At 43.8% G+C, this 144,179-nt stretch overlaps 1 protein-coding gene across 2 annotated transcripts; it reads left to right on the top strand.

Annotated features, from left to right (window-relative positions):
* Positions 1-64,075: 64,075 nt before the first annotated feature.
* On the top strand, positions 64,076-141,714 carry TPP2 (tripeptidyl peptidase 2). 2 transcript variants are annotated; one of them, XM_044284651.1, is made up of 30 exons: positions 64,076-64,284; positions 66,783-66,911; positions 69,551-69,646; positions 69,846-69,950; positions 70,045-70,169; positions 71,359-71,522; positions 73,432-73,586; positions 76,701-76,777; positions 76,864-76,991; positions 77,932-78,031; positions 80,630-80,778; positions 81,232-81,347; positions 81,835-82,003; positions 83,941-84,098; positions 90,491-90,567; positions 92,113-92,216; positions 92,389-92,543; positions 94,317-94,433; positions 95,964-96,064; positions 99,768-99,864; positions 100,935-101,072; positions 102,753-102,997; positions 103,150-103,228; positions 111,566-111,604; positions 118,618-118,769; positions 121,740-121,836; positions 134,540-134,670; positions 137,313-137,520; positions 138,484-138,603; positions 140,756-141,714. In XM_044284651.1, exons 1-30 carry the CDS (start codon positions 64,117-64,119, stop codon positions 140,843-140,845), a joined length of 3,789 nt encoding a protein of 1,262 aa, XP_044140586.1. In that variant the 5' UTR covers positions 64,076-64,116; the 3' UTR covers positions 140,846-141,714. The 2 variants fall into 2 exon arrangements, with proteins under 2 accessions (XP_044140586.1, XP_044140587.1); XM_044284652.1 differs by lacking the exon at positions 111,566-111,604.
* The last annotated feature ends 2,465 nt before the right edge of the window (positions 141,715-144,179 follow it).

Below are 144,179 nucleotides of genomic sequence, written 5' to 3'. Positions count from 1 at the left end.
TGAGTGTAATGTATAGCTAGTTAGTGGGGTGGAATTGGAGTTGTGTAAGCTATTGTACTGTGTGTAGTGTAGTTTAGGTGTATTATAGTGTTGTTAACTATTACTGTGTTGACTATAAGTATATATATATATATTTATATGTCCTTTAGGATAAATATATATAATTATAGCACTAATTAGACTGTAAGCGTGTAAATGTTTTAGTAAAATCCTTTTATTATCCATAGTACAGCTTGTGGTCATTTATTGTAGTAGCAGTAGTAAGTCGCATATAGTTCAGTGTAGAGTGAAGCAACAGAGGTAGACTTATTTAAGGTATAAATAGGCGGAGTCATCAATAGACGACTCATGCCTATTTATGAATATTAATTATTGAGATTACCCAAAATATCAATGTAACGGATCTCCTGGCACCCCGACCGGGTACCTCCGTTGATAGATGCTCCTAGTGCTTCCCGAGGACTCCAAGCACTCCACTTGACACCGTACGCACTGCAGACCCCACGAACCGCCGAAGCTTGGTTGAGGTCTCACCGTCTCCTACCCACCCTGGACCTACGCCAAGGCTCCAGTGGGTGAACCTCTCCTAAAACCAGAGAGCAAGAACAGCTCTTACAAGAGCTAGTAGTAAAGCCAGGGGAGTATAGCAAATCTTCAGCGTATAGCAATCCCCCAGTGTTGATCAGTTACCCAAACACCAGCCTCAACATGATGAAGGATAAAACAGGGACTCTTTATTGAGGGCTACCCGCCTGTATTTATGCAGGTCCCCATCTGGTGGACACGCCTCTAGGGGACCAGATGGAAGACTGTGACACAGGACAGATATGCAGCAATTCAGGATACACAGAAACAATACATCCCCATAATGCATCATGGTTTCCTCCTCTCTGCCCTGGAGACACCCGAGGGTAATTCAATTATCTCTCAGGACAAAGGGAAATCGCCAATACACATGTGGGGACAACAGGACAGAAATCACCATTTAAACATACAATGTCACAGCCCTTACAGTAAACACAGACATTTAACATATCCCCAGATAGCTCAAGTCTAAGTGCATAGTATTAGGTGAATGGCACTCAGACTACACGAATACACTAAAATTTGCTATCTGGGTACCCTCACATAACATAAAATACAATTCCAAAGACAGATTTAAGCTGTGCGGCCGGTCTGTCTTCTCCTTTAAAGTTAGTATGGGCCATAATCCTGAGGCAAGAGGCTGGAAGCCAGGCCCCTCCAAAACCCAGTGGCGAGGTTGGTTTTGCCACAATCAATAATTAATATCCCCTTTACCAATAAACTGAAAAATGTTTGAAGATTTTGCTTTCTTTTGAATCACTTAACTAATATTTAGTTGTATGACCACTGTTTCTGAGAACTGCTGTACATCTGTGCTGCATGAAGTCAACCAACTTCTGGCACCTGTGAACAGGTATTCCAGCCCAGGATGATTGGACTACATTCCACAGTTCTTCTCTATTTCTAGGTTTTGCTTCAGTAACTGCATTTTCCAGGGATTAGGCTGACCACGCCATAACGTCAGTCTTGTTGGTTTGGCATTTCCTCTTCAGCATAAGGCAGCATGACCTCTTCAAGTATTCTGATGTATTCAAACTGATCCATGATCCCTCGTATGCGGTAAATAGGCCCAACACCGTAGTATGAGAGACATCCCCATATCATGATGCTTGACCCACCATGCTTCACTGTCTTCACAGTGTACTGTGGCTTGAATTCAGTGTTTGGGAGTCATCCAATAAACTGTCTCCAGCCACTAGACTCAAAAAGAACAATCTTACTTTCATCAGTTCACAAAATGTTGTGCCATTTCTCTTTAGGCCAGTCAATGTGGTCTTTGGCAAATTGTAACCTGTTCAACACCTGTCTTTTTTTTCAACAGTGGGACTTTGCAGGGGCTTCTTTCAGATAGCTTGGCTTCACATCGGCGTCCTCTAATTGTAACAGTACCCACAGGTAACTTTAGACCTTCTTTGAACTTCCTGGAGCTGATTGTTGGCCGAGTCCTTGCCATTTTGGCTATTCTTCTATCCGTTCGAATGGTAGTTTTTCACTTTCTTCCACGTCTTTCAGGTTTTGGTTGCCAATTTTAAAGCATTTGTGATCATTTTAGCTGAGCAGCCTATCATTTTTGGCACTTCTTTATATGTTTTCCCCTCTCCAATCAACTTTTTAATCAAGGTACACTGTTCTTCTGAACAATCTCTGGAATAACCCATTTTCCTCAGAATTTCACAGAGAAATGCACTGTAACCAGAATGTACAACATTTGCTGCCTTCCTTTCCTAAATAAGGACAATAATTGCCACCTGTTTTTCAAAGAATGAATGACCTCACTCATTGAACTCCACACTGCTATTATTTTGAACATACCCTTTTCAATTAGTGATTCAATTACACAGAATCAGCAGCATGCATGTCATGACTGTTGAGTCTGTTGGATTTTTATTACTCTACTACACCTGCTAGTAAATTATTTGGCATGTAAAAATATAATTTCTACCAAAAACAGTGATTGATCAGGTTAGTGATGTCTGACTGCTATTATTTTGAACACAACTGTATATGTGCTGGAGGGCTAGGATTGGTCAGGAGGTCACATGATCCAACCCGTAAAGCACAGGAAGTGACGAGCACCAGTCCTAAAGGAAGTGCTACAGGGAACAAGCAGCGAGCATGCTGTGGCCAGGGCTTAATGGAAACTGCGGAGCGGATCCCAGAACAAACAGTTACTACAAGGACAGAACTCAGGACTGCAGCGGTGGATGGGGAAGCACTGGCAGCAGATCACCGCTGAACACGGCGGCCGGGACCATGGGGGTAAGCAGGGGAACAGCGGCACACAGCAGCCGCTGTTACAGTGTGTATACAGGGAAAGACAAAGTTGATAAAATGCAAAGATATAAATGTATAAATTGCAAGTTTTACTAAATCTTTTCCCACAAAAACTATACATGTCAATCTGTTGAGCTCCTCCTGCTCTATAACATGCAGCCTGCAGATAACAAGGCATTTTCTCACATTATCTGTACCATAGTCTGTACTCTCTGATGGACCTGTTTCACAAAACAACTACTAAACAGTGAGTGTCATAAGAGTAATAGCTGTCAATAGTAATAATGTCTCCCATTGTGCCACAGAAGTAATGGTGCCTCCATAGTGCCCATACTAGTAATCATGTACCCCATAGTTCACCAGAAGTAAAAAAGCCCAGCTACCATAATGCCCCCAGTAGTGATAATTCAGCCTTATAATGTGTGAAAGTAGAAAAAAAATGCCCCCTGTGTGTCCAAAAATGCCCCCTTATAACGTGTGCTATATTGGCCCAACAGCATGCTATAAAGGAACAACAATAAACACAAATACCTCCATGCGATTGTCAGGATATGGTGCAGGACACAGGACTCTACAGGTCTACGCCAAAGGATGATGATGTCATTGCGCCGCCGCCGGCCTCTGATAGGCTACAGGTAGGGCAGAAAGACATCACTCTAGGGCCTCACTGCAGCATTCAACTGTATTGCAATCCTGAGGGTGGTGATACAGGTAATTATAGAGAAATGAGCGCTTCTGCCCCCACTTGTCCCTCCCTAGTGCCGCCTAAGGCAATTGCCTTACTTCGCCTAATTGGCTGTGCGCCCCTACTGACCACGTGCATTTTTCTTTTTTTTTTATGTATGTGCCTTTAAAAGCCAGAATGTGGATTATTTAAGCGCCTTTTGTCCGGAGCTTTGTTTTTGTCATTTTTATTGGTAGGCTGTCATTCAATCAAAACACTGATAACATTGGCTAGCCTGCCATCCGTCTATTTTAACTCAAATGGGCGCAGGGGTACATGATGTTATGCGTTCACTTATAGTCGGGATACTATGAGGGGTTTTGATTTAATTATATCATAGCACCTTTCACATGATGATTGTAGAATAATTCACCTTTTTTGCTTTTTGAGTATATTCTTATTTTTTCACGGCCATTGCTTACAATTTATTATTACTTTTTTTTTAAAAACTCCTTCCCCCTGTGTACTTTTCTAAAAAAAACTTTTTTGCGCAAGCGTTAAAATCTTCCCCTCTTCGTATCCCAGCTCTATCTTTAACACACTGAACTATTGCATAATCCAGTGTGTATGATGACCACCCCTGTGTACTGTGTGGTATGTGCATAGCGCAATTGCGCTGCACATTCATGCACTATACCGATGTTCCCCAAAATATATATATATATATATATATATATATATATTAAAAATAACCAAAATATAAAAACATCAATACATCCTGTATCCTAGTTATGATTAGCAATAGGTCTATTCAACTTGTTGTATGTCTTGTCTCTCATGACAGGTGCCTATGTATGTTACCTCTGCCCTTGGGATGTTGCATTAACATACTGTATATTACATTTGAAATACACCATTTGGAGTGAATTTACATCTGTATGACTGTTAATCGGTGGCCCATTTATATCGGGTCTGGATATTGTAAATACAATTTTGTTATATGCAATTAGAATGGCAGCCGATCCGCATGCCCTCACCTAACATGGGGGTTGCGGTGTGCCCGACGTTCCGCGCATGCGCCGGGCTGAGGCGCTGCCCGCCGCTCCTGGATGACGATCGTCACGCAGTAAGTGCGTGACCTTACTCCTCCGGACTGGCGTGGCGTGGCCTGCAGCGCGGCGTTCATGGCGGAATGCCGGGCGCCATGTATAGAGCACTCACCATGTGATATCACTCAGGTGAGTTAAAATAGATGGATGGCAGGCTAGCCAATGTTATCAGTGTTTTGATTGAATGACAGCCTACCAGCAAATAGGATACAGCTATTCCACCTAGTTTGTACTTAAGGGACTACCCTCACTACACCAACCAGTACCCCTTGAAAAAGCTGTACGCGAAACGTGCATTGGGGAGCGGACCGGTGGTGTTGCTGTACGGTATACTATAACTGTGTGGTCAGTATCCTTCTATGTGCTTGTCTAACTCTATTTACCCTATTGCCTCAGCTAGCCACATGTGGTGTGTATTATCACCTCCATTTTGGTATCTGTTGTATAAATAATGCATTTAGGTTAAATTATGCAAATTTGGAGCCATAGTGTGTAGGTATAACATACCTTCCTACTGATGACCAATCAGGAATTTTTTTTGCACGTGCACTTTATTTATATATACCGGCAGTTCACCATCGGTCCTCTTGTTTTGTTTTAAACATATTTTTATTTATTTTATTCATAATTAGTCCTCTTACATGACATTTTCATTACACATCACATTGTACAGGAATATAGACAAATTGCAGATATTGCAGTTATATCGAGGTAAGAAAATACATGCAAGGAGTAACCCCCCCCCTAGCCCTCCCACCCCACCCTAAAGGATGTCTGTTCCTACTCCCCCCCCCCATAATATACCAAACTTAGTGAGCTGAAATTAATTTACGTGGGTAATGACACTGAGCACTGGAGGCGACCCCCGGGTATCACCCGATAATCTCCCAATGCTCCCATTCAGCACCGCCTTTGAGTACCATTCTGTATACCTAAAGGATGTCATTAGTACCTCGATATCTCTCCGTGGGAGATGCTCTTCAATGAAGGTCTGCCATTTACGGAAGAATCCCTTTGTTTTTTTCTCTTTTTGATGTTCTGTATCAAGTTTATCTATAAACATGAATTGAGACATCTGGGAAATCAGTTCCCTAATTTGAGGGGTGTTAGGTTTAAGCCAGCAATTTAGAAGGCCACGGAGAGATATCAGCAGGACCACATCAACAATCAACTTAGGTTTAGTGGTATCTTCGAAAATATGGAAAAGCAATGTTCTAGGGCTGTGGGCTAGTGATTCCCCCCATGTGCTTCTAATCCAATCAGACACTGATTTCCAAAAAGTCTGGACAGAGACACAATCCCACACACAGTGTAATATATCTGCCTGCTCTACACCGCATTTCGGGCATTTTGTTGAATAGCCTTCTTTTGGGATCTTTCTTGAAATGTTGAATGCGTAGATCGCTGAGTGCATGAGGCGAAAATGTGACTCTCTCCACTTTTCACAAGGCACTGCCTTACAAACTCTCCTCCACCCCATCAAAATCTCCTCCACAGGCAATGACTCCTTCAGTTTCCTCCCCCATTTTTTGAAAAGGCCAGCCTCTACCTTCTTGTCAGCCAATTCTCTCATGACAGAATATATATGGGAGATAGAGTATCTAGCATCTCCACGTGTTAATGAGAATGCCAAGGATTGGTTTGTACATTCACTAGAGACATCTAACAGTCTCTGTCTACAGAAATGTATAAGTTGTTGATAGGCAAGAAACTGGGAACCATCGAGGCCAAATTTGTCACATAATTCTGGGAACGTCAGATATCTTTTTTCAGATATGTGGAGCACATCAAGAAATGTGCGTATTCCTCTGGATTTCCAGATCTCAAACATTTAGTTTTGCGCCCCTAAGGGGAATTCCGGGTGTCTCTAAAGTTCCAAGCCTCTGGAAGCCAGGAATGGTCTCTTGGCCAACTTACGTACCTCCTTCCAAGTAACTATGGTGTCTCTTAGCATCAGTGAATATTTAAGATGGGGTGGGAGTGCCTGCCTCTTAGTATGCAGCAAATTCACCAACGGCCATTTACCAGCCAGTTGCTGTTCCAGAGTAGAGTTAGAGTAAAAATGAGTCTTATGTGTCCAATCTAGGCAGTGTCTAAATAGACAAGCCAGATTGTACAGCCGTATGTTTGGGATCTTCAAACCCCCTTGAGATCTGGGCAACATTAGCTTGGATAGGGCCACCCTAGGTTTTTTCCCTGACCATAAGAATGCCGTGAACATGGACTGGATGCCCTTGATGTCGGAATGTTTCAAGAGCAATGGCAGTGTTTGCATAGGGTATAAGAGTTTCGGGAAGCAGATCATCTTAATAAGATGCCCTCTGCCCGTTAAGGACAATGGGAGATTTTTCCACCTATCTAAATCCTTTTATATTGAGTTTAGAGTATATAGTGATTCAGGGGTTCGCCCTATTTTAATGCCCAAATATTTAATATATGTTTCTGCTACTATGATCTGATCACATGACTCTGGCAACTTCAATTTTGACAAGGAAGTTCTCAGTGTGAGTAGCATACATTTGTCTAGATTCATTTTAAAGCCTGAAACCGGGCCAAAGGATGCCAAGAGTCGCAGTACTTTCTCAAGATCTAACAAAGGGTCAGAAAGAAAAATTAGTAGGTCATCTGCAAATAACGAAGTCCTCACCTCATCTTTCCCTATTTTTATACCCTGAAAGATATTTCCCTCCTCCAGCAGCCTAATCAAAGGCTCCAGGGTTACATTAAATAATAATGGCGAAAGGGGGCAACCCTGACGCGTTCCTCTGGCTAATTTAAAGGGCAGTGATAGGAATCCGGGTGACGAGATTCTAGCTCTGGGATCACTGTAAAGAGCTGATATGAAAACTCTGAAGGGACCAAAGACCTGCATCCCATCCAATACCCTGTCCAACCAATCCCATCTCACGTTATCAAATGCCTTCTCCGCATCAAATGCAACTAACGCGGGCATAACAGATCTGTCAAGCTTCCCTTTTACTGCATCCAGCACTGTGAGGACTTTGTGGATATTAGAAACTGCTGCTCTATTCTTGATGAATCCCGACTGGGATGGGGATACCAGATCTGGCATTATCAATGCAAGTCTATCCACCATTATTTTTGCTGCTAGTTTTAGATCGACATTGATAAGTGAGATGGCACGGTATGACGATGGAAGCAAAACATCTCTCCCGGGCTTGGGAATTAATTTAATATAAGCCACATTGTCTGAAGAAGACAAAGGTGCGCCCGTGAGGATACCATTAAAAACCTTTGTGAGAGGCTCCGCTATTTCTCCTGCCAACATCTTATAAAACTCTACGGAATACCCATCGGGACCTGGTGCCTTGTGTAATTTCGAATTTTTTATTGCCCTCACTACTTCTGAGTCGGTGATCGGTGCGTTTAAGGTCTCAAGCTGGGACTGCGACGGCGATGGGAGAGTGGTGCATTTCAGAAAAAACTCAGACATTGGATCTGTTGGGCCAGGATCTTCATATAGCTTAGCATAGAAGTCACGTAGAATGGATACAATTTTTTCTGGCTTTTTGTGTACCTCGCCCCGAGGGTCCGCTATGGACATTATATGATGTTGTCGTCTAACGTTTTTCACTAACGACGCTAATAGTCTGCCTGATATGTTGCCTTCTCTAAAAAATTTAGCTGTGGAGATTGACATATCCATCTTCGCCTTTCTCTCGTACCATAACTCGTAGTTTTCCCTGGCTACCTTCCATTGTATTCTAGATTGTTCTGAGGGCCTGATCATATGCTCCGTATAGGCCCAGCGTAGCAATTGACTATGTTTTGTCAATTCGTGCACCACTTTCCTCTTGAGTCCCCGTGTATACGCTATTATTCGTCATCTTAGCACCGCTTTGGCTGCATCCCAATAGATAGATGGTGAATCCTGGTACGAACTATTATCCCCCTTATATTCCCAGTACCATCCCCTAAGTAGATCTGCAAAATTCTCATTGTGGTATAAGAATGTTGGAAACTGCCAAATAATGTCTGAGCCCCTGGGCTGCTGTTCTGCTATATTTATGGAAATGGGGGCATGATCGGATATGATCAAATCATGAATCTTGGTTCCTAAGATCCTATTTGATAGGCTGCTGGAGGTGAGAAGGTAGTCGATTCGTGACCACGAGTCGTGGGGATTGGAATAGAAAGTATACTCCCTACTATCAGGATTTAAGAGCCGCCAGGAATCTATCAGTGCTGCATCATCCATAAATTTTACCAAAGTCCCGTCTCCTACGGAGGGGCGCACAGTATGCATCCGTGAAGATTTCCTGTCTTCCCTCGAGGAGTACACAGCATTAAAGTCTCCCCCCACCACTATGTTGGGCGACCCATCTTTGGCAATGGTCTCAGCTAAGTCAGATAAGAAGGGCCTATTATCTCCATTAGGGGCATAAACGTTGTAGATTGTGAATTCATCCGATCCCAAAGAGATCCTCGCTGTACACCATCTCCCCTCGTCATCGCGCGACTGATCTAGAACAGTGGAGGACAGATTCTTATGTACTAAAATCAACACTCCCGCTTTACGATTGACTGCCGCGGATCCCACCACAGTACCCACCCACATCTTCCTCATCCTGACATAATCCTCGTCCGTTAGGTGCGTCTCCTGTAGGAGGGCTATGTCAGCATGAAGGCTCTTAAGGTGACGGAGTATTTTATTACGCTTCTGAGGGGAGCGCAACCCCTTTACGTTCCAGGATACTATTCTCATGGTGGTTCCCACTGGGTGATAATTCACATGCAAAGATGGGGAGAGGCAGACATCCAATAGTTAAATATAAGATTAACATTTCCCAAAATCCCTATAAAATAACAAAAACAACCATAACAAATGTAGAACCTTAGGATATTAGGCCCTAAATATGACCCTAAAGGCCAATCTTGGTCTTCTATCGACTTCACTTTTTTCCCTATGTGCAAGCGCACGATCGAGATGATATGATCGCTACAATCGCTACGCTCCCCTAACTATCCTCCCACAGAAAACATATTTCCAACTATGACTATAGCTATAACTGAGCAGAGCATATCAACAGTGAAGATGTGGTGTGGTGTGTTCCATCCATCAGCCCACCCCTCCGGGTCAGGAAACCTGGGCCCCAGGGATTAAGGAGCAGAATGGTTCCCCTACAGGAGCAAACTCGTGCCCCCAGATTCCCTGACCCAAGAGGCATGGCCCGATTAATCGTAGCGTTTCTGGTACATCACGTTCTAGACACCCCATAATAACTATAAAGTGACAAAATGAAATGATAGGGCAAAGAGCCCACCTGTCGGACTTGGGAGTCAAAGAGCCCACCTGTCGGACTTGGGAGGCCGGGGCCCCGGGAATTAAACAAATCCTCAACGTCCCCGCAGGAGCAAATCTGCCCCGGCCGCCCTCGTCCGCCAGGCCGACCCCACCAAATACCGATTGAACACTCTGAAATTCGTATTGTCCCCTGGGCTTAGGCCATGGAGTGTTTCACTAAACTCCGCAGTCAACTCATCTTGTCTCACGACGCTGGCTCGAACTCGCGCCGACCCGGTCCACATTGGGTCGCTCGTGGGATCCCACCGTCAGCGGGTCTTCTGTACTGCCATTGGCGCCCCAGTCCCGATCACGATGATGACGCGGCGGTGTCGGCAATCCCCGATGAGATGACGTGTTACTTTCCAAGGAGTTGGAGGCTTCATCCGGCGAATGGTATAACGTAGAAGAGCCATAAATTCGAAGCGAGGCTGGGTATATCAGTGCAAATCTGATCTTCCTGTTGTAAAGTTGCGTACAAATCGGAGAGAAAGCCTTCCTCCTTCTAGAGACTTCCGCAGAGTAGTCCCCAAAAATGTAAATCTTCGCCCCTCTGAGCATGACAGGGCCTGTACGCGCTTTGTAAGCTTTGAGGATAGCTTCTTTGTCAGAGTAATCTAAGTAACGCATGATGACCTGTCTAGGCCTGACAGGTTGGCGATCGTCACTTCGATTATTCGGGCCCACTCTGTGCGCGCGTTCCACCTTGCAATGGCGCCAAATCCTCAGAGCACCGGGTAATTCATTTTCACAGATGGCCATTAGCTCTCCCGCCGATATCGCCTCCTTCAACCCCACCAATCTCAAATGATTGCGTCTGGAGCGATTTTCTAAGTCCTCCACCTTCTCACACAGTCTCTTTTTTTTTTCCGTGAGCACTTTATGCAATTTGTGGAGAATCGATTCTGCCGTGTCTTCCATCCCCTGTATTCGGGACTCGGCCACATCTAATCTGGCATCATGCTGTTGCACTGTGTCCTGCAGTTGCTGCATAACGTGTGTGACTGAAGAGGCCAAAGTTTCCCGCAGGTCAGGAGCCAGGTGGGCAGCGACCTCCACTGCAAGCGCTTTATAGTCAATATATTTTATCAGGGTGTCCGGCATGATATTATGTGCCTCATTTCCCTCTGTTAGCCGCTCCGGCTGACCTTGGGATGCGGTAAAGTCAGCCGCGTCTGGGTTCGGCGCCATGTTGGAAGGCATCTACTCCAATTTTTCTATTACACCCTACTACTGGAGTGAGATTGCGACTTTTTGAAAAGGCTCAATGATAAATCTGGAGTGAAACTCATTAACATAGCTAACCATGCCCACTTTCCCACCCGTATTTTGAAACTAAAGTGAGTAGTGTAAAAATGTTTGTGCGAGTGCAAAAAGTTGCGAAAGCCCTATTTTTCTACTTTTTGAAGCTAAAATTCTGGAGTGAAGGTATGATAAATCTGCCCCAAAGTGTTTATAGCTTCCTAGATGTGTTGCTTTACAGTATTAGAGGTAGCTAGTGTCCCACGATCCTCTTAATCCATTAGAGGTGCGTTCTTCTGCTCCCATTGGAACCTCATCAAGGTCTCCCTACAAATAATAACCCATTATTTACCCACAATGCAAGCAACAATTTGGAGTACAATGGCAATACAAAAATCATCCACCTCATTGTGTAAGGATGTCCGACCTTATAAAGTTTATTGGCCCTTGATAGCAGTATTATTACAGGCCTCGTGCAAACATTTCTTCCTTCTTGAACTTGCTGAGTCTGGGACAGTCACTGTGTCGTCCTCATGTGGGTCAAGGGCCAATAAAACCTATAATGTCTGACACTATTACGAGGAAAATAGGGAAATAAACTCACCTTGGGAGAACTGGATAAGAGCAGATACTGAGAAGTACACCCAGTATTCAGGACAAGAGAAGTGGTACTGTGAAATGTCCATATATACAGAATAAGAGCAGATACAGAGAATTACACCCAGTATACAAGACAAGAAAAGTGGTACTGTGCAGTGTCCATATATACAGAATAAGAGCAGATACAGAGAATTACACCCAGTATACAGGGTAAGAGAAGGGGTTATGTGCAGTGTCTATATATAAAAAATAGGAGTAGATACTGAGAATTGCATCCAGTATACAGACAGGAGAAGTGGTACTGTGCAGTGTCCATATATACAGAATAAGAGCAGATACAGAGAATTACACCCAGTATGCAGGATAAGAGAAGTGGTACCGTGCAGTGTCCATATATACAGAATAAGAGCAGATACAGAGAATTACACCCAGTATACAGGACAAGAGAACTGGTACTGTGCAGTGTCTATAATATATACTAAATAAAAGCAGGTACTGAGAATTACACCTAGTATGCAGGACAGGAAAAGTGGTACTGTGCAGTATTTATGCATACTGAACAACAGCAGACACTGAGGATTACACCCAGTATACAGGACAGGAGATGTGGTACTGTGTAGTATCTATGCATACTGAAGAAGAGCAGATACTGAGAATTACACCCAGTATACAGGATAAGAGAAGTGGCACTGTGCAGTGTCCATATATACACAGAATAAGAGCAGATACTCAGAATTACACCCAGTATACAGGACAGGAGATGTGGTACTGTGTAGTATCTATGCATACTGAAGAAGAGCAGATACTGAGAATTACACCCAGTATACAGGACAAGAGAAGTGGCACTGTGCAGTGTCCATATATACAGAATAAGAGCAGATACTGAGAACTGCATCCAGTGTACAGGACATGAGAATTGGTACCGTGCAGTGCTTGCTCATTGATGCAAACATTGCATCATTGCATGTATGGGTAAATAACAATAATACAACTGTTAGAAATGATCAAATTGATTCATTCAAATTGATTTTTCTATCAAAATAAGTTGGGGCTGTCTCCACTGATCAAGAAGCTCTCCCCTGTTGCTTGATTGACTGGGCCAGACAATCTCTTGTTTATACCACTGCTCTGAGTAGCAGTGCAAGTGCAGAAGCTCTGTTCGTGATGCTGGAGCAGTGACTGTTTATGTGCCGCTACCCTAACGTGTAGCAGCGCATGCATATTCATGGCTCCGGTACTGGCAGCAGAGCCTGTGCACCATTCCATTAGTGCCTGTTTATGGAGAATAAGAGCTGATGATGACCCACACTTTTTACTTACATGCTGCTGTGAACCGCACCCTGTGTTAACATCCCAGTGAAAGACTCATAGGAAGTGTTTGTTGAATCGGGTCTCTGCTTCTCCTTCCAACTTGAACCTCCCAGATCCAAGCCTGCTTGAAGCCCTACTGGAAAAACCCGCCCTAAGACACAGCATCATTAGTGACATCACGTCTAAGGGCAGGTTCCAGGAGAATGAGCAGAACGCACCTGTTAGAGGCAAGGTCATTGATGATGTTGTGCCTATAGCCTTACAATTTCCCCCCCCCCCCCCCCGCTCCCTGTCTGGAACAGGATTTTTTTCGTTTTGGTAAAGCTTAGGTGTAAAGGGGCTTTTTAGGGGAAAATGTAAATGTATACCGTATATACTCGAGTATAAGACGAGTTTTTGGGCACATATTTTTGTGCTCAAAAAGCCCCCTCGTCTTATACTCGAGTCTAGGTCTTGATTGCGAAAATTTGCAAAAAAATCGCATTCAAATTTTCGCATAAAAATTCGCATGAACTGGTATTTTCCCAAAAATCGAATATTCGCTTTAGTTGGTTTTTGTACTGTTAAAGTTATTGTTGATACCATATTGTTTTTCTTTGAAATAAATATTCAAAAACCTTTAACCTACTGATGCCTCAATTAATGTAATTTTATTGGTACGGTATCTATTTTTATTTTTGAAATTTACCAGCAGCTGCTGCATTTCCCACCCTAGTCTTATACTCGAGTCAATAATTTTTCCAATTTTTTGGGGTTAAAATTAGAGGCTTCGTCTTATATTCGGGTCGGCTTATACTCGAGTATATACGGTATGTAAAACTGTTTGGCAGGGTGAAGATACATAAAAAAACCAGGCATACTCAGAGGATGACGACCCCCCCTCTCTCTACTCTTCCTTCTTCTGATATGTGATGATTGGCTGCAGAGGTCACATGGCCCTGTGTCGGGATGTCATTACTGCTAAATGAAGTAGAGAATGGTGGGGGACCAGACATCCTCAGAACAGGAGTGGAAGGGGATCATTGAAGTATGCCTTTTTTAAATATTTTTTCACACCTCAGTTCTGTTTTACATATATTTTTTCCACTGGAAAACCCTTTTAAATATTCTTGTTTTTGCTATTCTTATATCAGCTGCATGTATGTGTGAAGCTTTTTGTAACTCCTTGTCGATTGTGGTCCAAATTACTTTTCCATCCTTTCGTTATGTCTATGTGACTGCTTTCATAATGTACAGGATCTACCTAGGAACAGAGTTGCCAAAGTGTAGAGATTGTGCTCAGGGCTTTTTATAATCTGACATGGCAAGCATTGAAAAACTTTGCTATGGTCAATAAATCACATACTGACTTTGGCTTTTCAATCATCCACCAAAAACATTAGACTTTTGAACCATAGCTTAAAGGGCATCTGTCAGCAGATTTGTTCCTATGACACTGGTTGACCTGTTACATGTGCACTTGGCAGCTGAAGGCATCTGTGTTGGTCCCATGTTCATATATGCCTGCATTGCTGAGAAGAATTAAGTTTTAATATATGCAAATGAACCTCTAGGAGCAACGGGGGCGTTGCCGTTACAGAGAGAGCTGAGCCCATTGCTCATAAATTCTCATTTGCATATATTAAAACATCATTTTTCTCAGCAATGTGGGCACATATGAACATGGGACCAACACAGATGCCTTCACCTGCGAAGTGCATATGTACTAGGTCAGCCAGTGTCATAGGTACAAATGTGCTGACAGATGGCCAAATTTTAGCTTCAAAATATGTTAATTTATAATTTGAATTTTCTGAACACAGATTTTGTGTAAATGAAGACCTTTGCCATTTTAACTGGTTCAAGGAATACCTGTAGCCAGCAGCTTTCTGCATGTCACTTTGGCACACAGGATGTCATTGCTTTTTGACACTTGTCCGTTCCTTATACTCCGCATGGACAACCTAGAAGAAGGTTCATATATTTTGAACAGTTGTCAATGTTGTAAAAGTGCTTCTAGGGACACTTTCTTCCTGGACCTTGCTAATTAACATCTCTCCTCTCCAGGACACATGAGGATATTTCTGCACTGCATAAAAAAATCCAGATATGCCATATGTTCAATGTGATCTCCAAATAAAAATTTCATGTGACAGTTGATATCTTATAAATTCCATAAACCAAAGAGCAAGAGAAGCAACATCCAACTGATGAGATAAAGAACTTGGTGTATTCACTCATGTCAGATGTAATGTGATAAAAAGCTCCATGGAGGAGCTGAAACATCAGTTATTATTGGTGAACAAACCAATGGGGTCACTTATCAAACTGGTGTAAAGTAGAACTGGATTAGTTGCCCATAGCAGCCAATCAAAATCCACCTTTTATTTTTGACATCTCCTTTGGAAAATAAAAGGTGAAATCTGATAGGTTGCTATGGGCAACTAAGCCAGGTCTACTTTACACCAGTTTGATAAATGGTCCCACAAGTTCTCACTGGGATTTGATGTAAGGAGCTAAGGACATGGGCTGCTAGATGGCCGCTAGCATATCCGCAATACCCAGTCCCCATAGCTCTGTGTGCTTTTATTGTGTAAAAAAAAATGATTTGATCCATATGCAAATTAACCTGAGATGTGTCCTGTACGTGAGATGAATCCAGCACCGCCCTGCATCCTCAGAATCTCCTCCTTGCTCCCCGACATCAGACAGCCAGAGCGCCATAATCTCGTGATGCGCGAGCTAGTGCATGCACAATTCCTTCCCTGAGGCTAATGCCAGCACAGGGAAGGAACACTATGAGGACACTGCGCATGCGCTAGCTCGCGCATTGCGAGATTACGGCTGACGGGGAGCAAGGAGGAGATTCTGAGGATGTTGGGCGGTGCTGGGCTCCTTCAAGCTGGACTCATCTCACATACAGGACACATATCAGGTTAATTTGCATATGGATCAAATCAGTGTTTTTACACAATAAAAGCACACAGAGCTATGGGGACTGGGTATTGCGGATGTGCTAGCGGCCATCTAGCAACCGATGTCCTATACATCAAATCCCGGTGACAGGTTCCCTTGAAAGCACTTAGTATTAACCTTTACCTGTACTCGTTATTGCAACTCAGATTTTTAATTGCTTACAGTCTAAAGACTCATTTAGACGTTTTTACTGAAAACATTTGAGTAAATTATGGTTTGTCGTTAATGAATTGTGGGATTATAAATGTGCATCATGTGACCTCTCGCTGATAGGTACAATGACTAGATCTGCCTGAACACAGTCAATGATCATCGTTTAAGTGAGTATACGTGAGTATATCCCTGCATGGAAATGCTCGTCGTGATCATTGACGTTGTGTTGGTAGGTCCCTCATGTCATCAATCGCCTGAACGGTTATCTACTCATCTAAATGAGTCAGTGTTATATCCTCTGTGGACTACAAAAAGCTTGATCTCCTTCCTATTTTCTTAGTCAAAGCATTTTTTTTTATCAGCGGTAACAAAGTTCTTTCATTCTTACTTGGGTTTCATGGTCAGACAAAGTTGCTTCCAAGTTGCAGTAAAATCGTGGTCATATATTTTGCAATTGTCGCAAAGTCACACGCAACTTTCTTACCCATAATGCGACGATTGTAGTTGGGTTGTAAAAGTGATTTTACTATAGTTCGTGGTAACCCTAATTTAAGATATCACACTCCCAGTGCCTCTATAATGTAATTTATACATGTGCTCCTATTATACAAAGCCCTGTGCTCACATGACAGATCGGGAACCAAGGACTAGAGGGTTGTCTTTGGCACTGTGTGTAATTACCTGCTTTTCTCCACCTCATTCAAGTCTATAGGTATCCATGTAAGATTCCCATTGGGAGCTGTTTGTTTCATGAAGCTGGGTTAGGTTAGAGCACTCGTGTAAGGCTACTTTCACACTAGCGTTTTGGCTTTCCGTTTGCGAGATCCGTTCAGGGCTCTCACAAGCGGTCCAAAACGGATCAGTTTTGCCCTAATGCATTCTGAATGGAAAAGGATCCGCTCAGAATGCATCAGTTTGCCTCCGTTCTGTCTCCATTCCGCTTTAGAGGCGGACACCAAAATGCTGCTTGCAGACGGTCGTATTATCTGAACAGATCCGTCCATGATGGATCTGCACAAAACGCGAGTGTGAAAGTAGCCTAACAGTTTCTTGTGTGGGAGAAAGCTGCTCAAACACAGGAAATTAGTCACGTAACTTGACTAGTAACATATTTCACACCATGCACCACGCAACGCAAACAGAATACAGTTGGCTAGCTATGACTCATAAAATAGGTCATATGTCTCCATCAAAGCATACCAACTGTTTTTAAAGGAAATGTGTCATATATATATAATTTGGGAACCATTAAAGGGGTTGTATCAATTGCAAGCTCTTTCAAATTGTGGCCACTGCAGCAATCAGCTACGCCCAACAGGGCATTATGCTTTCAAGGGTCCTTTAAAGGGAACCTGTCACCACAAAATGCTATGCAATTGGCAGGCAGCACGTTATGGAGCAGGAGGAGCTGAGCAGATTGACATATAGTTTTTTGGGAAATGATTCAATAAAACTTGTACAATGCCTAGCATTAGCTTTGTAATACCCACTGCCTGTAATGGGGACAACCCTCATTTTCTCCCACTTGAAGTATTCTTGTATTCTCCATTTTATTTGTTATTGCATCTTTGTTGTGTCCCCACTGCTGCCCTTGTTTGCATGCCCCTAATAGTCCCAATGCCACACGTGTATAAAATCCAGCACCTAACCATGCAGCCACACATTTGTGAAAGGATGGGTTGTTCTAAAGAGCTCACTACTGTGTTTAGGTGCGGATCCGTCTGGTATTTGCACAGACGGATCCGCACATATAATGCAAATGCTGGTATCCGCTCAGAAGTCTAAGTTTAAGTCAGACGGATCCGTCCTGACTTACATTGAAAGTCAATGGGGGACGGATCCGTTTACAAATACACCATATTGTGTTAATGTTAACGGATACGTCCCCACATTGTAAGTCAGGACAGATCCGTTTGGCTCCGCATCGCCAGGCGGACACCAAAACGCTGCAAGCAGCGTTTTGGTGTCCGCCTCCTGAGCGGAATGGAGGCTGAACGGAGCCAAACTGATGCATTTGGAACAGATCCTTATCCATTCAGAATGCATTGGGGCTAAATTGATCCGTTTTAGGCCGCTTGTGAGATCCCTGAACGGATTTCATAGGCGGACCCAGAAACGGCAGTGTGAAAGTAGCCTAAGTTGAAGCTCAGTACTGTAATATGATGCCACCATTGTGAAATGTCTTCCCTCCTAGATATTCCACCATCAGCTGTGAGTGGTATTATTGCAAAGTGTAAGTGTTTAAGAACTACCGCAGATCAGCCATGAAGTGGCAGACCAAGTAAGGTTACAGGACGGGGTCGCCAACTGCTGGGGCACATACATCAGTGCATAAAAGTTACCAGTGCTCTGCTGACTCTTTAACTGCACCTTCTCCGGTATTCACATCCCAAATGTCTTGGTATGCTCTTAAATTTTTTTTTGAACAGGGCCTATGTGTGATATATAAAACTGCCATTGTGAGCACACCTGCTCCCTGACTCTTCCTCACGAGCAGTTCTGTCCATGCATGTGCGCTTCTCATGCTCTCTGACATTATCCCTGTATTCCCAAGCCTCTCCTAGTTCTTCCTGTCTACTAATCAGCCAATCAAAAGCAAGCTCAAGTTCAACCATTTTATTAGTTGGCCTCTATCAACCAGTAGTACCATAATTCTGGTTCACAAGGTAAAATTCGGTCCCTTTTTGGCCAGATTCCCGATCCTTTGTCTACATGACTCGACAGGAGATGGGCTGCTGGGCAGCTACATCATATCTCTGCAGACAGCAGCCCATAGGAGGCTGGAGCACAATGACATATTATGTTATGACATAATCTCTCATAGGCCTACTGTCACTTAGGGAACAGTGAGAACTCCTGCCTAACACTGTACCTACCTATTTGCACATTTCACCCTAATGGTGGCCCACAACTGGACAGCTGTCCCATCCTATGCAGGGTCCAAATCAGGAACAGGAAACCAAGGTGCAACATAACAAAAGACTGTAACAGAATGGCACAGAAATCAGAAGACAAAAAACAGAAACATACCAAGACAAGGTCAATACCAAGAGAGTGCAAACCGAATCTAACAGAACCAGAGAGGCGAAACCAAGGGTTGCCAGGGGTCAAAACAAGGAATTCTCATCAAGGCAAAAGGGTCCGATGAAGCGTGCCTGCTAGCTAGGGACATCACACATACTTTATTGGGATCCTCTACTGCAGTGTCATGAATACTGTATTTCAAAGTAAAAGACTTGCTAAAATCCATTGTATCCTCTTTCACCTACAAATGATAGTACATTATATGGAAACTTGCACAGATAACTACTGGTCTCTGACATTAACCTGTAACATATTCAAGGTTTTGTCCACTTTTCTATAAATATATTGCATTAAACATAGTGTAAATAGCAGTATGTTCCCTGACTTTCAATTCTAGTGTAGTTCCATGTGCTCTACTCACTGCCCTAAATATAATCAATCAATTTTCCCCTGGTCACGCACTTCAGCATGTCCAAGAGACCTCATTCCCTGGGAGTTCATCTGACAAAACTGTCTATGACTGTATGAACACTCCCAAAGGACCAGCGTATGGGCAGTAGAAATGTACCTAGTCCACTGTCTTCCCATTCATTGTGAGTCTAGGATGATATATATCGGCACATGCGCAGTATTAGATCTGTGGAATGCGGCCTACTGTGTGTGTGCAGATATATTGTCCTGGATGCACAATGGATGGGGAGACAGTGGAGTAGATAAGTTTCTACTTTGCATTTCTTAGTCACTGTATTTGGAGTATACGCAATAGAGACAATATGATGGGAGCGCTTATACAGTCATGATGGGTTGGTATGATCCTAGTTAGTTATTTATTTTTTAATAATTTTTTATTGAGTTCACCAGAGTTTAGACAGTACATTTGAAATACATCACATAAGGTGAAAACATTTTACATTTTCCAAGAAAAGAACAGAATACAAAAATGCTCTGAAGAAAAAATACCATGTCAATACCCTCCCCCCCAACCCCCGGATGATTGGTCCACCAACCTCTTTGATATTAACCACCTCAGCTCCCCTAGCTTAAACCCCCTTAATGACCAGACCACTTTTTACACTTCTGCACTACACTAATTTCACGGTTTATTGCTCGGTCATACAACTTACAAAATGAATTTTACCTCCTTTTCTTCTCACTAATAGAGCTTTCATTTGGTGGTATTTCATTGCTGCTGACATTTTAACTTTTTTTGATATTAATCAAAATTGACCGAAATTTTTGCCAAAAAACTACATTTTTCACTTTCTGTTGTAAAATTTTTCAATTAAAACTACATTTCTATATAAATTTTTCTCTAAATTTATTGTTCTACATGTCTTTGATAAAATAAAAATGCAATAAGTGTATATTTATTGGTTTGGGTAAAAGTTATAGCGTTTACAAACTATTGTGCAAAAATGTGAATTTACGCACTTTGACTTTCTGAGCACCTGTCATGTTTCCTGAGGTTCTACAATGCCCAGACAGTAGAAACACCCCACAAATGTCCCCATTTCGGAAAGTAGACACCCTAAGGTATTCGCTGATGGGCATAGTGAGTTCATGGAAGTTTTTATTTTTTGTCACAAGTTAGCGGAAAATGCTTATTTATTTATTTTTTCTTACAAAGTCTCATTCCACTAACTTGTGACAAAAAATAAAATTTTACATGAACTCACCATACCCCTCACGGAATACCTTGGGGTGTCTTCTTTCCAAAATGGGGTCACATGTGGGGTATTTATACTGCCCTTGCATTTTAGGGGACCTAAAGCGTGAGAAGTAGTTTGGAATCCAAATGCCCTGTGAAATCCTAAAGGTGCTCTTTAGAATTTGGGCCCCTTTGCGCACCTAGGCTGCAAAAAAGTGTCACACATGTGGTATCGCCGTACTCAGAAGAAGTAGGGCAATGTTTTTGGGGTGTATTTTTACATATACCCATGCTGGGTGAGATAAATATCTCTCTAAAAGACAACTTTTCCCTTTTTTTTATACAAAGTTGTCATTTTACAGAGATATTTATCTCACCCAGCATGGGTATATGTAAAAATACACCCCAAAACACATTGCCCTACTTCTCCTGAGTATGGCGATACCACATGTGTGACACTTTTTTGCAGCCTAGGTGCGCAAAGGGGCCCAAATTCCAATGAGTACCTTTTAGGAGGGCATTTTTAGGCATTTGGATTCCAGACTTCTTCTCACGCTTTAGGGCCCCTAAAATGCCAGGGCAGTATGAATACCCCACATGTGACCCCATTTTGGAAAGAAAACACCCCAAGGTATTCCGTGAGGGGCATGGCGAGTTCATAGAAGTTTTTGCTTTTTGGCACAGGTTAGCGGAAATTGATTTTTTTTGTTTTTTCTCACAAAGTCTCCCTTTCCGCTAACTTGTGACAAAAAGTTCAATCTTTCATGGACTCAATATGCCCCTCAGCGAATAGCTTGGGATGTCTACTTTAGGGCCCCTAAAATGCCAGGGCAGTATAAATACCCCACATGTGACTCCATTTTGGAAAGAAGACATACCAAGGTATTCCGTGAGGGGCATGGCGAGTTCCTAGAATATTTATTTTTTGGCACAAGTTAGCGGAAAATGATTTTGTAAGAGAAAGAAAACAAAAACATTTTCCGCTAACTTGTGCCAAAAAAATAAATATTCTAGGAACTCACCATGCCCCTCACAGAATACCTTGGGTGTCTTCTTTCCAAAATGGGGTCACTTATGGGGTATTTATACTGCCCTGGCATTTTAGGGGCCCTAAAGCGTGAGAAGAAGTCTGGAATATAAATGTATAAAAATTTTTACACATTTGGATTCCGTGAGGGGTATGGTGAGTTCATGTGAGATTTTATTTTTTGTCACAAGTTAGTGGAATATGAGACTTTGTAAGAAAAAAAAAAATATTAATTCCGCTAACTTGTGGCAAAAAATAAAAAATCTTGCGAATCCGCAAAACACATATGGATGTCTGAATGGAGCCTTACAGGGGGGTGATCAATGACAGGGGGTGATCAGGGGGTAATAAGGGGTTAATAAGTGACGGGGGGGTGTAGTGTAGTGTGGTGCTACTTATTACAGAGCTGCCTGTGTCCTCTGGTGGTCAATCCAAGCAAAAGGGACCACCAGAGGACCAGGTAGCAGGTATATCAGACGCTGTTAACAAAACAGCGTCTGATATACCTTTCAAGGGTTAAAAAAAATCGCATCTACAGCCTGCCAGCGAATGATCGCCGCTGGCAGGCTGTAGATGAACTCGTTTGCCTTCGGATCCTATGAACGCGCGCTCCTGTGAGCACGCGTTCACAGGAAATCTCGTGTCTCGCGAGATGACGTGCCGGCGCATCAGAGAGGAATAACCCGGCCGCCCGCAGGACGCAATCCTGCGTTAGGCGGTTGGGTAGCGGTTAAGAAAAGATGAAAAGAAAACTGTTCAAGGTATAGGAACCCCAAAAGATGACAAATCTTTTAGAAAGATGAAATCCCATACATAGTTTACCTAGAGTGCCCTTTAAAGCTTCCCTGGCATACAATTCTGTATACTGAAAAGCTTGCATGAGGGACGTAAGGTCAGCTTGTGGTATATCTTTGCCAATAAACGTCCTACATCTATGAATTAAACCATTAGTCTTTTTATCTTTTTGTGTTTCTGTGTCTAGTTTGTCCATATACATGTAATGTGTTATCTGGGATATAATTTCCCATAGTGGTGGGACAGTTGGTTTCAGCCACTGTTGTAAGAGACCCCTCATGGCTACCAACAAAGCTGCATCCACCATCATTGGGGGCTTTTGATCATCAGAAAAAATATGGAAGGGTATCTTCTCCGGAGATAAGGACATCCCTTGCCCCCAAGTAGAAGAAATCCAATGCATCTCCTCTTTTTAAAATGTCTTAATTTGTGGTCATTGTCAAATGCAATGAACCAGATCTGCCTATTTTCACACCACATTTCAGGCATGCATCTAGATGGTCAGGGTTCCTAGAGTTTTGGGGTATGTTAAAAGTGTATATCGCTGAGTGCATTAAGCGAAAATGTGATTCCCGCCACCTTTCACAAGGTACTGCTTTACACACCCTACTCCACCCCTTTAAGATATCTGCTTTTAAAATCTGGATATCCACTTTCCAGCATTTTTTTAACATGATAGTCTCATATTTTTCCCCATTTCCTTAAGTGACTGATATAGTTGTGAAAGAGACTGTTTTGTGTTTGCAGGACATAATGACTTCATTAGGGTATTATTGCTACACTCTGATGTAACATCTTGTAGTCTCTGGCGACAGAAGTTGATTGCCTTCTGATATGGTAGTTAATGTGATGAAGATTATATTTGGAGCAGAGTTTGTCGAATGTAAGATATATATACTCTGAAATCTGCAGGAGATCTAATAAGGATGTATTCCCCCTGGTCGCCACCTTCAGGGGCGGACTGGGAACTTAAAGTGGTCCTGGAAAAAATACTAAAAGTGGCCCTGTTTTGGGTCCAAAATGATGGAAGGCAGGGCCAACAATACCATATTGTGGCCCATTATACCACCCCAACAGAGCCAATACCGCCGTCCATCACAAAATACTGCCAGCAGCACAAAATACATCCCCAAAAACTTCCACTGGGCGGCCATGAGAAGGGCTCAGGTGGCCCTCTGGACATCGGCCCACCGGGAAATTTCCCTGTAAGGTCTATGGCCAATCCGCCCCTGGCCACCTCTCTCAACTCTGGATGCTTCTGTAAGAAATACAGGTTTTGGAAATAATATATGCATTATGTTTCATAATATTTTATAGATTATGAGGGATTTGTGTGAATCAGAGACGGGTAGGTGACTGTACGTGTGTATACTTCATTAGTATGTATCTAGCTTCTTTTGTTTTACTCTGATTCTCACAGATAAATGCCTTGTAGGATCCTGTATCTCGTACATATGCTTATTGGCAGAGAACAAAAGGCACCCAAAATGTGTCAATAGTGTCATAAAAAGCTAAAATAATTGGTTGATCAAGATTCAGTTTTTGGGCAGGCTAACTAACGTGTGCACCCCGTGCTCATGCTGCGGCCCACAAAATGCGGGCCGCAATGCACGAACACCGTCCGTGGGGCAGCCGCAGCGGATCCATTCACTTTGATGGGTCCGCGATTCGGCCGTTCCACAAAAAGATAGGACATGTTCTATCTTTTTGCGGAACGAAAGTAGGAGACGAAACCCCACGGAAGCACTCCGTACTGCTTCCATAGGGTTCCGTGCCTCCGTTCCGCACCATTCCGCATCTCCGTATTTGCGGACCCATTGAAGTAAATGGGTCCGCATTCGTGATGCGGAATGCACATGGAACGGTGCCCTTGTATTGCAGATCCGCAAATGCGGTCCGCAATAGGGTAACGGGGCACACACGTTTGTGTGCAGGAGGCCTTAAGGAATAAAAGATCCATGCTTTGGGGAAGTTGAAGGAAAATCTGGAGGAGGCTGGGAGAAACTTGGAAGGGGACAGGAGAAGAGACTGGTGGACAGACCTAAAAAGGCCATGTGTGGTAATTATGTACTGTAAGGGTTAAAGAGTTGTCTGTTGTATAAGTGTTGTCATCTTGGATTGGTAAAGTAATTGGAATTATTGTTATGTGTGTATATAAGTCTCTCTCTATGTATTCTTTATTTCATATTGTTCCACTGTAATTCCATATATACTCATAAATAATAACTATGGTATAAATTTTCCACATTACACAATATATCGTTTTTTAATACGTTCACTCTTGTGTCTCATTTATTGCATCCAACCTCGAATCAGACCCAGTAAGAGGGTGTATTGTATATAGTATATATTTATATATAATAATTTTTTACACTTCCATAAACTCATCACCCTAGAAGCCAGAAAAGGCAATCTAGCTGTTTTACAGATTTCCCTCCATGCTATCATAGTATCCCTTATAATTACTGAGGATTTTAAGTGAGGTGGTATGGCGGATCTCCGTGAGTAGAACAGGTTTAACAGGTTTACCAGTGACCATGGGGATGCCAACTGCTGTTCCAATAGATAGTTGGAGTAGTAATTAGTTTTTTGATGTATCCAATCTAAGCAGTGTCTATATAAACAGGCTATATTGTATAATCTAAGTACATGAAGCCCCCCCCCCCTTGCTTCTAGACAACATGAGTTTAGTCAGGGCTATAGGTGGTCGTTTCCCTGACCACAAAAAGACATTAAACGCTAAATGAAGAGCATTAATATCTGAGTGTTTCAAAAACACTGGCAGCGTCTGGAGAGAATAAAGCAGTTTCGGATAACATACCATCTTAAGTAATGCCCAGATAGGTTACAAACATGCCTGCTACATGAAAGGGGTAACCGCAGTCCTGAAAATTATGTGCCCAGATATAATAACTCAAACTGTATTGTCTTTAAATTCTGAAGCTGGTCTGAAGAGACATAGAAGCTCAAAAACTTTCTCGAGATCCTCACCGGGTCAGCCATGAAAAGCAAAACATGGTACACAAAAAGCGATGTGCGCACTTCCTGTTGATCCACCCAAATGGCCCTAAAGATCTCATTTTCTTCCAATATACGTGCCAAGCGCTCCAATGCTAGGTTGAATAGCAAGGGTGATAAAGAACATCCTTGTGCCCTTTTGGCGTGTGCCCTTTAGGGGCAGTGTAAAGACACGAATCCCAGAAAATAGTGAGATTTCTACACGTTTTTATAAGCATTAATGTTGTTTACTTTTAAGAATTCATCTAAACCCTTTTTAAAACTGTCCACTGTTCCTGCTGTGACCACTTCCTGAGGAAGTCTATTCCACAGTTCTTACAGTAAAGAAGCTATGACGCTTCTGGAGACTGAACTTTTTCTTCTCCAATCGGATGCAGTGCCCCTTGTCTTTTGAGGGCATTTTACATGGAACAGTTTTTCACTGTATTTTTTGTATGGCCCATTTATATGTTTGTATAGGTTAGTCATGTCCCCCTTAGACGTCTCTTCTCAAGACTAAATACATTTAATTATTTTAATCTTTGTTCATAACTAAGATGCTCCATGTCCCCTATCAGTTTAGTTGCTCTCATCTGTCCTTTTTCCAGCTGCAGTGCATCCTTTCTATGGACTGGTGCCCAGAACTGAACTGCATATTCCAGAGGAGGCCGCACCAGCGCTTTGTAAAGTGGTAATATTACATCCCTGCCCCGCGAGTCCATGCCTCGTTTAATGCATGACAATATCCTGGTGGCATCAGAAGCAGCTGATTGACATTGTATGCTGTTATTTAATCTACCATCTACAAGGACACCCAAATCCTTCTCTATAGGTGACTCTCCCAGTGTTACATCACCTAGGACATATAAAGCACAGAGATTATTACTACCAAGATGCATAACTTTACATTTTTCCACATTGAACTTAATTTGCCAAGTTGATGCCCAATCTCTCAGAGTGTTCAATTCAGCTTGTAGTTTATGGACATCTTCCATAATCTTGGCCACCATCTTCAGGTCAACATTAATCAATGATATTGTGCAGGTGTAATTTCTTTATAGCCACAATGACCTCACCTTCTGTGATCGGTGCTTTTAGAGCTTTATATGTGCGAGGAAAGGAAGAGGAATGCCATTTAGAATGAAGTCTGCCACAGGATCAGTAGGACTTGTATAAAGATGCATATGAGTGACATTATTCTATTATGGATTAAAAACAAACAAAAAAACAATGATGAACAGACACAGGGAAACTCACTATGTCTCCGGTTACTGTGTATCTAAAGTCAGGATGTCAGCCCCCTTGAGTGAAGAAGTGAAGCAGTACCCCCTCCGTACACCCCTCCCCCTCAGTCATGCCCAGGAGAAAGCAGTAGTCAGTCAAATTGATGCTTTTCTGGGTATTCCAAAGCATGATGAGGAATTTAACCTGTTCTGTTTAAAAATGCAAGGTCACAGTACTGCTGTGCTTACTCAGAAGCATGGTGAATGTCAACGCCCACTGGCATACTTCTCAGATTAGATCCTGTTGCTCGAGCGCCCCCTCCTGCGTCAGGGCAGTCATGGCAGTGCAGGCAATGATTGAAAAAGCCTCAGAAGTAGTGTTGGACTACCTGGTGATAGTGCAAACCCCCCATGACATACAGGGCATTCTCACAGGTGCAACCAAAACATTTCTGTGGCTAGACAACTCAGACTCCAATGTGCCCTCCTCATGCCAGACAATATTTCTTTCAAAAGGTGTACTACTCTGAATCCTGCTACTTTGTTACCAATTACAGATTCAGAAATGTCTGATTTAGCTGAAAATGATCCTCATGATTGTATACAGTTGATGCAACAAGAAACTTCTGCATTTTTCATGTGCATAAAAAGCCTCTTGATAATCCTGATGTTGAGTATTTTGTACATGGAAGCAGGTTTATGGGATGGCCGGTTCCATACTGGATATGCAGTGGTCACACAGCATGAGGTAGCTGTTGCTGAACCACTCCCTCCGAGCATGTCTGCGCAGGAGGCAGAGTTGAAGGCACTCACTGATGTGTGTAAAATGGCCGAAGGAAAGAAGGTGAACATCTACACAGACTCTAGGTATTATTTTGGTATTGCACATGACTATGGACCCATATGGCGGGCTAGAGACTTTTTTACTTCTGCATGTCAGCCCATTAAAAATAAAGACTCTGTGCTTGAACTAATGAACTCTTTACTGTTGCCAGAAGAAGTTGCTATTGTGAAAGTAAAGGCTGAGGTAAAAGGCAATGACAGAGCTGATAAGGCAGCCAAGCTAGCTGTGTTCCGGCTACTGAATGCTGATGCCACCCTGGTAAGAGCCTTAAAACCTGTGAATATATCCAAAGACACTCTGATCAAATTGTCTGAGCAGGCCCCACCTGAAGAAAAAGAACTATGGACTAAACAAGGGGATAGGCCAGATGACTATGGAGAAACAAAGACAGAAATCTGCTTGCCAAGTCCTCTGTACCCGGTTATGGCTCAGGAGGCCCACAGGCCTACACATCTGTCAAAAGGTGCCATGGTAAGTGGTGTGGTAAATATTGGCTGGATTTCTCCAGGGTTCTCTACAGTTGCAGCCGTTTTGTGCAAGGATGTACAGTCGTGGCCAAAATTTTTGAGAATTACATAAATATAGAAAATTGGAAAAGTTGCTGCTTAAGTTTTTATAATAGCAATTTGCATATACTCCAGAATGTTATGAAGAGTGATCAGATGAATTGCATAGTCCTTCTTTGCCATGAAAATTAACTTAATCCCCCAAAAAACTTTCCACTGCATTTCATTGCTGTCATTAAAGGACCTGCTGAGATAATTTCAGTAATCGTCTTGTTAACTTAGGTGAGAATGTTGACGAGCACAAGGCTGGAGATCATTATGTCAGGCTGATTGGGTTAAAATGGCAGACTCGACCTGTTAAAAGGAGGGTGATGCTTGAAATCATTGTTCTTCCATTGTTAACCATGGTGACCTGCAAAGAAACGCGTGCAGCCATCATTGTGTTGCATAAAAATGGCTTCACAGGCAAGGATATTGTGGCTACTAAGATTGCACCTCAATCAACAATTTATAGGATCATCAAGAACTTCAAGGAAAGAGGTTCAATTCTTGTTAAGAAGGCTTCAGGGCGTCCAAGAAAGTCCAGCAAGTGCCAGGATCGTCTCCTAAAGAGGATTCAGCTATGGGATCAGAGTGCCACCGGTGCAGAGCTTGCTCAGGAATGGCAGCAGGCAGGTGTGAGCGCATCTGCACGCACAGTGAGGCGAAGACTTTTGGAAGATGGCCTGGTGTCAAGAAGGGCAGCAAAGAAGCCACTTCTCTCCAAAAAAAAAAACATCAGGGACAGATTGATCTTCTGCAGACAATATGGTGAATAGACTGCTGAGGACTGGGGCAAAGTCATATTCTCCGATGAAGCCTCTTTCCGATTGTTTGGGGCATCAGGAAAAAGGCTTATCCGGAGAAGAAAAGGTGAACGCTACCATCAGTCCTGTGTCATGCCAACAGTAAAGCATCCTGAGACCATTCATGTGTGGGGTTGCTTCTCATCCAAGGGAGTGGGCTCACTCACAATTTTGCCCAAAAACACAGCCATGAATAAAGAATGGTACCAAAACACCCTCCAACAGCAACTTCTTCCAACAATCCAACAATAGTTTGGTGAAGAACAATGCATTTTCCAGCACGATGGAGCACCGTGCCATAAGGCAAAAGTGATAACTAAGTGGCTCGGGGACCAAAACGTTGACATTTTGGGTCCATGGCCTGGAAACTCCCCAGATCTTAATCCCATTGAGAACTTGTGGTCAATCCTCAGGAGGCGGGTGGACAAACAAAAACCCACTAATTCTGACAAACTCCAAGAAGTGATTATGAAAGAATGGGTTGCTATCAGTCAGGAATTGGCCCAGAAGTTGATTGAGAGCATGCCCAGTTGAATTGCAGAGGTCCTGAAAAAGAAGGGCCAACACTGCAAATACTGACTCTGCATAAATGTCATGTAATTGTCGATAAAAGCCTTTGAAACGTATGAAGTGCGTGTAATTATATTTCACTACACAGGGCCGGATTAAGAGCATCATGGGCCTGGTGCTGAGGATTTTGCTGGGCCTTTTTATGGAACTGCACTCAGTGTCCTAATTACATATATATTTTATCGATACCATTAAAGTATTTTGTTCCTGCAACTACCCCTTCATTTGGCGTCTATCTTAGCAACATGGAGGGGGACCACGGGAGGGGGACCCTGAGGGTAGGGGCACCCTCAGGGCACTATAGTGTCAGGAAAACCGCTTTGTTTTCCTGACACTATAGTGATCATTTAACATGACTATGAAGATTACTGTTTTCTAGCTGCTGTGGACTGTGGACAACAGTAGCTAGAAACAGTAATTTTCATAGAGCTGTGTTATGATTTATGGACACAGCACTCAGCATGCTTAGCCAGTCAGATAGAAGGCTAAGAGCTGTGTCTAAATAACATAACACATTAAAGGGATTCTGTCACCAGGTTTCACCCGTCAGCTAAAAATATGCTGATGTTCAGGGCGTCTTCACGATTCCTAATGTAGGCTTATAAATGTCATCTGTGGGCTTATTTAGCTAAAAAACTGCTTTTACTAACCTGTCAGTCAAACAAATAAGGTGCCCAAGGGGATGTTAATAGGTGCAAGGTACCGTCTGCACCCGCCGCCGTTCGTGCCCAGCGCCGCCTTTCCAGACTTCTGCGCCGCCTCCTAATCCTCTGTGCCGCCTCTCGCCCTCCCTCTCTCCCCCCTCCTCCTGCTGTAAGATCTCGCGCATACAGGGGTTGAGCGAAGTGCCGGCGCATGAGCACTTCACTGTAAGAAGCCAAATGGAGAAGTCCGCACGGCGCATCAGGCAGAGCGCTGTGCGCAAAATCTTACAGCAGAAGGAGGGGGGAGGGAGGGAGGGCGAGAGGCGGCACAGAGGATTAGGAGGCGGCGCAGAAGTCCGGAAAGGCGGCGCTGGGCACGAACGGCGGTGGGTGCAGACGGCACCTTGCATCCATTAACATCCCCTTGGGCACCTTATTTGTTTGACTGACAGGTTAGTAAAAGCTGTTTTTTTAGCTAAATAAGCCCACAGATGACATTTATAAGCCCACATTAGGAATCGTGAAGACGCCCTCAACATCAGCATATTTTTAGCTGAGGGGTGAAACCTGGTGACAGAATCCCTTTAAAGGGAACCTGTCACCGGTATTTTGTGTATATAGCTGGGGACATGGTTTGCTAGATAGCCGCTAGCACAACCGCAATACCCAGTCCCCATAGCTCTGTGTGCTTTTATTGTGTAAAAAAAACAATTTGATACATATGCAAATTAACCTGAGATGAGTCCTGTATGTGAGATGAGTCAGCGACAGGACTCATCTCAGGTTAATTTGCATATGTATCAAATTGTGTTTTTTTACACAATAAAAGCACACAGAGCTATGGGGACTGGGTAGTGCGGATGTGCTAGCGGCCATCTAGCAACCCATGTCCTCAGCTCTATACACACAATCCCGGTGACAGGTTCCCTTTAAAGGAATTACTGTTTCTAGCTGCTGTGGACTAGCAGCTAGAAACAGTAATTTCTTTATGTGTTATGTTATTTAGACTGAGCTCTCAGCATGCTTAGCCAGTCAGTAATTTTCATAGTGCTGTTATGATTTATGGACACAGCTCTCAGCATGCTTAGCCAGCCTTCTATCTGGCTGTGCTTCTTGAGAGTCACAGTCCACAGGCTCAGAAACAGCCTGTGGACTGTAACTCTCAAGATGCAAAGCCAGATAGAAGGCTTGCTAAGCATGCTGAGAGCTGTGTCCATAAATCATAACAGCACTATGATTGCCCTCCCTTCCAACTAGATGAGTTTGTCTGATACCTGCAGCCTCCAGAAGCTCCTGCTGCTGCCTGTTTCTGTGTGGCCGAGCGCTGTGGGCCGTCCCCGTCCGTGTGCTGGCCTGGTCGAAACTGCTGTGGTGCAGGAGGGATAACCGCGGGCGCACTGAGTTCATATCTGGTGGGCCGGCATTACAGGAACCGCACCAGCTGCTCTGACGTCCTGCCGCCGGATATCCTGTGACGTATATCCGGCGGCAGGACGTCAGAGCAGCTGGTGCTGTTCCTGTAATGCCGTGGCCCGCCGGATATGAACTCGGTGCGCCCGCGGTTATCCCTCCTGCACGCTGCGCTGTGTACAAACTAACAGAGGACTTTTAGCGCCGGCCGCTCCCGACGGCCTTTTGGCTGGCGGATGGGCCTATTTTATGATAGGGGCCTGGAGCTGCAGCTCCATCAGCCCCTACGTTAATCCGGCCCTATCACTACATCACAGAAACAACTGAAACAAAGATCTAAAAGCAGTTTAGCAGCAAACTTTGTGAAAACTAATATTTGTGTCATTCTCAAAACTTTTGGCCACGACTGTATGGTCTGTGCATTGAAGAACCCAGGCTAAGTGGTGAAGACTCCAAGCAAGCACACCCCCTAGGCCACTTTACCCGTTTCAGAGACTGCAGATAGACTACATACTACCAAAGGTAGGAGTGTATGAGTTTGTTCTTGTGTGTGTTGATCTCCTTTCAGGGTGGCCAGAAGCTTATCCCGTGTCAAAGGCAAATGCAAAGAACACCGCAAAGAAACTGGTCAGTGAACTGATATGCAGGTATGGTGTTCCTGAAGTTATTGAGTCAGATAGAGGTTCCCTCTTTACAGGTGAAGTGCGCCTACGTCATCAACCAGCAAATTACCATCTAGCTGGTCACGTGGGACGCTGTGAGAACGGGTCGGAAGCCCGCTCCGTAAGAGGAGAGAGTGGAGCGCCATCGATCGGAAGTGGTGCAACTACCCCCGACAAACGACACCTAAGTACAGAGTTCACCGCAGTAAGGACAATCTTTGAACCTCTCCGGTTCCAACAATTGGTAAATCGGCATATAAGTATATGGACATTTTTGACTGGTATAATTGAATGTTTCTTGCAGTCACAGTATAGCCATAAGGTCCTATTCATTTGTTTGGAGTACTCCAGCTTGTATAGGTTTGTGCGTGAGCTCCGCACCATCTATATCTATACAATATATACATTTATGTATTTATGCTGACATGTCGACATCAAAGTAGTTGTGTTTTATATCTGGTGGGTCAATAAATTTTATTTGATGCAAAAATACTGTGAGCCAGCCTAAATTATTATTGATCCATCAACTGAATTAGTCTGTTTGTTTTTGATGATTTTCTAAATATGATTTGCGAAAGGACCATAGTTGATAAAACTAAGTATTTCATAGAAACCCCAAAACCAATTTGAGATTTCCAGGAAAAGAACACCATCGTCTCATGTACAGGCATTAAAGGAGTAGTTATCCCCCTTCTCCTTAGGAATTTATTGGACATCCCTGCCTGAAACTCTGGGTATCCCCAAAGTGGCATGTGCTTTGATAACAAAAAGGGAAGTTTAAATTGCTTGTGTAATTATTTCTACAAAATTATAGTACCTATCAACACAATGGAATACTTAAGACCTATTGGCAAATTGGAATATAGGATATGTAGTAAAGAGATGCCACGGCCACATTATAGCCTCGGATTTTCTGATATTTAGCTCACCATCAGGTCTGCAGAGCATGTTACGGGCAGTGTGTGTGAACCCACTATACCAACCAACCGATTTGGCTTAGGTCTAATGGCGTTATCTTGGCAGTCCTCCGCGTTAACCCCTACAGAGGGATCTAGCCTTTGCTCTGGAGAAGCTACCAGGCTGCTACTTTTTGAGATAGTCCTGATGTGGTTGGTGGCTGACCCATGGGGTCAGATACATTAGTGTGAAGCACTGAGGGGTCAGGCCATATGATGTCAGGAGACAAGCAAAGTTCTGGGCAGGCAGTGTATAAGCATATCTGTGGGACACGTCTGAGGTCAGGGCAGGTGGCAGTAGGGCAATTCTAGGAACAGACTAAGTCACAGTTGATAGGATGGAGTATGGTACATGAGTAGTCAGACAGAGAATACAACTTTGCTATTGATTAGAGACTAGGAAAGCTAAAGCTTAAAAGCCATAGGCTGAGGAAGAATTTGGACACCAGCAGATTGGCCGTTTAAGAAGCCAAGAATGAGAACACCCGACAGTCCTGGAGGCCTTCAGGAAAGCATGTAGGCCACAGCCTGCTGAAAACACTGACAGTGGCGGCATCCAGGATGGCCACTGGCTGGAAGAGGGGCAGCAGGACCCAGGCATCAGACAGGGGCCTGCTAGGTAAGCAGTGCTGCGTCTGTGATTGCACAATAGGAAAAAGCACTAGCCTCTATGGTGGCCAGGATTAAGGAGAATGTGGATAGGCCAGAACTTTTTCCTATAGTGTCCAAGCATGCCCACTGCTGCTGGATTGTAGAGTGGTTGTACTGGATACAAGCAGTGCATAATGTGATGAAAAAATTAATTAAACCAGCAAAGGAGACCCCTTTAAGCTAATGTCTGAAGGGGATATAAGAGTTTAAGGAAAGCAACCATTTTAAAATGGCATCTGCCCAGAAATAACTAGGGGAGGTGCTTCCATCTAGTCAAATCTCTTTAAATTGTGGAAAAAAAGAGAATAGTAGTCCCATTATATGCTGCAGCCAATGACTGGCTTCAAAGGTAATGTGGCCACAAACAGCACGTCATTCGCTGCAGCAGAGCATGTGACCATGTCCATAGTGCGCTGGATTTTAACACTGCAGGACCGAAACACGGACACAGCGAAGGCAGTGTGGGGGACCGGAACGGCAGGGAACAGGTATGTATCAGTCTTCTGCTTAGAGAGGCAGGCTGTGGGCACTTGCTACAAACTGATTTAAGAGCCTCTTAAAAAAATATAGGCTATCTGAGAACCTACCAAGGGTGACCTGGGAAGCGGCAGACCCCCAAGCCCTTCCAAAAAGAAAGGAGACTGGGACAACCTATTTCCAATACTTCACTGTTTGACAAATTAAGCCGATAGCCCGAAAAAAGCTCCAAACTGCTCTATTTTGTGAGCACCTTAAAGGGGTTTTCCTGTCTTTTAATATTGATGACCTATCCTCTGGATAGGTCATCAATATCAGAGGGGGGTCCGGCACCCCCGCTGATCACCTGGATGAAAAGAAGTCACATGCTGTGCACGCACACTGTCTCCTGTCTCCTTTCCTGCTCGCTGCTGCTATGTCTATGCCAAGCAGAAAGAGACAGAAGACAGCGCACGCGCACAGGTGCTTGCCTTCCCTTCATACAGCTGATTGGCGGGGGTGTCGGACTCCGCCTATCTAATATTGATGAGCTATCCTGTGGATAGGTCATCAATATTAAAAGCCTGGAAAACTCCTTTAACTAAATGAATCCGAGGCTCAATCAAAAACTAAAGCGCATCATCGGTAAACAGATTACTCTTTAGTTTCTAAGATCCCATCAAAACTTCCTTGTAGTTGGGATGTCTTCAAGGTATCAGCCAGAGACTTTAATGCTACATTAAACAATAATGGAGACAAAGGTCAGCCTTGCCCTTAACTCTGATAAAAAGCCAAGGGTGTAAATACAGGCTGAGAGTTTATTGTATAATCTAGCAAGTAACGTTCTAAAATTTCCTGTTATCCCCATCTTGTCCAACACCTTCCCCAGCCAGTTCCATTTTACATTATCAAAGGCTTTCTCCGTGTCTATAGCCAATAACACAGGATATTCATCTGGCTTGGGATGATATCGGTCCCTTTCTAGCGCCCGAATGTTTGTTTCTTTTACAAAGGCCAATAAACCCCAGAAGTAGCAATGTCAATTTGTTATAATCTTATATTCATAATTTTAGATAGCAACTTTGGGGCACATTTATTAAGACCGGCATTTTAGGCGCTGGTCTTAATAAAGCCCTAACCCTAAGGCGCCAGCCTCTCCATAACCTCAGTGCATCCAGCACCAGTTCTAAATGTAAGACAGCATCTGCGCCTGAAATACACCTAAATTAGGCATATTTCAATATAATAAATGACCCCATTTAGGTCTATATCAATCCTATGGTCTTTTCCCGACTTCGGCAGAAGTTTAGTGTAAGCAGTTTTTACTTGCTATTATCCCATTAAACAGTGATGCCAGAGATGGAGTTACCTGCTCCACAACCACTTTATACAATTCCCCAGAGTACCCATCAGGGCCCAGTGATTTCCCATTGCTAAGATTTTTAATAGCAGATTTAATCTCCTCCTTCAATATATCACCATTTAACACAAAGTATCAGGCCTGTTTTTAATGCAGTCGTCTGAGGGCCAGTAGATCACATGCGTCCAATACGGACTGTCAGCCTTGTCCCTTGCACGCATGGATTTCTCCAGATACTATGACTCTTTGGATATTATTATGTATTGTAGATGGTGGGATATTCAAAGTCTTCGCAATTTTATGTTGCGGAACATGTTTCTAAAATTATTCCACAATATTTAGATTCAGTTTTTTGCAGAGTGGTGAAAATTTGCTTTAAGATGCGTTGCTGCCATCAAGTTCTAAATGAGTAATTATTTTTTATGAAATGATACATTTTCACTTTCAACCTCTGATGTGTTCTACATTCTATTGTGACTAAAATATGTGTCCATGAGATTTGCAAATTGTTGCATTCTGTTTTTATTTACATTTTACACAGTGCCCAAAATTTTGGGGAATTTGGGATGTATATATGGGTGCTGTATGGTTAATTATAAGGGCGCAGTACATTAAAGTAGTTGCCTGGCCTAGGAGCTGGCAGCCCCAGTGCTCCTGACCTGTCCACTGTTAAAAAAACTAAAACAAAACAAAACAGTCCTAACATGCACGAGCCGCTACCCCATTCGTGGCCCACTTCCAGTCCCCGCAGAACCCGGAAGTGATTTGGTCTTGTTAATGTTACAGTTAATCACAGACCTCTGGGGTCACATCTGCTTGAATGGCACGTGATGTGCAGGGCACAATCCTGAAAATCCTTAAAAAATCTATGGAAAATCCATTAATGCTATTACTTAGTATACTATTAAAAACAAATCAACAACAGATAAAGTTTACTGGAATGGGATTTGTATTTTTTGCGGTTCAGACCCTTGGTCGTTCCTGACTTCGCTCCTGCCTTGACCTTTGGGTTTCCCATGTGGTACTTCTCTTAGTCACTGTATCTTCTTCTACCTATCTACACAACTCCTTATCATCTGCCAGTTGTCAAAAATTCAAGGACCAAAACCCTGCACTGGGTGTTAATGGATGAAAACCTGGGGATCCCTTTGAAGACTCCATGCGTCAATCTAGCCAGCGGCAAACTGAATCTGCCGGTCTCTGCCGTCACAGCAGGTGAGTGATATTGTAATGCTTCTGCTCATAAACCTGCTGATCTCAGCAAACATTGTGACAATGAGAATATACTGTTTAATGGAACCTGAAATGAATGCATCTCTTTTGCTGAGATGCTTTATAAGAACTCTTTAATTCAGGTTACAGATGGGAGTGCAGATCTTGGTTTGATGTATGCCTTGTGTTCTCAGAATAGAAGCTCGCAGCAACCACTATACAAAGAGGTGACCTACCAGCCATCACAATGTTATATATGGATTTCTGATGCTAGGAACTCTGCTGACACCTACTGTTTAAATTGTATAGCACTTCTTTAAAGGGCTTCTGTCACCCCACTAAACCGTTTTTTTTTTTTTTTTGTTTACTTATAATCCCTATAGTGCGATTTCTGCATACATAAGCTAAATAATCATTTCGGTTCAGTAGAATTTGTTAAAAAACTTTTTAAAATATGCAAGTTACCTTGCTACCAGCAAGTAGGGCGGCTACTTGCTGGTAGCAGCTGCATCCTCCGATCCTAAAGACGCCCCCTCCGCATGTTGATTGACAGGGCCAGGGAACGGGATCGTCCTCTGCTGGCTCTGTCTGCTATAAAGATGTCGCGCCTGCGCCGTAACGGTATTCAGTCGGCGCAGGCGCTCTCTCGGCCGCTCCATCCTCAATGCGCCTGCGCCGATGACGTCACATCTACACCCGGCGCAGGCGCATTGAGGATGGAGCGGCCGAGAGAGCGACCGCCTGTCAGTGCGCCTGCGCCGATTGAAGACAGGTACGTCGCAGGCGCAAGATTTTGAATTCAAACAGGGCCAGCAGAGAACGATCCCGTTCCCTGGCCCTGTCAATCAACATGCAGAGGGGGCGTCATTATGATAGGAGGATGCGGCTGCTACCAGCAAGTAGCCGCCCTACTTGCTGGTAGCAAGGTAATTTCCATATTTTAAAATTACGTTTTTAACAAATTCTACTGAACCGAAATGATTATTTAGCTTATGTATGCAGAAATCGCACTATAGGGATTATAAGTAAACAAAAACAAAAAAACGGTTTAGTGGGGTGACAGAAGCCCTTTAATGCTGGCCATAAGCTTATCTATAGTAAGGGAGCTACATGGCTCATAGTACATTAATCACCCATCTCAAATAACTCATATTAATTTCTGCAAATAAAGAAATTTTAAGAATGACTGTCTGTCTGTAACAGTTTCTTTAGTGATAGGGACCCATCTGTGGAAGCCACCTTGACGCCTGGTAGATGGGCCCGACATGTATGTGGGCTAAGAGCTTCCATTATTCATGTATACTCATTTATAGTCGGTATTGTACCACTTTTATCTAGAATGACCCCCATTTCTTAGCTGTTTTGTTTGCATATATAATGGTGTGCAGCCATTTTGTTTTATGTGATTATGTTTGCTTCATGGATATGCACCTGTGATTCTGAAGGTTTTAGTCTAAATTTTCTTGCAATATATTGGGGGTGGCACCTCTTTTAGACTGAACACGCCCATCTACCTGGGACTTCTGAGCAGAGTACGTTTGTAGCTGGTTCCTACACTGCCCTGAATATTGTAGGCTTAAAGGGACACTGACAGGGCCAATAAGCATATTGAGGTCTATATATGTCACTACAGGTCTTATAATGGGTATTACAATCATCTAAGTATCCCCCCTGTCCACATTATACAAACAGTAAACTTTAAGTTTTATAACCTGCTCCAACGGTCTGCAATCTGCCCAAGGGGCGGCGTTTCACTTCTCTTGCGCCCAGCCAGCCTCCCCAACTGCCGATTTGAAGCGCCGCCCAGCTCATGAATATTCAGTTTGCTGGGCGGCTTCTGCGGTCCCCGCTCTGAAGCGCTTCGCTTAACAGTGCCCTGCGCATGCTCCGGATCTTGTGAAGTCGGGGACAGTAAGTGCCGCCCAGCGAAGTGAATATTGATGAGCTGGGCGGCGCTTACTGTACCAGACTTCACAAGATCCGGGCGCATGCGCCGGGCACTGTTAACCCCTTAAGGACCGAGGACGTACCGGTACGCCCTATTTCCTGAGTCCTTAAGGACCGAGGACGTACCGGTACGTCCTGACTTAAAATCTGAATTCCGGCGCCGCGGGGGTTAATCGAAACGGGATTTCGGCTGAAATCATTCAGCCGGCATCCCGTAACAACGCAGGGGGGGGTCATTGGACCCCCCCGTATCGGCGATCGCAGAAAACCGCAGGTCAATTCAGACCTGCGGTTTTCTGCGTTTCCGGTCCATTCGGGTGTCCTGTGACCCGATGAACCGGAAAAAGACTGCGATCGGTGGCGTAATTTTACACCACCAATCGCAGTCCGAGGATTTGCAGAGGCGGAGCTGGCCCTGGTGCTGAACGCCGCTGTCCAGGGTGCTGATTGGTGCAGGGGAGAGAGGCGCGAGATTCAAACTTCCTGCGCTCCTCTCTCCCCTCCTCTTCCTGTCCAGCACCCTGACCGTGCAGCATCGTCCAGCACCAGCTCCTGTGTCCCCCTAATCGGCATCCATCACCCTCCTGCACCCATCGCCACCCAGGTAGGTTAGGGTCAGTGAGGGAGAGGCACCTTTAGGCAGGGATAGAAGGGAAAAGTTATAAAAAAAAAAAAAAAAAAAAGCACATTTATTCCAAACTTTTTTTTTTCAACTTTCAGACCCCAGACCCCCCCTGCCACTTGCCCCCCCCCGCATCCCCCCCACCACCAGCCCCCCCCCCCACCCACCAACCCCCTCCCCCCACCACCAGACCCTTCCCCCACCACCACTTTTTTTTTTTTCTGCGTGCGCTGACTGGCCGGCACTTTTTAGCGTCCGTCCACTGTTAGCGCATCGCCCACCCCACCACCCCACCGACCGCTGATCAGCGTTGAACCGCTGATCAGCAAGTTTGAACTTTTTTTTTTTTTTCCTAACACTTGCCCATTTTTTTTGCCTGGACTTTTTAGTACGTGAACACCCGTGCCCCCACACACACGCACATAGAATAAAGGTTTACACGCACGCACATACACACGCACACACACACACCCATGGCCCGCCGGGTGTTCTCGGCCGAGGAGGCATATGCCCAGATTGCCTCCGACTCTGAGAGCCCCAGTGAGGATGAGGATGACCCCACGTTCCTTTTGTCATCCGCATCCTCCTCATCATCATCGGATGACGATGAGCCACCAAGGCAGCGGAGACGCCGCCAGGCGGAGCCAGGGGCCGCACATGCTAGGGATCCTGTGGCCCACCCTAGTACGAGCCGCCCTGGGGTTTGTACTGGTTTCCCGGCCCACCAAATAAGTTCACCGGAGCCCCCTGCCGATGAACTTAGCTGGTGTCCCCCAGTGGACTTTGAGCCTGAGATTCCGGATTTCGCTGGCAATCCTGGAATCCAGATTCCCACAGTGGGGTTTACTGAAATAGACTTTTTTAGTTTTTTTTTCAGTAACCCACTGGTGAATTTGATGGTGGAGCAGACGAATCTGTACGCCCAACAGTTCGTCGCTCAAAACCCAGGCTCAGTTTTGGCTAGACCCGGTGGCTGGACGCCGGTCAGTGCAGCCGAGATGAGGACATTTTGGGGCCTCGTGCTGCATATGGGTCTAGTCCAAAAACCCAGTGTCAGGCAATACTGGAGTGGGGACGTCCTGTACCAGACCCCACTGTACAGTATGGTCATGACACGTCACCGGTTTGAGGCCATCCGGAAATGTCTGCATTATTCCGATAATGCAGCATGTCCACCCCGAGGTGATCCTGCCTATGACCGGCTGTACAAGATACGGCCGGTCATCGATCACTTTGGGGCCACATTTCAGCAGGCCTACGTACCTGGAAGGGAGGTCGCGGTTGATGAGTCTCTCGTTGCGTTCAAGGGGAGACTCAGTTTCCGCCAATACATTCCCACAAAGCGGGCGAGGTATGGCGTGAAGCTATACAAAATTTGTGAGAGTACCTCAGGGTACACTTACAAATTTCGTGTGTACGAGGGGCGAGATTCCCGGATTCAACCACCAGAATGTCCCCCCACTCTGGGTGTTACCGGGAAACTCGTGTGGGACCTTATGTACCCACTGCTGGATAAGGGTTACCACTTGTACGTGGACAACTTTTATACCAGCATTCCCTTGTTCAGGTCCCTTGCCGCCAGATCCACGTTCGCTTGTGGGACCGTGCGGAAAAATCAACGCGGCCTCCCTGCCTACCCCCTCCAGGTACCTATCCCCAGGGGTGAGACCCGTGCACTTACCAGTGGAAACCTGTTGCTGGTCAGGTATAAGGACAAGAGGGATGTCCTTATGCTGTCCACAATCCACGGTAACAGCACCACCCCAGTCCCTGTGCGAGGTACCGCGGCAACGGTCCTCAAGCCCGATTGTATCGTCGACTACAATCGGTATATGGGAGGAGTTGATCTCTCTGATCAAGTCCTCACGCCATATAACGCCATGCGCAAAACCCGGGCATGGTACAAAAAAGTTGCGGTCTACATGGTGCAGGTTGCCATGTACAACTCTTTTGTACTATCCCGAAGCGCTGGCAGCACAGGGACATTCCTCCAATTCTATGAGGCAGTCCTCAAAGACCTGATCTTTTCGGACCGGGAAAGAGCAGGCCGGAGTACCTCGGGAACTGGAGGCGCCCGGATCGTCCCTGGCCAACACTTTCCAGGTGTGGTCCCCCATACTGGAAAGAAGGGACGAACCCAAAAAAAGTGCAGAGTGTGTCACAAGAGGGGGATACGGAAGGACACCACAACTCAATGTGACACGTGCCCCGATCATCCGGGCCTCTGCATTATCGATTGCTTCAGGGAGTATCACACTTCCATGGAGTACTAAATTTTTATAATCCCCAACAGTTCACTAGAGAACATAAAACACTATGGCTCTCAGACTTTGGAGACACGAAAACAATTTTTCTTTCCCCAAAAAATATTAGTTTTAGTGCAGGCATCCTCAAACTGCGGCCCTCCAGATGTTGTAAAACTATAACTCCCAGCATGCCCAGACAACCTACAGCCATCATCAGGGCATGGTGGGAATTGTAGTTTTACAACATCTGGAGGGCCGCAGTTTTAGGATGCCTGCTTAGTGTCTCCAAAGTCTGAGAGCCATACATATTGGGCATCGTCGCGTGCGTAAAAGTCGTCGCTATAAAAATAACTTTTTACCAAACGCCTCGGATGAACGGTGTTAAAAATATAAAATAAAAACGGTGCCAAAACACCTATTTTTGGGCAAAATTTAAATTTAAATCCATTTTGCCGGTAATAAAGCAAGGGTTAACAGCCAAACAAAACTAAACATTTATTGCCCCAATTCTGTAGTTTGCAGAAACACCCCATATGTGGTCGTAAATGGCTATATAGCCGCACGGCAGGGCATAGAACGAAGGGAACTCCATACGGTTTCTGGAAGGCAGATTTTGATGGACAGTTTTTTTTTTTACACCATGTCCCATTAGAAGCCCCCCCTGATGTAGCCTAGACTAGAAACTCCAAAAAAAGTGACCCCATCTAAGAAACTACACCCCTCAAGGTATTCAAAAATTACTTTACAAACTATGTTAACCCTTTAGGTGTTCCACAAAACTAAATAGCGAATGTAGAAACAATTTTAGAATTAAATTTTTTTGTTACATTGCCTCAAAAAAGAGTAATATAGAGCAACCAAAAATCTAATTTACCCCAAAAATTGTCCCAAAACAACAACCACCTTATCCCGTAGTTTCCTAGATGGGGTCACTTTTATGGAGTTTCTACTCTAGGGGTGCATCAGGGGGCTTGAAAGGGTACATGGTGTAAATAAACCAGTCCAGCAAAATCTGCCTTCCAAAAACCGTATGGCGTTCCCCTTCTTCTATGTCCTGCCGTTTAGCCAAACAGTAGTTTACGACCACATTTGGGGTGTTTTTGCAAACTACAGAATCAGGGCAACCCATTTTGAGTTTTGTTTGGCAGTTAACCCTTGTTTTACTCCTGGAAAAAACTGATTATATTGGAAAATTTTCCAAAAAATAGAAATTTCTAAATTGTTTCTCCATCTGCCATTAACTCTTGTGGAACAGCTAAAGGGTTAACAAAGTTTGTAAACCCAGTTTTGAATACCTTGAGGGGTGTACTTTCTTAGATTGAGTCACTTTTTTGAAATTTCTATTCTAGGGGTGCAACAGGGGGCTTCAAATGGGACATGGTATAAACAAAACCAGTCCTGCAAAATCTGCCTTCCAAAACTCATATGGTGTTCCCCTCCTTCTATGTGCTACCGTTCGGCCAAACAGTAGTTTACGACCACATATGGGGTGTTTTTGCAAACTACAGAATCAGGGCAACCCATTTTGAGTGTTGTTTGGCAGTTAACCCTTGTTTTACTCCTGGAAAAAATTGATTATATTGGAAAATTTTCCAAAAAATTGAAATTTCTAAATTGTGTCTCCATCTGCCATTAACTCTTGTGGAACACCTAAAGGGTTAACAAAGTTTGTAAACCCAGTTTTGAATACCTTGAGGGGTGTACTTTCTTAGATGGAGTCACTTTTTTGAAATTTCTATTCTAGGGGTGCAACAGGGGGCTTCAAATGGGACATGGTATAAACAAAACCAGTCCTGCAAAATCTGCCTTCCAAAACCCATATGGTGTTCCCCTCCTTCTATGTGCTACCGTTCGGCCAAACAGTAGTTTACGACCACATATGGGGTGTTTTTGCAAACTACAGAATCAGGGCAACCCATTTTGAGTGTTGTTTGGCAGTTAACCCTTGTTTTACTCCTGGAAAAAATTGATTATATTGGAAAATTTTCCAAAAAATAGAAATTTCAAAATTGTTTCTCCATCTGCCATTAACTCTTGTGGAACACCTAAAGGGTTAACAAAGTTTGTAAACCCAGTTTTGAATACCTTGAGGGGTGTACTTTCTTAGATGGAGTCACTTTTTTGAAATTTCTATTCTAGGGGTGCAAGAGGGGGCTTCAAATGGGACATGGTATAAACAAAACCAGTCCAGCAAAATCTGCCTTCCAAAACCCATATGGTGTTCCCCTCCTTCTATGTGCTCCCGTTCGGCCAAATAGTAGTTTACGACCACATATGGGGTGTTTCTGTAAACTACAGAATCAGGGCAACCCATTTTGAGTGTTGTTTGGCAGTTAACCCTTGTTTTACTCCTGGAAAAAATTGATTATATTGGAAAATTTTCCAAAAAATAGAAATTTCAAAATTGTTTCTCCATCTGCCATTAACTCTTGTGGAACACCTAAAGGGTTAACAAAGTTTGTAAACCCAGTTTTGAATACCTTGAGGGGTGTACTTTCTTAGATGGAGTCACTTTTTTGAAATTTCTATTCTAGGGGTGCAACAGGGGGCTTCAAATGGGACATGGTATAAACAAAACCAGTCCTGCAAAATCTGCCTTCCAAAACCCATATGGTGTTCCCCTCCTTCTATGTGCTACCGTTCGGCCAAACAGTAGTTTACGACCACATATGGGGTGTTTCTGCAAACTACAGAATCAGGGCAACCCATTTTGAGTGTTGTTTGGCAGTTAACCCTTGTTTTACTCCTGGAAAAAATTGATTATATTGGAAAATTTTCCAAAAAATAGAAATTTCAAAATTGTTTCTCCATCTGCCATCAACTCTTGTGGAAGACCTAAAGGGTTAATAAAGTTTGAAAAAACAGTTTTGAATACCTTGAGGGGTGTAGTTTCTAGAATGGGGTCATTTTTGGGAGGTTTCTATTATCTAAGCCTCACAATATGACTGCAAACCTGAACTGGTCCATAAAAAGTGGGATTTTGAAGATTTCTCAAAAATTTCAAAATTTGCTTCTAAACTTCTAAGCCTTGTAACATCCCCAAAAAATAAAATATCATTCCCAAAATGCTACAAACATGAAGTAGACATATGGGGAATGTAAAGTCATCACAATTTTGGGGGGTATTACTATGTATTACAGAAGTAGAGAAACTGAAACTTTGAAATTTGCTAATTTTTCAAAATTTTTGGTAAAAAATGTATTTTTTTATGCAAAAAAATTAACTTTTTTGACCCAATTTTAGCAGTGTCATGAAGTACAATATGTGACGAAAAAACAATCTCAGAACGGCCTGGGTAAGTCGAAGCGTTTTAAAGTTATGAGCACTTAAAGTGACACTGGTCAGGTTTGCAAAAAATGGCCTGGTCCTGAAGGTGAAAATGAGCCTGGTCCTTAAGGGGTTAAAGGGGTTGTCCGGGTTCAGAGCTGAACCCGGACATACCCTTATTTTCACCCCGGCAGCCCTCCTGAGCCTGGCATCGGAGCATCTCATGCTCCGATGCGCTCCAGTGCCCTGCGCTAGATCGCGCAGGGCACAGGCTCTTGTGTTTACAATAACACACTGCCGGGCGGTAACTTCCGCCCAGCAGTGTGTTCGGTGACGTCACCGGCTCTGAGGGGCGGGCTTTAGCTCTGCCCTAGCCGTTTTACTGGCTAGGGCAGAGCCAAATCCCGCCCATCAGTGCCGGTGACGTCACCGGGGTTCCTGTCAGCCCCATAGAGAGCCCCGGTACGTCACCGGAACTCAGAAAAATGCCTTTGCCCTGCGCGATTTAGCGCAGGGCAAAGGAGAGCATCGGAGCATGAACTGCTCCGATGCTCATGTCAGGGGGGCTGCCGGGGTGAAAATGGAGGGATGTCCAGGTTCAGCTCTGAACCTGGACAACCCCTTTAAGCGAAGCGCTTCAGAGCGGGGACCGCAGAAGCCGCCCAGCAAACTGAATATTCATGAGCTGGGCGGCGCTTCAAATAGGCAGTTGGGGAGGCTGGCTGGGCGCAAGAGAAGTGAAACGCCGCCCCTTGGGCAGATTGCAGACCGTTGGAGCAGGTTATAAAACTTAAAGTTTACTGTTTGTATAATGTGGACAGGGGGGATACTTATATGATTGTAATACCCATTATAAGACCTGTAGTGACATATATAGACCTCAATATGCTTATTGGTCCTGTCAGTGTCCCTTTAAGTAAGTGAGGCAGATTCTTTAGTGATAGGGACCCATCTAAGGAAGCCACCTTGACGCCTGGTAGATAGGCCCGACACGTATGTGCGCTAAAAGCTTCCATTATTCATTTATAGTCGGTATTGTACCACTTTTATCTAGAATGACCCCCATTTCTTAGCTCTATTGTTTGCATATATAACGGTGTGCCGCCATTTTGTTTTTTGTTATTTTGTCTGTCTGTAACATCATGTCCTCTTTGTATCTGAAACTGAACTTCTTGTGTTTTCTTCATCTACTAACCTACCTAAACCTGATATCTCCCTCTGTGTGTGGCACTACCATCAGGCCTAGGTAGCATGCCCGCTGTCTCTGTGTTGTGTCTGACACTGCTCTTTCTTTTACCCCCTATAGTCAGTCTCTCGCCTGCTCATGCCCGTGCACATCAAAAACATCTCTAGAATCCGCCCCTTTCTTACTGTGAAAACAACAAAAACTCACATTTTTGCCCTGATCCATTCCATCTCGATTACTGTAACTCATTACTAAATGGTCTCCCCCTCATGAGACTCTCCCCTCTCCAATCTATCCTGAACGCGGCAGCCAGGCCCATCTATCTGTCTAAACGCCACTCCGATGCCTCCACTCAGTGCCAGTCATTGCACTGGTTGCAATGGATCCAATTTACTGTCCTCATTCTCACCCACAAAGCTCTCCACAGTGCTGAACCGCCTACACCTCCTCCCTTATCTCTGTCTGCCACCCTACCCGTGCTCTACGCTCTGCCAACAATTTATGATTGACATCCACCATAATCCAAACCTCTCACTCCCGTCTCCAAGACTTCTCCGAAGCTGAACCAGTATTCTGGAATGCCCTACCCCAAGAAATTAGGTTAATTCACATCTATAGTTTTGGGCGCTCCCTAAAAATACATCTTTTTAGGGTGGCCTATAACATCCCCTAATCTATCCCCTAACACCATTTTTCTGAACCTGATCCATTAGTATCCACCACACCAAGGTGCACTCAGAAGCACTACAGCCGATGACAGTTCATGCAGCTTTATACAGTCAGGTCATAAATATTGGGACATCAACACAATTCTAACATTTTTGGCTCTATACACCACCACAATGGATTTGAAATGAAACAAACAAGATGTGCTTTAACTGCAGACTGTCAGCTTTAATTTGAGTGTATTTACATCCAAATCAGGTGAGCGGTGTAGGAATTACAACAGTTTGCATATGTGCCTCCCACTTGTTAAAGGGATTCTGTCATGAGATTTGAGGCCTATAACCTAAACATATGGCCAGGTCCCTACTAAGACCTCATGCACACAACGTGTTTTTTCACTGTCAGTGATTTGGCTTCAGTGGTCTGTGTCTGATTTTGCTTCAGTTGTGTTTCCTTGTGCACCAAAGTCTTGTTAAAAAAAAAACCGACACGGATGACATACCAGTTGTGCATCAGTTTTTTTTGACAGACCCATTGACTTAAATGGGTCCGTCCTCTGTTTTCCACTGACAAGAATAGGACAGGTTATATTTTTTTGACGGACTGGAATCGCGGACGCGGAGAAAAAACGGAGGACTATCAGTTTTTTTTCACAGCTCCATAGAAATGAATAGGACCTCCGCTAAACTGTGAAAAATGAAGGAACGGACGCAGATGCACACAACGGTCGTGTGCATGAGGCCTAATACCCTGAATCCAAAACTGACCTTATTAAATGTGCCTGTGGCTCTATTAGCATATAAAACAGGTTTTTATAACCTGTCATTCACGTACCTAATGTGTCCAAGGGGACGCCTCATCATGTAGGGTGCCCGGCTGCAGCCATCTCCGTCTGGTGCCCAGCGCCGCCTTCCGACTAGAAATTGCCACCCTCCCTTTCACTAGAGCCGCCTACCTCACCGCCGCCTCCCTCACCTCAGCGCCGCCTCCAAAATCGTCCGCTCTCCTCAGCCAGATCCCGCGCGTGCGCACTAGGTATAACCTGATGCGCCCGTGCGGACTCCTGGCAGCAGCCTCATTGAGCAAAGTGCACATGCGCCGTCCGGCGCACTTCGCTCGAACCTGCCTTGACCGCCCTATTTCACTTGCAGCCATCCTCTCACAGCCGCACGGGATCTGGCTGAGGGAGCGGATGATTTCGGAGGCGGTGCTGAGGTGAGGGAGGCGGTGCTGAGGTGAGGAGGGCGGTACTATAGAAAGGGAGGGCGGCGATTTCTAGTGGGAAGGCGGCGCTGGGCACCAGGCGGAGATGGCTGCAGCCGGGCACCCTGCATGATGAGACTTTCCCCTTGGACACATTAGGTACGTGAATGACAGGTTATAAAAACCTGTTTTATATGCTAATAGAGCCACAGGCACATTTAATAAGGTCAGTTTCGGATTCAGGGTATTAGTAGGGACCTGGCCATATGTTTAGGTTATAGGCCTCAAATCTCATGACCGAATCCCTTTAAGGAACCAAAAGTAATGGGACAGAATAATAATCATAAATCAAACTTTCACTTTTTAATACTTGGTTGCAAATCCTTTGCAGTCAATTGCAGCCTGAAGTCTGGAAAGCATAGACATCACCAGACGTTGGGTTTCATCCCTGGTGATGCTCTGCCAGGCCTCTACTGCAACTGTCTTCAGTTCCTGCTTGTTCTTGGGGCATTTTCCCTTCAGTTTTGTCTTCAGCAAGTGAAATGCATGCTCAGTCGGATTCAGGTCAGGTGATTGACTTGGCCATTGCATAACATTCCACTTCTTTCCCTTAAAAAACTCTTTGGTTACTTTTGCAGTATGCTTTGGGTCATTGTCCATCTGCACTGTGAAGCGCCGTCCAATGAGTTCTGAAGCATTTGGCTGAATATGAGCAGATACTATTGCCCGAAACACCTCAGAATTCATCCTGCTGCTTTTGTCAGCAGTCACATCATCAATAAATCCAAGAGAACAGGTTCCATTGGCAGCCATACATGTCCACACCATGACACTACCACTGCCATGCTTCACTGATGAGGTGGTATGCTTAGGATCATGAGCAGTTCCTTTTCTTCTCCATACTCTTCTCTTCCCATCACTCTGATACAAGTTGATCTTGGTCTCATCTGTCCATAGGATGTTGTTCCAGAACTGTGAAGGCTTTTTTAGATGTTGTTTGTTAAACTCTAATCTGGTCTTCCTGTTTTTGAGGCTCACCAATGGTTTACATCTTGTGGTGAACCCTCTGTATTCACTCTGGTGAAGTCTTCTCTTGATTGTTGACTTTGACACACATACACTTACCTCCTGGAGAGTGTTCTTGATCTGGCCACCTGTTGTGAAGGGTATTTTCTTCACCAGGGAAAGAATTCTTCGGTTATCCACCACAGTTGTTTTCCGTGGTCTTCTGGGTCTTTTGGTGTTTCTGAGCTCACAGGTGCGTTCCTTCTTTTTAAGAATCTTCCAAACAGTTGTTTTGGCCACGCCTAATGTTTTTGCTATCTCTCTGATGGGTTTGTTTTGTTTTTTCAGCCTAATGATGGCTTGCTTCACTGATAGCGACAGCTCTTTGGATCTCATCTTAAGAGTTGACAGCAACAGATTCCAAATGCAAATAGCACACTTGAAATGAACTCTGGACCTTTTATCTGCTCATTGTAATTGGGATAATGAGGGAATAACACACACCTGGCCATTGAACAGCTGAGAAGCCAATTGTCCCATTACTTTTGATCCCTTAACAAGTGGGAGGCACATATGCAAACTGTTGTAATTCCTACACCGTTCACCTGATTTGTATGTAAATACCCTTAAATTAAAGCTGACAGTCTGACAGTTTCTCTCACTAGAGTTGGTCTCTTCCTTCATGCATGGGGTCACCTCCACCTGCCGCTTTCAACTTAAGAACATCCTCGTATTCGCGCCTTCCTCACCATGAGTCAACTAAAATATTAGTGCACACCCTTGTCATCTCCCGCCTGGACTACTGCAACATCCTCCTGTGTGGCCTCCCATCCAGCACTCTCGCTCTGCTGCCCGGTTAATCCAACTCTCCCCTTGTTTCTCTTCTACCTCCCCTACTGCCGATCCCTTCACTGGCTCCCCATTGCCCAGCGAATTCACTTTAAAATACTTACAACTACATATAAGGCCGTCCAGAACCAGCCCCCTCCTCACATCTCTGATCTGCTTTCCCGATACATCCCAACACCTAATCTCCGATCCTCACAGGACCTTCTTCTCTGTTCTCCTCTCATCTGTTCTTCACACAATCAACTACTCCCTTAGGGCTCATGCACACGACCGCATGTATTTTGCGGAACGGAACAGCTGGCCCCTAATAGAACAGTCCTATCCTTGTCCATAATGCGGACAATAATAGCACAGGTTCTATTTTTTTGCGGAACGGACATCCGGAAATGGAATGCACACAGAGTAACTTCAGTTTTTTTTTTTTTTCTGTGGACCCATTGAAATGAATGCTTACGCATATGGTCCGCAAAAAAACGGAACGGACACGGAAGGAAAATACGTTTGTGTGCATCCCCCATACTCCGGAACTCACTACCCCAACACATCAGACTCTCCCCCAACATCCAAACTTTCAAGAGTAAGCTGAAAACCTACCTCTTCAGGAATGCCTACCACCTGTGATAAGCATGCTGCCCCCGCACAGCCAGATGAGCAGCCTTCACCCTCACCTACTGCGTTCTTCCCCCTTCCCTTGTAGATTGTAAGCTCTTGTGGGCAGGGCCCTCTCCCCTCTGTACCAGTTGTTTGTTTTCTGTATCTTTATATTTGTGTAACCCTCTCTTGATGTACAGCGCCATGGAATTAATGGCGCTTTCAAATAAACAATAATAATGATTTTGATATGGCCTCTGTATACTTGCTCTTTTCACCATATCCCTAGCTATGCAGTCCAATATGTCTCCACAAACTCTGTGCGGCTCTTTCTGTATTCACGCCCTCTTCCATCTGCCCATGCTTTGGAGCAATACAAAAATGAACCTTCCATTAAAAGGACTTGTCTCATCCGAAGCAACCCCTTCACAGTTCATTCACATAACTTTGTTGTGCTGGTAATTATGGATTCTTTTTTAAATAGTTCCCCAAAATAAATCCACTTTTATGGATTTCATGTTTTACTTTAAGCAATGTTAATGGACTTTATTACACTGAATTTAACTATTTTTTTGTCTCATTTTGGGGACTGCACAATGTGATGGCCTGAGGGTACTTTCACACTTTCACACTAGCGGTAGGACGGATCCGACAGGCTGTTCACCTTGTCGGATCCGTCCTGCCGCTATTTCGCAGTGCCGCCGGACCGCTGCTCCATCCCCATTAACTATAATGGGGACGGGGCGGAGCTCCGGCGCAGCACGGCAGTTCGCGGTGAGAGGCCACCTGACTAAAAAGTTGGACATGCAGTACTTTTAGTCCGGCGGCTTTTCACCGTGCACTGCCGTGCTGCACCGGAGCTCCGCCCCATCCCTATTATAGTCAATGGGGACGGAGTGGCGGTCCGGCGAAATATCAGCAGGACGGATCCAACAAGGTGAACAGCCTGTCGGATCCATCCTACCGCTAGTGTGAAAGTACCCTAATCCCTTCTATAATGATTTGGTATAACAAATGTCAGTAATAAGCTGGCAGGAAATCTATTAAGTGGTGTTTATTGCACGGTCTAATGGGCATATAGCCATAGCTTTTGTAAGGCCTGGCTTCCATGGCAACTAGGGATGAGTGAATCAGTTCTAACAAATTGATTTGTCTCATCAGCCAGAGTTCTTCACATGTGAGGGGCTGTCCCCGCAGGTGAAGAAGCTCCCACCTGCCACTGGATTGACAGGCTGGACATCTTTCCTGGCCCTGATCTCGCACCTGATTACCGGCACAAGCGCAGAGGGTCTGCTTCTGCCACTTGCCCAATGGTACCCTGTGGTCACAATATATTTCTTTTGTTTGTATATTAAACAGCTACTGAGAAATGTCTACTTTTATGTTTATGCAAATTAGGCAGTTGGAACACCACTACGCCCCTTGGTGCTCAGTACCCTCCACCTCCCCTTTGATTGACAGGGCTAGAGGAGATAGCCCTGTCCTCTCATGCTGCTGTGCCACCAGTATGATTCCTTGTAAATATAACTGTAATTCATCAGTGGCAGTGTGTTCAAGCATGATTTTGCCCTATTTCTTTGACTGCCAGGCTTCATTGGTGGCAGGGGAGCCTCTACAGAAGGGAGTGAGCACTGTGCAGGGAGGAGAGAATACTTACCATCTCATCCTCCCGGCAGCTTGCACTCCTCCTTTATGTGTGAAGCCGGCGTGTCGGTCCACCCGGAATTATATTGGTGGTACAGCAGCATTAGAGCTATCTTGTCTAACCTGTCAATCAAAGGGGAGGGTAAGTGTAGTGAGCCCTAAGGGGTGTAGCTGTAGTGGTGCTCCAAGAGCTAGGCCCACACACTTCCTACCTTCCCGAAACCATAACTTTTTTATTTTTCCTTTCACAAAGCGGTATCAGGGCTTGTTTTTTGTGGGACAAGTTGTACTTTCTAATTCCACCATTTAACACTGCACCAAATGGGGTGGAATTGGAAAAAACGTTCCCTGTGTGGTAAAATTTACCTGTTCCTTTAAAGGGAGTTTGTCATCATATTTTCATGTTTTGGACTGCTTATATAGCATTCTTGCACAGAATGAGTTTATAAAGTTATACAAATGAGGGCACGCAAGTGCCCAGGGGCAGCGTTCTGGATGCAAGTGCCCAGGCGATCTGCATTCCTAACACCTCCCCATTGTATCCTCTGGCCTGCCCTGTAATTATTTTGCGCCATCCTCTTCAGTTCTCGCCTGCACACTTCACCCTCGGGCCCAGGCATGCACAGTGCTCTGCCCACTGTGGGCAGAGGCACAGACATGTGCAGTGTGCATGCGCTGGTTAATGACGCGGCCTGGGCACTTGCAGCCAGAACGCCGCCCATGGGCACTTGTGTGCCCATAACTTTATAAAATAATTTTTCAACTATATTAGATGTGACAAAAACAATGAAGGTACTGTTATAATCGTGTGTGTGTGTGAGCAAGAACGCTATATAAGCAGTCCAAAACATGAAAACTTGGTGACAGACTCATAAAGAAATCACAGAAACAGATAAAAAAACATCCTGCACGATATGATAAATGAATATGCGGATGTACATGGCTACATTTATAAAAGAAAAATCACAGAAAATAATGCACTAATACAATAGATGCAAACATTATATGTGGACTAAGCCTTCACTTTGCCTGCCTACCCACGCCAAGGTGGTCTCAGTCAGGCAGGTCCTACTCTAAACCTACCTATGCCGTTGGGCATCTATATTCAGGAGAACAGACCCTGCACATATAGTGTGCTGCTCCTAGTTACCAATGGGAGGAGGAGCATATACAGCTACATTTACCACCTTTTGCCCAGCCTATCCCACAGGCAACCTTGATTAGGTGGTACATATAGCTGTGCCGTCTCTTCCTGACTTGGAGCAGCACACTATATGTGCTTAAAGCCTGGAGCTTTTTCCTAATATGTGCAAGCATGGCCACCACTGATGGGTTACAGGGTGGTCGCAACTAGGGATGAGCGAACTTCATATTTTGAAGTTCGGGTTGGGGTATATGCTGAATAGCGTTATGGGTTCCGTTACCACGTACCATAACGCAATTCCATGACAGAATGCCTTTAAAGGCATTCCGTCATAATAGAAGTCTATGGCCTGCATAACGGATCCGTCCAGTTTCCGTTATGCAGGAGTCCTCTGCATATGAATTTTTTAACACTTTTTACTCCATTTTTGGGGGGAAGTCAAGCAATGGAAAAAGAAGAATCTTTTTTTGATTTTTTTTCCTTTATGCTGTTTACTGTATGAGATAAATATTTTTATATTTTTATAGTTTGGGCATTTTGGGATGCAAAGATGCCTATGATTTTTTTTTTGATTATCTTTAGATTCCTTGGATTGCTAAGTTTTTATGGAGACCTGACACTTGCAGGGCTCCATAGGAACTATAGCTCTAAAAGCCCTGCTTTCTTCAGCCAGATAAAGACTTTTAGATACAACAAACGGCTCCCCTCATTGCTCTGTGGAGGGGAGCTGTTTAAGCCCTGGCAGCCATTTAAGTCCCGGCATCTGAAGGGTTAAAAGTCTGTGATTGGTGTTATCACCGATCACAGACATTAGCCCTGTGTGTCTGCTGTATGAAACAGCAGAAACCTGGCGGCTATGGTGCCCGCTGCGCTCACCATTTATAAAGACTGGACTTCCACCAGAAAGGGTTAAATGGTTATACCCATCTTAGACATTGATGCCACATAACTATGATATACCAGCAATGTCAGATAGGTGTGGGTTCCACCTCTGGGACCCACACCTATCTCCAGAAAGGGCCCCCTGAAGTGAAGAAGAGCACACGGTGCATGATCTCTATAGACTTCTATGGGAGTTTTGAAAATAGCAGAGGGAGCTGCAGCGCTCGGCTATTTTCAGAGCTCCCACAGCAGTGAATGGAGGGTGGCTGCACTTACGCACACTTTTTCACTTTAGGGGGTTTATTCAGGAGATAGGAGCGGGTCCCAGAGGTGGAACCCACAACTATCTGACATACCCTAGTGCAGGGCTGGCCAACCTGCGGCTCTCCAGCTGTTGTAAAACTACAATTCCCACCGTGCCATGCTGTAGGCTGATAGCTGTCCGGACATGCTGGGAGTTGTAGTTTTGCAACAGCTGGAGAGCTGCATGTTGGCCATCCCTGCCCTAGTGATATGCCATCAATGTCTGAGATGGGTATAACCCTTTAAACACACGGACAGCCCAGAAACCATACTGTGTACGGAGCGGAGGCAGCTGTCTGATATTGATGGCCTGTCCTAAGGATAGATTGTCAACATCTGTAGGCCGGACAACCCCTTGAATTTGGGTTCAAACTGAAGAATGATGATAACAACACTTATATCCAGCAAGAAAAACATTATTCCTGTTGACAAGCAATGGTTGTAGCCAGGGCCGGTGCAAGGATTTTTGCTGCCCTAAGCAAAGATCCATTTTGCCGCCCCCTCATGTCACTCACTGACAGACAGACACACACTCAGACACTCACTGAATGACGTACACAGAAACTCACTGACAGACATACTCACTGACAGACACATATACACTTACTCACTGACAGACATACACCTACCCACTGAAACACACTCACACACACGGAAACTCACTGACAGACACTCACTCACTGGCAGACAAACACACACATATACTCACTGACAAACATACAGACACTTACTGACTGACAGACATCCACACTCACTGACACACAGACACTCAATGACAGACACACATACATTTACTGACAGAAAGACAGACATACAGTACAGACCAAAAGTTTGGACACACCTTCTCATTCAAAGAGTTTTCTTTATTTTCATGACTATGAAGGCATCAAAAATATGAATTAACACATGTGGAATTATATACATAACAAAAAAGTGTGAAACAACTGAAAATATGTCATATTCTAGGTTCTTCAAAGTAGCCCCCTTTTGCTTTGATTACTGCTTTGCACACTCTTGGCATTCTCTTGATGAGTTTCGAGAGGTAGTCACCTGAAATGGTCTTCCAACAGTCTTAAAGGAGTTCCCAGAGATGCTTAGCACTTGTTGGCCCTTTTGCCTTCACTCTGCGGTCCAGCTCACCCCAAACCATGTTGATTGGGTTCAGGTCCGGTGACTGTGGAGGCCAGGTCATCTGGCGCAGCACCCCATCACTCTCCTTCATGGTCTAATAGCCCTTACTTTCAAAGTTTTGCCAATTTTTCGGCTGACTGACCTTCATTTCTTCGTTTTTCTTTACTTAGCTGCTTTTTTCTTGCCATAATACAAATTCTAACAGTCTATTCAGTAGGACTATCAGCTGTGTATCCACCTGACTTCTCCTCAACGCAACTGATGGTCCCAACATCATTTGAAATCCCACTTATTAAACCTGACAGGGCACACCTGTGAAGTGAAAACCATTTTAGGTGACTACCTCTTGAAGCTCATCAAGAGAATGCCAAGAGTGTGCAAAGCAGTAATCAAAGCAAAAGGTGGCTACTTTGGAGAACCTAGAATATGACATATTTTCAGTTGTTTCACACTTTTTTGTTATGTATATAATTCCACATGTGTTAATTCATAGTTTTTATGCCTTCAGTGTGAATCTACAATTTTCATAGTCATGAAAATAAAGAAAACTCTTTGAATGAGAAGGTGTGTCCAAACTTTTGGTCTGTACTGTACATACACTCACTCACTGACATAAATACACAGGCAGACACTCACTCAGTCAAACACTTAAACACTCACCTCCCTGGGGTCCAGTGTGGTGCAGCTCCTCAGTCCTCCAGAGCGCCGTTTAGTATGCCGGGGCCGGAATGACGTCATATTCCGGCATCACAGAGGGCGCACGAGGGAGGAGTGGGGAGCTGCTAGAACAGCCTCCCTTGCCGCCCGCCTCCTCTCCTCCGGTAATTTACTGACAGAGCAGGCACCTACCATCAGGGTAAGCAGATGCCTGCTCTGCCATATTTAAGAAGGACCTCCACCTCATGGCCCCCCTGTAACGGCGCTGGGGGCGGCTCAAGAGCCGCTCGCCCTGTCGCCCAGGGCTGCAGCCCCAGTCAGGGGGAGCCCACCAGGGAACGCCTAGTTCGCCTATATGGTTGCACCGGCCCTGGCTGTAGCGGTAAATCGATTCGATACTGTCAAAAGATGGCTCATGAAGCATGCAACCATTTTAGGTGCCCCTACTTCTCTAAAGTAATGGAGCATATACAGTCGTGGCCAAAAGTTTTGAGAATTACATAAATATTGGAAATTGGAAAAGTTGCTGCTTAAAGGGGTTGTCCAGGTTCAGAGCTGAACCTGGACATACCTCCATTTTCACCCAGGCAGCCCCCCTGACATGAGCATCGGAGCAGTTCATGCTCCGATGCTCTCCTTTGCCCTGCGCTAAATTGCACAGGCCAAAGGCATTTTTCTGAGTTCCGGTGACGTACCGGGGCTCTCTATGGGGCTGACAGGAACCCCGGTGACGTCACCGGCACTGATGGGCGGGATTTGGCTCTGCCCTAGCCAGTAAAACGGCTAGGGCAGAGCTAAAGCCCGCCCCTCAGAGCCGGTGACGTCACCGAACACACCGCTGGGCGGAAGTTACCGCCCGGCAGTGTGTTATTGAAAACAAAAGAGCCTGTGCCCTGCGCGATCTAGCGCAGGGCACTGGAGCGCATCGGAGCATGAGATGCTCCGATGCTAGGCTCAGGGGGGCTGCCGGGGTGAAAATAAGGGTATGTCCGGGTTCAGCTCTGAACCCGGACAACCCCTTTAAGTTTTTACAATAGCAATTTGCATATACTCCAGAATGTTATGAAGAGTGATCAGATGAATTGCATAGTCCTTCTTTGCCATGGAAATTAACTTAATCCCCAAAAAAACCTTTCCACTGCATTTCATTGCTGTCATTAGCCAGCCAGCCTCCCCAACTGCCGCTTTGAAGCGCCGCCCAGCTCATCAATATTCAGTTTGCTGGGCGGCTTCTGCGGTCCCCGCTCTGAAGCGCTGCGCTGAACAGTGCCCTTCGCATGCGCCGGATCTTGTGAAGTCGGGGACAGTAAGCGCCGCCCAGCGAAGCGAATATTGATGAGCTGGGCGGCGCTTACTGTACCGGACTTTACAAGATCCGGCGCATGCGCCGGGCACTGTTAAGCGAAGCGCTTCAGAGCGGGGACCGCAGAAGCCGCCCAGCAAACTGAATATTGATGAGCTGGGCGGCGCTTCAAAGCGGCAGTTGGGGGAGGCTGTCTGGGCGCAAGAGAGGTGAAACGCCGCCCCTTGGGCAGATTGAAGACCGTTGGAGCAGGTTATAAAACTTAAAGTTTACTGTATGTATAATGTGGACAGGGGGGATACTTATATAATTGTAATACCCATTATAAGACCTGTAGTGACATATATATACCTCAATATGCTTATTGGCCCTGTCAGTGTCCCTTTAATCCCATTGAGAACTTGTGGTCAATCCTCAAGAGGCGGATGGACAAACAAAAACCCACTAATTCTGACAAACTCCAAGAAGTGATTATGAAAGAATGGGTTGCTATCAGTCAGGAATTGGCCCAGAAGTTGATTGAGAGCCCAGTCGAATTGCAGAGGTCCTGAAAAAGAAGGGCCAACACTGCAAATACTGACTCTTTGCATAAATGTCATGTAATTGTCGATAAAAGCCTTTGAAACGTATGAAGTGCATGTAATTATATTTCACTACATCACAGAAACAACTGAAACAAAGATCTAAAAGCAGTTTAGCAGCAAACTTTGTGAAAACTAATATTTGTATCATTCTCAAAACTTTTGGCCACGACTGTATATCAACCAGTAGTTATCAAGCTGCCTAGCGTCTCTCCCTGACTTGTTTACTGTGCTGTTCCTCTGTTATTCCCCCGGAAATATGCACATAAATCGACAGCTGGGTGTTAGCACTGTTCTGGTCAATGAGGCATGTCCTACACACTTTGAGTCCATGCTGGCAGGGGCAGGCTGTGTATCAGGGATCAGCAACATCCGGACTCCAGCTGTTCTGAAACTACAACTCCCAGAATCCACCTTTCACTTCTAAATGCGTTACGGGAACAGTTCAGTGTGTATGCTGAGAGTTGTAGTTTTGCAGCAGCTGGAATGTCGAAGGTTGCTTATCCCCCGCTGTATATGGACGCGCCTTGTCGATATGGGTAGCGGTAACACCCAGTTGTCAATGTGTTCATACATTTCTCAAGGGAATCACAGAGGAAACGCACAACACACAGTTCTAAGGCAAGATGCTTACTGAAGCAGACATGTCGGTGGAGGGGACGTACCTTTCTTGCTGATACCATCACAAATATGGGATAAAATGGTGCAGCACGTAGTCTGGTACTGGACTGCCAAATGGAGCAGTAAAGATGGAAAGAAGAAGCCTGGTGTGAACGCAGCCTTAGCTGAATGGGAATATTCCTTCTATAGTGGGGCAGGGGCATGGGCAGGGGCATGGGCTGGGGCATAGACAGGGGCTGGGGGCAGGGGCTAAGGTAGTTTGATAAAGTGCTAGCATTGATGAAGGAAAGCCTAGTTACCAGTGGCGTCGCCAGGGGGGGGCCAGAGGGGGCCACGGCCCCCCCTACATCATGCTCGGCCCCCCCATGTGCCCCCCCAACTAAAATGCGCCGCCCCCCCAAAGTGAGCCGCCGCCGCCGCCGGGCACAGGGAGATGAGCGCTTACATTGCACTCATCTCCTTACTACTGCCTGTGCCAGCGGCGCTGCAGGGGAGGGAGAGGCGTGTCCCTTCCCCTTGCTCTGATAGGCTGCCGGCACTAGGCCGGCAGCCTATCAGAGGCCGGCGCAGGTGGCGCGATGACGTCATCGCACTGCCTGAGCCATACAGCGTGGGCTCAGCGCTGACACTGAGGTAAGTATGTGTTCTTTTTTTTTTTTTTTTTTTTTTTTACAATAGTGATACTGAATACTGAATACTGAAGGGGGGGGGGACCTTAATAATGGCACATGATGGGGGGGGGCCTTAATAATGGCACATGATGGGGGGGGGACCTTAATAATTGCACATGATGGGGGGACCTTAATAATGGCACATGATGGGGGGGGGGACCTTAATAATGGCACATGATGGGGGGGACCTTAATAATGGCACATGATGGGGGGGGACCTTAATAATTGCACATGATGGGGGGGACCTTAATAATGGCACATGATGGGGGGGACCTTAATAATGGCACATGATGGGGGGGGGACCTTAATAATGGCACATGATGGGGGGGGGACCTTAATAATGGCACATGATGGGGGGGGGACCTTAATAATGGCACATGATGGGGGGGGACCTTAATAATTGCACATGATGGGGGGGACCTTAATAATGGCACATGATGGGGGGGACCTTAATAATGGCACATGATGGGGGGGGACCTTAATAATGGCACATGATGGGGGGGGACCTTAATAATGGCACATGATGGGGGGGGGGACTTAATAATGGCACATGATGGGGGGGACTTAATAATGGCACATGACGGGGGGGGGACTTAATAATGGCACATGACGGGGGGACGACTTAATAATGGCACATGACGGGGGGAAACTTAATAATGGCACATGACGGGGGGGGGGACTTAATAATGGCACATGATGGGGGGGACTTAATAATGGCACATGATGGGGGGGACCTTAATAATGGGACATGATGGGGGGGGGACCTTAATAATGGCACATGATGGGGGGGGACTTAATAATGGCACATGATGGGGGGGACTTAATAATGGCACATGACGGGGGGGGACTTAATAATGGCACATGACGGGGGGGGGACTTAATAATGGCACATGACGGGGGGGACTTAATAATGGCACATGACGGGGGGGGACTTAATAATGGCACATGATGGGGGGGACTTAATAATGGCACATGATGGGGGGGACTTAATAATGGCACATGACGGGGGGGACTTAATAATGGCACATGACGGGGGGGGACTTAATAATGGCACATGATGGGGGGGGGACTTAAAGGGACTCTGTCACCACTTTCTAACCCCCACTTTTAAAACTATAGTTCTGTCCATGGAGCCCCTGTGATTTCAATGGTGTTGTTATATGCGAAATCCGCAGGCTCGTTTTGATAAAAAAAACTTTTATCTAACCTGTCACTCATGAGGATAAGGTGCCCAGGGCGTTTCTCCCGGTCTGAACATGCCGCCGCCGCCGTTGGTGCCCAGCTCCTCCTCTGATCCTTTCAGCGCCGCCTGAATGTGAAGAAATACGCCTCCGGCTCTCCCTCAGTCCCCCCTCCTTTTCTAAAATTTCGCGCGTGCGCACAGGCCTGTGCCTGATGCGCCCGTGCGGACTTTTCGATTCAGCCTCATTGAGCGAAGTGCGCATGCGCATGCGCACTTCGCTCAACCTCCCGATAACGCGAACACTGCTGCACGCGCGGGATCTTAGAAAAGAAGGAGGGGGGACTGAGGGAGAGCCAGAGGCGTATTTCTTCACATTCAGGCGGCGCTAATTCAAGGCATAGGAGGAGCTGGGCACCAACGGCGGCGGCGGCATGTTCAGACCAGGAGAAACGCCCTGGGCACCTTATCCTCATGACTGACAGGTTAGATAAAAGGTTTTTTTATTAAAACGAGCCTGCGGATTTCGCATATAACAACACTATTGAAATCACAGGGGCTCCATGGACAGAACTTTAGTTTTAAAAGTGGGGGTTAGAAAGTGGTGACAGAGTCCCTTTAATAATGGCACATGATTACTGGCACGTAATGGGGGGCTTATTACTGGCACGTAATGGGGGGCTTATTACTGGCACATGATGGGGGGGCTTATTACTGGCACATGATGGGGGGGCTTATTACTGGCACATGATGGGGGGCTTATTACTGGCACGTAATGGGGGGCTTATTACTGGCACGTAATGGGGGGCTTATTACTGGCACATTATTGGTGGGCACTATAGGGGCATCTACTGAGGCAACACAAAGAAGGGGTGTTTTATATGGGGGGCTCTGTACAGTAGCATTTTATACTGGGACACATTATGGTGGGTACTATGGGGAAGGGGGGAGAGGAGTACTATGGAGTCATCTACGGGGGCACTAAGAAGGGGTAATTTATACTTGCAAAATTATGGGGGCACTGAGGGCATCTACTGGGGCATTTTATACTGGTACATTATGGGGGGCACTAGGAGGAAGGGGGAGAGGAGCACTATGGGGGCATTTACTGGGGGCACTATATAGGGGTATTTTATACTGGCACATTTTGGGGGACATTAGCTCAACTGGGGGCATAAGGGGGTATTTTTTGCATTGTCACATTATAAGGAGAATTATTTCTACTGGGGGGCATTATGGTGGGCTTTATTACTCCCCATGGTATGACCCCCTAGTAGCAGCACCAGCCTCTCCCTGCTCTGCTATCCCTCTGCCCCTTCTCCAAATCCTTATTATGAAATCTTTCTCATTAGGATAAAACACAACATCAGCTCCGCCGAGCCCCCGGCCAAAGTGTGGAAGTGGCGACCGAGATCCCCAAGGGCCAAGCCAAGTAACTGTAAGTGTTCATGTGAAATATGTTTATGTTATAGACATATAGCGTACACTGTGCCACTTGATATACAGTATACCTCTACACTGTGCCACACAATGTACAGTATACCTCTACACTGTGCCACACAATGTACAGTATACCGCTACACTGTGCCACACAATATACAGTATACCTCTACACTGTGCCACACAATATACAGTATACCGCTACACCGTGCCACACAATATACAGTATACCGCTACACCGTGCCACACAATATACAGTATACCTCTACACCGTGCCACACAATATACAGTATACCTCTACACCGTGCCACACGATATACAGTATACCTCTGCACCGTGCCACACGATATACAGTATACCTCTGCACTGTGCCACACAGTATACCTCTACACTGTGCCACACAGTATACCTCTACACTGTGCCACACAGTATACCTCTACACTGTGCCACACAGTATACCTCTACACTGTGCCACACAGTATACCTCTACACTGTGCCACACAGTATACCTCTACACTGTGCCACACAGTATACCTCTACACTGTGCCACACAGTATACCTCTACACTGTGCCACACAGTATACCTCTACACTGTGCCACACAGTATACCTCTACACTGTGCCACACAGTATACCTCTACACTGTGCCACACAGTATACCTCTACACTGTGCCACACAGTATACCTCTACACTGTGCCACACAGTATACCGTATACCTCTACACTGTGCCCCACAATATACAGTATACCTCTACACTGTGCCCCACAATATACAGTATACCTCTACACTGTGCCCCACGATATACAGTATACATCTACACTGTGCCCCACGATATACAGTATACCTCTACACTGTGCCCCACGATATACAGTATACCGCTACACTGTGGAGTCTGTTCTATAAGCACCCTTGTTCTGTGGCGGCGGACAGAAAATAATCTGGAAGTGCCCCTCCCGAGACCAGGCTCTGGATCCGCCACTGGTCTGGACCGCTCACAGGAGTGTACATTTCTTCTAAACTGTAATCCGTATCCTCTGACCTGCAGAAATCAGCGCTTGCTCGATAACAACTAACAGGCAGTACCTGAAGGCTGTAGCCTGGCCCTGTTACCGAAGCTAGCCGAGTGGTGTAAGGTTTAGGTACTAGTAGAGATGAGCGGCTGCTGAATCCTGATTTAAAGTTACTGCAGGATATGGATTACGGTTTAGAAATGTCAAATGTACACTCCTGTGAGAGGCGGGGAGGGGGATCTGTGGATGACACTGTTATGGAGGGGGAAATGGGGATGACACTGTCATGGGGTGGATCTGTGGATGACACATATAGCATAAGATGCTATACACTGTATGTGGCATCCACAGATCCCCCCCATAGCAGTGTCATCCACAGATCCCCCTCTCTATAAAAGTGTCATCCACAGACAGCTGGACTTTTCTTCCCTGTTGCGGTTTTAGGTATTGGGTAAAGTATCGCAGCATTTCGAAGCGTACTTGTGTAAATGTATCGTTGTGATAGCTGCCCCCCCTACTTTTGTCCTGGCCCCCAGTGTGCCCCCCCAAATTTTAAAAGCTAGAGACGCCACTGCTAGTTACCACCAATGTGGGCAAGATAAGCAGCTGCCAGACACGTGCACATCCAGTGCTGCTTATCTATGGGAGTCCGAAGGATCATGGGACCATTAGTATTCCGGTTTCCCTCCGTGAGAGATGCAGATAGCAGTCAGTATGCACTGGGCTCTGTAGACCTGCAGACATACAGATTATAAGTACATCTGTCATTGACAACACACGCGATGACCTGCAGGGGGCGCTCCCGGCATCCCGGAGGAAACCGAAAGCTCCACAGACCAATCAGCGTTGGGGAGGCGTGGCCTCGCGGCACTTCCGCCTTGCCTTGTAGGTCTATTCATTACCCCACCTGCTGGCTGCTCCTCCAGCTCTTCCTTGTCATGATCATGGCTGCCGGCTCCGAAGAACCCTTCCCATTCCATGGCCTGCTCCCCAAGAGAGAGACCGGAGCCGCTTCTTTCCTCTCCCGGTATCCGCAGTATGATGGCCGCGGCGTGCTGATCGCAGTGCTAGACACCGGGGTGGACCCGGGGGCCCCTGGGATGCAGGTACATGAGGGCAGCCATGTCTGCTACACTTCCTGTTGCTAAGACGCATCTGTTGTGTCAGATGAGGTTGGCACCCGGGATGCACACGATGGAGGGACTGGGCAGTGCCAGGGTGTCTTTAGTGTCTGGTGCAGGTGGCAGCCTCTGCATCTCACCCTGGTCTCCGCTTTCACTAAATAGCACAAAGCTTTTCTTTCAGTGCAATATATGCCCCAATTAATATGAAAGCCCTGGTGGTCTGTGGATGGCACAGGGAGGCACGTTTCAGAGCAGTATATGTCCCAATAAATGTGAAAGCCCTGGTGGTCTGTGGATGGCACAGGGAGGCACGTTTCAGAGCAGTATATGTCCCAATAAATGTGAAAGCCCTGGTGGTCTGTGGATGGCACAGGGAGGCACGTTTCAGAGCAGTATATATCCTAATTTATGTGAAAGCCCTGGTGGTCTGTGGATGGCACAGGGAGGCATGTTTCAGAGCAGTATATATCCTAATTTATGTGAAAGCCCTGGTGGTCTGTGGATGGCACAGGGAGGCACGTTTCAGAGCAGTACACCCTACTCACAAAAAAGGATATTTTGGCTTGTGGGTGAAATTTCAGGATGACCCTAAAATGCATTTTATTCTTTAAAGGTGGACTTAATGTGACCGTCTCTAAACTTTTGAATGCATAAGTCCAACTGTTCAATGTTTCAGTACTTTTTGCACAACTTGCTGTTCTCTAACAAGGAGCTTAACGGCAAAATTCACAACATGGTGTTTGATCCATAAGTCGCCCGATAAATTTCCTACTTCCATTAGAATTGGTATTCAAACAGTCCTCCTCATCATGCTGTTCACATTTTGACATCATGAGACCAAGACGACACCTAACAATTGATCAACAGTAGAGATGAGCGAACTTCTGTTTTAAGTTCGGCGTCTAAAGTTCGGGTTTGGATTAGCGGAGAATCCCGATCTGGAACCGGATATGGATTCCGACTTCCGTTGTGGTCCGTGGTAGCGGAATCAATAATCGGCCGATTATTGATTCCGCTACCACGGACCACAACGGAAGTCGGAATCCATATCCGGTTCCAGATCGGGATTCTCCGCTAATCCAAACCCGAACTTTAGACGCCGAACTTAAAACAGAGGTTCGCTCATCTCTAATCAACAGTACTTTGCCATTGAGGTTTCTAGAAGGATGTTCTCGGACAGAAGTGGCCGCAGAGAGACTGGAAGAGTCACAGGCATAGAAGTGGATGTCCTTTGGCCACATCCCACACTGATGACCGCTTCATTGTGAACAATGCCCTGTAGAACCGGATGATGAATCCCACACAACTCCAGGCACATTTAAAGGAGTTGATAGGTACCCTAGTGTCACGTCAGACCATTGAAAACTGTTTACATCAGCGTGGTCTGCGTGCTAGAAGACCTGCAAGGGTACCTGACCACAGGTGTCATCATCTTGCATGGGCCAGAGAGCATCTACACTGGACAAGGGACCAGTGGGCCTTAGTGCTGTTCACTGATGAACGTTGATTTACGCTGAGCAGAAATGATGGCCGCCAACGACATTGCAGACATCAAGGAGAGCGCTCTGCACCGTGGTGGTGGTGTTACAGTGTGGGCACGTGTGTCTAGTCCAGTGTTTCCCAACCACTGTGCCTCCAGCTGTTGCAAAACTACAGCTCGCAGCATGCCTGGACAGCCTTTGGCTGTGCGGGCATGCTGGGAGTTGTAGTTTTGCAACAGCTGGAGGCACACTGGTTGGGAAACACTGGTCTAGTCAATACAGAACTACATTATACTTTGTGACTAGCCCATTTTGCTTGAATAACATCATTAATCCAATCATTGTGCCTTTGCCAGGCCTAATTTCATCTTCATGGACGACAATGCACCAGCTCATCGAGGTCGTATCATTAGGGAATGCCTGCTGGAGACTGGGGTACCTCAAATGGAGTGGCCTGCACTTTCTCCAGACCTGAAAACCATTGAAAACCTATGGCATCAGCTAACTCACCATGTAGAGGCTCGTAACTCTGTACCCGAGAACCTCAATGACCTAAATTTCACCTGAAAGCCAAATATCCCTAACTTTTTTGTGAGTAGTGTATATCCCCAATGAACGAGGAAGCCCTGGTGGTCTGTGTGATCAGATGGCACACGGGTTACTCTTCTTAGCTAAGCCTATAGGGAAACCATAACGGAAACTTTAAAATATGGACATTTAGAAGGTATGAGGGCAGTGGTGGGCAAATGGTGACCCTTGTGGCCCTTGAATGCTCACCCTGTGGCTGTCCTCTTTCACTAAATTGCCACCCTATGACATCATGCAAACCCTAGAGAAATAGAACGTATTTCCTCGGTGCACCACCAGCAGGAAAAAACACTGTATTGTTTAACATGTGGATTCCCCATTGAAATCGATGAGGAAGTTCTGCATGTTTTTTTGTTGTGGATTTTAGAATGAAAATAATCAGTTTTATGTTTTTTGTTTTTTTTATCTCAGCAAACATCAGATGGAAAGCCGAAAATAATAGACATTATAGATACCACTGGAAGCGGAGATGTGAACACCAGTACTGTAGTGGAACCAAAAGAAGGTGTAATATTGGGCCTGTCTGGCAGAACCTTAAAGGTAGGTATCTTTATTTTCACATGTGTATTATATACTATAATACTGTAATATTATATACTTGTGCTGCATCTACAAGCAGATTTACAGCTGAAGGTGGTGTTTACCTGTACAGAAGTCAGTCTTAGACGTGGCATAAATGGGCCCCTCTAAGTTAGGCCTCATGCATGCGACCGTATCTGTTTTGTCTTCTGAATTTTTTTTTGCGGACCCCTTGACTTCAATGAGTCTGCGGTCCTTATTTTTCTGGCAAGTATGGGACATGTTCTATCTTTTGGCGGAACAAACATGCGACTGCAGAAGGCACACGGATCATCCATGTCCGTTTTGCAAAAAGATAGAATATTTCAGCAAAATACGGCCCACAGACCCATTGAAAAAAATGGGTCTGCAAATAAAGTGCCAACTGCACACGGGCTACATCTGTATTTTGCAGATCGGTGTGAAAGTATTTTCTACGTTCATGGCCTACTGCCTAGATGCCCACCACAGATGGGGCTGCACACTGTGTCCCGTGCACTTGCAGGGTCATTTCCTCCTCTGGCGTCAGACCAGACATATATGACATGTCCGTATGCTCAGAAAACCAGGAGACGCTGAGCTTGCAGATATAAGGGTATATCGTTTTAGTATTATTTCCCCTGTATCCTCATGTAACCATATATGCTGCCCGGACTGAAAGAGAAAGATTGAACATTTCTTGTATGAGTTGGTAAAATCGGGCACTTGGGACTCAAAACGTGGCTCCCGGGTCTGCTGTTTTGTTACATAAAAAAAGGCTAAATAAAGCAAAAGATAACATCTGTCTTATGCTCTCTCTTCCTATGCGGAGCCGACATGAGCGTTACAGATGGTGGCTCAGTGGTTAGCATTATTGCCTTTCAGCCCTGGGATGCTGGGTATACATCAGGCCAGGCATACCTGCAGGGAGTTTGTATGTCCATCCTGTGCACGTCCTCTGAGGGCCCTGGTTCTCCCCACCCTCCGAAAACATACGGGTAGGTTCACCGGATTCCTATGAAATTTGTACATATCTGGGATAGGGAAATCAGATTGTGAGCCACGGTGGGGACACGGACTGATGTAAGCGTGACCGTATGTACAACGCTGTGGAATCCTCTCTGGATCATAGACTGCAGTAATATGATGCTGTGCTACATGGATGTGCTTGGAAACCATTCATCAGCAGACTCTGTGTGCCAAGATCTGTCCTGAGGAATTGAGCAATATGTAGCACTCATTTTCCTGCCTATTAGGCGCGGTTGATATCCATCTTACAATGCATGCGACAGAGCCAATGCCTGCCCACCACAGGGTACCCCCTTATCCTATCCCTATGCCCACTTAGGGTGTATGTATAGGTGTTTTCTAAAGCAGACAACCCTTTTATGTTGCCATCTATATTGATGGGAGTGAGAAAATACCCATTAGGTCTCCTGCATGCAACCGTATCCTTTTTACGCTCTGCAACTCGCGGATCCACAAAATACGGATGTGGTCTTTGTGCATCCTGGACTTTTCATGTGCTCCATTGTAGAAATGCCTATTGTTCACAAAACGGACGACAACAGGACATGTTCTATAATTTACAACACAGCCACACAGATGCAGGTAGCACGCAGATAATATGCGTGGGCTGTCCACATTTTTTGAAGCCCTATAGAAATGAATGGGTTCACATTCGATCCTCTCCTGAGGATAAGTCATTCATGTCTGAATGTCTGAAACCCCCTTAAAGGGGTTGTCTCACAACAAATATTACAGTTTTCAAACCAGCACCTGGATCTGAATTCTTTTGTAATTGCATGTAATCAAAAATGTTGTTTAGCTACTGAATTATTCAGTAACTCGTATCTTTATAGCGCCACTTAATTTCTTAGGCTACTTTCACACTAGTGTTCAGGGCTCCGCTTGTGAGTTCCGTTTGAAGGCTCTCACAAGCTGCCCCGAACGCATCCGTCCAGCCCTAATGCATTCTGAGTGGATGCGGATCCGCTCATAATGAATCAGCCTGGCACCGTTTGTCCTCCGCTCCGCAGGGATGTCCGCCTGGCTGTGCGGAGGCAAACGGATCCGTCCAGACTTACAATGTAAGTCAATGGGGACGGATCCGTTTGAAGTTGACACAGTATGTGCCCATACACATTCAATAGCTGTCGGACGAACAGTTGTTCTGACAACTATCTCTAGCGTGTTACTCGCTTTCCCATACACGTTTAGCCAGCTAAATGCATCTGTGTAGTCTACGGGGAAGCGTAGAAAGCTACTGCTAGACATTTTGGTGTCTGCTTATTTCTTGAGAGAGCAAAAGGATTGGTCAAAAATATTCATTTCGCCTGATCTTTGTCCCCCATCATCTTATGTCGGGAGAGAGTCAGGAACTTCCTACAAACCTTAGTGTGTTGGCTGAACCCACTGTTCTCACCGGGTTTGGACAACAAAAGACTCATTATTATTGAAACTAATATGATTCTAGGTATGCATCTCCATGGTTTTATTGTCTCCAGTTGTGGTTTTATTCTTGTATACCTTGTCTGAATTTTCTTGTTCACTTCAGTGTTGCCAAGAATCCTCAGTAAAAATCCTGTGTCTAGAGAAGAGGCCAAATGAGAAACTAATTCTGTGTTATTTCTTAACCATAGATTCCCATAGGCTGGCAAAACCCATCCGGCAGATATCACATAGGTGTGAAGAATGGTTTTGATTTTTATCCAAAGGCACTCAAAGAGCGACTCCAGGTAATCGCTGGGGATGACGGGCAGTGCTTGGCACAGGTCATGGGTTGGGCTGTGGTTATCATATGAACCTTGTCATGCATTGATATCATCACTTGATGGCAGTTTCCAGCATGACTTCTCAGATGTTCATTATCTAGTATAGAGTGGTCAGGAAGATGTCTCCTTACTCACAGTAACAATATTCTTTCTACAAATGTAGAAAGAGCGGAAGGAGAAGTTGTGGGATCCAGTTCACAGAGCTGTACTAGCAGAAACTTGCCGGAAGCAGGATGAGATTGACTCAAGTTCCAATACTCAAACCTTGGTATTTATTTTCCTTCCTCTTCAAAAAAATTTTTTTTTTTTAATTTTTTTTTTACCTTTTTAATCTTGTAATGAAATTTCCTTTTTTTGGGTAGGTGGGAAAATTGATTAAAGAAGATATTCAAAATCAAGTTGAAATACTGAACATAATTGAAAAAAAATTTGGAGATCCCGGCCCTGTATTTGACTGCTTGGTGTGGCATGATGGGGAGACGTGGAGGTATGGCATGTCTTAAGTGTATCAAATTTGCACACAGGATTTTAAGAAGACGCAGTGATGTGTTCTAGGAGCTATCCAAGAATGACAAGTTATTGCATAGCCACAGATTACGTGATAAGTGTCTGATCAGTGGTGGGGGTGCAGCCTCTGTGACCACCTACCAGTCATGAGGGGAGGAGCTGAGCATGTGCACTGCCATGCCATTCGAACTCCCTGAGATAGTCCAGCGCTGTACTTGTCTATTTTCAACAGTTTCATAGACTTTGAATGGAGTTATTTTCTTTACCTGTTCGCCATTCGAACAGGGGATCCCTGTTGTTGTGATTGGTGGGAGTCCTATTGACCAGAACCCCATGTTCAGGTGCTTATCACATATCCTTTGAAAACTTAACAAGTTCTCATTCTAACCGTAAAGTAGAAATTTTAGCAGTTTATACCTGTACAATTATTAGTGACAAAAAGAAGGTACACATGTAAAATATTACCTTAGATGTAACAATAGTGGTTCATGACCTAACGAGGAAATAATTCTAACACTAAAGCATGAAGCTTGGTTTATAAGGTATGCTCTTGTGTGAAAGGGGTATTCCCATATTGGATATATATGGCACATCCACAAAACATGCCATAGATGTCTGACAGGTGCAGTTCCAACCTATAGGACCATGTCTGTCTCCAGAATGAGGCTCCTCTGACCTCTGTCCTCCCTGGAGAGTTGACCTCCCAACCAGTTATAGAGCTGAATGGATGGGTGGCTGTGTATGTGCTCCGCTTCCTATATTAACTTATTTTGGATTTGTGATTTTGGCTTTTTCTGTGACTCCTATACTCGACTGTGGAGAAAGCCAGGAAAATCAGTGGCCACTTCTTCTCTCCACACCTCCGCGCCCTCTACTATTTAGAAACCGGGGCCCCCTGAAGGAAAGGAACGCACACCATGCATGCGTGACGTGCTCTTCATTCATTTATATGGGAGCAAGCACACTCTGCTACTTTCGGAAGTCCTATAGAAATGAATGGAGGGTGGCTGTGCGGCTGCTCTCTGTTAACTTTAAGGGTCCTGGAGATAAGTGCGGGTCCTACCTCTGACATTGGTGGCATATGCTAGTGATATCCCTCTAATGTCTGAGGTGACACAAAAGTCGCTTTTGATGGTCTCTTGAATTATCATGTGTTTGCCCTCTTACAGAGCATGTATGGACACCAGTGAGTGTGGCGATCTTGACTGCTGCACAGTTTTAGGAAGTTACCGAGAAGCCCAAGAGTATGCATCATTTGGTGTAACAGAGATGCTCAATTATTCAGTGAACATTTATGATGATGGCAACCTGCTTTCAATTGTAACAAGTGGAGGTATGTTTTAATGTTCCCTTATTAATTGTGGCGGAAGTCATGAAGTTCCCAGTTGGAACATTTGGTAGAAAGACTGCAGATTTCATTTCTGGAACCGTACTGCAATATGGAACTTCTTCAGTTCACATTTTTCCCTTCCCTCTGACAGCACCCTTGGAGAGACTGCCTCCTTCTCCCTTGGGCTAGAAACAGAAAGTAGAATTTTTGAAGGAGGGGACCACCCCACACAAACGCAGATCCCCAGTTCTGTTTCCTGTCCTTGGAAAACTGGAGATATCTCGGATTGTTCCTACAGAAAGCTGCTGCTGTTCAGTCAGAATTGAGATCCTCTTGGGTTTCCACTGGTCACCTAAGCCTCCATTAGAAGCTGCTGCTTGAGTCTGGAACCTCCTCTCCCTGTACCTTCTGGCTTTTTATTTCTTAGAGCTTTATGGTTTTATTTAGGTTTCTAAAGAGTCATCTAAGAGGTCCTCTAAAGCAAAGGAGAGACATTGTGCTGTTTGCAAGTGAAACTTGTCATAGTAAACCTTTATTTCAAGCTTGCTTTGGGAGGTTAGTAGAGAATGAGGCCACTTCCTTGATAGATAACATTAAGGAGATGAGCAGAATGGAAGTGAAAGAATCTATCCGTAGCTTGCTTAACCAGCATCCAATTGGGTGTGTGCAGTCTGCCTTCTAGTGACAGTGATGTATGGTTTGGTTTGGAGGAGGAAGTGAGTTGCAGTCTGCTGGGGAGGATTCATTGGAAGATGAGTTGGCATTGAGGTCACTTTTTCCAAGGAAAATATTAATGTATTGGTGAAAGTGGTGAGCTCCACCAAGGATGCAAAAGAACCACAGTCTGTGCAGGGGGTTGGGGCCAAGAAAGAATTTTTAAAAATTTTCCCCCCTGCTCATTAAATTGTTCAGGCCGTAATATTTGGAGAATGGAAAAAGCCTAATAGAAAGTTGTTTTTTTTTTTTTTTAAAACCAGCAGCAGTTAAGAGAAAGTACCCATTACCCCCATCTTCTTCAGTCCCACTTCCCTTGGATTGACAGGGCTAGTCTTCTAGTGCCTTCTGCTGTCTAAGCACAGAGACCTGTATTCTCCTACCTGCACTGTATCTTCTGGTCTTTGTGCTTGTTCAGTGTTTCTTCTGCTGCACTCCAAGCAAGTGCCGAGACCGGTCTTTCTGGGTGGAGTTTCACAGGCAGTAGTCCCTCCATAATTCTTCTTGCCTACTCTCCAAGGAGTACCGTCATTGGGTGGAGGGGAAAATTTAGGTTTTCCTTGAGCCTTTGACTAGGGATGTGGGAGGTGTTCCCTCCCGATTCTAGTTCCTGTTTCCTGTCCAAGGGTGAAGGAGGTGGTCTTTCTAGGGGTGTTGTCATAGGCTGTAAGTGTAATCGAAATTTTGCTTTTTGAACTTGCTCAAGTTAAATACAAACTCTAACAGCAACAGCGAGTGTGATAAAAGAATAAAGGAGGTCATACCTGCCACTTTTCTTCTCTGCCACTTTCAGGGCCAGGCTCTGGTCCGGCATGGCTGATGTAATCTTCCAGGCAGCAGCGGCGGCGATGTTCCATGCACAGTAGGTCTCTGTGCAGTTACAGGCCTCAGCAGTATGTGACATATTAATACTGAGCATAGTGATTGGCTGCAGGGGTGATTTGTGCACAGAACGTCATTCCTGCACCAAGTCAAACCAAAGACTGGTGAGAAGGACTGGAACAGGACTGCTTTCTCACTCACTGTTGCTGCAGGGATTTCTAATTAACTTGGAAAAATCCCTTTCGCAGGGTAGTAGTTCATGTACATATGCAGTAGTATAGTTTAATGGTGTCCTATCTTTTGGATCTCTGTATGTTTTCTATCAAGCAGAAATGATTTAGAAGCCTGGTGATAGATGTCTTACTGTACATTACAGGTGCCCATGGAACTCACGTGGCCAGTATTGCAGCAGGGTTTTTTCCTGATGAACCAGAAAGAAATGGTGTTGCTCCTGGAGCACAGGTTCTAGCAATAAAAATTGGTGACACAAGACTGAGCACAATGGAAACTGGGACAGGACTTATAAGAGCGGTATGGCTTCTATTCTCCCAGGCTATTTTGTCTTTTGTCTCTCTGGGTTCTTGTCAGACGTAGCTCCGCATCATCAAGGTGTGGTGCAGGCATTGGCGTATGGTAGCTGGCAGTGCCCTCTGGTCTGCTAGGAAACTATGCAAATATAATACTTTATTTTTATTTTTTTTAAGACACAGGATGTTGATGCAGGATTGACTCAAGCTTTCATATGTTTAGTTAAAGACGTTGTCCCATCTAGGCTTTTAATGGCTGAGATGGGAATAACGCCACAGTAAGTGCCAGCCCGGAGATTCTGAGTTACAGAAATGGCCTGTGCTCTGCAGCTTACAAAACTTCCATAGCAGTGAATGAGAGCTATTCAAACTGTGTTTTATGACGCGTTAGGGTTGCACCGGGTATCGAATTATCGATACCCAATTGATACTTTTCTATCAGTATCGATTCGATACCTGGATTTGCCATTTACCGACACTAGTCTGCGCTACTGCACTTGCTTTAGGACTTATGGAAACAGTGGAGCACCGTCTGCTTGGATCTTTCTTTTAACTCCGGCCATCCCCAAACACAAATGGTTATTCTCATCTCTGCTATGTAAGGCTAAGATGGGACAATCCCTTTAACATATTTTTATATCTCTTTCTACCACCATAAAATGTATTCTCCAGTTCTAGACATATCCCAGTTACCAAGACAAAAGTAGTAGGAGCTAGAACCCACAGCTGAACGCACAGCGCTGGCTGCCAGCAATTATCTGTGGTTTAGTGTCCAAAACGTGGCTGCATTACGGCTGTCTCGGTATGGCTTAAAGGGAGTCTGTCACGTTATTTTCACCTATATAACAGCATTGCCCCACAGAAGATTGCAAATGCATTTCAGACATACCTGTGTGTACGTTGTGTCTTTATTCCAGGTCCAGGAAGAGCTCTTTTATTCTACTGAAAAAAAGTCTAAGTGCCCAGCTGGGTGGACTTTGCATAGGGCATTGCTGTTTGATATGACAGACTCCCTTTAAAGAAGACCTGGCAGCATGAAATGCAGTGCAATCTGCAGGCAGCTTCTTATAGGGCAGGAGGAGCTGAGCAGAGTTATGTACAGCTTTCACGGAAAAGATTCAGTAAAACCTGTAACTTGTACATTTTATATCTCTGCTTTTTTATTTCATTGTTCATGTGGGAGGTGTTATCAGTGATTGATAGTATTCCCTATGTAAGATCTGTGCCGACGCTAGTCCACCGTGCCGCCGGAAGTCCACTCCGACCCCATTCGCTATAATAGGGGTGGACTGGAGGTCCAGCCGCAGGAGGGCCAGCAAGCCAAGAGGAATGTTTGCCTTGCTGCAGCCGGACCTCCAGCGGCACGGTGGGCTAGAGTTGGCACGGATCCGGTAGGCTGTTCTCCCGCTGGAACAGCCTGCCGGACCCTGCTACCGCAAGTGTAAAAGTAGCCTAAATGTGTATACAGAGATGGCTGTACACGGGGGTGGTATTATCAGTTATTGATGGTGTTCTTTGTGTAAGTGTGTATACAGAGATAGCTGTCAGTCACTGATGGCTGTACACGGGGGTGTAGGGGTGGGCGATATATGCGATATGGACGATATGAATCTGTGCAACGATACAGATTTTGTCCACATGCTTCAAATTATATTGCAATATAGATTTTGGGCCATATTGCCCACCCCTACGGGGGTAGTATTATCAGTGATGGCATTCTCTGTGTAAGTGTGTATACACAGATAGCTGTCAATCACTTATAATATCTCCCCCCTAATGAAATCGGAGAGGAGAGATCTAAATGTCTAAATTACATGTTTTACTGAATCCTTTCCCACAATCTGCTCGGCTCCTTCTCCTATATATCCTAGTTCCTCTTTAACTCGTATAAAACCATACACAAGTCTGCCAACAGGTATAAAGTCAGGAGTCGCATACACTGAATGAACCGCAGAGGAATACACGTACACCAGGAATACATGGTGAGGAGCGATACCAACTCCTGTATACAGCAGTTCTATTCATCTTAATACAAATGTAAATCACGTTTCAGAGAACAATCCTCTATGATCAATACACAGGTGATATCCTATAGTCATGTTCAACGTTAGGACACACCACCCACACTTGTAGATCATTCTTAGCGTCTCGGGGGATCCTGGATGATGTCTGTTCATTGGAGACCTGCAGGCAGTCATAGCTTGCATGCCCAGAGGCATCTGGGGAGTGAGTACAAAGGTAATAGTGCCACCCCTAAACCAATGTCCCGACCCTTAGTGTAGAACCAGCCCCAATAACTGCATTAATAGAACTGCTGTATACAGGAGTGACTTGATTGTGTAAGTGTACTGGACTATTTCTGATAGCTGGTGTACATGTATTCCTCTGCCTTTGATTCAGTATAAGAGACTGTTAGCTGATTTTGGCTGTATCTGAGTGTTCTAGCTGTATGTGCGGTTTTATCCTAAGTTGCAGTCGTTCTGGACTTCCGTGCGGCGGTGGAACAACAGTGCCTGCTGGGACTCCTAGATGAGGAACACTGGCAGTACAATACACGAATACTGCTGTGTAATTCTGTTCCTTGCACGGAAATCAGCTGCGTTGAGATCTATAATAATAAAATCCCTGTATGAGTGCGCTGTGTCCGTGTGTGCCTCTCCAGTTTTGCACTAGGCATGTGCGGCGTCCAATCAGGACACAACGCTCCACACGGACACAGCTCTACACACAAGTTTCCCTGCAGGGTGTCACCCTATAGGCAAACCACAGCTCCCCCGCCGCCGCCCGCTCCTGCTACAGCTCCCCCGCCGCCGCCCGCTCCTGCTACAGCTCCCCCGCCGCCGCCCGCTCCTGCTACAGCTCCCCCGCCGCCGCCCGCTCCTGCTACAGCTCCCCCGCCGCCGCCCGCTCCTGCTACAACTCCCCCGCCGCCGCCCACTCCGCGGGGGGCGGTGTTGATCGGCTGGAGTGCGGAGTAATGATTGCTCTGGGCGCCGGCAAATTCTAGCGCCCGTTATTCTAACGGCATAATGTCTAGTATGAGATAATTGTCTTTAAAGGGCAGCAATCCTTTCATCAGGGTTGATCTGACTTCAAGTCGTTTATTTCTATTTCACAGATGATTGAAGCAATAAAATATAAATGTGACCTCATCAATTACAGCTATGGGGAAGCCACTCACTGGCCGAACTCTGGGTACGTCTCTGTTTTATACTATCGCTGACTGGAAGCTTTGCACATCTTCCCTCCTTGCCTTATATATTTGTATTCTTGGTTCTTAGGAGGATTTGTGAAGCAATTAATGAAGCAGTATGGAAAAACAACATCATTTATGTCTCAAGTGCTGGCAATAATGGCCCGTGTCTATCAACTGTTGGCTGTCCAGGAGGAACGACCTCTAGTGTCATAGGTGATTTATTCTTTTATTACTACTAGTATACATTGACTGACATTTCTTGAGAAGTATACAGAGGTGGTGTGCCTTAGTATTAATATTAAAGTGGTTTTCCCTGCTGCCTGGATGTGGTCAGACCCATGGACACAGCCGACTGTTCTGTGCTACGCGGTTCCTGCAACTTGTGGGATGTTTCTGTAGTTCCGACCACATCCGGGTGAGTCGGGGGGGAGGGGGTCAATTCTAGACATGGGTCTTACCTTTTCCAATCTGACGTTTATGGCATATCCTGTAAGTATTCTATAAATGTTTATTAATCACAGCTCAATAGGAAACTGCATGGAATACAATAGTAACCTTCTACTGCGTTATAATATACAGTCCATCTGTCTCGTGGTGCCTCCTAGTCTAAGCTGAAACACATTCTCTCAACAGGGAGAGGAGAAAAAAATAAAGCGTGCTGCTCTGCTTCCTATAAAAAATATTTATTAAAAATGTACATAAAACCATATAGATAAAAGACAGGCTACGCGTTTCAGCGGCGGGCCGCCACCTCTCCAGCCTGTTGCAACTGAAACGTGTAGATAGTTAGCTTCTACTTGTATTTCGGATCTTCTGGAGGAACCTGGCGAACAAATGCAGCAGCCTGATCCATCCTCTCTACAGTAGAGACCACTATTACCTAGTGTTGGTCCTGTTTGCACAACACGATCCAGTAAGGTATACTCACCTTAAGCCCCTATCGGGGACCTTTGCAGTATTTCACAAGGGAACACCCTCCGTTTTCCTAGTCTAAGCTGCGATTGTGTCTTTTTCTTATTTTTCTCATTACTTCCTTCTTGACTTTATAAGAAATTATGAGGGGCCCCTAAAAGTTTCCCACTTTTGCCTATTGGATTAAAGGACTACAATTTTCAGCAACTTGTGAAACATTTATGCATTGTCTTCTCTTCAGGAGTTGGGGCGTATGTTTCTCCGGATATGATGGTTGCAGAATATTCCCTCCGAGAAAAGCTACCTGCCAATCAATACACTTGGTCTTCAAGAGGTCCTAGGTATGATTCGCAGAAGTATTCACTGGTATTTTACTCTAAAGTTAAAGCGCTCATGTCCGCTTTGATTTGTGCTTATTGCTGGGTTTCTATGTATCTGAGGAATTTACTGTTAGGATCCACTTCCAATTGTTTGAAAGGTGACCCGTGTGCTTACGAGTGTGTGTTGTGTTGGATGTTTTTAGGGGCTTTGTGGGACAAGTGTACCCCGTGGGTCTTGGCCTGTGATACCTGTTGCTTTCACTCCAGCAATATAATTATGATATATTGGCAATTGACTCTTGTATGAGTTATCTGAAAATGTCTTTGGTTCTTTTGTTGGGTATGCATACTAAAATATTAATAAAACCTTTAAAAATTTTTTTGAATATTTAAAAAGATCACATATAAACCTGGGTCTTTTAGACACAGACAACTAACGGTTCTTCCTTCCCAAGATGTTGTCGGAGATTATAGAAAACCTATCTGTCCTTTATACTTTCTCTGCTTTCATGATCCACTCCTGATTTTGGCTTCCAAAACTGCATCAGGAAACCTGACCGTGTGGTCGTACAGTCAGCATACAAAGAGCAGGGAATGTAATTAATTCATTACAAGTTTTACTGAAACTTTTCCCATAAAACATATATCAATTTCCACAGCTTCTCCTGCTCTATAACCTGCTGCCCACATATAGACAAGTTCCCTTTAACCCCTTCACTATGCGATTTTTTTTTTTTTTTTTTTTTTTTTTTTTTTTTCATTTTACATTTTCTTCTGTCTTCCTTGAGCCATCACTTTTTTTATATTTCCGTTCACATAGCTGTATGGGGGCTTTTTCTTAGCTGAACAAGTTGTACTTTCTAATGCCACCATAAATTATGGCATATATTGTAGTGGGAAGCGTTAAAATAAATTCCAAATGGGAAGGGGGGGGGGGGGGGCGAAATTCCTCCATTGTTTTACGGGTTTTGTTCCCACAGCGTTTTGTTTGTGGCAAAACTGACCCATGGCCTGCATTTTCTGGGTCAGTACGATTACAATGATACTCCATATGTATAGTTTTTTTAATGTCTTAATAGTGTAAAAAAATAAATAAATTATTTTTTCTAAGCCAAATTTATATCACAATATTCTGACCCGCATAACTTTTTTTTTTTTTTTTGTAGTTATATCTACTGAGCTTTGTGGGGGCTAATTTTTTTGCGGGATAAACTGTCGTTTTTATTGATGCCATTTTGGAGTGTGTGACTTTTTGATCACATTTTATTACATTTTTATTTTTATTTTTTTGGGGTAAGAGAAGCGATAAATGGAAAATTGGCTATTTTTACCTTTTTTTTTATTTTTTTTCTGTTCCCATATTGGAAAAATATTTTTATATTTTCGGTCGCGTTGATACCCATGACGTTTATATTTTTTGTTATTTAGTTTTTTTATTACATGGAAAGGGGGTTGATTAAACTTTTATATATTTAATTTTTTTAGATTTTTATTTTTTGTAATGATTTTGAAGTTCATATGAGCCTAAAAAATCTATTAAAATTTTTTATTTTGAACAATCATGTATTTTTAAAATGACTTTTACTGTCTATTGCTCACTTTTTTTATGTTGGCCATCTGGTGGCCAAAATAAGAATTGCAGTTTTGAATACTCTTGGTCTCTTCAGCAAGACCCGGGCCATTCAAACAAGTTACTGGCATCCCCATTGGTCGTACAGGATGTCGGTAGGATTCCCGGAAGCACGAGCTTGATCACGGCATCTAAAGGCTTTAATTACAGCGATTGGCATGGTCGGTCGCGGTAATTAGTGGCACGTCTCTGCTGTTTGAAGCAGCAGAGACCTGCCAGCCATGACGCCTGCTGCCCATGCGAGCGGGCGCTATGTTTGCCTATCGCTCCAGCGCCGTACATGTATGGTGCTGGTATCAAAAGGATTTAAGACTGTACAATTAATACCTCATTAACACGTCCTTGTTTTGGTCAAAGATTTTGAGCCAAAACCATGTGTGACTCTAAACCCAAAACCAGGAGCAGATCTTTCCCTTATACCTTATGTCTGTGGAGGCTCCAATCCTGGTTTTGGCTCACAATCCCTGTGTGAATGAGGCTTTAAGGGGCTCTGCACTTTCATTTAACTGATGATCTATCCTCTGGATAGATCATCAGCTTCTGGTCGGCGGGAGTCCTACACCCGGGACCCCCGCCGGTCAGCTGTTTGAGAAGCGCCGCTGCCTTCTCACTGTTTACCGCCAGCCCACTGATGTCACGACTAGTATCAACTAGCGTGGGCGGGGCTAAACTCCATTCAAGTGAACAGAGCTTAGCCCCGCCCACGCTAGTTGACAAGACTTGCTCAGTATTTTGCATCTGTATTTTGAAGCCAAAGCGAAGAGCAGGATGCGTATCACACAGTGGCAACATCAGGAGAATGGAGAAGACATGTGTATGGGGGTGGGGGGTGGTGGGGATAAAGGTAAGACTTGAAGCTGTGCTAGTTCACATAACTATCAACTTAATTGTGGTCATAATGGAAAAAAACCCAAAAACATTATAACAAGTATAAGCTAGAGAATGTCCTGTGATTACTGCTGATTTTCTATTTTTTTTTCTGCAATCAGTATTGATGGATGCCTTGGAGTCAGTATAAGTGCACCTGGAGGAGCCATAGCATCAGTTCCAAATTGGACCCTGCGTGGCACACAGTTAATGAATGGAACATCTATGTCTTCTCCCAATGCTTGTGGGGGCATTGCACTAGTGTTATCAGGTAAGTTCGGCTCTCCATTTTTAGTATTTCTCTGCTCTGCTAGTCTGTATAGAAGTGGGATCTCAATGCACTACACATGGTAGATGTGCAAGATGACTCAGGGTAATCTTCTAAACAATATGTCCCACTTCCCTGAATATCTCCAGTGCTTAAGGGTCCATTCACACGTCCGTTGTGTATTGCGGATCCGCAATACACCCGGCCGGCACCCCCCTATAGAACTGCCTAATCTTTTCCGCAATTGTGGACAAGAATAGGACATGTTCTATCTTTTTTGTGGACCCGCGGCCCGGAAATGCAGTTGTGGAGAGCACATCTCTTCCGGCCCCATAGAGTATGAATGGGTCTCCACCCGTTCCTGATATTGCGGAACGGATGCGGACGTGTGAATGGACCCATATTCTATCTATTCACTTTTTATCTTCTATCTTTTTTTTTCCTTCTGTTTCTTAGGTCTTAAAGCAAACGAAGTCCCTTACACTGTTCATTCAGTTAGAAGAGCTCTTGAAAACACTGCTATGAAGACGGAAAACATTGAAGTCTTTGCTCAAGGACATGGCATTATTCAGGTTTGGGAACTTTTAGAGCTCACTGGGGGCAATGTTTTCTGGCATAGAAAAGTTTCCTAGTCCAGTTTTGTGCCACAATTTGCATTGCCACTTTTGAAAAGGGGGTGAGAAAGAGAATGTGGTTAGGTATGTAAATTCGTTTAAAAAAAAAAAGTCATAAACTCGCTCCAGTAGGTGGGTGGCAGAAAAAAAACAAACAAAAAAAACTGGATTACCATTTCTATACAAGGGTTAGGTTTAAAGAAGCACAAAATTCTACAAATAACTTGACATTTGATAAATTTGGCCAACGTAGTTAAACAGGTGCAATAAGAATGAACTACAAAATTTCCGCACATGAGAATTTGCTCTCATTGTTCCGTTATTTTTCTTTTTCTTTATGTGCAAGATGATTTTTAGTTATGTTCATATAACACATTGATTATTGTAGGGGGACATTAAATTCTGCATGCAAGCAGAAACGTCACATTTTATTTTGTCTTTCTAGGTTGACAAAGCGTACGACTACCTCATGCAGAATGATTCACCAACCAGTAAGATAGGGTTCACAGTTACAGTGGGAAATGGCCGTGGAATCTACCTCAGGGATCCAGTACAGGTTGCTGCCCCATCAGATCATGGTGTAGGCATCGAGCCTATGTTTCCAGAAAACACAGGTGAGGGGAACGTATGATAAGATTATATATAAAAACTAGACTTTTTCAGACTTTCAGGGTGATTTTTTTTCTTACATTACACAGTATTTGCCGGGTCGGACTGGTCCACCAGAGGATCCTGACAATAATGAACTCCTATTAATGTACTTTCACACTTGCGTCAAAGTTTTCCCGTATTGAGTTCCGACCTAGGGGCTCAATACTGGTAAAAAAAAAGAATCAGTTTTATTCTAATGCATTCTAAATGGAGAGAAATCCGTTCAGGTTACATCAAGAGGTCTTCAGTTCAGTCCTTTTACGGTATTTGGACGGAGTAAAAAACGCAGCATGCTGCATTTTTCTCTCCGGCCAAAAATCCTGAACACTTGCCGGAATGCCGGATTCAGCATTTTTTTTCCATTGGAATGTATTAGTGCCATCCGCCATTAAAATTGCTGCATTGACGGATCCGGTCTGTGCATGCGCACACCTTTTAAAAATGTAAAAACATTTTTTTACCGGATCAGTTTTTCCAGATGACATCAGAGAGACTGATCCGGTATTGCAATGCATTTGTGAGACGTATCCGGATCCATCTACAAATGGTTTCTGTTTGCATACAGATTGATGGATCTAGCAGGCAGTTCTGGCGACGAACGCCTGCCGGAATCCAGCAACGCAAGTTTGAAAGTACCCTAATAAAACATGGCCCTTAGGCCTCTTTCACACGAACGATACAGATTAGGTCCGGGTTCAGTGAATCATTTTGCAAGCAAGTTCAGTCAGTTTTGACTTTAGTTGTTCAGTTTTTTCCGCGCAGGTGCAATGCGTTTTGATGCATTTTTCATGCACGTCATAAAAAAACTGAAGGTTTACAAACAACATCTCTTAGCAACCATCAGTGAAAAACGCATTGCATCCGCACTTGTTTCCGGATGCATTACGTCTTTCACTGAAGCCCCATTCACTTCTATGGGACCAGGGCTGCGTGAAAAATGCCGGATAGAGAACATGGTGCGTTTTTCACGCAACACAGAACTAATGCGTGAAAAAAACGCTCATGTACACAGACCCATTGAATTGGATGGGTCCGGATTCGGTGCGGGTGCTATGCATTCACGTCACACATTGCACCCGCGCTGAAAACTCGCTTGTGTAAAAAAGGGGCCTTAAGGTCCTAAATACACAGAGGATGGGCCCACCAATCATTTCCTCTGGTAAGCTCAAGGGACTTCTGTATGACACTGTGTGTACCCAAAATATTTTAATGGTGTTTAAGAATCAGCCTGACACACTGTGGCGCTATAAGCATCCTTGCGATCTCCTTCAACTTTGCCATTTCTTGCGACAGTGATGTAAAAGTGTGGAACGCCAGAGGCATTATTTTCCATGTCAAAAATTACGTATGTATTTTTTGGATACATATACTGTAAAATGTAACAATTTCTCCCTATTGGCATCGACTTGTAGCGTGCTGTGAGTTTAAGGAGGACTTTTTATCTGTTTTACTTATAGGAGCTAAATACCTATACTTGCCGCCACCAGTTTATTTTATTTATTTTTTAAACCGCCCCTTTTCCCCGCCGCGCCCTTTTGACGTTCTCTCTCTCCTTCTCCTTGGCTGTGCTGTGATCCAATCACATCGGAGAGCGTCACAGCCAGGGAGGAAAAACCTCTGCTGTGATTTGGATCACGGCACAGCCAGTAAGAAGGAGATGCCCATTGAGAAACCCTGGCGTCTCTTCCTCCCTGTACCGATGCTCAGTATTGGCATACTGAGCGCAAGAACTTCAGGGGGGGGCGTAGGGATGATGTTTTAAAAATCCCAAAAAAACAGGGGGTACCCTGCAAGTACAGGTATTTAGCTCCTATAAGTAAAACGGATGAAAGGTCCTCTTTAATTTCTGACTTTCTGTATACTTGTTTCAAAAGAGAAATCAATTATTTTTAATTGACAGATACCTCTGAAAGGATTGCCCTCCAACTTCACTTGGCACTTGTCTCAAGCGCTTCCTGGCTTCAGTATCCCAGTCACTTGGAGCTAATGAACCAATGTAGACATATAAATGTCCGTGTGGATCCTCGTGGTTTACGTGAAGGAGTGCATTACACAGAGGTAAAAACTCACACTCCTCTTTTATAAAAAAAATAAATAAATAAATGACAACTGGGTAAGTGTAGGGTTGAGCCTTCTCTGATGACTAGAGAAGTGGATGGTCGGGTTTACGGTGTTGGCTGGGTATGTAAAAGGTGGGGCTTATGTTGACAAGTTGGGAATGGATCTGCAGCTAGTGAAGTGAACATTATTCTACTGAAAAGGAGAACGAACACAGCCTCAAGTGGTGTGTATAACTGTTTATTTGTGCACATTTACAGTTCTTTTCTAGCATTCTCAAAGGAGACAAATTAAAACCATAACATATTTATTCCCAAAAAGTTAAAATCGCTCCAGTGGCATATTGTAGGACCATTCAGTAGTCGACGCGTTTGATCGTCCAGCTGTCTTAGGCCCCTTCCACACGAGCAAGATTTCCGCACGGGTGCAATGTGTGAGGTGAATGCATTCATTGCACCGCACTGAATTCGGACCCATTCATTTCTATGGGGATGTGCACATGAGCGGTGATTTTCGCGCATCACTTGTGCGTTGCGTGAAAATCGCAGCATGCTCTATATTGTGCGTTTTTCACTCATGGGTGCTAGGAGACTATCGGGATGGGGACCCGATCTTTATTATTTTCCCTTATAACATGGTTATAAGGGAAAATAATAGCATTCTTAATACAGAATGCTTGGTAAAATAGGGATGGAGGGGTTCAAAAATAAAAAATGTAACTCGCCTTATCCACTTGTTTGCGCAGCCCGGCTTCTCTTCTTTCTTCTTTGATGACCTGGGAGGAAAAGGACCTTTGGTGACGTCACTGTGCTCATCACATGGTCCATCACTATGGCGATGGATCATGTGATGGACCATGTGATGAGCGCAGTGACGTCACCAAAGGTCCTTTTTCCTCCCAGATCATTAAAGAAGAGAAGCCGGGCTGCACAAACAAGTGGATGAGGGGGGTTTCGTTTTTAACCCCTCCATCCCTATTTTACTTAGCATTCTGTATTAAGAATGCTATTATTTTCCCTTATAACCATGTTATAAGGGAAAAATAATAATCTACACAACACCTTACCCAAACCCGAACTTCTGTGAAGAAGTTCGGGTCTGGGTACCAAACATGGCTATTTTTTTCATGCGTGTGAAAAACGCATTAAAACGCTTTGCACTTGCGTGGAAAAATCGTGCATTTTCCCGTGACGCTTCTGCATCCTATCCAGCCCTCACACGCAACGCCCGTGTGAAAGAGGCCTTAGTCATATCTAAGATTGCTTGACGATTGAACCACGTCAACTATTGAGCTGTCCTACAAAATGCCACTGGAGTGACTTAAATTTTCTTGGAATAAAGATATTATGGTTTTAATTTTCTAAGAGCTGGACGTCTATTATTTGGAAATATCTGGCTGCTGGAGGCTTGTTCATGCGTCGTTATAAGACAATTTTTTGGCTTGGCTGGCATAAGTTCAATTTATCTTATTTCACTCACGTATATAGCGCTGACATATTCTGCAGCCCTTAACAGACATTATCATTGCTTTCCATCCGCAGTGCAGCTCATAAGTTCCCTATCGGTATGTCTTTGGAATGACATACAATCTCCATGCAGATGTTGTCCTTTGTCAGAGTCGAATGTAGGAACCCAGCATTAACCACTGAGTCACTATGCTGCCCTTTAAATGCTTTTTTGGGCTCCTTCATTGCTCAGTTGCGAATTGGGAAGAAATATCAAGGCCTTCTTTACTGGATGTTTAAGGGGTTGTTCGGGTTCAGAGCTGAACCCGGACATATCCCCTTTTTCACCTAGACAGCCCCTGTGATATGAACATCGGAGCATTCTATGCTCTGCTCTGATGCTCTCCCTTGCCCTGCACTTTATTACATGCAGCATATGTGGGGGATCTGTGGAGGACAGTGTTATGGGGGATCTGTGGAGGACACTTATGGGGACCTGTGAATGGCACTGTTATGGGGTGGATCTGTGGAAGACGCTGTTATAGGGGATATGTGCTATGACACATAGGGCCATGAGGGGGGGCAGCATAAGACATATAGCATCTTATGCTGGTCACCCTCATGGCCCTATGTGTCCCCTCGTGTCTTAAACTGCGCACATAACTGGCTTTGCGTGTAAAGTATGTTACTCCTGTGTAAAATAATCTCTCCTATTGATAACAGATCCGGCTGTACTCACTGTCACGATGAATGCACTACAGCGAGCGGGAGCTGGCTGGCCGGCGCGTGAGTGACATCACTTAGTAACGCTCCTCCCACTTCAGGAAGCAGGAGAGATACTAAGTGACGTCAGTCACGTGCCGGCCGCTCCGCTCGCTGCAGTGGCATTTTCGGGTCGGCCAAATCGAGACTCGATTATAAGACGAAAAAATGTGTGTGTGTGTGTATATATATATATATATATATATATATATATATATATATATATATATATATATATATATATATATATATATATATATATATATATATATAGCAGAAAAGGAGATTTGGCGGCACCAGTCTGTTGGCTCAGGTGCTGTGTCCAAAGGAATGAGCTTTCACCTTGTAATATATGCAGAGAATCGGACAGCACTCCAAGACTTGAAAAAAGTAGAAATCTTTATTCACCCATGTGAAAAATAATTGCAACGTTTCAGCTCACAATCGAGCCTTTCTCAAGCAATGAAACACAAGACTGTGCATGTCTTATACAGCTTTTTCAAAAATCAGACAACCAATGAATTTTACAAATCAAGACATGTGACTGGTGAACATGTGAAAGTAGTTCACCTCATTAGATCATGTGAACAATTACTTATGCAAAGTACCATACTGCTGGATACACAGGGATGTGTCCATTAGTGTTGTATCCAAGCTTGTAACATTTAAATAACGTATACTACAAAGTGCATATGTGCATAAATAAAGTGCATGAAGATACAAAAAAATTAAATCATGTATTAATGTTTAAAATCATACACCACAGAGGCTGAGGGAAAACAGTGAAGGTTTGATCATGTTCGACAAAACCGCATGTTCATGTGAATACTGGCCAAAAACAGCCCTGTTAACTAATACTGTCAAAACCACAGCATGTCAAAGACAAACCTCCACCCACAATGTGCGCTCGCAACTGCGCTCCAATATATCCTCGGCAGCCAGATATCATACTATTGCCGTGTGGGAGCTATTGCATACGCACAATGTGACATTATTAAAGGCATCGTCTTTGTAGCAAAGCGCTTGACACTGTATATGCTTCACTGTCAGGACCAATCAGAGAGGGATCCAACCTTCCGGGTAGATCAACCCCTCCAAAGTTATGGTCAGTTAAGGGGGACACCACATGCAAATGTAGTGCACCCCGAACCGTCCCATTATAACGGTCCATAGACAGTGTAATGGGGATCTCCCATATAAATCACTTGATAGCAAAAAAATGGTTTTGACACATCGTGGATGCAGTAACAGAAAAAATTCTATCCAGTTAAATTCATACACATAGAACATCACAAGCTGTCGCATGTATCCAGACTTCTATGTTCACTGTTTCCGCATCAGTCTGTGTGGTGTCTAAAAAAGAGAAAATTACTCATATGCTTGTGAATCTTATCTAAATTCCATCATCACAACAGGGATCATGCCAGAAAGCATAAAGAGTGGGATATCAGGCAAACAGTAATCTAGAAGCATCCAGGATTATATTCCACATTTAACCCTTTAGGTTTTAGGCTATCTAGAGTGTAGATCCACCACATTTCTTTGTTTTTCAATATTTTTATTCGATTGCCCCCTCTCCTGGGGGGAGGTACATGATCTACAATCCAGCATGTTAATTCACGTTCTGAATGTTTCTGCTCAGAAAAATGCTTCGGTACTGGTAAATCATGTCGTTTTTGGCGAATTGAAAATCTATGGTTATTTAACCTGGTTTTCAAATCAGTGGAGGTTTCTCCCACATACAGAATTTTACATGGGCAGGTTAACACATAGATTACAAAATTAGAATTGCACGTCAAATGAAAATTAATAGGATAAGTTTTACCAGTGGCAGGATGTATAAAGCTGCGTCCCTTGCCTATGTATTTGCAATTTACGCAGCTTAAACATGGGAAGCTGCCCAATCCATATTTTGACAATTTCAAATTGAAGAATTTAGACTGCCTCCCCTGTTTTCATACCGGAGAGCTAGCAGTCTGAAAGACCAATTGGTGAGAGCAGATTGTGGCTCAAGGCAGCGAGCACGTCAAATGAAATTGTCAAAATATGGATTGGGCAGCTTCCCATGTTTAAGCTGCGTAAATTGCAAATACATAGGCAAGGGACGCAGCTTTATACATCCTGCCACTGGTAAAACTTATCCTATTAATTTTCATTTGACGTGCAATTCTAATTTTGTAATCTATGTGTTAACCTGCCCATGTAAAATTCTGTATGTGGGAGAAACCTCCACTGATTTGAAAACCAGGTTAAATAACCATAGATTTTCAATTCGCCAAAAACGACATGATTTACCAGTACCGAAGCATTTTTCTGAGCAGAAACATTCAGAACGTGAATTAATATGCTGGATTGTAGACCATGTACCCCCCCCCCAGGAGAGGGGGCAATCGAATAAAAATATTGAAAAACAAAGAAATGTGGTGGATCTACACTTTAGATAGCCTAAAACCTAAAGGGTTAAATGTGGAATATAATCCTGGATGCTTCTAGATTACTGTTTGCCTGATATCCCACTCTTTATGCTTTCTGGCATGATCCCTGTTGTGATGATGGAATTTAGATAAGATTCACAAGCATATGAGTAATTTTCTCTTATTTGTTTTTTAGACACCACACAGACTGATGCGGAAACAGTGAACATAGAAGTCTGGATACATGCGACAGCTTGTGATGTTCTATGTGTATGAATTTAACTGGATAGAATTTTTTCTGTTACTGCATCCACGATGTGTCAAAACCATTTTTTTGCTATCAAGTGATTTATATGGGAGATCCCCATTACACTGTCTATGGACCGTTATAATGGGACGGTTCGGGGTGCACTACATTTGCATGTGGTGTCCCCCTTAACTGACCATAACTTTGGAGGGGTTGATCTACCCGGAAGGTTGGATCCCTCTCTGATTGGTCCTGACAGTGAAGCATATACAGTGTCAAGCGCTTTGCTACAAAGACGATGCCTTTAATAATGTCACATTGTGCGTATGCAATAGCTCCCACACGGCAAAAGTATGATATCTGGCTGCCGAGGATGTATTGGAGCGCAGTTGCGAGCGCACATTGTGGGTGGAGGTTTGTCTTTGACATGCTGTGGTTTTGACAGTATTAGTTAACAGGGCTGTTTTTGGCCAGTATTCACATGAACATGCGGTTTTGTCGAACATGATCAAACCTTCACTGTTTTCCCTCAGCCTCTGTGGTGTATGATTTTAAACATTAATACATGATTTAATTTTTTTGTATCTTCATGCACTTTATTTATGCACATATGCACTTTGTAGTATACGTTATTTAAATGTTACAAGCTTGGATACAACACTAATGGACACATCCCTGTGTATCCAGCAGTATGGTACTTTGCATAAGTAATTGTTCACATGATCTAATGAGGTGAACTACTTTCACATGTTCACCAGTCACATGTCTTGATTTGTAAAATTCATTGGTTGTCTGATTTTTGAAAAAGCTGTATAAGACATGCACAGTCTTGTGTTTCATTGCTTGAGAAAGGCTCGATTGTGAGCTGAAACGTTGCAATTATTTTTCACATGGGTGAATAAAGATTTCTACTTTTTTCAAGTCTTGGAGTGCTGTCCGATTCTCTGCATATATTACAAGGTGGAAAGCTCATTCCTTTGGACACAGCACCTGAGCCAACAGACTGGTGCCGCCAAATCTCCTTTTCTGCTATATATATATATATATATATATATATATATATATATATATATATATATATATATATATATATATATATATATATATATATATTATGTTCCTGATGATATCACCGGCACTGATGGGTGGGCTTTAGTGCTGCCCATTGCTGTTTTACAGTCTAGCGCAGCGTTAAAGCCGCCCATTAGTGGCGGTGACATCACCAGCCTTGCTGCTAGGCAAAAGCCTCCGCCTAGCAGAGATCTAATGAAAACCTCCCCTGCCCTGCTCATATCGGAGGGGCTGCCTGGGTGAAAAAGGGGGTTTAATCAGGTAAACTACACCTATGTATCTGTGCAAACAGTTGGAGGGAGGTTTCTGGTGACAGATTACATTTAAGAGAAGACAAAAACTGTCAGTTTTTGCTTGGATTTGTTCTTATGAAGTTTTTAATGTTCTGTGTTGGGTATTCAGTATGATGCTGATTAGCCATATATAAGATATTAACTTATTTATTTTTTACAGATTTGTGGTTATGATGCATCTGCTCCTAATTCCGGTCCATTATTCAGAGTTCCTGTAACTGTTATCATTCCAGCAAAGTGAGTGGTATTCATAGGGTTAATGTTTATAAAGCTTGTCCGCATACTGTATAAAGTAGCCCAGATTCAAATATGGCTGGCCTTGCAGCCTTTTTTATTTTCCATAAAGGGAGTCTGCCACCAGGAAATCTCAGCTACACCAGGCACAATGCCTTGTAGGGACAGCTCGGCTGAATGTAATGATACCTACCACTGATTCTATGTGGTGAAAAAGTACTGTTAATACATATGCTAATAAGCAGTTAAGTGCACCCAGGGCGGACCCACCCCACTCCGTGCACCCTGGCTCCTCCTGCTTCCTCTGCCAGCCTCTCCTTTCTGGTTGACAGGACCAGGTCCCTGCATAGTCCTCTTGTCTGCCTTTCTCAAGTAAAAGGAGGGGCTGGCAGAGGTGCACGGGGGCCTGGCCCTTTTTGCACTTAACTTTCATTTAGTAATGCATTGCTTTAATCCATATGCAAATGAGTAGTTATCATTACGTTCAGTTGACCTAGCTCTACAAGGCATTCTGCCTGGTTTAACAGTGGATTTCCTGGTGACAGACTCCTTTTAAACAGTAAGGGACCTTTTTTTTTTTTTTTTTTTAAACTTTGGATATGTCATGGCGACATATTGTTTGGAGGGCCCAGCACTGAGACCCTGACCGATTGTTAGAATGAGTGACAAGAGTACAGCTGAGCACTTGGCAGGGAACTGAAGATGGGTTTGCAGATATTCTGTTGAGCCTGCACTGATTTATAAAATCCACGGATCCTTTGTCAGCGGGGACATACGTTAACGGGCGCACTGGAGGACGTCCTTTATTCCTGCAATAAAGGACCCATGGATTTTATAAATCAGTGCTGGACTTCTTCATTCTTGGATCAGACCTGTCCAAGCACGATTAACCTTCTGGGACTAAGTGAGCTGGCGTTTCCTACTCTGTGTTGAATTCTGTTGAGCCTGTCTTCACTTCTGTGCTATGCCTGTGCCCCTCACACACAATGTACTTAACTCGCCCCCTGGCATCCGCGCTGCTTCTGATACCGGTACGGCCGCTGCTGCATCCCCCGTCGCGTGGATGAAAACATCCAGTGTCGGGTGGTGGTGGGGCAGCCAATAGCAGGCGGCGACAGGGACGAGCCTCCCTAGCATCACCTACGATGCTAGGGAGGCTCATCCCAGTCACCCCCTGCTATTGGCGTACACCCCCACCCCGATGCCGGATGTTTTTATCCATGCGACGTGGGGATGTAGCAGCGGTCGTACCGGTATCAGAAGCAGCGCGGATGCCAGGGGGCGAGTTAAGTACACTGTGTGTGAGGGGCCCAGGCATATGGGGGGGGGGGGGGGGGGCATTTCAGGGGTTAATTATACTGATCTTGTATTGGGGTCTTTACTTACTTCTCTGCTTCATATTATCTGGAACCAAGTACTGTCCTGAAATATAATTTGTGCAAGTATTTCAGATCTTAGCTGTTTTTGTATTTATGTACAATTATCATTCTCATTGTGCTCAGTGGATCAGTATTTTTTTTTCTTTTTCTTTTTTCATATTTCTCTCAGACTCGGTGATTGTACATATGACATGGAGTGCAAAGATATTCATTTCAAACCGGGACAAATTAAGCGCCATTTTATTGAAGTTCCTCAAGGTGCTACATGGGCTGGTAAGTTGACATACATGGAAAATGTGTCTTTTTATGTCCTGTAAATTGAGGAGGAAATCTGTTGGGGATGTTTTGAATTTTTTTTTTTTTTTTTTTTCTTTCTAGAAATGTTTCATCATGTATTCCTTTTGCCTTTCCCAACCCTCTTTTCCTTCTTTCTTCCCTTTACCAGAGGTTACAGTGAACTCTCGCTCTGCAGATGTTGCTTCTAAGTTTGTTCTTCATGCGGTTCAGCTAGTGAAACAAAAAGCTTACAGAAGTCATGAGTTTTACAAATTTACATCTTTGCCTGAGAATGGGTCGGTGACTGAAGCATTTCCTGTGCTGGTAAGTCATAGGGGAAGATTTATCAAATTGGTGTAAATTTAGAACTGACTTGGGTGTCCATAGCAACCAATCAGATTCCTTCTTTCATTTTATCACGGCTCCTTTGGAAAATGAAAGATGGAATCTGATAGGTTGCTGTGGGCAACTAAGCCAGTTCTACTTTACACCAGTTTGATAAATCTCCCCCAAACTTTTTTTGTTTCATTTTGTGCTTTAGTTGCTGCAGGCTACTACTCTAAAATGTAATGAACTTTGCAAAGGTTTCATCATAATTTTATCATTACATTAACTGTAGAGTTTCTCCATATATCCCATCTGGACAACATCCTTCTATATTGACCTCACAGAAATGAGTTGTCCACTTGGGATTCCCAGAGGGATGGTGTAGAGTAGATTTCACTCTGGCATACTTTAATGCAACTACAATAGCTGATTATCAGTGGCAGAGAACCTGGACCCATGGTGCTCAGTTAATTGTTGGTAGAGTTATTTAACTATGTATGCATGTATGTATGATACACTCAAAGGTCTATTGAGCCATAATATATCATTGTCATGAGCCCTTAAAGCGTACCTGAATTTTCAAAAATAATGTTTGCATAATGGCTGTGCTTGTTTTTTTTTAAGCCACATCATTCCCTGTTTCAGCTACACAAATAGATGCATTTCACTCAGAAGCAGGGGAGTCTCTCTTCTTTGGAACTCTGCCAGTACCATACTGTTGTGATGTCCTTTCCCTTACTTCCCACTATGTATGTTTTCAGCTCCAGAGCTCACAGAACAGACAAGGAGGGATAAAACACACTTGGGGCTCATGCACACGACCATATGCCCTCCGAGACATACGGTCCGTAAGCGGGCCATATGTCCCGGAGCTGCATACATTGTGCGCACGGGAGTACACAGCATCATAGGGCCGCCTGCGGGGCTATTGTCCTGCGCTCATAATATGAGTAAAGAACAATAGTCCGACGGGCGGCCCGATGTGCACAGCATTATAGTAACCTATGATCCTGTGTACTCCCGTGCACACGATGTATGCCGCTCACGGACCGTATGTCTCGGAGGGCATACGGTCATGTGCATAAGCCCTTACAGACACACAGGAGGCTCCTGTGATGTCCAGAAGTTGAAGTTGTGTTTAAACAGTTGACATGCCCTAACTTTTGACACATCCCAACTTCCTCTCAGCTGTCTTCTGTTTCTCAGGAACTGATCTTGCCAAACAGGCAAGAGAACGACAACTAGTGGCCATGCCTTTTACATCCGGTGGATGCAGGCAGATTTTATTTTTTTAAATAAAGTAATTCAGAAATTTGCTAGCTACACCATTCTCTACTGAAAGAAATGCAATTTTATGAAAGTACAGTAACTCTTTAATCTACACGTATTTTTTTGTCAATTTAAAGGGGAATTTATTTAATGGGTAGGATGAGGTTTCCTGAAAGGGGGGTTTAACTTATATCAAATTACTTACACAAGTTGATATAAATAATATAGATCTTCCTCCAGAGAGTGACAAGGGAGGACTTAGGCAGTACTGTAGAGCTGCCCCATAAATAGCTTGTTCTCAGCTGACTTTGTCCCAGTCTGCACAGCAAAGCTGACAAGTGAGCTAAATTTGTCTAGTGGGAAGTGTCAAAACTGAAACATTTTCAGTGTTTTTTATTTGGATAGTTACATTAAAATGCCAAATGTGTAAAACAAAATGTTTATACTAAAACCTTATTTAAATATTAATTTCTGATGATCCTTCGTTTTGTTTGACTGCAGGGGGGCAAGACCATAGAATTTTGCATTGCACGTTGGTGGGCAAGTCTCAGTGATGTCCGTGTTGACTATTCTGTTTCCTTTCATGGAGTTGTTTGTGGACTGACCCAGCTCAATATTGTAAGTTTGTATTTAATTCTACTTTAGTGCTAGATGTTGAGCAGTAAGTCTAGTTCCTAAAATTGGAGTGTTTTAAATAGACAGATAAAAGTATTACATTTTGCAGTTGTTTAGCTTAATTTCAAGAAAATAATGAGCACATTTTAAAATGAAAGTTATTGCATGTAACATCTAAGAAACCAATGTCTGAAGTTGAATTAAAGGGGTATTCTCATCTTAATGATCACTGTTAAATCTGTTAATGATTTAGCAGTGATCGTTTTTCTAAATATATTTCATTAACAAATCCCCACCCCTTAGAAAAAAAATAAACCTATACTTACCTGACTGTTGTCTTCAGTCTCCCCTGGTTACGGCCACCGCTCTTCTCAGGAATCGCGGTGGCCGTGTGTGCGCAGACGACTTTTCTTTTCCCGGCCGGCCGTGCGCTGTACTGAACGGGCACGCCGAGTCTGCGCATGCGCCCTGGTGACTTCTTCCTGGCAAGTATACTATACTGGCTAGGAAGAAGTCACCAGGGCACATGCGCGGACTCGGCGTGCGCGTTCAGTACAGCGCGCGGCCCGGCCGGGAGAAGACGTCAATGAAGATGGAGCCTGCCCCCTGCCGAAACCAGGAAGTAGACGGCGCGCCGAGACCAGGTAAGTATCAAATAGCCTGTTGAGAAAACCCCTTTAATAGAGTAAGGCCTCTTTCACACTTGCGTTGTCCGGATCCGGCGTGTACTCCACTTGCCGGAATTACACGCTGGATCCGGAAAAACGCAAGTGTGCTGAAAGCATTTGAAGACGGATCCGTCTTCAAAATGCTTTCAGTGTTACTATGGCACTCAGGTCGCTATTAAAGTCCTGGTTGCCATAGTGGGAGCGGGGGAGCAGTATACTTACAGTCCGCGCGGCTCCCGGGGCGCTCCAGAATGACGTCAGAGCGCATGGATGACGTGCCATGCGATCACGTGATCCATGCGCTTGGGGCGCCCCGGGAGCCGCACGGACGGTAAGTATGCTGCTCCCCCGCTCCCCACTACACTTTACCATGGCTGCCAGGACTTTAGCGTCTTGGCAGCCATGGTAACCATTCAGAAAAAGCTAAATGTCGGATCCGGCAATGCGCCGAAACGACGTTTAGCTTAAGTCCGGATCAATGCCTTTCAATGGGCATTAATTCCGGATCCGGCCTTGAGGCAAGTCTTCAGGATTTTTCGCCGGAGCAAAAAGCGCAGCATGCTGCGGTATTTTCTCCGGCCAAAAAAAAACGTTCCGTTCCGGAACTGAAGACATCCTGAACGGATTTCACTCCATTCAGAATGCATGGGGATAATCCTGATCAGGATTCTTCCGGCATAGAGCCCCGACGACGGAACTCTATGCCGGAAGACAAGAACGCAGGTGTGAAAGAGCCCTTAAACCTACAACTGAGCCAATCGCTGGCAGCAAATGGTGATTAGTGAGGTGGTGTAATTTGTTTTTTCAGCAGTGAAAACCTATTTCTATAAAAAAATATTACAAAAAACTTTGCTTTTGTTACCAGCATGCATCTGAAGGGATATCTCGTTTTGATGTGGTTTCTACATTAAAGTATGAAGATCTCTCTCCCAGCATAAGTTTAAAGAATTGGGTGCAAACTGTAAGGTAGAGTATGCCATTTAAAATACATTACAAAATATTAATAATACACTAATGTAGATTTATACGTAATCATATGCCACAGACTTGGTAACAAAAAATTATAGTGTAACCTGGGTAAGTCAACAGATTTGGACTAAACGTGGTATCCGTCATGAGACCCCTGGTATACGGTTTACACTGTCCAGGTACTATTAGTAGTTTATTGAGGAGCAGAACAGTATTTCTATCTAACATGATAGTCTGTCAGTCTATATATCTATATACAGCAGTGTCTCATCTCATCCCCTGTCAGTCTATAGACAGCAGCGTCCCATCCCCTGTCAGTCTATAGACAGCAGTGTCTCATCCCGTCAGTGTATATACAGCAGTGTCTCATCCCCTGTCAGTCTATATATACAGCAGCGTCTCATCTCATCCCCTGTCAGTCTATATACAGCAGTGTTTCATCTCATCCCCTGTCAGTCTATATACAGCAGTGTCTCATCCCCTGTCAGTCTATAGACAGCAGTGTCTCATCCCATCCCCTGTCAGTCTATATACAGCAGTGTTTCATCTCATCCCCTGTCAGTCTATAGACAGCAGTGTCTCATCCCATCCCCTGTCAGTCTATAGACAGCAGTGTCTCATCTCATCCCCTGTCAGTCTATATACAGCAGTGTCTCACCCATCCCCTGTCAGTCTATATACAGCAGTGTCTCATCTCATCCCCTGTCAGTCTATATACAGCAGTGTCTCATCTCATCCCCTGTCAGTCTATATACAGCAGTGTCTCACCCATCCCCTGTCAGTCTATATACAGCAGTGTCTCATCCCATCCCCTGTCAGTCTATATACAGCAGTGTCTCATCCCATCCCCTGTCAGTCTATATACAGCAGTGTCTCATCTCATCCCCTGTCAGTCTATATACAGCAGTGTCTCATCTCATCCCCTGTCAGTCTATATACAGCAGTGTCTCATCCCCTGTCAGTCTATATACAGCAGTGTCTCATCCCCTGTCAGTCTATATACAGCAGTGTCTCATCCCCTGTCAGTCTATATACAGCAGTGTCTCATCCCCTGTCAGTCTATATACAGCAGTGTCTCATCCCCTGTCAGTCTATATACAGCAGTGTCTCATCCCCTGTCAGTCTATATACAGCAGTGTTTCATCTCATCCCCTGTCAGTCTATATACAGCAGTCTCATTCCCTGTCAGTCTATAGACAGCAGTGTCTCATCTCATCCCCTGTCAGTCTATAGACAGCAGTGTCTCATCCCCTGTCAGTCTATAGACAGCAGTGTCTCATCTCATCCCCTGTCAGTCTATAGACAGCAGTGTCTCATCCCATCCCCTGTCAGTCTATAGACAGCAGTGTCTCATCCCATCCCCTGTCAGTCTATATACAGCAGTGTCCCATCCCATCCCCTGTCAGTCTATAGACAGCAGTGTCTCACCCATCCCCTGTCAGTCTATATACAGCAGTGTCTCATCTCATCCCCTGTCAGTCTATATACAGCAGTGTCTCATCTCATCCCCTGTCAGTCTATATACAGCAGTGTCTCATCCCATCCCCTGTCAGTCTATATACAGCAGTGTCTCATCCCATCCCCTGTCAGTCTATATACAGCAGTGTCTCATCCCATCCCCTGTCAGTCTATATACAGCAGTGTCCTCATCCCCTGTCAGTCTATATACAGCAGTGTCTCATCCCCTGTCAGTCTATATACAGCAGTGTCTCATCCCCTGTCAGTCTATACAGCAGTGTCTCATCCCCTGTCAGTCTATATACAGCAGTGTCTCATCCCCTGTCAGTCTATATACAGCAGTGTCTCATCCCCTGTCAGTCTATATACAGCAGTGTCTCATCCCCTGTCAGTCTATATACAGCAGTGTCTCATCCCCTGTCAGTCTATATACAGCAGTGTCTCATCCCCTGTCAGTCTATATACAGCAGTGTCTCATCCCATCCCCTGTCAGTCTATATACAGCAGTGTCTCATCCATCCCTGTCAGTCTATATACAGCAGTGTCTCATCCCTGTCAGTCTATATACAGCAGTGTCTCATCCCCTGTCAGTCTATATACAGCAGTGTCTCATCCATCCCCTGTCAGTCTATATACAGCGTGTCTCATCCCATCCCTGTCAGTCTATATACAGCAGTGTCTCATCCCATCCTGTCAGTCTATATACAGCAGTGTCTCATCCATCCCTGTCAGTCTATATACAGCAGTGTCTCATCCCCTGTCAGTCTATATACAGCAGTGGTCTCATCCCATCCCTGTCAGTCTATATACAGCAGTGTTTCATCTCATCCCCTGTCAGTCTATATACAGCAGTGTCTCATCTCATCCCCTGTCAGTCTATATACAGCAGTGTCTCATCCATCCCCTGTCAGTCTATATACAGCAGTGTCTCATCCATCCCCTGTCAGTCTATATACAGCAGTGTCTCATCCCTCCCTGTCAGTCTATATACAGCAGTGTCTCATCCCATCCCCTGTCAGTCTATATACAGCAGTGTCTCATCCCATCCCCTGTCAGTCTATATACAGCAGTGTCTCATCCCCTGTCAGTCTATATACAGCAGTGTCTCATCCCATCCCCTGTCAGTCTATAGACAGCAGTGTTTCATCTCATCCCCTGTCAGTCTATATACAGCAGTGTTTCATCTCATCCCCTGTCAGTCTATATACAGCAGTGTCTCATCTCATCCCCTGTCAGTCTATAGACAGCAGTGTCTCATCTCATCCCCTGTCAGTCTATAGACAGCAGTGTCTCATCCCCTGTCAGTCTATATACACCAGTCTCATCCCCTGTCAGTCTATAGACAGCAGTGTCTCATCTCATCCCCTGTCAGTCTATAGACAGCAGTGTCTCATCCCCTGTCAGTGTATATACAGCAGTGTCTCATCTCATCCCCTGTCAGTCTATAGACAGCAGTGTCTCATCCCCTGTCAGTCTATATACACCAGTCTCATCCCCTGTCAGTCTATAGACAGCAGTGTCTCATCTCATCCCCTGTCAGTCTATAGACAGCAGTGTCTCATCCCCTGTCAGTGTATATACAGCAGTGTCTCATCTCATCCCCTGTCAGTCTATAGACAGCAGTGTCTCATCCCATCCCGTCAGTCTATAGACAGCAGTGTCCCATCCCATCCCCTGTCAGTCTATAGACAGCAGTGTCCCATCCCATCCCCTGTCAGTCTATATACAGCAGTGTCTCATCCCCTGTCAGTCTATATACAGCAGTGTCTCATCTCATCCCCTGTCAGTCTATATACAGCAGCGTCTCATCTCATCCCCTGTCAGTCTATATACAGCAGTGTCTCATCTCATCCCCTGTCAGTCTATATACAGCAGTGTCTCATCCCCTGTCAGTCTATATACAGCAGTGTCTCATCTCATCCCCTGTCAGTCTATATACAGCAGTGTCTCATCCCCTGTCAGTCTATATACAGCAGCGTCTCATCTCATCCCCTGTCAGTCTATATACAGCAGTGTCTCATCTCATCCCCTGTCAGTCTATATACAGCAGTGTCTCATCCCCTGTCAGTCTATATACAGCAGTGTCTCATCCCATCCCCTGTCAGTCTATATATACAGCAGCGTCTCCTCTCATTATTCTTTGTAACATTAGGTTTATATTTTGCTAGTTTTACTAACTTTATATGAATAGCTCAATTGCTTGCTCCATTGTTTGCTTATTGATTGCCTGTTGTATCGGCAGGCCTGTCAGTGCCAAGACCAAACCTCTGGGTGCCCGTGATGTTTTGCCAAATAACCGCCAATTATATGAAATTGTATTGACGTATAACTTCCATCAGGTGAGTTTTACCACATTGAATTGGCCTTTTTATTTTTTGCTCATGTTGTGAATGTGTAGATTTCTCTTTTATTAGATCTTCCCATGTATTGTAGGGAATTGCATTTACTTCTCTTTTCTGTTATTATGTGAAGTGTTCCCATGAGCATTTTTACCCTTTTCCTGTGGCTGCTCTTCCATGTTTTCCTTAAAGGGGTTTTTCCCATCACAGACAATGGGGGCATATCTCTAGGATATGTCCCCATTGTCTGATAGGTGTGGGTCCCTCTTCTGGCACCTGCACCTACACTGAGAACAGAGCCAGAAAAGGTGGTGGAGGGCGCATGCGCAGCTACCCTCCATTCATTTCTATGGGGATGCCGAAAATAGCTGTACGCTGGCTTGGCTGTTTGTCTGCCCAATAGAAATGACTGGGAGTGGTGGCCGCGCAAGCGCGGTGCCCTCCCTTTCACTTGTATGTGGAGAGTGCTTGGCAGTGGCCGGACTCTGGGAAACCTTCCTCTCCCTGCTCCGTTCTCGGCGTAGGTGCCCCCATTGTCTGTGATGGGAATACTCCCTTTAATATAATACCTTTGTCATTTACAGCACCTGGATTTTGTTAATATACAGAGAGGTGCTTTTGCGATAGCTGTAAGCACATTGCAGCTGTCTCCTCCCTTCATTGAACTTTTACCGCAAAGGGGTTAATGTAATCTGCTGTATATGTACAGCATGGTGATTAAGGTAACCTACAGCCAGTACTCTGCTGTACATGGCAAGATTGGAGTGGGTCCGACTGCAGCAGCTAAGTTGTCTGCTTATCTGCATCCCCTGTGACAGGATTCGAATAATTATAACTACACAGAAAAAAAGTTTTTATTTTTTTAAGTGTTTTTATTGTTCAAAATTAGTAAAACCTAAAAAAAAATCTATACATTTGATGTTGCTTTAATCACTAAACCACAGAATAAAGCCTCTCTCAAAAAACGTTTTTCTGTACATATGTACCCCCAAAACTAATGCCATTAAAATAATATAACAATGCAATATCAAAATGCTTTTTTTTTTTTTCTTCTTGCTTTTATCTTAAAGCCTAAATGCGGAGAAGTGACGCCCAGCTGCCCGTTACTCTGTGAGCTATTGTATGAATCTGAATATGACAGCCAGCTCTGGATCATTTATGACCAGAACAAAAGACAAATGGGTTCCGGAGATGCCTACCCCCATCAGGTATGGTAGTGTCTTAAAATGTCACTTTGTGCCCTCTAGGCAAAACCCTGAAAAATAAATATCTTGTTTGAGCTGTGTGGAACCTGAGATGCTAATTATTCCATGGACCGTGCCATTGACGAGATCATAAATAAGGCTATAATCCAACATGATAGAATTGCTGCCGATACATTGCTAGGATGCAGAACCTTAAAGGCTCAGCTAGCCATTTTTTTTCTCTTAAAGGGTTTGTGCCACGAAAAATATTCTACGTTTTATTTTATTTTTTTAACCAGCACCTGGATCTGAATACTTCTGTAATTCCATCTAATTAAAAATGTAGTATAGCCAGTGAGCTGTTCAACAAAATGTATCTGTATAGCGCCACCTGCTGTTTATTTTTCCTTAATTTTTTTTTTTGTCCATGTCACTAAGCTGGTCAAACGTGCTCAGTTTAAACCTTTAACTGCCAGCAACCCTATGTTCTTGTAGAAGCTGTAACAGTTGCAGGGGGAGAGCAGCAGCAGAAAGGACACGTCCCCTGAGGTTCTGGGCTGAAGAGAATCTAGCTGAGTAATAGGAGCAGGGAATGTGGAGCTCTGTGGACCTGTGTGTGGTACAGGACTGGTTCTAGCTTTGAAAATGTATTGTCATGTACTGTATGATGTCTGACTACATTTTTTTTACATCCATCATGGCACAACCCCTTTAAATCTGGGCAGCTTGTAGTTCAGTACGTAAACTGAGGTTTTGAATTCCCCATCCGTGCACAGCTGAACAGAGTATCTGCAGCAGGCACATTCTATATGGAAATGTTACAGCTTTACACGGCAGATTTCCCCTTTTTCCATGAACACTGAAAATCCACATCCTGGCCAGGGGCACGGCTTGATTTATCAAGATAAGCAAATCTTTCAACGTCTGTACTTTTCTCATTTTGCAACTAGGGATGAGCGAAACAAATTCGGGTGAAACATCCGAAGTCTATTTGCATAAAGCTTCGTTCAAATACTGTACGGAGCAGGAGCTCCGTACAGTATTAGAATGTATTGGCTCCGATGAGTCGAGGGTATTGCTTTGCGAAGTCTCGCGAGACTTCCGTTAATAACGTCATTAATTTGTACTGTAGAAAAACATTTCCTGAACTCTGGATCGGTTCCAAGTGGTACCTTGGAACCAAACCCGAGTTTGGGAAATGGTTTTCTACAGTACAAATTTATTTATGAAGTTATTAACCGAAGTCTCGCGAGACTTCACAAAGCAATTCTTTCGACTCATTGGAGCCAATACATTCTAATACTGTACGGAGCTCCTGCTCCGTACAGTATTGTAACGAAGCTTTATGTGAATTGACTTCTGATGTTTCACCCGAAGTCGATTCGCTCATCCCTATTTACAACCGGTTATCCTATTTTAAACATATATAAATGAAATACAGTGAGTGAGCGCGCCAGCTACATACTGAGGTTGTAAACCAGTACAGGGCCGAGAAGTATCCCCAGTCTATGCCGTGACCTCTGGGGCCTGTGCTATATTGAAAACGTATATAATGGTTTTAGAGATGCTCTCTGTATTGGGATCCCACTCTGTGTGGCCATGACGAGGTGCGGGCAGCAGTTCTCCTCCCGCTCGTGATCCTGATGCATTGCACCCTGGTCGTTTTTCATCAAGATTAATGTTCTTTATTGTTCCTCTTCTCAGTACTCTGTGAAGCTCGAAAAGGGAGACTACACAATAAGGATGCAAGTTCGTCACGAGCAATTTAACGAGCTGGAACGTTTGAAAGACCTTCCCTTTGTGATATCTCACAGAATGTCCAACACTTTGAGTCTGGATATATATGAAAGTCACAGCATGGCCCTCTTAGGGAAGAAAAAGGCAAACACCATCACATTACCGCCAAAGCACAGCCAGCCATTCTTTGTTACGATGCTACCCGATGATAAGTAAGCAACTAGTGAATGTGTATTGAGGTATTGTGTGCGGAGCATGAATAATGCCTGGACTTGGTTTTAGAAGTATATGTGGGTTTGACAGTGAATTGGTATTTTACGTTCTTTTGAGAATCGCTTTGTCTTTCTATGATTGTGTTTAACAGAGTACCTAAAGGTGCTGGTCCAGGCTGCTATCTAAGTGGCACGCTGACGTTGTCTAAGACGGAACTAGGCAAGAAAGCTGTAAGTATCTTCTAATTGTCTTGGTTGTATGTATATAAAGTTTGTCCTTGAATACTTTTAGTGTTTTTTCTGCTGGACGGCTCTCTTCAGAAAACCTCTCCACTGGGGATCACTTACCCTGGGTTCACACCTGAGCGTTCCTCAAACGCGCATTTTACGTGCGTTTTTGTCGCGCGTTTTTATGCACGTTTTTTGTAATAGTAAACGCGCGTTTGACGCGCGTTTGTGTCATTGACTGCAGTGTCCTATGGCCACAAACGCGCGTCAAAACGCCCCAAAGAAGCTCAAGTACTTGTTTGAGCGTCGGGCGTTTTACAGCGCGTTCGTACGCGCTGTAAAACGCCCAGGTGTGAACCCTTCCCATAGGGAAGCATTGGTTTTCATGTCTTAAGCGTTTTACAGCGCGTTTGAACGCGCTGTAAAACGCTCAGGTGTGAACCCAGGGTTAGGCTGGGTTCACGTACGCGCTTTGAACTCCGGCAGTGTGTTCTGGCGGAGGAACAGACTGCTGAAATTCCCTGTATCCGGCATACATTCCGCCTTTCGGTCGAACAAAAAATACGACACGCAGCATTTTTTTTTTGTCTGGCCGAAAGCCCGGCTTATATGCCTGAATGCGGCCGGACCCCATTACAGTGAATGGGGATCTGATGGTGCACGTTGGGATCCTGCTATGCCGGATACAGTGACGGCCTGTGCCGGAGTTTAAAGAGCATATGTGAATGCGTGCATTTAGACAAGACACGTGTATTAATCTGCCCGTCTTGTCAGGTTATCTTAGTTCGGAGGTTAGGTCATCATCATAGTTCAGAGGTTAATGGCAAGTGCTCAGTATTTTTGATATGCACTATAAGGGCTTATTCAGATGAACAATTTTAAACTCCTCCAAGGTCCAGACTGTAAACTCGGATGAATTATTGAAAAGTAGTTCACGTGGATGACGTCCATGTATGGCCCGTTTTTTTTTTGTCTACTTTCACACTCGCGTTTTGGCTTTCCGTTTGTGAGATCCGTTTCGGGGCTCTCACAAGCGGTCCAAAACGGATCAGTTTTTTCCCCTAACGCATTCTAAATGGAAAAGGATCCGCTAAGAATGCATCAGTTTGCCTCCGTTCAGTCTCCATTCCGCGTTTTGGTCTCCATCTGATGAAACTGAGCCAAACGGATCCGTCCTTGCACACAATGTAAGTCAATGGAGGACGGATCAGTTTTCACTGACACAATCTGGCACAATAGGGAATGGATCAGTCCTCCATTGAATTTCAATGGTGTTCAAGACTGATCAGTCTTGGCTATGTTAAAGATAAGATGATACTAACGGATCCGTTCTGAATGGATCCGTCCATGAAGTGTGAAAGTAGCCTTAGACACATTCCCTCGAGTGAATAAGCCATGTGGGAATGTCCGTGCTGGGTGGTTCGTGCTGCATGGACCTTTTGGTCCATGCCAGAAAACTGCTCATGAGGCCGGTCTTGAACTGGTTAATCTAGGTTGTGTGGTAATATTGTAATACTGGGATATTGCTACTTGTGGAATTTGTTGTAAGTTCATGCCATTTTAAAAGTCCACTCTGGGTAAAAATTTCCCTCTTCCAGAATTGCCGTCGTCAATGCTATGAAATTGGTGACAACACGAGATAGAAAATCCATACCTTTTTAAAACTGATACCTGGAAGAGAAATCTTTTATATTACATTATTATTATTTTTTTTTATAAAGGGGTTGTCTCACTACAGCAAATGGCATTTATCATATAGAGAAAGTTAGTACAATGCACTTACTAATGTATTGTTGTTACCCATATTGCTTCCTTTCCTGGCTTGATTCATTTTTCTATCATTGTATACACTGCTCTCTTCCATGGGTTTGCGTCACTGGTCGTGCTTACACGCTGTAGTAAAAACTCTCTAGTAGCTGGAACCTCCGGAGCACGCATGCGCAGCAGCTCCTGGCTCGTATCTCCGCTGCAGCAGTGGCCATAACCCCTGGAAACAAGCAGTATATAATGTGACCAGCAAAGGGAGCAATATTGAAGAATCACAATACATTAGTAAGTGCCTTGTGTTAACTTTCTCTACATGATAAATGCCATTTGACAAAGTGAGACGTCCCCTTTAAGGATTCTCCGGCTTTTGCAGACCCCTCTTAAATAACTTTGAATGGAATTTATTTATGCGGCATGCTCATTTCTCGGAACACAGACTAGTCTATATTTTTTTTTTTTATGGTTTCTTGGCCATTTCTAGTGACATTTTTTGCAGTAGAATAGAATTCCTGGAGATATTTATAGTGAAGTTTATATATCCTATGATTATATTTAGATTCAGATTATTCAAAACCAGCTTTCTGGAACACCAAATGGCTGGTCTGCTGCGCAAGAGATTCCCCCCCGCGCTTGATTGACAAGGCCAGACATTTCACCTGGTCCTGAGCCTGTGCCTTTGCTCCAAGTATCGTAGCAAGCTCGGAGGAGGATCTGCTAGCACTTAAAGGGGTTGTGGGGTTCAGAGCTAAACCTAGATATAACCCGTTCTTTGCCCCTCTGAGTGGAGCATCAGAGCATGCTCCCCCTTCCCTGCGCTGCTTCGCACACGGCAAGGGCTGTATGTTTACATTTTTAAACTGCCAACTGCTTCTGCCCAGCAGTGATCCCGCTGACGTCATCGGCACTAATGGGCGGTCTTTAGCACTGCCCTAGGGCCTGGAGGAGGGGTTATGTCTGGGTTCAGCCCTAAACCCGGACAACCCCTTTTAATATGTACTGGTGTAGGTGCTTGTGAGAATTTCTACCTTTGTTGATCCAGAGGAAAGCAAAACGATCCCTATGAGGCACTAACCAATTTGCCCTAAAGGGATAATTAAATTCCTTCCAAAGTGGATGATGCCGTCAGGTAGTATTCACAATCACTTGAAGGGGTTCTCCTGTCTGGACAATTAGGGTATATGAATAGGATATGCCATAAATGTCCAATAGGAGCGGGTCCCACGCCTGGGCCTCACTCCTATCTCAAGAACGGGGCCCCGCCATGAATAGAGAGCGCGTCACCCGTGCATGTCCTTCTCCTTTCACTGCTATTGGACTTCTCAATGTAGCCACGCATGGACTACTCTCCATTCACTGCTATGGTACTTCCTAAAATAGGAAGATTGCTTCACGTAAAAATGGTGTACTTTCCATTCACGGCGGGGTCCCATTCTTGAGACAGGAGCAGGTCCCAGAGGTGGAACCCGCACCTATTGGACATTTATGGCATATCCTATAGACCTATAGATATGTCATAACATAAATGTCCCATGGGGAGCCGTTAAGCATTTAAGAAGCCTGTGAGGAGCCTAGTCATCTGTGAAATGCTGCTATAGTATCACTCTTAAAGAATTATTATTTTATTTTTTTTATACTGAAGAGTGAACCTTATTTTCCTTAGGCTCCAATCTGCAGCCCGCAATGCCATTAGGTGTGGCCCCAACCATCTAGAACCGAAAGCCTGTTTGTGTGGCTGCTCATATGTAGTGTCCAAGCTAAGGAGCTCTGTAGCTAAGTGTCTTCAACTAGATCAGGAGAATGGGGTTCCTTGACCCATTTGGGACTCCAAAAGGGAGTATATAAGTAGGCCTTCTCCTTTGTAGCTTATCCGTAGAATGCTAGGCTCTGACCACTGCACCTATAATCTTCAATAGAGGGAGCCACATGCATGTACAATCTTCTCTGTTGTGCTGATTGGGGAGAAAGAGACTCCAATTCTCCTGACAGGTGGGAGTTTTGGGTGTGAAACCTGCACTTTTGGTATTGCCTTAATTATGTCAGATGGTAATGCCCCTTTAAGTTTTGTTGTAACCCTTGGAAGTTGGTGTTCGGTGACACGATGTGGCCCTCCGACCAGAAAACATTGTTCACCCTTGAGCTAGAGTAATACTTTCTTGTGATTACTATTCCTTGTAGTTGGGCCCCATTCAAACGACCATGTCCGTTTTGCTGACCGCAAACCATGAATCCACAAAACATAGGCACTGACTGTGTGCACCCTGCGTCATAGTGTGGACCCATTAATGCAGGGTGCACGCGGTCGGTGTCTATATTTTGCGGGTTTGTGGTACGCAAAACACACGTTCAAGTGAATGGTGCCCAACTACATGGAATAATTGGAAGGTAATCACAAGACCGCATTACTCCAGCTCCTTCTCTAATCCAGTACATTCTTAATGAGGGTTCTCCAAGTCTCCTCACACTTTTGGTGTTCGGTGCTCGCAGGGGATTAACACCTAGATAAAGAACATATTATTGACCCTGAATATTATTTGCCCGTGGATGAATGGGGCAGATGTGTCAATGCACTTATGGCTCTAGAATTTATGCCAATTTTTCCGACACCTTCTACATTAGTGAATGAGGCATCGGTCGCACTGAACAGACTCCTTTATTAACATTTTCCATCACTTTGGTGGAAAGTAATAAAAATCCCCTGGCGTTCCAGTTCATTCACAGGACATGTAGAAGAATCTGGCGCCCCATTCATGGGCCAGTACTAATGAATCTCCCTCGCCATGTGGAGGTCAGCCTCTAATAAAAAATAAAAAAAACTTTTGAATGGGCTGATTTATGACAGCAGATTGTACAGTTATGTTCTGAATCATTGCGCAAACTGGAGCCAGTTTTCCTTCTAACTGCAAGTATACTTACTAAAGAAACCCAATTATTGAAACATTAAAAGCTGGCCTCTGGTTGGTATGGGCAGCAATGCCCGTTTATACTGGTTGGCCCATTCCAAGCCGAAGAGCCGGCGAAATCCACCTCCCACTGATTTCATTGGGAGGCTGCGCTGCTGTTCGTGCAGCGACCGTGACCAAGAAGGGGAATATGCATTCTCCGTGCAGTGTCTGGAGAGACGCTGCCGGAAGCCGTGTCCTTTTACAGTTTTACTCAATTCAGTGGGGCTAAACCATGAGCTGGTCTGCGGAATTCAAATTGGAAGACTGCCTCTAGTGGTAGATTTTGACTTTGCAATATCTGCTGTGTGAACAGGGCCTTTGACAATTCTGATAAATGAGTCTTAAGGGGGAGAATTATCAAGACTGGCCAGTTTATGGCATAGATGAAAGTAAATCGGGTGGGCTGTAAAGCCTCCACCCCGTCCGCTAATCCCCCTCCTCCTTTTCTTGCCACTTTAGAAAAGCACTAAATCTTCCCCCGAAGGCTGGGTTCACACCTGAGCGTTTTACAGCGCGTTCCTACGTGCTGTTAAACGCTCAAGGAGAAACCAATGCTTCCCTATGGGAATAGTTCTCACCTGGGCGTTTTACCGCCCGTACGATCGCGCTGTAAAACGCCCGACGCCCCAAGAAGTACATAATCTTCTTTGGGGCGTCTTGTCGCGTGTTCCCGTACATAGATTTTCAGGAACGCGCGACAATGGGCGTTCGCTTGTCTCTGTATGCGAGATTGCAAACGCCGGTATAATCGCGCATACAGAGTGCTCCATCGCGAACGCTCAGTTGTGAACCCAGCGTCAGTGTTTTGGGGAAATTGTCAAATGCATTTTTGAAGTTTCTGAATAATGTAGGTTGGTCACTCGCCAGGCTTCTTCTTGGGCTACTTTTCTGGTATTTACATCCGCCATGTTACAGAGAACGCAACCGGATCCGTTCATACCGGATGCAGATGGTTGTATTATCGGTAACGGAAGCGTTTTTGCTGAACCCTGCCGGATCCAGTAAAAACGCTAGTGTGAAAGTAGCCTTAGGGTCCGTTCACATGTTCATGTGTCTTTTGCGGATCCTAGGATCCGCAAAACACTGACATCGGCGATGTGCGTTCCGCATTTTGTGGACCGCACATCGCTGGCATTCTCATAGAAAATGCCTTTTCTTGTCCGCAATTGCAGACAAGAATAGGACATGTTCTATTTTTTTCGGGATCGGAATTACGGACCCGGAAGTGCGGATCCGCAATTCCGGATCCGGGCAGCACATCGTGCTGCCCCATAGAAATGAATGGGTCTGCAATTCTGTTCCGCAAAATGCGCAACGAAATTGCGGACGTGTGAATGGACCCTTAGACTGTTACTTACAATGATTGTGACATACTCCTTGGATGTAATCCATCTGGTCTTGATGCTTTATGTTTAGGCTGGGTTCACACCATATTTAACCATGCTGATAGTATATGTCTCTGGGGATAATGTAAATCAATGGCAGGGAGTTAATCAATGCAATATGATCAAGTAATGAAATTGTATGTCGCAGAGCACCTTCCCCAGTGTAAAATGAAACGTTTAATAATGGTAGCTAAAAATACCCCAAATACTGTGAATTAAAGTAATCAAATCGGTCAATATGGCATGCAGAGGCTTAAAGGGGTTGTCTTCTTTTGTAATATTGATGATTGTGAATAGGACGGAGCTGTCCCATTGAAGTGAATGGGGACGGCAGAGCTGTAATTGCACTGCTTGCTTCTGCAATGTCGACAGTGAGCAGGTAAATGGTGAAGAAAACTTGGTGCTCGTATGAACGCTGCTTTCTCTTCAAACAGCTGATAAATGAGTGTCAGCAGTTGGACCCCCGCCGATCTGATATTAATGACCTATCCTGAGGATAAGGGGACAGCCCAATGTGAAGTCTGTAACAAGACCCCCATCTATCATGCCATTTATAATATCAGTGTCTAATATGGCTTATGGTCCCTTTGGCACCCTCAGAAGCCTGGTCCTGGAGGAGCTTGCTACCTCTGCAACTTCTATAGCTATGCTTCTGTGCAGACTGCCCCAGCCATCACCGTAACTGGTAGGCCTGTGTACAGTTTAGTAAGGGGTATGGGTTAAAATGGAAATCCTTTGATAAGATGGATAGATAAGTCAAGGCCTGTTACGACGAAATTTCCCTAACTCCGCTTACTTTAATTGAGCAATTCATGTACCAATTTGCACTATTTTGTGGCTTTATTCAGCCGTGATGACCTTTCACACTGGCGTTTTGGTTTCAGTTTGTGAGATCCCTTCAGGGCTCTCCCAAGCGGTCCAAAACGGATCAGTTTTCCCTAATGCATTCTGAATAGATAAGGATCCGCTCAGAATACATCCGTCTCCATTCAGCTCTGGAGGCGGACACCAAAATGCTGTCTGCAGTGTTTTGTTGTCCTTCTGATGAAACTGAGCCAAACTGATCCGTCCTGACACACAATGTAAGTCAATGGGGACAGATCCGTTTTCACTGACACAATAGAAATTGGATCCGTCTCCTATTGACTTTCAATGGTGTTCAAGACTGATCTGTTTTGGCAATGTTAAAGAAAATACAACCGGATCTGTTCTGAATGGATGTATGCGGTTGTATTATCGGTGCGGATCCATGACAGATGAGCACCAAACACAAGTGTGAAAGTAGCCTTATGCACAGACCCCATGAGTTTATTTCCTCTGTTGCGCGGTTTATTTTACCGTACTTATAAACAATAAACAGATTTTGAAAATAAACTACAGACTTGGCCTCTTAGACTCTTTTGCAGTAGCTCCATAGTGTTTTGTGCAAACATCTTGACTGTTGAGCCAAGAAAATATTGTTGAATTATAAATAATAGGAGGCTTCTTCTTTTTACTTTTTACCTTACTTTTTTTTTTTTTTTGGGTGTGCATGTAATTGTATATAATGCTGGTGTCCCAACCTGGTCTCTAGGGTCAGTGGTGAAACTGATATGTTTTTGAGGTTAGTGGGGGTTCTAGCTGGTTTTTCCACATCATTCTGACTTGAGTTACTGAGATTTGTTTTTCTGTTGGACCATCTAATTAATGTTAGGTATAATTGTGTACACGTTCACACTGTAACGTACACCTCACAAAGCTTATTAAAGAAAGTCTTCCAGCAGTTGTGAGTGACCATGCTAAACTGCTGCCAGCATTAGGTTGGTGCTGGGGAGAGCAGGACAAACCTACCTTTTGTGGATCCTGTATCATCAGGAGTGGTGTGAATAGAAACTTTTACTCTGCCCAGTACTACTCCTGTAAGTGCACTGGAGATGGAGCTTCAGTCACGGCTGTGGTGGTCTCTTGGTTGGATGCTACAGCTGTCACTCATAGGGTAGGGTTTGTTAAAAAGCTCAATGCATAGAGTACTTCATAGAGAAGGGCCTTCAGTGCACTTGCAGGAGCAGCATGTGGGAGATTAACAGTTCATATTCACACTACTATTCACAAAAGGTGTATTTGTACTACTCTCCTTGGCCCCTGCCTAGTGCGGCCAGACTTTTAGCATGGTAAATCTGCTGAGAGGCTCTTTTAAGGAGAGAGAAGGTTTTTTCCGTTCCTTGACGAGTGCATGTATTCTTACAGTATGTTGTTCTAACTCCCAGGGGCAGTCTGCAGCAAAACGACAAGGAAAATATAAAAAGGTACTGATGTCAGTTACTATAACTTCATAATGTTGCATATACTGTTGTTCTGGATCGATCACTGAAACAGAGGATGTGTGGAACAAATGTGTTTCTATATCTTCCTACTGTACGATGGAAACATGACTAGGTTCTTATATAAAGTACCACATGCCAGTCCCTTATAAACAAAATAGCACTTGCTTACTTTTTCCACTTTTTATAGCAATGAAAATTATTTTTTTTAGGCCGTCCAGGTGTAGTTTATAAACTAGTTTATCATATTGTCGGATGAAAGATTCACTTAGTGTATGTTGTGTTTTGATGATCATTTTATGATGTATTGGTGTTTTTCTGTTTTAGTCCTTTTCATTCAAAAGTCCAAATAACATTAACCCCTTTCCATTGACTAATATTATGTTACAGTGCACTGGTAGTTAAAGCTCTGTGCAGTAAAGTACATCATGGAGATGAGCCCGCTCCATTGCTTCCGTGTGCTCTCACTGCTGGGATTGGAGATAACTCCGATCCTTACAGTATAACTCCTCAGATGCCAGTCAGTGGCGACTGCAGCATTTGAGTGGTTGCGCAGAGGGAGGGAGCTCCCTCTGTTCTCTTAGGCACGTCATAAACAGTCGAGGGGTGCTGAATACTTTGTTGGCATGGCAGCTGGGGGCCTTCTGAAAAGGCCCCAGGCCTGCCATGTCCCGGTAGCTATTACATTCTGCCTCCGGCAGGATGTGATCAGTTGCCTTTCGGAATCACTGTCCACTGTACCAGAGTATTACAGTATACAGTGCAAGCGAGCAAAAGATCCCAGGTTCAAGAAAAAGATGTAAAAAAAATTAAAATAATAAAGTTAAAGAAGGTGTACAAGTAAACATAAATAGTATCTCTGTGTCGGCAAAAAGCTAATTTATTAAAAATAATCTTATTATTTAACCTGCATGGTGAAAGTTGTAGAAAAGAATTGCGACTGCAATGTCAAAATTTATTTTTGGTCACCTCTCCTCCTTCAAAGAATTCATAAAAAAATTATCAAAAGGTCCCCCATATCCCAAAATGATATCAATAAGGACTGTAGCTCACCCTTTAAAAATAATCTGTTGGTAGAAAATTTCACTTGATCCACAAAATTAAGTTAATATAATTATTACCGCACAGTGAGCACCATAAAGATGAAACCCTAAAAATGAGTTGCATTGTGCTCCCCAAAGAATTATAACCTTATTAAATACCATTATATACCTCAAAATGGTGCCATTACAAAAATATCCCTTACCTGGCATAAAACAAGCCTTCATACAGCTATGTCGACAGGAAAATTACCTAGATCAAAAACCAAAAAGAGCCTAAACAGGGCAGGCCCATCTGGGACATTGATGCCATCAATGTCAGATAGGTACGGGTCATACTTCTGGGACCCCCTCCTATCTCCCTAAAGGAACCCCCGAATTGAACAGAGAGCGACTGTGCATGCATGGCCCACCTCTGGTCACAGTTATCTGAGCCCTGGTAGTACTATAGCAGTGAATACAGAGGTGGCTGCACTTGCTGGGTGCGCGCTCCATCCTCTGCTGTGGGACTTCCAAAAAAAGCCTAGTGCGTTCGCTCGGCTGTTTTCAGAACTCCCGTAGCAATGAATGGAATGCACGCTGTGCATGCGCCTGGCTCTCCTTCACTTCATAGGCCCTGTTCTGTAGATGGAAGCAGGTTCCAGAGGTGGGACCCTTGCCTATATGACATTGATAGCGATAAGCCATCAATGTCCCAGATGGGACAACATCTTTAATACCAAACCAGGCATCGCCCTTGAGACGTTAAAGGGAATCCAATATTCCAATAGGATCTGAGGTTATGGCAGCTTTATTTTTTCTAAGGAGTTAAAAAAAAATCAGTCTTCAGTAAATGAGTGAACTGCTATGAACTTTTCAGAGTTCTTATCATTGCTAGGATTGAGTAGTTGAAAACATGTAAGCAGTTCACTCATTCATTGAAGATGTATTTTTTTTAAATTCCTGTGGGAAAAAAAAGTTGCAGTAAGGACTGATCCTGTGCACCGGTTTGGGAAGAAGGTTTGCGAATGGGGTGTGCTGACTGCAATGATTTGCATTCAAAATAGTTAGTACTATGGAGGCGCCCTAGCATTCATAGTATGGCTTGCTGACCAAACTGGAACCAGATTTAGGCTACTTACACACTAGCGTTCGGCTGTCCGCTCGTGAGCTCCGTTTGAAGGGGCTCACGAGCGGACCCGAACGCTTCCGTCCAGCCCTGATGCAGTCTGAATGGATGCGGATCCGCTCAGACTGCATCAGTCTGGCGGCGTTCAGCCTCCGCTCCGCACGGACAGGCGGACAGCTGAACGCAGCTTGCAGCGTTCGGGTGTCCGCCTGGCCGTGCGGATCCGTCCAGACTTACAATGTAAGTCAATGGGGACGGATCCGTTTGAAGATGCCACAATATGGCTCAATCTTCAAGCGGATCCGTCCCCCATTGACTTTACATTGAAAGTCTGGACGGATCCGTCCGAGGCTATTTTCACACTTTGCATTATATTAGCAAAAAAAAGCTGACTGATCCGTTCTGAACGGAGCCTCCGTCTGCATTATTATGATCGGATCCGTTCAGAACGGATCCGATCGAACGCTAGTGTGAAAGTAGCCTAAATAGCAAAGTGTACTTTGTAAAGTGAGAGATTTACCTCGTTGTGGGCAGATCAACTGTTTACTCCTTAAGATGGTGGGTACTGAATGAGAATATTTTTCCTGTAGTATTTAGATTTTGATCTGTGCATGTTGCTTTTAGAACTACTGCTATGGGCATAAAGTACCATCTGAGCAATCTGCCTCCATATTAAAATTAGCCTTAAAAAATTTATTTAAATGTTTCACAGTAATTTTAAAGGGGTTTTGCCATCACATACCAGGTGGGCATATCGCTAGGATATGCCCCCATTGTCTGATAGGTGCGGGTCCCACCTCTGGGATTCATTTCAATGGGGCCGCCGAAAATAGCCAAGCTATTTCCCTCTGCCCCATAGAAATGAATAGGAGCAGGAGCTGCGGTGCGCAGTCCGTTCCCATTAACTTGTATGAGAGCAACCCCGGGGTCCTCCAGAAACGGGTCTCCTCGTACCTATCGGACAAGGGGAGCGTATCTTAGCGATATGCACCCATTGTAAGTGATAGGAATGCCCTTTTAATATTAACACCTATTGGTGACTTTTTCTGTTCACATAACAGCATTGTAATGTGATGTACAACCATAAATCCTCAGTGTTTTGGTTAAAGATTATACTGCTGGTTTCAAGTTAAAAATTTACATTTACTGCTCTCTCTATACTTCACCCCTGTGTACAACTATCAGTGACTGACGGCTATCTCTGTATACACACTTATACACACAGAGAATGCTCTTAATCACTGATAACACCTCCCCTGTGTACAGCTCAGTGACTGACTGCTATCTCTGTATACACACTTATACACACAGAGAATGCTATCAATCACTGATAACACCCCCCCCCCCTTGTACAGCTATCCGTGACGGACAGCTATCTCTGTATACACACAGAGAATGCTATCAATCACTGATAACACCTCCCCTGTGTACAGCTCAGTGACTGACTGCTATCTCTGTATACACACTTATACACACAGAGAATGCTATCAATCACTGATAACACCTCCCCATGTATAGATATCAGTGACTGTCACCTATCTATGTATACACACTTACACAGAGAATGCTATCAATCACTGATAACACCTCCCCTGTGTACAGCTCAGTGACTGACTGCTATCTCTGTATACACACTTATACACACAGAATGCTATCAATCACTGATAACCCCCCACCCCCCCCCCCCCTCTTGTACAGCTATCCGTGACGGACAGCTATCTCTGTATACACACAGAGAATGCTATCAATCACTGATAACACCTCCCCTGTGTACAGCTCAGTGACTGACTGACTGCTATCTCTGTATACACACTTATCAGTGATTGATAGTATTCTCTGTGTGTATAAGTGTGTATACAGAGATAGCTGTCAGTCACTGAGCTGTACACAGGGGAGGTGTTATCAGTGATTGATAGCATTCTCTGTGTGTATACAGAGATAGCTGTCCGTCACGGATAGCTGTACAAGGGGGGGGGGGGGGTGTTATCAGTGATTGATAGTATTCTCTGTGTGTATAACACCCCCCCCCCCCCTTGTACAGCTATCCGTGACGGACAGCTATCTCTGTATACACACAGAGAATGCTATCAATCACTGATAACACCTCCCCTGTGTACAGCTCAGTGACTGACAGCTATCTCTGTATACATACTTATACACACAGAGAATACTATCAATCACTGATAACATATCCCCTGTGTACAGCTCAGTGACTGACAGCTATCTCTGTATACACACTTATACACACAGAGAATACTATCAATCACTGATAACATATCCCCTGTGTACAGATATCAGTGACTGTCACCTATCTCTGTATACACACTTACACAGAGAATGCTATCAATCACTGATAACACCTCCCCTGTGTACAGCTCAGTGACTGACAGCTATCTCTGTATACATACTTATACACACAGAGAATACTATCAATCACTGATAACACCTCCCCTGTGTACAGCTCAGTGACTGACAGCTATCTCTGTATACACACTTATACACACAGAGAATACTATCAATCACTGATAACATATCCCCTGTGTACAGATATCAGTGACTGTCACCTATCTCTGTATACACACTTACACAGAGAATGCTATCAATCACTGATAACACCTCCCCTGTGTACAGCTCAGTGACTGACTGACTGCTATCTCTGTATACACACTTATCAGTGATTGATAGTATTCTCTGTGTGTATAAGTGTGTATACAGAGATAGCTGTCAGTCACTGAGCTGTACACAGGGGAGGTGTTATCAGTGATTGATAGCATTCTCTGTGTGTATACAGAGATAGCTGTCCGTCACGGATAGCTGTACAAGGGGGGGGGGGGGGTGTTATCAGTGATTGATAGTATTCTCTGTGTGTATAACACCCCCCCCCCCCCTTGTACAGCTATCCGTGACGGACAGCTATCTCTGTATACACACAGAGAATGCTATCAATCACTGATAACACCTCCCCTGTGTACAGCTCAGTGACTGACAGCTATCTCTGTATACATACTTATACACACAGAGAATACTATCAATCACTGATAACATATCCCCTGTGTACAGCTCAGTGACTGACAGCTATCTCTGTATACATACTTATACACACAGAGAATACTATCAATCACTGATAACATATCCCCTGTGTACAGATATCAGTGACTGTCACCTATCTCTGTATACACACTTACACAGAGAATGCTATCAATCACTGATAACACCTCCCCTGTGTACAGCTCAGTGACTGACAGCTATCTCTGTATACATACTTATACACACAGAGAATACTATCAATCACTGATAACACCTCCCCTGTGTACAGCTCAGTGACTGACAGCTATCTCTGTATACACACTTATACACACAGAGAATACTATCAATCACTGATAACATATCCCCTGTGTACAGATATCAGTGACTGTCACCTATCTCTGTATACACACTTACACAGAGAATGCTATCAATCACTGATAACACCTCCCCTGTGTACAGCTATTACACATTTTACTAAATATTTTCCCATAAAACTAGATATCAATCTGTTCAGCTCTTCCTGCTCTATAACATTCTGCCTGCAGATTGCACTGCTTTAACGATCCCAACGTTGTATAAATTATTGCCGTTGTAGATGTCTCAACAGTTTAAATTGCTTCTCTACTGTAGAACATGACGAGTTGCAGTCCTCATGCACTTGTGATTCTGTATAATTGATTATTTTTGATGTTCTTATTAATTTTATTACTTGTAAGTAGGGATAAGCGAACTCGGTGAAGTTCGGGTTCGCGGGGTTCGGCCGAACTTCAGGTCAAAGTTCAGGTTGGGGACCCGAACTTGACCCGAACTTCACCTCGGACCCCATTTAAGTCAATAGGGCCCCTGAACTTCACTTTATTATTTTCCGTTGTAACATGGTTATAGCAGAAAATAGCATTCTTAAGACAGAATGCTAAATAAAATGGATATTGATCACGCAGCCTTCATCGCGCACGTCTTCTTTCTTCAGGACCTGCGGTGACGTCACCGCAGGTCCTTTTGCAGGTCATGAAGAAAAGACGTGCGCGATAGTGGATGAGGTGAGGTTTTTGATTATTTTTAACCCCTCAATGTCCATTTTATTTTGCATTTTGTCTTAAGCATGCTATTATTTTCCGTAATAACGGAAAATAATTAAATCACCCGAACTCTAACTTCAGTGGAAAAGTTCTGGTTCGGTTACCCGAACTTGCAAAGTTCGGTACGAACTCGCACTTTGCAGTTTGGGTTGGCTCAACCCTACTTGTAAGCAATACTTTTGACATTAATTTCTAACACAAGTATATCATTGTACCAAAGATAGGAAAGTGTTTGGCCAAACCAGACTGCCGAACACATGCTAAATGTAACCTTTCTAACTATATATACAGTCTTTAGACCAAATGATGTTTGGGGCAGTTATACAGAACAAGCACTCATAGTAACTCTCATTACCCATAACTGGCCTGTATATATGTCAGCTGATGAATGACTAGCGCTCATTGGCTGATTGCCATCATTCGCCAGGATGAAAAATGCACGATTATCGGCAACACATCTCCATGAGTAATGGGTAGAACTGTTGTAGCAGTCATTCCTACCAATCGCTTTGCATCGATCGGCCTGTGACGTAGACCACTGTAAACAAGTGCTGATGGATGTGTTCTCATCTATTGGTGCTTGTCCTGCCCAAATATCAGGCATTGTAGTAAGGCCCTAAGTCACTTGTCTGTATGAACGCAACCTTTAAACTGTAAGTCAACAGTTCTGATTTTCACATGTAGTTTAACAGTTTTCATACAGACCTCATCCTGAAACTGTAACACGCCTCTGTCCTTTTGCAGGATGTTGTTTCTGTGCACTATCACTTGATACCATCTTCAAATAAACCAAAGAATGGCAGTAAGGACAAAGAAAAAGAAGCTGAGAAAGAAAAGGATGTGAAAGAGGAGTTTGCTGAAGCTCTACGAGATTTGAAGATACAGTGGATGACAAAGTGGGTCAACACAGTAATACAAATGAATTAGGCTACCGTAATTCACTGCAAACAAAATGCCCAGAAATTATTTCTCCAGTACTGGGAAACTGCTTCCAGAACACAAAAATCTGTCTTTGTCATAAAGTATTACCTTTTGCCTAGCTGTGAGAGTTGTACCTTCAATTTGGGTCTGTCCTCTAATGACGCTTATCTCTAAATTACTAATAGCTCAAAAACACTTTTTTAAAGGGAGTCAGTCACCAACCTGACCGGTTTTAAACCGATCACATAGTTCAGTGGGACACAAAGACATGACACAGATGTTACCTTTGTTTCGTTTTTCAGATCATCCAAATCACCCAAAAAGTCGTTTTGATGATTTGCTTGCTAATGAGCCGTTGCAAGTGCCCAGGGGCAGAGAGTTTGCTAAAAGCGCCCAAGTTCCCCCCGCCTCACTCGTGCCTAATTCCGCCCCTCAGTAAGCTCAGGCCAGCCCTGTGGCTCTGTGACATCATATTTCCCTATAGGCCGCTCATGCATCACAAAGGCACAGAGATATGCAGTGCGCATGTGCCGATTTTACGCCAGTAACTGGCACATGCGCACTGCATATCTCTGTGTCTCTTCCCACTGTGGGCAGAACACTGCTTATGCCCGGGCCCCACAGCGATGCGCGAACGGCCTATAGGGATTTATGATGTCACAGGGCTGGCCTGAGCTTACTGAGGGGCGGAGTTAGGCACGAGTGAGGCGGGGGAACTTGAACACTTTCAGCAAACTCTCCACCCCTGGGCACTTGTGACAGCTCATTAGCATATCATAAAAACGACTTTTTGGGAGATTTGGATGATCTGAAAAACAAAACAGCACCAAGGGCCCTGCTATAGCCTCCACCTTCACTGAAAACTCTGATGCCGGTGGATTAGATGCCGTAATCAATGATGATCACCACATCTAACGGGTTTACAGCGAGAGGGCTGGTAAGGCTACCCAAGGCCTTACAACTCCTCCAGTCCTGCCAGCTATGGAGGCCTATGAGGCCCAGTCCACAGCCTGGGTCTCATAGGCAACTGTCGGTGTCAAACTGACCATTTTGAAAAATGAATCAGACCCTCATAAGTCCCCTAGAGAGAGAGAAAGAGAGAACTTTCAAGGGAAAAACAAAATGCCCCTTCCCCTCATCAATTTTAAATGAGTTGATTAAAAAAAAAATATATAGACTACCTCACAATTTTTTTTTTATTTTTTCAGCCTTATAAACTGTTACTTATCAGCTATTGTGGCAGCTGTAGCAATCCGCTCTATAAAAGTATCATATGATCTACCCTGTCTTGTGAGCATCATAAAAAAAAGTGGTGGCAGAACAGCCATTTTTTGGTCACCACGCCTCAAAAAGCATAATTTTGAGCGATCAAAGTCATTTTTACCCCAAAATGATACCAATGAAAATGTCACTACGTCTTGCAAAAAACATCTCTCACACAAGACCATCGCCAGAACATTTTTTAAAATATGGCTTGCAGAAAATGACGACACAAACATTTTTATTTTTATTTTTAATCATGAAAAAATTTGAAAATAGACATATTAGTTATTTGTGTCCATAATGTAATGATCTGCTTTATAAAAATATCACATGATTTGTCCTGTCAGGTGAAAGCCATAAAAACAGTACCAGAACCAACATTTTTGGTCACCTTGACCCACAAAAAGCATAATATCAAGCTTCAAAAAGTCGCATTTACCCCAAAACGGTACCTAAGAAAATTAAATCTTCTTCCGCCAAAAAACAAGAAAAAAAGATTCTCTAAAAATGGTGACATAAAAGCATGAGTTTCTTTTCAAAAATTCTTTTATCATCTAAAAGTGAACAAAAATTTTAAATAGACATTTGACATCACCATGTCTGTGCCAACCGACTATGCCACAACAGCCATTTTTGGTCACCTTGCCTCCTAAAAATATCAAGAGATCAAAAAGTTGTTTAGTCTAAAGTGGTACTGATCAAAACATCACCTCATCCCACAAAAAATGTGCCCCCACAAAAGATCATTGCCAGAAAAAGAAACAAATATATGGGTCTCAAACTTTTTTTTTTCTAGTACAGACCAGCAGAATAAAGTTGTAATTTTTCCCACAGTGTATGCTGCAAGACAGAATTGCTGCTTTCTCTTTATCCAGCTTCCCAAAAAGTCAGATACCCCAAAATAAACCAGTGATAATGAAAAAACGCATGGTTGTCAAAAAATAGCCGTGCCGTCCCCCCGACTCCATTCTCCCAGACATCGTTCGAAAGCAACATGGTGCCAGTAAACCAATCAAAATCTGCGATGGAAAAGCCAAAAAGAGGTCCTTCCCTTCTGATCTCTGCAGTATACCCAAACAGCAGTTTATGTCTACATTTATGGCATTTCCGCACCCAGTAGAACCGCTTAACAATTTAAGGGGTGCACCAGCTGGTCAAAATGTATTGGGCACTGAGATGCCATATTTGTGGCAAAACTTGCAATTTTCAATTTGCACCGTCCCCTGCTTATTAAGAGCTTTCTGAGACGTTTTAACTCTTGACCTATTCTCTGGATAGGTCATCAGTATATGATCTTTCAGGGCCCCTCCAATCAGCTGTGTCAGAAGACAGTGATGCACTAACATTCATCGTAACTGAAAATACATTTTGAACATTTAGCACATGTTATACCTTTGCATGTATACTGCATATACTGTGTTAAGCACATGAAGATATTTATTTATTTTCTGTCCATTTCCGTTTTTTTTTTTTTTGCGGAACTATTTACTTCAATGGGACCGCAAAAATAATGAAAATGACTGTGCATTCCGTGTCCGCATGGTCGTTCCGCCAAAAAATAGAATGTGTCCTATTATTGTCAGCATTACGGACAAGGATAGGACTGTTCTATCGTGTGCATGAGCCCTTAGGCTGGGTATTGATTTTTAAGACCTAAGGAAAATTTATTGTATTTATTGCAGACTTGAAAGCAATGAAATCTTCAGTGAACTGAAAGAATCCTTTCCCAACCACCTTCCCCTGTACGTGGCAAGGCTTCATCAGCTGGATTCTGAAAAGGTAAGGTGCATTTGGTAGTATCTAAATGACACTGTAAATGTTCTACCTGCCATGTCCGCTTTACCAGAAAAACACTGTTAACATTGTGCTCTTCGTTCTACAAAGGTTTAGTTGCCCTTTTAAATGGATTGTCCAGCTGGGAAAAAAAAGTTTTGGTAAACTACTCACAAGATGCTTTGAACGAAATGACAGAATCGGCATACCTCCTCACCGATCCCGAGATTAAAGTTCTGAAGCTTGAGTCCCACTGGTCTCCTTCCTACTTCTGCTTGAACGGTCATCTCCTCCAAGCGATTATTGATCTACTCCATGTTGCACAGATAACACTTGTAACATTTAGGCTACTTTCACACTAGCGTTCGGCTGTCCGCTTGTGAGTTCCGTTTGAAGGCCCTAATGTGAGATACGTCCAGCTCTAATGCATTCTGAGTGGATGCGGATCCGCTCAGAATGCATCAGTCTGGCACCGTCTGTCCTCCCCTCAGCAGACGGACACCCGAACGCTGCTTGCAGCGTTTGGGTGTCCGCTTGGTTGTGCGGAGGCAAACTGATCCGTCCGGAGTTGCAATGGAAGTCAATGGGGGCGGATCCGTTCGAAGGTGACACAATATGGTACATTTTTCAAACGGATCCGCCCCCCATTGACTTTCAATGTAAAGTCTGGACGGATCCGTCTGAATACAAATTGTACTTAGACTTTTTTAGTAAAATATAATGCAGACGGTTACGTCTGAACGGATACCATCGTTTGCATTATAGGAGCGGATCCGTCTGTACAAATACCAGACGGATCCGCTCCGAACGCAAGTGTGAATGTAGCCTTGGGCTATACACTAGCCTTTTGCAAGCTGGTATCCTTGCTTGAAAAAAGCTAGTATATAGCCAAAACATCATATTTGTTATCTGTGTAACATGATAAATCGCATGGAATAGATGCTGATTTCACAAATTGTACTTAATACTCTTTTGCATTACTGGCTACCACGGGTGAGAGACATTGGTGCTGCTTTTAAAGTTTTTTCTGTTTTATACATTGGACCCAGTATAAATAGTAGGGGATCCATGAAGGCATGTATTTGTTAGTTTCTTGTTTTTAAATCACTGATTGATTTCCTAAAATTTGACACAGAACGGCTTTAAGATATTTCTCTTTAAAGGCTATTTACATGTTTAGGGGCATTTATTATGTTTGCATCGCACTAATTTTGAGCTAAAAATCTTTTTTTCATTTGGTCTTTTATTAACAATTTGGAGCCCTTGTCTCTTTACAGGGCTGAGATTTTCTAGTAGCATGATCTGAATTTTCACGCTGCTATGTCTGGCAGCTAGGCTGATGGGTTCCTTATCTTTAATCTCCTAAACCAGGCATCCTCAAACTGCGGCCCTCCAGCTGTGGCAAAACTACAACTCCCAGCATGCCCGAACAGCCTACAGGTATCGGCCTACGGCAGGGCATTGTGGGAGTTGTAGTTTTACAACAGCTGGAAGGCCGCAGTTTGAGGATGCCTGCCCTAAACACTCATGATCAGTAGCTCAATTCTTATCTTATAAGAATGTGGCCTAAATGAATCTTTGACCTTTCCCTTTATTGCTAAATTACTAAAAGTAGGATTTATACAGCTAGGCAAACAATTAACCCACTGTGAAAGAATGGCTCAATATTTTTAATAAAGTGCAACAGAAAAAATGTTTTTTTTAGCCTGAAATGAGTAAAATGCAATTCATAAAAAAAATGCCCCCGAAAGTGTATATAGCCTTTAATTACAATGATTTAATAAATGTGTTTAAAGGGCTTTTTCAGCAGTATTACATGTTTTTATATATGACTCACAGTGGTGTTCCAGGGCGGCTCCTGTCCATGTTGCTCTCCACTTCCTGTTCCCAGCTGACATTCATGAATTGCCAGGTGAGTTGTCTCAGCCAGTGAATGTCTGATCAGTTCTTTCCTGGCATTTCCTGCATGTCTATCTGGGACTAGGAATAGGTGAAGAGCAGTGATGGAAAGACTGCGGCAGGTGATTGTTGAGGGAGAGTATGACTACTGCTGAACGGCTCACTTTCCCTATTGATCGTCGCCGTTCTGTCTTCTGGGCGCCTATATTTATCAATTATCACTCAAAGGAGACAAATTGTCCATGCATTCCAGAGGTGATCACCAGGGGTTCAGTTGATAGTATTGGGGACCTCTGATAACATAGACATAACAAAAGAATGGTACATCACAGAGTTATTAGAATAGATGCCCTAAAATTATTACCTAGGGAATGCAAGTAGTTAATACAACAGACATGTCGGGACCGGTGACAGGTCCTCTTTAAAGGAGTTGTCAAAAATGGGCATACATTTTAAAGAAGTTGTCAGTTACTCTTGTATTCTTCGTTCTTTCTATTTAAACAAAAGTAATGTATTTTTAATTGATTAAGTTGTTCGACAGTGGCCCCTTTTCTCATATGACCTGTGACATCAGCTTCTTTGCCTGGTGTGATGACGTTCTGTTCACCAGCCTAGGGCTGTGCACGGAACTTCACTGAAGTGTGATCTGTGGGCTGTGCTTGTTGGAGGGACAGGCCACTCACCCTGTGCACGGGTCATCACTACTGATGTCTGCAGGCTTAGCTGTCTTGTCAAGATGCATTCATCCTTAGCTCAGAGCTGTCAGGCAGTCCATTCACAAGGCATCCTAATAGAAGCTAGTTGCCAAGGTTATGTGCACAGAACATCAGTAATGAGGTCTGGAAAGTGGGTGGGGCTTGTCAACAAGAAGCCACGCCCCCTATACGTTACTGAGGCAAGAATGGCTTATTAGCTTTTACAACGAATAAGCAGAAGAGGAATTCCAGTCACAGTAAATGCTAAAGGGGGAGGTGAAATACTGTACTGGAACAGGTGAAATACTTTGCCTGTATAAATGGAAGAAGCAGCAAGATGTACAGAAAGTGGCCAGGAGAGCAACCATAAGAAAGAATGTCTGTGTGAGGTCAGTAACTGGGAATTGCTGCAGCATGAGAAGATGGATCTGTGTCAGCAAAGAGGTCCAAGACAGTGCAGGGGAGGGGAAAGGCAGTCTTAGCTGACACCTCCAAATATTCATGAGAAGAACAGTCACAGTATGTTGTTGCACGCCCCCACAGCTCTGCAACTGCATGTAAACAAATGGGCCAGGGCAGTACTAGGTATGTGTGTAAATAGAAGTTTCCTTTTCTAGACCTCACTTACCTAATGTATATGTTCCTAACCATCATGTTTGCAGAGTGTTACTTTTTTTTTCCTGTAGCTCGGACAACCTCTTTAAATCTGGCATACATTCAGGTCCATAAATATTAGGATATCGACACAATTCTAACATTTTTGGCTCTATACACCACCACAATGGATTTGAAATGAAACAAACAAGATGTGCTTTAACTGCAGACTGCCAGCTTTAATTTGAGGGTAATTACATCCAAATCAGGTGAGCGGTGTAGGAATTACAACAGTTTGCATATGTGCCTCCCACTTGTTAATGGACCAAAAGTAATGGGACAATCGGCTTCTCAGCTGTTCCATGGCCAGGTGTGCGTTATTCCCTCATTATCCCATTTGCAATGAGAAGATAAAAGGTCCAGAGTTAATTTCAAGTGTGCTATTTGCATTTGGAATTTGTTGCTGTCAACTCTCAAGATGAAATCCTCAAGATGAAAGAGCTGTCACTGTCAGTGAAGCCATCATTAGGCAAAAAAAAATAAAAAATCAGAGAGATGGCAAAAACATTAGGCGTGGCCAAAACAACTGTTTGGAACATTCTTAAAAAGAAGGAGCTCACCGGTGAGCTCAGCAACACCAAAAGACCCGGTAGACCATGGAAAACAACTGTGGTGGATGACAGAAGAATCATTTCCCTGGTGAAGAAAACACCCTTCACACCAGTTGGCCAGATCAAGAACACTCTCCAGGAGGTAGGTGTATGTGTGTCAAAGTCAACAATCAAGAGAAGACCTCACCAGAGTGAATACAGAGGGTTCACTACAAGATGTAAACCATTGGTGAGCCTCAAAAACAGGAAGGTCAGATTAGAGTTTGCCAAACGACATCTAAAAAAAGCCTTCACAGTTCTGGAACAACATCCTATGGACAGATGAGACCAAGATCAACTTGTACCAGAGTGATGGGAAGAGAAGAGTTTGGAGAAGAAAAGGAACTGCTCATGATCCTAAGCATACCACCTCATTAGTGAAGCATGGTGGTGGTAGTATCATGGCGTGGGCATGTATGGCTGCTAATGGAACTGGTTCTCTTGTATTTATTGATTGTGACTGCTGACAAAAGCAGCAGGATGAATTCTGAAGTGTTTCAGGCAATATTATCTGCTCATATTCAGCCAATTGCTTCAGAACTCATTGGACGTTGCTTCACAGTGTAGATGGACAATGACCCAAAGCATCAGCAAAAGCAACCAAAGAGTTTAAGGGAAAGAAGTGGAATGTTATGCAATTGCCAAGTCAATCACCTGACCTGAATCTGATTGAGCATGCATTTCACTTACTGAAGACAAAACAGAAGGGAAAATGCCCCAAGAACAAGTAGGAACTGAAGACACTTGCAGTAGAGGTCTGGCAGAGCATCATCAGGGATGAAACCCAGCGTCTGGTGATGTCTATGCGTTCCAGACTTCAGGCTGTAATTGACTGCAAAGGGTTTGCAACCAAGTCTTAAAAAGTGAAAGTTTGATTTATGATTGTGTCCCATTACTTTTGGTCCCTTAACAAGTCGGAGGCACATATGCAAACTGTTGTAATTCCTACACCGTTCACCTGATTTGGATGTAAATACCCTCAAATTAAAGCTGACAGTCTGCAGTTAAAGCGCATCTTGTTAGTTTCATTTCAAATCCATTGTGGTGGTGTATAGAGCCAAGATTGTTAGAATTGTGTCGATGGACCGGACTGTGTATTATATGCCTATGGTTCATTTTTTTTTTTTTTTTTTTTGTATTGTTTCATAGTGATTTCATTCATGTGTTTTCTTCCTCTGCACCACCTGAAATATGTAATTTTAGGCTCCTGGGCTAAGAGGTTATGGACCTCTGGGATTATAGTGTTTGCCTATTTGTACAAAGTAATGTTTTTGGCTAATTAAGTTGCTTTGAAATTCAGAGACCTGTAAATTCACTACAGGCTAACACTGACTGTTGCGTACTGTATAATTGCATGCTTCATGCTATATCAAAGCAGATGCACTCGGCATGTACTATGCGTAATGTGATGAGAACCTGGTGGTTGGTTAATCTAAGGGAGGAAAGACAGTCCAATGATCCATTTCTAAGCAATTTTCTTTTTTTCTTACTGACCTTGTTACCCTCTTCTATAGCACTATTGGTAATGCTAAATACCCATTGTGTGTTTCTTTGCAAATCTATAGAAGAGAGGTAAAACAAAGGTAAGTTCTTCATACTGACAGTACTACCAGAAATATAGTGACTCTGCTCTAACAGATTTCCCTTTCCTGGTTTCTACATGACAACCCGCTCATGTCAGCAGAAGTAGAATATTCACAGAACTAAGAAACTTTCAAAAAATTTAATTATATATATATATATATATATATATATATATATATATATATATATATATATATATATATATATATATATTTATTTTTGTTTTTTTTAGAAACAGTCCAACATCCTAAGACTTAATTATATTTTTGTTCATCCTGTGATGGTAGCCGTTCCATTCCTATCTATGGGATTTTTTTATGTTTTATATTTACTTTCTAGAGTTTTATATAGTTTGTGGCAAACTATATATATATATATATATATATATATATATATATATATATATATATATATATATATATATATATATTAATTTTTTTAAAAGGGCCATAGCACGAAACTGATTTATCACCTACATGCAGGATAGGTGAAGAATCCCCAGCAGGGCATTGAGGGGTCACAAAGTCCCTACTCTGAATGGGGACCTTTCTATGGGGCTCATGTAGACAGCACTCTGTCACCATTAAAGTGAATAGAGCGATAGACCCTCATACGCACGATTGCTCCATTGTGAGCTGCACATGGGGACTCCTCATTCTTGGGATCGTGGCAAGTCCCAGTGCTTGCTGCTTTTATCACTTCTCCTGTGCTAGGCGATAAATAATTTTCCTGGATAACTCCAGGTAAAGCCGATACACTTGTGAGATGCCTAGTGCACGGCCTTGGTTGTCTTTAAATCCCTGTGTCATGCACTGCCCCTTCGACAGTCCCTGCCCAAGGCATAAAAAAAAAAAACTGACAAAACATCTGAACATTGAACAGTTGTCTGGTTTATTTTTTTCAAAAATGTAAACATTTTATATAAAACATACCCAAATTTTAATCTGAAATGAAGGTTGAAAACTCTGCATGTATTTGCTTTATATAACAGTTTCCATGCATGTGCCTTACCCCCTTTTCTTAACCTATTTTAATCCTGGATGTACACGTTCTATATTTCATGCCTTTCATTAACCACAACATATGTACCGTGGTGCTTGAAAGTTTGTGAAACCTTAAAGGGACTCTGTCACCACTTTCTAACCCCCACTTTTTTAACTATCGTTTTATTCATGGTGCCCTTCTGATTACAGTTGTCATCTTATATGTTAGATCTGCGGTGCCGTTTAGGTAAAAAATCGATTTATATCACCTGTCAATCAGCTAGATAAGGTGCCCAGGGCGTTCCTCTCCTCTTGAATCTGCCGCCTGCCGCCGCCGCCGTTGGTGCCCAGCTCCTCCCCCGGTCTCGTCAGCGCTGCCTCAAACAACACAGATCCGCCTCCGGCTCTCCCTCAATGCCCCCTCCTTTTTTTCGGAAATCTCGCCCGTGCGTACGCATCCTTTCGGCATCATCGCTCTAAGTTCGCGTTATGCGCATGCGCGAGAAAAGGATGCGTACGCACGGGCGCAGGCCTGTGCGCACACGCGAGATTTCCGAAAAAAAGGAGGGGGCATTGAGGGAGAGCCGGAGGCGGATCTGTGTTGTTTGAGGCAGCGCTGACGAGACCGGGGGAGGAGCTGGGCACCAACGGCGGCGGCGGCAGGCGGCAGATTCAAGAGGAGAGGAACGCCCTGGGCACCTTATCTAGCTGATTGACAGGTGATATAAATCGATTTTTTACCTAAACGGCACCGCAGATCTAACATATAAGATGACAACTGTAATCAGAAGGGCACCATGAATAAAACGATAGTTAAAAAAGTGGGGGTTAGAAAGTGGTGACAGAGTCCCTTTAAGAATTTTCTATATTCTGCATAAATTTGACTTCAGATTTTCAAGTCCTAAAAATAGATAACGTTAACTAAATCAAATAAACAAATCAAACATACTAGACTTGGTCGTTTATTATTGAGGAAAATGATCCAATATCAAATGAGTGACCAAAGTATGTGAATATTTTGGATTAATACAGAATTCTACAGATCGGGTGGCTCACCTGTCCGCTCTCATGTATGAGGTGCTCAGGTCTATTTGATTCACCCAGTCAGAAGGAGAAGGAATATATCAATATATGAAAAACACTCAGATATACACAGTGGTATAATAGGAGCTTTAATGTACAAAGAGCAATAAACCAAATTAAAAACACAAATGAATAGATGTATAAAAACCCAAATAAAATATATTTAATTTTATTTTTTTAAAGCACATCAAGTTCATACACTTTGTGTAATTATTAAAACACTTGAAGCTTCTTGAATCAGATAAAAGTACATATCGAGAATCCACTGCAGTGGCTAGTGGGAATACTGCTTCAAAAATAGTCCCTCAAAAATATCATAAAAATCAGGGGATGTTTTCAAACATCTGTTGCAACAATGTAATAAATCAGTGTACATCCAGAGCAGGGGTTCAAAGTTCCCAATAATCTCCTCATAGAATGCAAATTAATCTTGGTGTCTCATGGAACGCAATACAGGGATCAAAAATTGTCATAGATATAGATAGATAGAGAGATATATATATATATATATATATATATATATATATATATATATATATATATCTATCTATCTATCTATCTCTTCACAAAACCATAATCAAGTGTTGTTGCACTGCGCAGATAAGGTGCTATAGTGTGCAGAGAAGGTGCTGTAGTAACTAAGCCCAGTTTATTCGTAGGGTACTGTCAACATTTTCCAGTTCATTCAGAAATCAAAGATATGCCGCACATGGTGTTCCATTGGCAATTACACCCTGAACCCAGTTACTGTTCTGTCGCTCTTGGTACCTCACTCTGATTGTAAGTTCGGTCTTCTGTCCCGATCGCGCTTGCAGCGTCCCACGTGGTGCCTGTAGTACTAGCGTCTCACTGGGTGGGGGAACGTTCACGTCCCAGTTAATGAATTTGTAGGGGCACAGACCAGTGAAGACAGGTGCCGATAGCTAGAGTGGTACAGGCTCAGGGGTTTAGATCATATATAGTCCAAATTTGTAAATGCGGGTACAATTGTGAAACGTTTAGGATTAGCAGATAATTTAAAGGTGAAATTAGAGTGAGGTGTTTTCAATCAATGGATTGACAGGTGTGAGTCAAAGTCTGATCTTTACAACACATTTGTGGAAGTTTATTATGACAAGAACAAAGGAGAATTCTGAGGACATCAGAAGAAGAGTTATTAATGCTCATTGGGCTGGAAAAGATTACAAAAACATCTAAAGAGTTTGGACTTCACCAATTGAGTCACAGATTGTGTACAGATGGATTAAATTCAAGACCATTACTATCCTCCTCAAGAGTTGTTGACCCACAAAGATCACACCATGCCATGATGGCAGGGCTGGTGTCATTTGGGGGGTGGGGCCTCATCCGGCGTTTAAGGGCACCTGGTGGGACGCTGGCAAGCTGGTCTTTTTGCTTGGCAGGACACAGGCTGGGTAAGTGCTGTTTGTCACTTCTTACAGGGCCTAACCTTCCCCCTCTTCCTCATTTAGGACGGCAGGTCATTATGTCCTGGCCCAGACCCCAGCTCCTTAAGCAGGCAGTCCCTTTTGTGCATCGTGTCGTGCAAAATTTCCATCCCCTCAATCAGACTCGCTCTGCTTTGCATGTGCTGCCCCACCATCAAGTGGCTCAGCACCAAACCCAATGGTCCCTGCTGCCCTGCCTATGGTAGAACCCGAATTGGCGCATTCCCTGTCTAGGGTGGTACAGGATGTCTCCAATACTAATAAATCCATTGTGGAAATATTAGGGCGTTTGTCGGCAAGGCAGTCCTCTGAGCGGTCCCACTCTGGGGATCATGGGGCACATGCCCATCACGGCCGTCCCGCAAAACCGGCCAGAACATCCTCCCCCAAAAGGGTGTCTGTGTCTCTCGTTTCTTTGGCCTCTCCTCCTCCTGCTAGAGAGTCTCACGCTGACGTGTCCTCAGTGAAAGAGGCATGTTCTGAGGTGAGGGGTCATATGAGGATGTTGTCTCGCCGAAGGGTCAGTCGTCCAAACTGTCCTCCATGGTGGACAATCTTATTACAGTGGTTATCGAAACATTGCAGGTTGAGGATCTCGCACCGTCATCTGCCACCTTGGGTTTTTCCTTTAGAAGGTCCCGTCGCTCGCACAAGTGTTTCCCCAACCACCAGGAGTTTGAATCCTATCTTTCCAAGGAGTGGAATTTTCCTGATAGAAAACGTCCTTTATCCATTTCTGGAGGATTTGACTAAGAAGTGGACGCTCCAGTTTTCTGCTTGGCTAAACATACTACCTTGCCAATTTGCGGATGGGGCTTCTTTCTCTGATATCAGAGATAAGAAACTGGAAGCGTTTGCAAAATCTTCCTTTGAGGTAGTAGGCACAGCGCTGCAACCGGTATTTGCCTCTACATGGATGGGCAAGATCGGGTCCGAGGGACTGCCCATCATGCTCATGGCACGCGTCTCTAGTCACCCTTCTCGCCGACAAACCCTGGCATCTTCCTCTTCGAGAGGACCTCCTGTCGCAGGGGCCGATCTTCCACCCGAATTTAGGGTCGCTACATTAAACGGCATGGCTGTTGAAGTTGCCGTACTCTAGGCTCGGGGTTTCTCTGATGCGGTGGTCCAGACCATGATTCGGGCCAGGAAACCATTGTCTTCCAGGATCTACCATCGGACGTGGAAGTCCTAATTTAATTGGTGCGAGCGGTATCAGCTGACTCCCGTTCTGTTCTCTTTTGCCGCAACTTTTGTCTTTCCTGCAGTCGGGCATGGACTTGGGGTTGGCTCTCGGTTCCCTCAAAAGGCAGGTTTCGGCTCTCCATTCTTTTTCAGTGGATTTTTGGCTTCACTTACAGCGGACTCTTCTCCAGGGGGTGGCGCATGCAGCTCCCTCTTTCCCTTATCCTTGGGATCTTAATATACTACTCAATGCTCGATAGTCTTCTCCGTTTGAGCATTTGCAGCAGGTGTCGCTTCGCTTTCTGTCTTACAAGGAGGTGTTTTTGGTGGCAATTACTTCCATCCGTAGGGTGTTGGAACTCGCGGCTCTTTCTTGTCCGTCGCCTTTTATGATCCTCCATCAGGATAAGGTGGTCCTTCACCCTGTTCAGTCCTTCCTGCCTAAAGTGGTGTCGGCATTCGATCTAAATAAGGAGATTATTCTCCCTTCATTTTGTCCGGATCCTTCTCATCCTAGGGAGCAGTCTCTCCACACTCTGGATTTGGTATGAGCCGTTCGAGTCTGTCTGTCCCAGATGTCATCTTTCCGGCGGACTGATTTCCTGTTTGTGATTCCAGAGGGGTCAAGACTGGCGTCGTCTAAGTCTTCCATCCCCCGATTTGGATTTGTTTGGCCATTGGGGAAGCGTACCGTATTAAATACCGGGTCCCACCCTTCCGGGTGACTGCTCATTCGGCTCAGACAGTGGGGGCCTCTTGGGCGGTGCATCATGGGGCTTCGGCCCTTCGGGTATGCAAGGCGGCTACCTGGTCATCTTTGCACACTTTTTCTAAGTTTTACTGGGTGCACACCTTTTGCTTCTTCTGAAGGTTCTCTGGGGAGTAGAGTTTTGCAGATGGCGGTTCTCTGATGGGAAGGGTGCTTGTTATGCCCACCCTTGGGGACTGCTCTGTAACGTCCCATGGTCAAGCCTGTGTCCCCCAATGATACGGATGAGAATTAGATTTTTGTACTTGCCGTAAAATCTTTTTCTCTTCCGTTCATTGGGGGGACACAGCTCCCACCCATTCTTTTGTTTAGGGGCCTTTTCTGGCCTGTGTGGTTCTGGGTTTGTACATGGTGTGTTAATTTTTTTTTTTTTTTTTTTTTTTTTTTTTTGTCTTGCTTCTCCTACTGCTTTTGCACTAACTGATTAAGATTAGTCCCTGTAGGAAGAGTTATAGCTGACGGGGAGGAGCTTATACTTTTTGTGCTTAGTGTCCGCCTCCTAGCGGCACAGCTATACCCATGAAAGGTGGAATCTAATTTGTAGCTGTTGACAAATTAGCTAGTTTTCCTTTTACACCAGTTTTATAGTCGTCGTCCCCCCGTCACCCAATGTGTTGTGGATGAATGAGACCAAAGTAGAATTTTCTGGTTTAAAGAGCGTCTTTCAGCATGATCTACCTTACTAAACTAGGGTTGATTATGTAGCTTGCATGGAGGTGGAGAAATTAACACTTTTATCGTTAAGCAAATCATCAGTTGGAACACTAAGGCGTGGACTTGTAGCACTGCTGAAGCTATGCTGCTAGTATTCATACCTCACCTTCAGCTTTGACTGATGGGGCTAATAATTGTGTCTGCCGCTGTGACACACCGCTGTGGTGGTCCAGTGCTATATATGCTATATGGAGTTACTGGTATCAGTGGAGCGAGCACTCTGCAGGAAGGAGAGAGTGCTTACCTTTCCATCCTGCCAGCTGCAGCGCTCCTCCGCTGTGTGTCATGCTGCTGGCGCCTCAACTTTCAGCTGGGCTGACACGCCGGCAGCATCACATACAGCAGAGTAGCGCTGCAGCTGGAAGGATGACAAAGACCTGTGTTTGGAGAAACTTTGCATTCCAGCATAAAAACCTCATCCCATCTCTGAAACAGGAAGGTGGTAGTATCATGGCTTGGGCCTGTTTTGCTGCATCTGGACCAGGATGATGTACCATTGATGGAACAATGAATTCTGACTTCTACCAGCAAATTCTAAAGGAAAATGTCAGGACATCTGTCTGAGCTGAATCACAGGAGAACTTGGGTCATGCAGCAAGACAACAACCCTAAGCACGCAAGTTGGTCTACCAAGAATAGTTAATGAAGAAAGAAGTGAACGTTTTGGAATGGTCACGTCAAAGTCCTGACCTTAATTAGAAATGTTGTGGAAGGACCAGAAACTAGGAGTTCATGGAACGAAATCCACCCACATAAGAGTTGAAGCTGTTTTTTGTACGGAGGAATGGGCTAAAATTCCTCCAAGTCTAATATTTTGACTCGTTTGACTTGATTATCTTTATATAATGTTAGGACATGTGTGAAAATGTGATGTCGTTTTAGGTCAAATTTATGCCGAAAAATTACTTTCAAGCACCACTATGTAGTTATGGAATACTGGCGCTAACAGTGTTACTGCATATTTTTTGCATGAGAATGTTGTATGCCAGTCTGTATCTTATAACGTAGTAGTTTGTAAGTGGCTTCTTATGGGTTCACATATAAGAATTTTAACTTAATTTTAATTACATTTTTCTAATCTGCGTTTTTGTTTGTTTCATTTCAGGAGCGCATCAAACTTATCAATGAAATTGTTTCCGCTGCTGCTGATGTCATCTCTAGAATTGACCAGACTTCTCTAGCGTTTTTCTTTGCCATGAAGACTGATCCACGACCAGATGCAGCCACTATAAAAAAGTACCTAACCAGTAAATATTTAGTTTTATTGACCTTTTGTGCTATCTGTACGCAAAAGACTATTCTGTTTATGGCAATATTTGTAGCCCTAGTATTTTAATGTTTTTATGCCCTGGGTATTCAGTGTGTATGGAGAGTGTACTCTCACATGGCTCTTGGCCGTAGGTTCACATAGTTTTCTGGTGCTATTTTACCACAGCAGCCAGATGTGTAAATGGGAATTGGTGATTTTTGATTTCCAGACTTCTTTGCTAAATGTGGTGGATTTAAAGGCCTGTTAGCAAAAGCAGGATCTTGGGCTACTTTCACACTTGCGGCAGGACGGATCCGGCATGCTGTTCATCCTGTTGGATCCATCCTTCCGCTATTTCGCCGTGCCGCCGCTCCGTCCCCATTGACACCTCCTGCCGCAAGTGTGAAAAAAGCCTTAGAGGATCATTTATCAAACTGGTGTAAAGTAGAACTGGCTTAGATGCCCATAGCAACCAATCAGATTCCTCCTTTCATTTTCTAAAGGAGCTGTCAAAAATGAAAGGTGGAATCTGGTTGCTATTCGTAATTAAGCCAGTTCTACTTTATACCAGATTGATAAATAACCAGCTTAGTTTTTGTAAGTAGTAAAATCCATGTGTTTTTCAAAAAAAAAAAAATTAAATGCTAAATATTACTTTTCTAGGATCAGACCAGATTTGTCCAAATTCTGTGGACTTTATTAATTTATTTTTCTTTGGTTATTTTTGTACGTTTTTGCAGCTGCATGTTAAATTGAAAGATTGAGTAGGTAGCATTCTTTCAGCAGCAGTCTTTCAAATGTGTTGTCTGGGTGCTTAATATTGGTCATAGCCTCAGGATAGGTCATCAGTATCAGATCGGTGGGGGTCTGACTCGGGGCACACCCGCTCATCAGCTGTTTGAAGAGGCCGCAGCACTCTTCCTAGGCCAGTGATGATATCGCATTCAATTCCCGGTCAAGTGGATGGAGCTAAGCTGCAATACCAGTCACAGACACTATCCAATGTATGGCACTGTTCTCCGTACACTGCAAGGAGGCCGCAGTGCTTACCGGAGCGCCATGGCCTCTTGAAACAGCTCATCAGTATCAGATCGGACCCCCACCAATCTGATACTGATGAACGATCCTGACGATAGGTCATCAATATCAAACATCCGGAAAACCATTTTAAAGGGAATCTATCAGCACAAATCCCCTTTAATGTCCAGTAAACGGTGAATAGCATTTTATCTAAATACTCACCCTCGTTCCTCCACAGTGCATCAACTCCTCTTTGAGTCCTCTTCCTTCTGTGCGTGTGCAAGGCAGTCCTCGCAGTGTATTACACTGTCTGTTTGCGGACGCCCAGCAGGGGAACAGGAGTGAGCATTAAGAAAAGCTTCCTTAACACTATTCAGATTACTGTAGTCTTTAGGGGATTTCTGTATGGAGAGATTTCCTTTAAGCCTTTCTTTGCATAGAACTGTAACGCAGTCAATTAACCTGTTGCCTTTTTCATTGCTGACATTATTTTCACACATTTATTTATTATTTCATTTTCACACATTATTTGAAGAGTCTCGTTCACTTTAGAGCCCTTTTATGCTGCACAGTATTCTTTTGGCTTTGACATGTGTATGTACACTATATACACTCACCTAAAGAATTATTTGGAACACCATACTAATACGGTGTTGGACCCCCTTTTGCCTTCAGAACTGCCTTAATTCTACGTGGCATTCATTCAACAAGGTGCTGATAGCATTCTTTAGAAATGTTGGCCCATATTGATAGGATAGCATCTTGCAGTTGATGGAGATTTGAGGGATGCACATCCAGGGCACGAAGCTCCCGTTCCACCACATCCCAAAGATGCTCTATTGGGTTGAGATCTGGTGACTGTGGGGGCCATTTTAGTACAGTGAACTCATTGTCATGTTCAAGAAACCAATTTGAAATGATTCGAGCTTTGTGACATGGTGCATTATCCTGCTGGAAGTAGCCATCAGAGGATGGGTACATGGTGGTCATGAAGGGATGGACATGGTCAGAAACAATGCTCAGGTAGCCCGTGGCATTTAAACGATGGCCAATTGGCACTAAGGTTATTTCAGTCAACGTTGCTCTTCTATCAGCTTGAATCAGTCGGCCCATTCTCCTCTGACCTCTAGCATCAACAAGGCATTTTCGCCCACAGGACTGCCGCATACTGGATGTTTTTCCCTTTTCACACTATTCTTTGTAAACCCTAGAAATGGTTGTGCGTGAAAATCCCAGTAACTGAGCAGATTGTGAAATACTCAGACCGGCCCGTCTGGCACCAACGACCATGCCACGCTCAAAATTGCTTTAATCACCTTTCATTCCCATTCTGACATTCAGTTTGGCGTTCAGGAGATTGTCTTTACCAGGACCCCAACCCTACATGCATTGAAGCAACTGCCATGTGATTGGTTGACTAAATAATCGCATTAATGAGAAATAGAACAGGTGTTTCTAATAATTCTTTAGGTGAGTGTATGTTTGTGTATGTATGTATGTATATATTACACATTCACTGATCTAGTTTTTTAGATCTCCCCTGATATCTTTATTTACTGAGGATACATTTTTGAGTTCCAGCCTTTCGTTTATTATGCCATTTTTCCAGTGACATGGACAAGCAGAAAAATACCCTAATTGATGCCATGTGTAGAAAAGGCTGTGCCCTGGCAGATAAAGTGCTCCACCTTCAGTCCAAGGAGGGTGCTGCTTCATCTGATGCTGATGGAAGAGAAGATGATCATGAGGTTGCTTTGGAAGCCTTAAACGAAACTTACTGGGAAGTGACTAAATGGGCTGACGTATATGACTCCAAGGTAATGTTAGCGAATTCTCCTCGTGGACAATTAGATTCTCTCTCACACTCATAGGGAAGCAGCATATATGCTGCAGTTTGGAAGGGCCGCCTATGGGCCCCATATTAGAGGTAATTAGAGATGAGCGAATTTCATATTTTTTTAATTCATTCACACTTCGTTTGGCGTTACGAATTTAGTTACCACGGACCATAACGCAATTCTATGACGGAATGCCTTTAGAGGCATTCCGTTATTTATTCCATCATAATTGAAGTCTATGGTCTGCAAAATAGATCCGTCCCGTTATGCAGGGGATCTCTAGAGGTAATATAGAATTATTCTACTTTCATTACAATTTATTACATTTACTAAACCCTGTTTAGAGTGAGAGAGACTGTGCTGTACATGCACCTGAATTTAAAAGTAAAATTATATTTAATAATAAACCTGGACTGAATGGGAATATGTATTTATCAAAGGCAAGAAAAGTCAGAATGTAATTTATTTGAATGGACATGTATGATTTTACTTTTACTACTTGTAGTAGACCTTTTCTTCAATTCAGGCTTCCCCCTCCCTCACAACCTTGGAAGTGTTGTCCCACTATTACCCATCACCACCACTCCTGACGTGTCTGATTTATTAAATGTGTATTACTTGGGTAGAGAATGTTTTCTTATAACCCTGGGTTGTGCTGCTAGTCTGTTATACCTACTAGAAATGTAAATTGACATCTGGGTGTGACCAGTTGGGAGGGAGCTGCCCAATCAGTAACACCCAGTTGTTAGTGTATTCATATTGAGGATAGTATTTATGTGCTGGTAGTTTTGTTCCTTTATGTCTTGAATGAAGAATGGCCAGTGTAGTGCCAGCCATGACCCTGATGGACTAAACGTTTTACAAGTTCTGTTAAACTTTCATATCTCTGTGCACTGTGCTTGCGTAGAGCTAGAATAGTAGTTTTCTGTTTTCTCTCTGAAGGTGTTACCATTTGTCTATAAACATGCTTTGGCGAATAAATTATATGGACGAGGCATAAAATCGGCAACAAAGATAGCAGAGGAGAAGCCAACTAAAGAAAACTGGAAAAACTGTGTCCAGGTGAGTTAAATCTACATTTTCCCAATATTTGAACCTTATTGGCAGGGGCAGGACTGGCTATACACCCTACAGGGAAATCTCCTGGTTGGCCGATGTCCAAGGGGCTGCCCAATCGGGCCTCATGGAGGCAGGCCAGGTACTTAAGGATCAGATGCTCCCAGCATTAATTAATGCTAGGAGCATCTGGTACTTATGCACCTGACAGCATCCATAGCTTCCTTCCTGAATTCAACTGTATCACCATTCTTAGTATGGTGATAGGGCAGTATTTTATGCTGCACTGTGGTATTTGGTTTTGCTGGAGCGGTATGCTGTGCTGCACTACAGTATTGCTTGTCCCGCCTACTTCTATTGTCCCTGCCCACTTGCGGCTTGTGTTGGCCCTGCCTACTTGTGTTGCCCCTTGTTCTGTCAATTTGGACTTTTAGTTTTTTTTTTTTTTTTTTTCAGGGTCACTTTAAGTTCCCAGTTCGCTCCTGTTTATAGGGCTAAGCCTTAGAGCTGCAGAGAAATGCTAAATGAATCCACTGTGCTAAATCAGGATCTAAATAGTCATTACTATAGATTACTAGAAAGTCTTGACATCTATAGTTATATCCTCATATGGCATATTAATGTATATGTCTGTGAGGTGAGAGATTAGTCCCCCAGACTGACCAGTATCTTGTATTTGAAGTGAAGCGATCAGCTCCCTACATGTACGGAGGAAGTGGTCACTCGCGAGCGCAGCAGACACAATAGCCATCAGGTTTTTTATATTTTAAACAGCAGAGACCCGGGTCTAATGTGTTATGCCGATTGCAGACATTTAAACCCTCAGATGCTGTGCTCAATTGTGACCATGGCATCTGAGAGGTGAAAATCCAGGAGCACTGCCCAGAACAGCTTTCTCTTGCCAAGACTGGGGAAGCTGTTTCTTGGTATTGATGGGCCGGAGCTGACTGGAGGCTCCGTTGCCTATCACAGGCATATTCCAATGTAGGCCTGGAGGTGGCAGGACTACATTGGAAAATATAGCATTTTCTATTCAGCAATGAATGAAGTTCCATTGCTAAATAGAAATGGAAATCTGATGATTGCATGTTAGGCCCTTGAGGGCCTAAAAAAAGTAAAAAGATGACGTTTTTAAAAATATAAAGATTAAAATCACCTCTTTCCCCAGAATAAAAATAAATAAATATCATAGGCATCATCACATCCTAAAATGTCTGAACTGTTAAAATACATATGTATTTATCCAATAATGTGAATGCCGTACCAGAAACAAACAAAAAAATTGCAGATTTTTTATTTATTTTTTTTGTTTTCCAATTCCAATCTATTTGAATTTTTTTCCCAGCTTCCAACTACATTGTATACAATAGTAAGTGGTGCCATAAAAAATGACATCTTGACCCGCAAATATATGTAGGGACAGTCATGTTTTCTAGTACGCTTTATTAGGCAAATGTACAATTTCACTAGAAAGTGCCGGTAAAGTGTCCTCTTAGCAACCCCCTATTTCTGTGGAAGGAGAATCAGTCAGACCACTACCTGTAGGAAGCATGGGTAGGCTTCACAGACACTCGCATTGCTCCAGACACTGCCTCATTTTGTCTTTGGTAAAATAAAGCCTAATTTTACCAAGTTCCCTGTCCATCTGTCAGCGCCGATTGCTGCAGCACTGTTCTCCCCTAAGTAATCATGGAAGTGCTGGGCAGGTAATGGCACTGCAGCGATACCAATGGACACGTCTGGCGCTTGCGCAGATACAGGGGATTTCGCTGTCTGTGCTTATGCCAGATGCGTTCATTTGATGTTTAGCATAGAAGGTATCCAGGAGCAGCGGTCACCGCAGTCTTGTAGCCCATGGATGGTGAGTAAATTTACTTCGCTGACATTGGGGCAGCCGGGGGCCTCCATTAGGACAGCTGGCCAACAGTGTACAGCATTATGTACCGGTATATGGCACTTTGATACATTATATTGAAAATCGGGCAACCTCTTTAATAGTATTAAGAAATAAAGTATGCATGTCCAAACGTGTACGATTCATGAGCAAATTGTAGCCATTCCCCCTGTTCTAAAGCTCACTTTCACCATTACGGATGCACTGAAGCCAGAAATCCTTCATCTTTCTCTTACCTGCAATGTTTCTTTCATTTTTACGCAGCTGATGAAGTTGCTTGGATGGACCCATTGTGCATCTTTTACAGAAAACTGGATCCCAGTCATGTATCCTCCAGATTACAGTATTTTCTAAAATCCCACTGACAACTAAAACTGTTTTCTACAAGTCTTATAACTGGGGATATTTAGAGCTGTGTATGATTTTTAGGTTGTTTTTTTTCTAACGCATGTTATTTGTTGATGTAAGACATCTGTTACTCTGTGTATTTATCTGCCAATTCACCTTTGTGCTTCATAGTGTGAGGTATTTGGATGGGTATGATTTTTGCATGCCTAGTTGGGTATTTTAAACAGAAGAGCAGGCTTTTACAGCTGGCATATTTTAACATTTTATGTTTAGGTTATCAATGCCTTAATCATCTAGAATAAGTCAGTTTATTTATTGGTTACAGGAGATTACATCCCATCAGCTACTTACGGTGAAGGTCGCCATTTTGCTGCCGAATCAAAATTGGCGAGAATTCAGCCATTAAATTTAGCTGGTAAAGGCGCAGCATATGGATTTGTCGCCACTGTAAGCAACTGATGACATTTATCATAGTACAGGTTACACTTCCAACAAGTGAACAGGTTTTCTTTTAAGATCAACGAATTTTATACAAAAGGGACAATCAAATTAGATTTTTGAACACAATGGAAATTTTTGTCCTTCCATGTTTGAGTAGTTCTGCTTTTACAAGTCTTTTTTGCATTTACACAATTATGTATGAAAAGAAATTGCTTAACACGTGTAGACATCAGAGAAGTTTATTCAAGCAATAGTGTGGAAGGCATTGAATGCTCTTTATTCAGGTATACTGTAAAGCTATACATATGTTTATCAACAGAAATATGTAAAATAAAGACGAAGCCACCGTGCACACAACAAAATGTAACAAATTCCAGTATCTAGTTGTTGTTGTTTTTTACATTAATTACATGAATTATAAAATTATCATGGCATCTCTGTTCCTGTGTATTTTTTCTCAAATAACCTGTTAAACATATTGGCACTAATAAGCATGTCTACAAAGTAATGAGAATTTATTAAAACGAAAGCAATGGAAAGTTGCCCTTATCAACCTGTCATCCACATTCTCTCCCTTTCCCCTGGTTGAACTTCATGGTTCTAGGATTTTTTTTCAACCGTACTATATGACCACTCCTATTCTAGGCCGACCCTTTGGAAAATGTAAGCCGCAGTGTAAGCTCTGGGTAACTCCTCTACTTTTTCCTTTACATACTACCCCAAGGTTGTTCTTTTTTTTTTTTTTCCCCATGTCTCGTCTGTATATTTATGGCTGCAGATATTTTTAACTCAGAAATAGGCAAGTGAAAGTTTTAGTTCTTTTCACTCAAGATACATGTTGAAAAATGTGAGTACCACTTTATATGGTTGGTTCAGTCATCTAAATCTCCCCAATTTTGAAAAGGTACATTATAAAGTAAGACATGGCAGTTATCTTAGAAAAGAGAAATTCTTGGCACTTTCAAGGTACACACTTCCAACTAGTCGATGCACCATGTCCAAATTGAGTTTCCATGGCCACGTTGTCACCCAAGCCCTATTCGTCAGATGAACTAGAGTAAAGTACACCAACCACCAGGAAAAGACTAGATGAAATGCATGATGCTGCCATTTATAAAGTTTTATGGATGAGAAACAACTTCCCAATACCTTTTTTTTTTTTTTTCTCTAATGGTTTGTGTTTGCACCTTAATTCCACTTTAAAATCTGAAAAATACACCAATGTCATGCAGTGACATTATAGACAAATTGTCCGCCATGGTGAATATTTTACATCCACAAATACAGTGGCAGATTTGCTTAGGTTAATGGATTGTATCAGTATAGGTGGATATGGCAAACGCTGCTTTTTATGGAATTGATATTTCTGAATAAGAAGTCCACACACCACCCATTGAAGTCTATGAAGCAGGGGGCAAATGGCTAAGGCACAGAGAGACCAGCTGCAGCTACTACTAGGTGATTTATCTCAACCCAGAGCTGTATTTTCAGGTGAAATATTATCCAGCTCCGGGGTGAGATGAATCACTTACTAGATGCTACAGCCGCATCTGTTCTTTCTCTGTCCTCTGCTGTAAGCTGATCTCTATCAATTTAGAGACACTGATTGGTGGGGGTATAAGTGCAGAAACAGGCCCTTTATCAAACTTGCGAAGCATACCATTTCACCTATACTTCAGAATTATGAAAAATATAAATGTTATGCTTTAAATGGCGGTTCATCTATTATTAAGAGTTCCAAAAGCATTTTCCACTTGGGGTAATTGGGGGGGGGGATTTCTCTCATTAGAAATTTCCTTGGATCCTACCAAAATTTTCTAAAGTAATTCTATTTACTTTTGTTTCTGTTTGGTTTTACTGAAAACATTTCATGTATTAGACTGAATATTGTCACATTGACCTCATCACCTAATGAGCATGCAGATTGATAGCCGGCAGTTGTGCCATTTGAGTTATTACAATAACGGCCTGTTATCTCTTTGGATACTTTGCCATCCTCTCTCCTATTTATATACAACAGTTCCCTCAGGCTGGAAGCTTTTGATTGCTGGCAAGAAGCCTCACTAGCTGATTAAAGCCAATGTGTATGAGAGCAATTTAATGGAAGTTCTCCGTTTTATGTACAAAGAAGGGCATTTCTTTTAAATAAGAATGTAGTAGACTGAGATTTTACTAAAGATTTGAAAATGTTAAGATTGTAGTATATTTACAGTAAGTACATTGCTAAGAAACTTTATTTCTACGTATCGGGGCATAGTGCAAATTTTTTGATCCGTTATTAATAAAATCACTGACTATCCTTTTGTCAATATAGTCATTTGAAAAATTAAGGCCAAAGCATGTAAAACTTATTTTGAGAATATGTAAACCACAACTATTTGATAGAGGTGAAAAACAAATCACAAAACAGGTTTAAGGGCTCAAGCACACAAACGTGTTTTTCTTTCCGCTTCCGTTCAGTTTCTGCGGACTTTCACTTCAATGGGTCCGCAAAAACAAAGGAAGGTACTCCGTGTGCATTCCGTTCTTCAAAAAAGTAGTGCATGTCCTATTATTGTCTGCAAATTGCGCTCCGAGGCCCCATTCAAGTCAACACGTCTGTATGTCATCCGTATTTTGCAGATCCATACTGTAGAAATGCTATGCCCAGCTCATGTGTTTGGTGATTAATAAGTTACTGTTTCCGATCAACAAGAAACAGATCACATACGGAAACCATATGGATATATTTTGTGGAAGAATGGAAGAGGACTTAAATCAGAAGGAAAAAGAACCTCTGATACAGAACAACGGATCTGTGAAAAACGGAATGTAAAACAATAACAGTCGTGTGCATGAGCCCTAAAGGGGATCTTGGAGGAACTTGTCCTGTTTTAACCTTAGTGGTTTAATTGGTTGG

Source organism: Bufo gargarizans, chromosome 3, assembly GCF_014858855.1.
Source record: "Bufo gargarizans isolate SCDJY-AF-19 chromosome 3, ASM1485885v1, whole genome shotgun sequence".
NCBI classification, from domain to species: domain Eukaryota; kingdom Metazoa; phylum Chordata; class Amphibia; order Anura; family Bufonidae; genus Bufo; species Bufo gargarizans.
This window is presented reverse-complemented; position numbering and strand designations above follow the sequence as displayed.

Excerpts from the sequence above, each read along its gene's own strand:
- TPP2 (XM_044284651.1), top strand. The coding sequence starts at position 64,117 with ATGATCATGGCTGCCGGCTCCGAAGAACCCTTCCCATTCCATGGCCTG. Across the intron at positions 80,779-81,231 it reads CATTGCACTAGTGTTATCAG|GTCTTAAAGCAAACGAAGTC; the intron begins GTAAGTTCGGCT and ends TCTGTTTCTTAG. Across the intron at positions 102,998-103,149 it reads ACGATGCTACCCGATGATAA|AGTACCTAAAGGTGCTGGTC; the intron begins GTAAGCAACTAG and ends TGTGTTTAACAG.